This window comes from Cricetulus griseus, chromosome 3 (genome assembly GCF_003668045.3).
Source record: "Cricetulus griseus strain 17A/GY chromosome 3, alternate assembly CriGri-PICRH-1.0, whole genome shotgun sequence".
In the NCBI taxonomy this organism is placed as follows: Eukaryota; Metazoa; Chordata; class Mammalia; order Rodentia; family Cricetidae; genus Cricetulus; species Cricetulus griseus.
In genome coordinates, this window is record NC_048596.1 from 173,189,392 (window position 1) to 173,333,570 (window position 144,179).

The following is a 144,179-nucleotide window of genomic DNA, read 5'->3' on the forward strand; positions in this document are numbered from 1 at the left end:
ACCATGGGTATGAGAGAAGGACAATTATTTAATTAGAGATTGATAAACAAGGAGAGTCTAAAAATTTATATAATCTATAAAATTTAAATAGCCACTGATATATATTGCTTTCAGGGAGTATGGAGAAATAAAAACAGGAGTGTCCTAAAGCACTCTGATAAATATAATATGTTCATTCAAATTGTTAAGCAAGAGAGCAAGTCAAGATCATACCATCATTGTTTTCCTAAACAGACATGTTGTCAAACTTCATTCTAAATATTTATATTTATACCCCTGAAAATAATGTCATTCTCATCTCAGGGAAGGTAAGCACCATTTTGCAAATGGAGAGTATTAAAGTAGAGACTATGACTCCTCAATGTTCTGAGATAGACTGCTGAGCATTGATTTTTATTGGCATCTCTAAAGGCAAAAGAGCAGCAAGAAGAGAAACAGAAAGGATTTAAATGTCAACCCACAGAATGGGAAAAGATATTCACCAACCCCACATCCAACAGAGGACTGCTATCCAAAATTTACAAAGAACTCAAGAAGCTAGTATCCAAAACAACAACTAATCCAATTAAAAAGTGGGGTACTGAACTAAATAGACTTTTCTGAATAGAGGAATATAAAATAGCTGAAATACACATAAGAAAGTGTTCAACATCCTTAGCCATCAGGGAAATGCAAATCAAAACAACTCTGAGATATCATCTTACACAGGCCAGAATGGCTAAAAACAAAAAAGACCAATGACATTTTATGCTGGAGAGGATGTGGAGAAAAGGGAACACTCCTGCAATGCTGGTGGGAGTGCCAACTAGGAAAGACTCTTTGGAAATCAGTATGGTGATTCCTCAGGAAATGGGAATGTGTCTACTACAAGATCCAGCAATTCCACTCTTAGGCATATACCCAAATATTGCACATTCACACAACAAGGGCATCTGTTCAGCTATGCTCATAGCAGCATTATTTGTAATATCCAGAACCTGGAATTAGATGCACCTCAAGTGAAGAATGGATAGAGAAAATGTGGTACATTTACACAATGAAGTACTACTCCTTGGAAAAAAACAATGGAATCTTGAAATTCACAGGCAAATGGTTGGAACTAGAAGAAGCCATACTGAGTAAGGTAACCCAGACACAGAAAGACAAATATGATATGTACTCACTCATATACAGATTTTAGACATAGAGCAAATGATTACCAGCTAGAGAAGCTAGGAAACAAGGAGTACCCTCAGAGAGACATACATGGTTGCCCAGAGAAGGTGAAAGGGATAAGATCTCCTGAGCAAATTGGGAGCATGGGGGAGGGGAGAGGGAGCTAGAAGAATGAGTAGGGAAGAAGAAGAGGGCTGAGGAGGACATGATGGGGCAGGGAGGTTGAGTAGGGGAAGGAATAGAGAAGAACAAGCTAAGAGATACCATTATAGAGGGAGCCATCATAAGTTTAAAGAGAAATGAGACATTAGGGAACTGTCCAGAGATCTACATGGATGACACCAACTAACAATCTAAGCAACAGAGGAGAGACTACCTTAAAGGCCCTCCCATGATAATGAGATTGATGACTGACTCATCCAGGAGATTGATCCTTCATCCAGGAGCTGATGGAAATAGAAGCAGACACCCAAGGTAAAACACTGAACTAGACTGGAATCCAGTTGAGGAGAAGGAGGAGTGATAAGCAAAGGTGTCAAGACAAGGCTGGAGAAACCCACAGAATCAGCTGATCTGAACAAAGGGGAGCTCATGGATCTCAGACTGATCAGCTGGGAAACCAGCATAGGACTGATCCAGACCCCCTGAATGTGGGTTTCAGTGAGGAGGCCTCATAAATCTATGGAGCCTCTTGTAGTTTATCAGTACTTATCCACATTATAGGAATTGAATTTGGGAGCCCATTCCACATAGAGGGATACTCCCTCACCCTTGACACATGGGGGAGGGCCTAGGCCCTATCCCAAAGGATATGATAGACCCTGAATTTCCCCCATGGAAGACCTCACCCTCCCTGGAAAGCAGAAAGGGTATGGGATAGGAAGGGTGTTAGTGTGGGGCAGGAGAGAAAGGGAGGGAGAAGGAACTAGGATTGACATGTAAAAAATCTTGTTTCTAATTTAAATAAAAAATAGGAAAATGAATTTAAAAACCAGAAGATGATGAGGAATGTAATGAAAATTGCCAGTCATATATGTCATGGCCATAGTAGTAAGGAACACACAGCACCAATGGGTACCTGCATAAAATGTATCCTTTCAATATTCCATCAGGAATAGAAGAAGCCTGTGAGGGCCAAACCTTTCCTGAGGAGCTGTTGCTGCTAATGGCTACTAGAGCAAAGGGTGCAAGTTTATTTAATGGTATATTCTGGGAGGTGCTAATCAGCAAGAATGGTTTGGAGGGGAAAAAGAGGGTAATGAAGGCTGATGGGATAGAATATATAATTGTAACACATTTTATAGGTGTATGAAACTGTCAAAAATGAAGAGAGACTGAAAAATATTTAGCAACATGTCATAGTGATTTGATTGTTCTGATAGAACACCATGACCAAACAGAACTCAGGGAGGAAAGGGCTTATTTTGTCCTTTACTTTCAGATAATAGTCTATTACTTAGGAAATTCAGAGTAGAAAGGAATTCAAGTTATGACAGGACCTGGAGTCAGGAACTGAAGCAGAAGCCATGGAGAAACTCTGCTTATTGGCTTATTGTTCATGGCTTGTTCAGCCTTCTTTCATATATCATCCAGGGCCACCTGCCCAGGGGTGTTGTTACTAACAAAATGGGCTGGGCCTCCTGCATCAATCACTAAATACGAAAATGCCCCACAGGCTTCCTAGCCAGTGGGCCCTTCTTTAGGAGAATTTTTTCAAGTATGGTACCCTCTTCTCATATAATACTTGCTTATGCCAACTTGACACAACACAGCACAATACAATACATCAAATCAAAACCAAAGCAAAACACAACTAGAACATAATCTTTCTCGATTATTTTCAAAAGCCTTCTCTCTGTATTCTGCTTTAGTAGCATCTTTAATGCAGTAGAAAAATACACTAAGAATGAGTCATAATCTTGAAGAATCAAGACTGATGAAGGAGGAAAAAATGGAGGAGAGAAGAAGAAAAAGAGGAAGAAAATGAAGGAGAAGGGATGAAGGTGGAGAAGAGGTAAGTATTTTCTAGAAATGGAAGCTAACTTCGAGGAATAGGGATATGAGTAAGGTTAAGTCACACCCCTTTATGACACTGACAACTGTTCTTAAGTCAGAAGGGTCTTCAGAAAACAATGTTTTGAGTGTGTGTGTGTGTGTGTGTGTGTGTGTGTGTGTGTGTGTGTGTGTATGAGAGAGAGAGACAGAGACAGAGACAGAGACAGAGACAGAGACAGAGACAGAGACACACAGAGAGAATATTTCTAATTATACAATCTAATTATCAAACAAGGATAATACTAATTTTGAGTGGTCTAGGTTTAGATAGACAATATGCATAAAGTCACATCAAATATAAATTTACACCCATAAACTTCACATGGAGTAATTTGAATGCCAAACTCATGTATAATTCAAGGAAAAGTAAAAGGAAAAAAGTCAACATTTCTCAGCTTTCTCAAGCCAAGCTTTTCTTTTTGTGACAGATTTCTTCACACTGAAAAGGGAAGTGACAATGTGTGGATGAATTCTGAGTTGCTACTGGGGCTGCATGGAGAATGTCCTGGACTTAAAGTAAGGAAGTCTGGGGTGTAGAGTTTCAAACTAGTCACAGATATCCAAACTGTTGCTTACTGAGTTCTAATTTTCATTTTTCTCACTTGCAAATGAAAATCCTAAACCCTATTCCAATGGGTTGTATGGAAAAGGAATGTCATAATTTGAGTCAGCATCGTCAGCATAGTTAAATGGGTACAGTGGCAGTATGAAAACAGCACACTGTTATTACTGTTGTTGTTATTACTATTGATTATATTTTCTACATGGTACATGTACCAGTTCTATCATTATTAAATATTCACTTAATAATATTGTTAAATAAATATTTTGAGTTTCCAGTACCTTTGATGCGAGATAATAGTGAAGTGCTATGCATAAAAGAGAAAAGTGATATTACTTAATTAACAATATTGACTCTCCTCTTCCTCTCCAGCTGCTTTTAACTGCTTTGGAAACAGTGGTATCAATAAAGGTTAGCTATCATTTCCATAAGAACCTTAGTAAGTAGTCACACTATCCAAACAGAATAGCAATTCTCATTATTGCTTATTAGAAATTAGTGTCGCTATTATTGATTATTAGATCTCATATTATTTTCATTTTCAGTTTAAACAAACTGAAGCTAGAAAAACTAATTAGTATATCTTAGATCTGGGTTTAAAATCCAGCTTTACTTTTTCTAACATAGCTGTTTCATCAGGAATATAGCTATACTTCTATGTGTATTTTCCAAATCTGAACTAGTGGGAACTCAAAAAATTTGTCATGGTAAGGGTTATTTGTTTTTATTTACTGGGACTTTTTCTGGGAGACATACCCTTCACCTCATCTATGATGTTCCGTATAATTACTTCCATTATTGTGTGAGATATAATTTGTTCTGGTTTGACTTTCTATTGGTGTGATAAAATATCATGATCCAAAGAAACTTTGAAATGAAATCATTTATTTTTGTTTATGGTTCCAGAAGGGAAAGATTCATTATGGTGGAGTGGCATGGTAGCAGTAGCAGGAATGGTAGCAGGAGCAAGGAGCTGAGAGCTCACGTCTCAACTTCACAAAGAGAACAGAGAAAAACTGGAAGTGGATGAGGCTATGAATACATAGCATTCTACCCTTTCAAAGTGTACAGTTAACTTTACAGTTAATTGTATGTATGTTGGAACAGAGTCTAAAAATTGAGTCATGAGAGGAATTCTGAGTGCTTGTGAGAAAATTCTAAGAAGAGTCTTGTGACCTCAGTTTCTTCAAAACACAGGATTGTTCTTGAAATGTGTTTTCCTGCTCCTCCCAGGTGTAGCAGATAGGAGTGAGATTACTTAAGCTTGTTATTCATGTCCCTCTATGGGAAAGCATGTTTTTTTGCCCTATATGGCTTGTCCTTGTAATTATACACTTTACTGAGGTACTTGTACAACATGTTTTTTTGCCCTATATGGCTTGTCCTTGTAATTATACACTTTACTGAGGTACTTGTACAACTTATACACTCAGAGTATAAATTGTTTGATGCTCTGAATAAAGTTGGCTATTGAATGAGAAAAAAAAAAGATTTCGGATAAATGTAGAAAAAGACCAGATCTTTAGGACTTATAGCATTTGGTTCTGGAATTCAGGAAGCTGCCACCCACACCTCAGACCCTCAGTCTTCCTTCAGTTCATTTGTATTCCCAGTAAATCTCTGTGCTTGCCTCATTCATAGATATAATTGCTTGGTAAGTTCACCATAGAATCACTGTGCATACCAATAACTAAGGCACCGAATTGTCTCTCAAAGTCATTTCAAACTCAGAAGATAAGGTCAAATAAATCAACTTTAAAGAATAGAACAATTTAAAATATTTATGGTTTATTCTTTCCTTTGAGGGTTATAAATATGCTTGAGAAAGATTGTGTGATCAAATTAAGTAGCAAAACATCCTACCACAGAACACATGGCGACAGTAAAACATGGAATGTGTCTCCAAAAGTATAGAGAATAAAGTCAGAAAATAGGATTTTTCTGGTCTTATTTCCAAAGACCAGAATATCTAACACTACTTGGTTTTATTGCCTTTGTGGTTATTGAATTGCAAATAGTAAAATTGATGTTTCATTCCATGAGGTATGATTTTAATGTCAAATGACACTATTTTATCTTAGACAAATTATTCTTTGGATTATGGAAATATTTTAAACAACAAAAATGTTTATACTCAACATTTTGCAGAAAACAATAAATAAAAGCTTTAAATTGTATGGCAGAAAAAAGGAGTATTACATGGGATACAAAAAGCTACACACTATATCTGCCTTAATGGTCATAACTAGATAGCACTGGAATATGAATCTTTTCAATTAAATTAAATCTCTTGCTCTGAAATGCTGAGGGCAAATATAAGAGGATTTTCTCTCTCCCTCTCCAGGGTCATGAGTAGGGCCCTCTTATGCAGGCCTGATTCTTCCCCATTCATCATTTCAAAGAGACACATAACACCTCCAACGTGCTTAAAGGCAGCTGCAAGCAAGTGTCACTTTGAGTTAAATGCATTATTAAATGGTTGGGAATTTCACATCATGGGTCATTTATCTAAGGTAAATTGGGTCAAAAGCCCCTACACTTGCCTGGATGAATAAAAGGGAAGAGAACATTTCTCTTGTGGGAAGTAGCGCTTTGACAATAGCTATAAGTGTTGCTCATTTATCTATCATCTATCATCTATCTATCATCTGTATATCTAATCTATCTATCATCTACTAAGTAGCCACTGGGAAGGGAGGTTTTCTTGTTTGTGTGTTTATGTCTAGTACGTTTGTAATTATAAGAGAGGGAATCTAACATTATGCAGAAATAATCTTTTCTGATAAGTGTATTTAGTTATTTACTACTAATTAATTTAGTCATAGACACTAAATATTCATTCCCCAAATATTTACATGTGTTCATTGTGCCTTGTACTACACATGTAGAATGTAAAAATCATGGAATAACACTCATGAATCTAAAGCTCAAGACATAGAATGATGGAAAGAACTAATTACCTTAGACTTAATTCTTTAAAAAATGAAACGCAGAAAGGAATGAGGAAGGACGTTTTTTTTTTTTTTTTTTTTTTCAGAGTTTAAAGGAGTTATCTGTGGTTAGGTAATCTGAGGAGGAACTCCAGTGATGCATTGTGAAGGACCCAGTAGGAAGGAAAAATTATCAGGAGAGAAGAAAGGAAAGAGTCAGTAGGGGTTAAGGTGATATTTATTTGCTGAATTAAGGCATATTATTAATTTAGGTGGGACACCACATCTGACTTAGTTTGGTCCCAGGCAGACACCTACTTGTTGTTCTTTTATCTGTGTCCCCATGTAAAAGGCAATGCACACATGAATTCTAAATTACTTAGATCACTGGGATGTACAACCATAGAAATGTCATGAAAACATCAGCCATGGTAGCACAGAGGAGCAGAGAAGATCACTGTGTGAATGGTTCTCATCCAACAGTCTTACATATGTTCAATTTTTATGTATGAATTTTTCAATTCCTAGCAAATTTGGGAATTGTGTGATTTGACTCTTGTGATTTTTTCATCAAACACTATTGTTCATCAGCTATATTTCTGATATTCAGGTCAGCATAGAAAAACTAAAGCAGAGATACACGGAGATTTCCTGAGCAATCAAGCCTTTTGTGTTTTCTACAACATGAATTTTTTAAGCATCTGATGCTTTTTTTTTGTCAAATCACCCATGATGTATGCCACAGAAAACTGATGTTTTGAATATGCTCCCCATCTTGAAAAGATTAGAATGACCAGTTCCTTAACTTTATTGACATGCAGTTCACATGTCACCCACCCATTTGAAGTATAAAATCCAAAGATCTTTGAATCATTCATAGTTTTTTGTAACCAACATTAAGACCATCACCAGTTACACTCCACTTTTATCCTACCACTCTCAACCACCTGCCTTGAACAATTGATCATATATACTCTGGTTCTCAACATTTGTCTATTCTGGACATTTCATTAAATATAATAGTGAAATGACTTGCTGTTATTCCTGAATCCTTTCACTTCTTTTGCTTCCATTACATCCATGTTGTAGCATGTACATTCTGTCTGGTACTCTGTCCTGTAGGTGTACAACATTTTACACATTCATTCATGTATGGACATCTGAGTCATTTCTACTTTGGGAATATTATTAATAGTACAGTCAGTGAATTTATTAACAATATTTGTGGGTGTATCTTTTCAATTCTCATCTGTATGCATCTATGGATAGAAGAGTGATGTGACAATTATATGATTAACTTTCTGAGGAACTGCATGGCTATTTTTCAAAGTGTCTACATCATTTTTCATTCCCATTGACAGTGTGTAAGACATCCAGGTTCTCTGTATTCTTGTCTGTTGCCATTATCTGTTCTTCTTATCATAACTGCCCCAGAATGTATGAGGGGGCATCTCCTTGTGATTTGATTTGCATGTTCCTGATGGTTAATGTGGTTTAGCTCATTCTCCATCACCATATATTCTTTGCAGTGATATCTTCAATGCCCTTGTCTAGTTTAAATTGGGATATTTACCGTTTTTATGTGTGAACAGAAAGTGTTCTATTTTCTAGTTCAATATAAGTTCCTTATCAGATATGGTTAATAAATATTTTCTCTCATCTGGAACAGTTTTGCAATTTTGGTTAACTTCTTCTAATTCAAGTTTCTGCTAATAATAGAATTTGCTTAGCTTTCACTTCTCCTAAATATATTGAAGTCTATCTAATGCTCTACTTTAGAGTATATCCCTTTCATTCAGAAATGATGTATATTCTGCTGTGGTTGAGTGAAGTATTCTGTAGGGCTAGTTGGTTTAGAATATTGTTCATGTCTCCTGTTTCTTTGTTTATCTTTCACATTGTAGATGGGAATAGTTAAGTTTGCATTTAATGTAGCTGATTTCTGTATGTTTTGAAGGTCTAATTTGGGTGCTTGTGTAATTTGTTTATGGTCAACATGTTCTGATAGGCTGAAAATTTTATTATTGTAAAATATTCTTGTTTATTTCCAGCACATGATTGTTTAAAAACGTGTTGAGCATTAATGGTGGCCTTCCCGTCTTTCTTATGTTGTTCTTTAATTTATAACTTTCTACCATTGCAGTCTCAAATCCACATCTGTCTTTGAATCTAAATGACCATGTGTATGCCATAGTATCATTAATCATGTATTTTTCAATATAAAGTTCATTCATTACATGCAGTTTCATGTTATTGTATACTAATACACACAACTCAATTTTGTGGGATATTCTATTTCAGCAAATGTTCCACATTTTCTTCAAACATATAAGGATAAACCTCATATTTATATTAGACTAAATTCAGTAACATATGCGAACATTATTTTGTATTCATCCATTCTTCCTTATCCTCACTTTGTTCTTGATTGTCAAGTGCAGTGTTATATATGCTACAATTCAACATTACATTACTTTACATGACATATCTCTTTTTAAAAAGCTGAGAGAATAAATGGGAAAATATAATTTTATATTAACTTTACACACTATTTGTAGCTGTTTTGATTTATTCCTGAGGTTATGAGTTGCCATCTGGTGTCATTTCCTTACTGAATACAACTTTGCTGTCATTCTCCTTTGTGATGTAATTGTCAAATATGTTACTTTCCTATTTATTATAAGCCTGGTAGAACAATTATATACTTACCATGGAATGAAATTGCTTTATAAATTAGTTACAGAAGAAATATGAATTTATATTCTTTTGTAATTGTATAATTATGTTACTAGCATGCTTTTATTTTCATGAGGACTTGTAATACTATCTGAGGTGACCATTTTTATCTCAAGGAGTTCATTTCAATGTTTCTTACAAGCATATCTGTTACCATAATCTATGTTATGTTTTTGTGTGAATGTCTAGTTTCTTTTCACTTTTGAAAGACAGTTTTGTTGGATATAATATTTGTTATGGACTGGGATTGCTGTTGCAAGCCTGAAATACATAACATAAGGAGGGTGAGGCAAAAGCATCATGAGTTACAGGCCAGCCTGGTTATATATTGAGAAACTGTTTCCCAAGAAAAAAATAACACTAAAAATAATGAAAATATAAGAAGTGGAGAAGATGGCATGAGACGGAGAAATAATCTTGGGGGAAAGATGTTGACTCTGTCATTCTAGATCCCATGTAGTTTCCACTGTCTTGGTGAGAAATCAGCTGCTCCTAATGCTGGACTAGTTGGGATCACCCTGTGCCTTTCACAAAATTACTCCATATGCAACAGTGGCTTTCAGGCTGTACCTTGCCTGGGAGGACTCCATTTTATAGGCAGTATTTGATTCAATTGTGTGTTTCTATGCAGAGGCAGTATAACCCTCTACTTTTAGACATCACTGATTATTCAACAACACCTGTGAAAAATATACCACTAAGCAGCTCACTATTAATACTACATGCCTATCTTGTGTGTACATACAAAGTAGACTGAGAACATAAGAACACAAGGTGGGCTTCAGTCATATCAGGAAATCTAGACCTGAGAGCATATTGAACTGAGGAAATAGTGTATCTCCTTAACATGCAGTACATAAAAAGCGAGTACATGTAACACCCACTCACCTCACATTGGACCACTTTGTGTCAACAACAATATACTATCAAGCAGAAAACTCCTAATTGTTCATGGGACTACAGTTCAGCTTGGTCCATACTGTTATTGTAGCCTGCTAGAATTGTTGTCTATCCCATCTCCTGTCTGACTGTCCATCCATTCATCCATCTATCTACCCACCCACCACGCACCCACCCATCCAACATGTTTCAGCACTTCTGCAACTTTTTAACCCTAAGGCCCAATTCAGCCTTGCCACTCAACAGCTGGGCTTACATTTCCAGCAGCTTTGTCACTGGGTTTGTTACCCAGCATTGCAGAAACTGTGCAGCTGCGTCACCCTTTGCCTGTTTCCAGTAAAGCTGCTCTGAACTCTGTGAACTATGTGGCCCTCTCTTTAGCCATTTTAAAGTTATTTTGTACATATCAGTGTATGTCTATATATCCATGTGTAGATGTAATTATTCTGATACAAAATAGGTGACCTAAGACTTAATTTTAGTTATAAAACCTGGAAAAAATAAAACTATCTATCAGCACCCAGTTATTAAGAGAAATTGGTATTGCTTGGCAAGTTTCAGTTAACAAAATCAAAATAGCTTCTGAATCTGTCGTGAATAAATTCTGACACTGACTTTCCAGAAATTTATCCATCTATGTTTCTGCAGCAGTGTGCTCACAGCATCATTCCTTCTATGGAATGACCTGTTCCCTCTGACTGGTTTGAAGATACTGTTTGTTTTCTGACATTACTGTCATGACACGTCTGTGTGTGTATCTCTTTATGCACATTACAATTTTCAGGGAATGAGCACAAGGGAATGCTTTGCATCCAGTGAAAGAAGCTTTCATTCTGGGATGGAGTGGTGGCTTGGTGGTTAAGAGCAGTAGTTGGTCTTCCAGAAGAACCAGGTTCAATTCTTACCACCTCCATGGCTACTCAAACCATCTATAGCTCCAGTCCTAGGGAATCCAACACCTTGGATTCAGGCTTCAGTGGGCACTGCATGCATGTGGTACAGATGTACATGTAGGCAGAACACTAATACACATAAAACTTAATTCAGTAATTTTTTTAAAAAAAAGGAACAGAAATGCTTACAGCCACTCCTCATTTGGCTGCTTTTTCTCTTCTTTCTTCAGTCGTAATACAACTTTCATGCATAATTCCTATTGTGCTGAAGTTTTGGTTGATGAAAATCATTCTGAGGCTTGGTTTGTACTTCTTCATTCAGGTCAGGTTTTAAAAAATCTCATTGCATAACTCCTGTCTTCAATAAAACGAATATGTGTTTTATTATCATTTTTCTTAATTTCTTAATTTATCAATATGAGAAGAGATTGTCCTCTAGTTTTCCTTTAGGTCTTTGAACATAGTTTTGTTGAATTACTACAATTTATGTCTTGATTTATTCTGTAATTCAAGCAGGGCTTCTGGAGCTCCATGAAGATGTACTGTCCTGCCTTAGTCCCCACCAGAACATCTTTATAAGAGCTATGTTGACAGTCTAGGGGATTTTCCTACCTGTGCATTCTTGAAATCAGTTTGTTCTTCCTTCTCACTTCTTTAAGTTGTCCTTTTTGTGTCTTTGTATATCTGATGGTTGGTATTAATTGCCATCTTGACAGAATCTGGAACTATCTGGGGCATAAACCTCTGGCCATGATTGTGAGGGAATATCTTAATTCAGTTCATGGAGGAAAGAAGGCCCAGCCTCAAAGTAAGCAGCAGTATTTTAGGACCCAATTAAACAGAAATGCCATGTACCTGTGTGATCCTCTCTTCTCCTGACTAGATGAATATGACCGCCTACTTCAATCTGCTGCTGCCTTGGCTCCCATGCCAGGATGAACTGTTGTACTGTGAACTGATATAACCCCTTCATTCCTGGATCATTTTTTTGTTAGGGCATTTCATCACAACCACAAGAGAAAGTAAGACAGTATGTTTTGTTAAAAATGTTTTACCTTCTGTATTATAGCTACTCTATCTATTTTATATGTCTCTATTGTTGCTTATTTGATTGGCTTTGGGTCTCAAAGGCCCTATTATCATGAGTCTACTTCTACTACAAAGTTCATCCTCTGTTGTTCTCCTCAGTTAGCTCAGCCTAGGACATTGTTCCAGTCACTAAAGGAATGAAAGTTTTATCACTATTCCCTATGACTGTCCCTAATTTCTCTGTTAAGCTCTCTGCCCGAGTCACCAAAGGCTGTTAGCCTCTGCTAATTGCCAATTGACCACTTTACTGCATTCAACAAGACCAGTATTCCTAAGAACATAAATTGTTTTCTAGTCCAACTCATGTGAGGCAGAATAGTTTACAGAAGTCACCTTTGAGTCTGTATTTGATAGCTGTCCTAAGGAAGGCTTATCTTCCTGATGCTCCCCCAGCTCTCCTGTAATCTTCTAGCTGATGCACTTTTATGTGTTGCTCTCTCCCATCCTTTGCTTCTTTATATTGTGTATTTATCACAACTCTTTCAATGGTGCTCTTAGGCTTGAAGTATTCCATATTTTGTTCCAAATAAAGTCAGTTCTTTTGGAGATTTATTCTTACAGCCTACAGTAGTCTCAAGGACAGTCTTACAGCCTTTGCCTTCTACTTAACAAAACTCCATACTACTAGTCACAAATTGGGGAGACAACCTACTTCTGAAAGAGTAACACCACAGGCTTCATTAGTATAAAAATGAAAGGTATTGTAGTCTCTGGTCTTCTTGACTTGCCTGTCCTGACATACACTCTCTACCTTGTAAGCTAACCAAATACAGGATACTTGCTGACACTTTATTCTCATCAGATCATGCTTTCTCCTATGAGGAGAGACTTGGTTTAAGAATGAAGGATATGATTCTACTGTCTTCACAAGAATGAAAATGGTCTAAAACGAGAAACTATGTCCCTATCTTTGGCTGTGAGACTATAGGAAGACCAGGACTGATTGGTTATGCATATCACTTTCCTTCTATTTACCTCATGTCAAGACTGTAATACAGAATTAAAGGGCAATGGGTATTCTTATGTGGTCCTTTCCTCAATTTGGCCACATTGAATATATCTTTCTTCTCTGACTTTTAATATTATTTGTCTCTTCAATTGGTATGTTGAAGAGGTACAACCAAACCTAACTAGTTAGGGCTATCAAGGTTCAGGTTTTGGCCCTGAGAACTCTGACAACAACTAAAGGCATAGCCTGAATCTTTCTGCAAGGTACTATAGCTCTCAACCAAGAAGAGCAGAGAGGCTGGAAACCTGTATTCTTACCTGCACCTACCAAAGTACAGTCCTACTTGTGGTGAGTTGGAATCAGGTCTTGGATCAAATGTCACAGATGTAACAGAACTGTTAAATAATTCAGTAGATTTTCATTTCTTAAAATACTATGGTGTTGGGATAAAACTCAAGGTCCTAATCATTCTATGTACCCATTTTACCATTGAACTACTTATTACGTCCTACTGGATTTTCTCTTTCTTTCTTTATAATTGAAAAAATATTATGCAACATATTTGATCACATTTTTCTTATCCCCCATTTCCTTCCAGATCATTCCTACCACCCTGCCCACTCAACTTTACTACTTCCTCTCTATTTCTCTTTAAAAACAAGCAAAATGAAGGAAAAAACAAAAGCAAAAATTCACAAAAATAGAAATCCAAATAAATAAGACAACAATAAGCTAAAAAAACACCCAAATGAAGCAAAATGAGACAAATAGTCTATAAACATACCATAGCATTCATTTTGTGTTGGCCAACTACTCCTTAGCTTGGTGCCTGCCCTGAATTATGGTTAATATACTCAGTAAGAGTCCATTAGGGAAAATTGATTTTTCCTTTGCAATTGGAAGACAACTGCAGATAGCTTCTTGGTTGGGGTAGGGAGCATATGTCTACCTCCCTTTCTTAATGCTGGGACCCCATCTGACTAGAATTTGCAAGGCTCTGTGCATGCTGCTATAGTTCCTCTGAGTGTATATGTGCATCAGTCTTCTTGTGTATGTAGATGTTTTTTCCTTAGAGTCACTTAACACCTGTGGCTCTACAATCTTTTCATCTCATTCACGTAAATCCATGAACCTTGAGATGAGGGGAGGGCTTCATGGAGACATCCCATTTAGGACTGAATGCTCCAAAATCTGTCACTCTCTCCATGTTATTATTCAGTTTGGGTCTCTGTGTTAGTTCCCATCTACTTCAGGGAAGAAGCTTCTATGATGGTGGTTGATTGAGGCACTGATTTATGAGTATAGCAGTGTGTCACTAGAAATCACTTTATTTCTATAGTTCTGTAGCAAGATAATAGGAGTAAGATTCCCCTTACCCATGACCTATCTAGTCTCAGGTCCGTGGCCACTTTATAAGTTCCAGGTATGGGTTCCATCTCATGGAGTGAACCTCAAATACAATTAGCAAGTTGTTGGTTACATGTGTTCTACCAGTATATCTTCCAGTCAGGTCCCTTTTGTAGGTAGTAGTGTTTTTAGCTGGGAGAAACTGATGATTACCTTTCTCCTCTAATAGTATGCAGAGTACCTCCAGTACCATGAATATTAGTTAGTAGGTGTAAAGTTCCTAGTTAGTGCCTTAGTGGGTTTTCCAAATGAAATGCTTCTTTATTGACTATAGGGTATTGGAGATTTTTCCAGAAATTTGCATTTAGTTAGAAATTTTTTATCAGTTACAGCTACTGCTCTATTGAATACATGTCCATTGGTCCTTATCCTACTATTCTAGGGGCATTTTTCAAATTCTCTTCTGAAAGGGATTTAACTAATCTAAAAGCAATTCTTTAATAACTTCTACTTTAAGTAAAAGGGCACTTAATTTATAAAAAGTGAATCCACAAAAAGCCTAATGTTCAGACAAACTCTCCAAATCTCCTCTGTTTCTGATGTATATTATTCTTTTGGGCATTAATGTTGTAGCCAATCACTGAACAATGACCTCAGTAAATGGGATGTGCTTGTTGCCTATTTTGAAATTATCTTACTTCTCTACTTGCACAAGTTAAAGTTAAATAATACTACTTGATGCTACAGGTACTTCTGAGTTATAATCAAGTACTATGTTATTACTACAATAGTAATGACACATGGCTTCTTCCAAACATCTAGTATTAATGTCAATACTAAAAGTAGCTACCATTTACTCCTATTAATGCATGAGTAATTAGAAACTCAAGGGCACAGCCAGGAAATAGTAGACTGGAGAGCTAAGTCCCAGACTCATGGATTTCAATGCCCTTGTGTTTAATCGCTTCATTGTTTCACACTGCTCTAATTGTTAACCAGTGTTAGAGACATTCATTTAATATGCCATTTTTCAATGTGTACTCCAGGTTCCCTGAGGGTCCTCATTACTCTTTCCCAAAGGACTCATGAAACTATTTTATGTAAGCTATTTTCATAATTTGAGGACATTATTTGCCTTTTTTCCAAATCTGATTCTCTAACTGAGGAGATAATACAGGGATGTTCTGGATGCTGTGTATCTCTGCCGGGAGTGCTGAAATGCTCACACAGATGCTTCTTGGATTTCAGTGGGGTGTGTGCTAGTGGACTAATAAATAAAATCAATGTATCTAGCCTGCTGAGCATGCTAACTTAGAGCACAATGCACCATAGAGCACTGGATGCTCATCCTGCAATTGTGTTGGTGCTACAGTGTGCAACCTTGCAAACACTGGTAAATGTCCTGGATGCTCATGATATGGTTATCCTGGAGTACTTAGCTCAATGGAAACATTAAGAAACACCCTGGATCAAAAACAAAATTGAGAGAATGGGCTCTGACCTCCACACAGCTGACAGGCATGTCCCCCTCTCTCTTACACACACACACACACACACACACACACACACACACACACAAGTTAATAAATAAAAATCAAAATAAATGAGCCATCCAACGGGATCATAGTCTCTTGGGGCATACAATAAATAATGCATCATTAATTCCTTTTTGCTGGAAGGAGAACAACGAAACACCGCACTGTCTGAAGAACAGGAAAATAACTGGTCATGTGAATCACCATGTACTAAAGGCTTTCATGAACTGGTATCCTTTGAGATTAACTTGAAAAATAGGTCAAAATTCTGAAAATGATGAGAAGATTGAGACAGGTAAATGGAATCTGGATGTAATTTGAGGCATAATACTCATTAAAAGATAGACATATGCAAGGGAGAAGATAGTGCATCAGTGTGCTTGCATCTAGGGTGACAAGAACCAGTTCCTTCCAGCAAATACACTGACAAAGAAACCATTCTAGCTTCTACCATACATTCTTATCCAGCAGCACACTTACTCACATGTATTTTGTAGTTAGCAATGTGTTCAGAGGCTTTTACCTCATTCTTTCTGACCATAGTGTTTTAGACAGGCAAGACACCAGAAAAGGCAAGCTAAGTCTTCCTCCATAATTAGAGGAAAGCAGCTAAAGAAAGGCCTTCTCTTTTCCTTCTCACTCTCTTCCCTTTCTCTCCCTCCTCTCTCTGAGGAGGAGCCAAAGCTGTTGGCAATTGAGAAAAGCCACATAGAAGGATTTTTGATGCCAAGTTGGCATGAATCCCAGAGTCACGTATATTTCTTCCAAAAGGGGATTGACTCCCGACTAAGAAACAACACTGAATTAGAAGGAAATATCCCAACCAGTGCAGGCATTTGCATTTAATTCACCATTTTTGCTTCATCACACCATAGCATTTTTACTTATTGAAAAAAAGGAAGGCACTATTCTCCCGAGAAAGGAACAAGAGTCATCCATTTGCCTTTTTTAGGCTTAAAGCTTCTACAATTATTGCAGGCTTGGATGAAACTAGATCACCAGTTGAAAAGCAACCCTACTTATTTCTGGTGCATGTATGCATGGGTATTCTTTCTATTCAGAAAGAGAAGCAAACAATCTAAAGTGAGAATGCATGGAAGTTCATGGACTTTGTTATATTTGTATGGTATTTTGTGGCCATAATTAAGGACCAATTATCTCAAAGAGACACATCTCATCTGTAAAGAAAATCAGAAAAAAATACTACAGAGGCATTGGGCAATTTTTTTGAATACCTGCCAAGGAAAATGTTGGGCCAGAAAACATATCTCTGAACCCACACTGAATGCACTTAAACTAAAACTACTTGTTTACTAGAAAGTTAACCTTAACTGGGTGTCCAACACTAGTATTCATTCAACTTAGGTCACCAATTACTAAGTACTAAATTACTAAGAACCTGAGTCAGTTCTGCTACATACTGAAGCACTGAGTGCAATATTACAGAAATATGTATTTTAATGTTCACATGTATGTATGATATTTCACAATGTTTTCTTGGTACTGTAGATGCTGATATAGTAGGGTATCTGCCTGTTCTTTAGTTAAAAGCTCAGTTTACCATGTCTACCACAAAGATTGAGCTCATGTTCTTTTACTTTATAGTTATACATTACTCATGGAACTCTCTGACCCTGTGTCTTGTGACTCTTAACCTAGGAATTCTTTTTAACTCCTCAACAATGTAGGTAATAGAGTGGCTGCTCATTGTCACCTGATAATGTAAGCAAAGAGAAGCATGGACTATATTTTTGACTTGTAGTGAGGAAGTGCTGATGGAGAACACTTAATTGAGTCTGAATTCACTTTTTTGTTTTCTTTTTTGAAGTCAAAATATAATCATACCACGTTTTTCTTCCATTCACTCCACCAAGTCCTCCCATATACCCCTTCTTACTGGCTTTGAAACTCATGGCCTCTTTTATCATTACTGTTGTTATATGCATTGTTTATATGTATATGCATACATTTCCATAAATATGGCCTACATATTCTGTACATTATTAATTGCACACAAGTTCTCAGGGCTAACCATTGGTATTGGATATCTAATTGGTATGCTCTTCCTGCGGAAGACTTTCTCCTATTCTTAGCATTCCTAAGGTGTCTGTAGTTTTTTGTGTAGGGTTAAAGCCTTGTGATCTTTCCCCCCAACCAAATTCACATCTATTGTTGTTTCTCTTGTTTAGCTCACATTAGGTGGCCATGTTGGTGAGACTGTATGGATGTAGTATCTGACATTATTATAAAACACAAACTCACAGAACACTCCCTGATCCTCTGGCTCTTGCAGTCTCTCCACCCTTTTCTGCAGTGTTCCCTGATGCTTAAGTGTAGGAGTGTTTATATATACACACACACACACTTGGGACTGGGCTCTCTAAATTTTGATTGACTGTGTTTTTCTATATGGTTTCTGTCTGTTTCAAAGAGAAGATTCCTTGATAAGAAGTGAGGATTACACTTCTCTATTGGTATAAGGACAAATGCTTAGAGTGTTGTTAACGACTTCACTAGCCCCAAATAGCAGGCTAGGTTTCCTTCCAGGCATGATTTCCCTCTTGTTGAGCACATCTTAAGTCTGATTATAGAGCTGCTGATAATCACCAAGGCCAAGGTTGCATAGTACTAGTTTACTCTTAGGGTTATTCTACCAAGCTAGTGATTAATATGGTTCATAGGCATCATAACAGGGTAGGACTATTGGCTACCTTCCTTCTTTGGATGCTTTTAGGAAACCTGGTACCACCTCATGGAAGAAGCATTAAGATCCAGCACATGAACAATACCCAGTTTTAAAGCTTAACTATGAACAGATTTTAAGCTGTTTTGTCTGCTATTGTGCTTCATATCTGGCAAAACAAATAAGAAAGCCTACAACTTTCCCTGTTTGGGACTAGGAAGAAGTTCAAACAGTGAAACCCGTCATCCAACCCTATGTACAAGTCACCTTAAAAGAAAAATCTTAAGTCAGTTTCCTGTTTCTGAACCATCAATACTGGGAAGGTTGCCTTGGACAAACTCATATAGTGACATTCTTCAGGGGGCACATCTTTGCAGAGCTCACATGTAAGGAAAGACATGGTGCATTGAATGACAATGACTGTAAATGGAATTCTTAATCAGTCTAGATAATAAAAACCTGGAGTCAGATATAGAAGAATCTGCTGAGCTATCAGAGAGAAGGAGCAAACCACTGCCACACCTTACCTACTTAGCATTTCAGTAGACAATAGAGAAAGCTCCTGTTTCTTCCTGATAATATCCTGTTTCTGCCAGCTAGTTCAGTGGTATGTTGCATTCTCTGACCTCCAAACAGGCTTTATTTGTACTAAATATTCTGCTTTTGTCAAAAATTTTAGAAAAAGTTATAACTAAGAAAACTATATACAATAAGTACAATAAGTATATACAATATATACAGGCAATAAGTACATCAACAATGCCTAGTCCATTAGCATTTAACAAATTCAGAGAAAATACTCCATTATCTATTCTTTCTTGATGAGTCCAAAGTCTTGTATCTAATTTACTTTCTTTTCTAATTTGCATTATCAAATTATCTTTAATGTCTTTCATACCTATTACATTTAACACATATTTAGTGGGTTTATTTACTGAGTCTGGTAAACCAGGAAACTATACTATCTAGTATTCAACTCCCTCAGAGACCCAAGAAGGAAATGCTATTCATTGAGTAAACAGGAAGTGAGAGAAAGCAACTTCCAAAAAATGTGAGCAATGACAGCAACAGCTGGCTGCCCAGCTTGCTCACTTCCTGTCTCTCTGTACAGACCTCCAGACCTCTATGGTTAGCTAATGGCAAACTCCATTCTCTGACATTCAGACAGGCTTTTTTTGTGCAAGCAAGATATGACCACAAATGACTATAATGAATCAATTTTCTCCCCCTTTTCCTATGAAGTCTTCTTATGGGATTAAAATCCTGGCTTTATGGAGTCATTTAAACTCAGTCCCATTTTAAAAACTCTGCATCCAAATAGCACAATCCTGCAGTTCTTGACCTCTTAATTCTTGACACTGGGAATCAAATATCAACATGACTTTTGGTGGTGACATTTATTTCCTCTTTGAAGTGTCTAAAACAATAGTATTAATTATGAAGTTAAATATGAGAAAGCTAGTACTTATGTGAAATAATCAACTTTTCCCAAATCACACAAGGTAGTAAATCATGGATCTGACATCAGGGTCTATGGTAATTAATCTTCATTGTGAATCTGATGGGGCTTAGAATTACCATGGAAACAAACTTCTGGGTGTGTCTATGAGGGTGCTTCCAGAAAGGCTTAAGGAAAACAGAAAAGAACTTCCCTGAATTCTGTGGGCTGAGGTCCAAAATAAGCATAAAGAGCAAAGTGAGATGGGTACTAGTATTCATCTCCCTGCTTCCTAATTGAGGAACCAAAGTGAACAGGCATTGCATATTCTTTTGCCACCTCAATCTCTTGCTGCCATTGAATGCTACTGCTGTCATCTCATATTCCTGCTGTCACACTTCTCCTGCTAGGATATACTATACTCAGACTGTAAGCCAAAACAAACCAACATCACTTCTTCCCTTCTGCCCTCCCCTTCCTCCATACCTCTTTCCCTTTCATCTTATATTCTTTAAGTTGCCTTTGTCATAACAAAAAAGTAACTAATATAGAACCTTAGCTTACCCATTACTCTATGCTGTTAAAAAGAATTGAGGAGATTCCTGTATAAATAAATGTATAGGGCAGGAGATGTTTGATGTCTAACAAATATAAGCCAGATCTTGATAGAATATAGATGTTGATGAATATATTCACCCAACTGGAAGTAGAGCTTTCCTAAAAATAAAGGGTTGTATGCATTACTTGCAAATATTCCTACTCCATATGTAAAACATGCAACTTCCACGAGTTCGTGGCAACATGTTTATTTTCCAGTCTAATGTCTTTCATATTCTACCTCACTGATAGGGGCTACTGGTTGACTATCAGTAGTGACTGCTCATTCTATCACCTGTTTTTAGCATGCATGTAGCACACTGCATGTAGTACCTGTGTATACTATATTGCTTGACACTAGATGTACCTCCTAGTAACCTGGGAGATAGAGAGACTTTGAAGACACCCAGGATCCCTGGTAGGGTCTGACTCACTGCTTGAAGGAAAGTACACCCTAATTGGAGCATAACATCTGACATTCCCCGATACACCAAGAAATCACTGCAGTTGCAAGATTTGGTTTGCAGCATTGGCTGGTTGGAGAAAACTGTATTTTTCCATAAACGTTTCTAATCATGACTACTGATTCTATTTACTCTGAGTGTCCCTCTCACTCTCTGGTTATTGGTGGACATGTACTCTACAAAGACTTGTTAGATCTGAATTTGCATGGTAGAAAATATTAGACAGGTGGCAGATTATTCAGCATGGTTAAAACAGTTTTGCTATAAACAAGGTAATAATAAAAATGATCCAAGAAGCAATGTGTTCATGCTCATAGAGTCCTGGAACATTAGACTGGTCCTTTTAATATCCACAAAACTGCTGCTAAGGAAGCCTTCCCAGAGACTAATTTGTTACCACACCATGTAGGGGCTGGTTCTCATCATGGTCCCATGGATAAGGCTTTATTCCTATATCCTTTTTATTTATTTGGTGAGGATACAGAATGCAGATGCACATAGAGTGCTTTGCTACTTGATGGCTAAACACAAATTTGAACCCGGTCTTTGACTCCAAGTAGAGCTGCTCTTATTCATTTGCAACATAAACTATCTTTAAATGTCATCTTCTGTCTCCTTATAATGAAGAAACCTAAGTCCCAGAGAATTGTAACTCACTGAAGAAGGGAAAGCAGAAATCACAGAACTCATATTTCCTTATCTACGGAGAAACACTGACTCCCATTATATCTACAGTAACATTAAAGTGTAGCACAAGTTCTAATGGGTCTTAATAATAAAAAGCTGGAATCAGATATTAGGGGGTGAAAGCTGAAAGATTAGGGAAGCAGAGTAGCCAGCCACTAGAGCCCTTACATCTATGAAATACTCAGACTGAATAGATTCAAAGCTCCTATCTCCTACCACCTATATTCCTCTCTCTGCCCAGACATATCACTTCCGGTCTGTCTGTCTGTACATACCTGCATACCTCTATGGTTATCTATACATCTTCTTATCTTCAGGTAAGCTTAATTTGTTAGAGTATAATAAGGTATTACCATCCTGAAATGTTAGGGCAAAAGCCACAGTAGCCACTTTCAAATTCTTTAAGTTGAGGTCTGAAGGAAGCCTGGGAAGGACAGTTTGAACATTGTATTATCCTGGGGAATCTGGAACTTCAAAGAGAGGCTGGGATTGCTTAGTGTATGAGTCAATTAAGCTTAGACCTGTGGAAATACAATAGATCATTAGCGTTCTTCTTCATCTACTCTCTAGTCTCTCCCCCTAATATTCCCCTTGCTTTTCCAGGAGAAAAGACAGCTGTTCATTTTGAGCTAATCCCATGTCACACTTACAGATTTGTTATTTAGTACTTCAAACACAGCTCTGCAAGGATTTGTTCACCTGCCTGTGCCTCTCACTAGACTGAAAGTAAAGCTTGAGGGTGAGAGGAGTGTTGTGCTTCCTTTGAAACCTCAAGCTTCTCAGATAACAGGTACTTATGGCATCTATAATGACTGTGCAGATGGGTGGCTGACATTGAATTATCGCTTGCTGTGAACACTCTTAGCTCTTTCATTGAGGAGGGAGAAAAGGGGTAATTGGTGAAGCAAGAGAGTGAGAGTCAGAGGAGCAGTCAGGCAGAGACAGCATGGGGATGAGTAGATGCTATCACTCCCTAAAGTTTATGTGAAGGACAAACACACTTGAGTAAAAAATGTGATGCTTTGTATAAATAGGTATTTGACTATAGATATTTCTCCTGAATATGAGATCAGAATAAAGATGAGGCAGCCTAACTATAGGATATTAGAATCAAATCTTTAATGACTTCTGAGAAACAAAGCGTATGTTCAGCAAATGCTCTTTCATGCACAGAACACCTTCTGTGCTATTCACCAGGTGACCCTTAAAGTGTCACAGAAAGATATGCAACTTCTGAGGCTTTGAAAATATGTTCATCTAAAATTTTCTTTGACTTGCTTAAGGCATATTATAGGGGAACCTTCAGTAAAAGAATGAGGTAGGGGAAAAGATGCTAACTAAAATACAAAATGACTTACTCTAATGCCTTCACAGTTGAACACCATGAGGTATTTAACTAAGTGGCTTAAATGGAAAATATTTTTAGAAATGGAGAAGGATGACAGGCATTATCAGGCTGAACTGGAAAAAGTGGTTTAGAAAAATCCTCAGTAGTCTTATAGGAGGACATATTATCAATTCTTTGAATCATAGCATGATATCCATACATATTCAGGGCATTTTTCTTCAAATGTCAGAATATTACATCGCAAGTTCATATCTGATTTTCTGTAGTTCTTATATCTAGGTCTCCTTAGGAATTTCAAACTATACTGTTTCCCCCAACGGGGTAACCCTGAATATTTAGGCCTTTAAGAAATCAAAACTCTGAAGTTGCTAGTTGTGAGGCACCTGCTGTGCACATGCCCTGAATGTGTGAGTGGGAGAGAGAAGCTTGTGTTGGGGGAAGTCTTGTGTGTGGGGAGAGGAGGAATGAATTTGGTAGGCTACCCTCCTCCCTGAAGAGAAAGGAGATGATTATAGGCAGGAAGTGGTTGTGCTGGGTGTCTGAAGATGTGCAATGGGGACTCAACAGGGTATTTCCTTCCTTGCAGATGAGAAAAATAGAGCAAAAACAATAAAGTGATAGATATGCAAACATGCAGAATAAAAGCAGATGCCTCTGAAAATGACAAACTCTGGCAATACAGTTTTACTGAAGAAGTGTAATTACAGGGCCTCTGGTATGTCCTGATGGGAGCACACATTTGCAAACTATTGTCCTACTTATAAATTGTGTGAGCAAAGAAGTTACTTCTCTTGTCCTTTTCTTTGTTATTAAAAGGAGAATAATGATACTTCTATAAAGATGTTTTAAGGATGGGCTGTAATCTGTCAGGGATTGGTCATAAACACAGGATGGATAATTGGTAGTGCTGTCAGTGTTAGTGAAGATAATGCTACTTAGAGTGAATGTGCAAGAGAGAAATGAGAAAAATATGCTATTTTTTTCTTTAAAAATACTGCTGTCATCAAAGCTCACTTTCACCAAGAAAGGCCTCAGTGTAGGACTCTGGATGAGCATAAATGATTATAATCAACTAAAACTCATCCTAGTGTCAGGTGGAGGCTCACAAAGGCACCGACAACAGCCTGGGAAGATGCCCCTCAACCACTGCATGAGAATTCTATTTTAATTTAGCATTTGGAGAAAGAGCTTCTCAGATCTACATGTTCACTTCTAACAATGTGAAATCATAGTTATTTTCTGTCTATTAAACTTTATAAGATAAGCATAGGCTAAGAACTTTAATGATGTCTGATGCACAGGGCAAAGAGAAGAGTATGATGAATTGTCTGGCTTGAGCCATTTATTCCAGTGGTATCTAGTGAGAGAAGCATAATAGAGAACTAAGAAGTCATGAAGAGCCTTTTTATGTTAATAGCACCCACGTGGTACAAGCATCGTATGGAAGGATGCCACACCACACAAGCCCAGTGGGCAGGAAGTGAATGAACATTATTGGAGGTTAGGTATCAGGTTAACAGCAGGTAGCAGGAATATGCATAAATAGCAGTAACAAATAGAGCACTTAAAAACAACATAGGGAACTGAATATAGAAAAGAAAATCAGAACCACTGAGACATTTCACTTTAGGAAAACTGCTGTCTGGAAGTAATGATTCTAACTATACTTCTTTCATATTGAAGGGCCAAGAACTTCGTTATGTGAGCTATTTGTTTTACATGGAGTGTTTACTTCCATTATTTTGACACCTCAGATTGACCCATCAAGGGATGGCCAACACAAGGATGGACAAAGTGTCCACTTTAATAATTTCAGAAGTTTCACTGTATACAGAACTTAATCACTCTTTCTCGGGAAGTAAAATATCATCAAACATGTATCTTCTGTTAAAAACAGAATAAATCTTACCATTTCTTAGTTGAATGATATGATACAAGGTGTTATGAACGAACAAGTCAGGTACATCCTTCAAGTATTTTATATCATTTGTAGTGTTGGGTGGTCCTTTTATTTGATTTAACAAAGAATATCATTAAATGATTCACCACCACTAACTATGGTATCATTGTCCCCATTGTTTGGGATCTAGGAAACCATACGCAGGGACAGAGAACTAGTACTAATCTAAGTGTCCCTGGTTATTATTTAATAGCACCATTTGTCATTGAAAAGTGTATTTTTGAATAGCTTTATCGTCATCAAGGGTAGAACAAATTGCTACATCCTCACTGTCACTTGGGAATATGGAATTTTGTAATTCTGTCTATGACTTGTATGAGGTGGAAACTTTTAGAATTCCAGGAAGAATTTTATTTTTAAAAAACCTGTTGTTTGGGTCCAATTTTGATGTGTATCTGTGATGCTTTTGAAGTGACATGTTCCTCCATGTAGGGTGGAATTCCAGTCTACCCTGCAAATCACCTGTGCCTTTCAAGTATTCCTGCTACAAGCAGTGTGGTGATTCAACATCCTTGGGAAAATGAGTCATCTCAGAAATGAACTCATTAGCCCTCTTGTGCACCTAATAAGTGCTTCGATAACTACAGACTTCAATCTCGAGTTCCCTGTAGAGTAATTCTCGTCTTGCAAACCTGTCATCAGATAACATTAATGTCTTTGTGAAAAACAATTTTCTTTCCAAATCCTCTCTCAGGTAGTTGAAAGTAAGAATTAGACCACTTATTTGTCTGATTTTTCTAGCCAGAGATAATAATCCTGGAAGGAAAATAAAATTTGGTAATTATACATATCAAATCTCTAGCATGTTCTCTGGAAAGATAAATTATATGTTGTTGTTCAAACATACAATAGTCAGAATTTCTCAATTACTATGTAATGAGTGTGCTGAGTGCAGAGAAGAAAAATTGAAATTGTACTCATAATATGACATTTTGCTGTCTTTAATTGAACTCTTCAAAATAAGCTTACAATTCTCACCTGTCACACGCTTACATGTATGATATGACAACTATTTCATATCATACCTTCTTCATAGGAAATCTAGGAATCATTGTGTCAGATATTATGGGAATTCCATCAATGAACCAATTACAATATTTCAATCATAACATTTTGCACACCATCACCAACAAATCACAGGTAATTAATATCAGTAACATAAAATGGTGTTTTTATTGTTAGTAGAAATTTATTCAATTGTATGAGGTGATTGCTGTGTTAATCTGATTCTAACAAGTCTGAATGAAGGCCAGGTGGTAAGTCAGTGCTCTACCACCAGAAATATTGCAAGGTGAAATTAAATTTTAAGCCTATGAATGATGATACATACATAAGCAATCTGAATGTCTTAAGCCTTTCAGCTAGTGTAAATCAGAGCACATTAAATGTTTAGGCTTTGAAATTCAGTTCAGCTTCTAGTTAGGCTCCGTGGTTGATTATCCTTTTCCAAACTGTTCAAAGACATCATCAATCAGATTTGTGAGCCTCAGAATGAGTATTAGAGTCAGCACATGAGTAGATTAGAGTCCAGCCTTGAAAAGAAGAAATGTGTATTTTGATTTATTTTGTCAGGCTTGCTTTTTAAAGGCATTACAGCCTACTACAACCTTTCTCTCCCATTTGCACGATGATATCATAATGCAGAAGGAAGCTAATATCTGTACTTAATGGAGAATGTGTACAATGGCAGAGAAACACCAAATGTGAAATTTGAAGATCAATATATTCCTGGCTTCTTTTGAGTGTTGTCCATGTGGCAGAGGAAGAAACTAGTCTCAGCCAAGGAAAATATATTGGCAAGAACATTCTGAGAATTACACGATAAATGTCCTTTATAGATTTTCAATGTTTCACAATCAAGATCTTGTGAGTAGCCATTTCTTGTGGCTTTGGCTCATTACAGATTATATTTTTAACTATAAAAATAAAAATTAGCAAACATGTTCTGTGTTTTTTTTTTCATTCTGGTCCTTTTTATGTCACTCCAAATGTCTTAACACAAATATATCTTATGATTGTTGCCTATCATTTTATTACTTGCTGATACTAGGCTCATATTTCCAGGCTAGAAAAACTATCAACTTCAAAAGTTTATCAGACATCTGGGAGGTCTCAGTGTCACCTCTCCAGTAAATAGATTGTTAGTATCTATTAAATTTTATTTGATGACTCTCCCTAAAGGATGAAAATAGGATTATTATTATTATGGAAGTAAAAATTTTAAAGTATACAAAATCCATGGTCATCATCATCATTGGGCAGCATTTAAATATTCCTTATGATAAAGACTGAAATACTTGTCTTACACATTATTCATTTTATTTCTGGAAACATTATGAGACAGCCATGGTTGCTGCTCTATTCTAGAAACTGAAAAACTGGAGTAAAGGGCCCAGAACAGTGCTTGTTGGAGGTAGCAAATGCCTGCTAAGCAGTATTAGGATTCTGCAAGAATTCTGCCTATAACCTCTTGTGTGCAGAGGCCAGATTTCTGTGGGTCTGTGAGGGATGCTGGTATATAGAAATGACCCTTGGAATGTTATCAAGCATGTCCTGGTCATGCCTGAAGCCCTTGGAACCAGACAGGCAGCATGGTGCCCTGGGAAGAAGGATAAGAATTCCATGCTGAATAAAGGAATGGAAAGACTTGTATTTGTTTCTTTTAAATGTTATAGCAGAAACACTGAGTTGTTGTATAGATGTATGGTATTCAAACTAGAAATGTTTAAAATTCTCCAGAAATCATGTAAAAATTCTGAAGAATGCATTTTTCCTTCCCTCTAAGGACCATTTGTTCTCACTTTCTAGTATGCTAACTGGAGCTGTTAGTATAAACAAAGGCAATTGATGTTATAGGCTAGGTTTAACACTATCTCATTCATAAGAATATTAAATTATTTTAGGCAAAGTGGCTGTGTCAAACCAAATAGAAATAAAGGGAAAGTGGTAATTAGACTATGTTAAAATATAACCTCTAAGGATATTAAGTCTGTAAGTGCTCATCCATGAAAAATTAGAATGCAAGAGGTTACACCATGTATTGGCTTATTTTGTAAGATATCAAATTACTTCTCATGAATAAATATGACTAATAATGGTAACTCTATAATTTAATGCTATGATATTAAAAATACTTTTTGACTAAAAATTGTCTACTTGTAGATGCTTTTCTGTAACCAAACCCTAAGTAAGGAGTAATTAAGTGAACATTGCCTGTTGACTCTACCAATAAAATTTTATTTTCTTATTCTAGATTCTACTCATAAAATATTTTTATAAATGCTGGTTGAATAAATACTGAAACTTAAATTCTCCCTGAATTTGACTTTTCAGTTACTGATAATCAGGTTGAATCACATCACATATTAAAGTGAGGGTTTTTTTTCCTGAGGCAGGCATTTTGATAGACACTAAGACTATAAGGTAGACTGAAGGAAAAAAACTAATTTCACACGCTAGAATATGCAGAATCATACAACTTGATGCTGTTTGGAAACATAAAGCATAGAATGTAACCCCCATCTCATTGACATAAGGAGCCTGAGAGCAAAGTGAGTTTACAATAGGACCCAGCGAGGGTCAGAGGGAATTAGAAGGAAGCATGTACTCCTCATGTCAGAGTCCTTGACACCCTGAGTTCAGGTTTGCTTTGGATTTCTCTCTTTCCTGGTTTTGCTCAATCTTTTTTCCCATCTTGCTTTTTCTACAGGTTCATCTATTTTGTCATTTCACACTCTTGTAACACGATTTGCAGGGAATCCTTGGTAGCAAGAGGAAACTTTGACTACATTTCCAAATAGAGACTATATTCTAAGCATTGTTTGGCCCCAGGGTTATAAAAGTACTGGCACTTTGCCTTCCTTTTACAATATTTGAGCCTACTTGGGAAGTAGCATACATCAGCAAACCATCCCTGGGAAGCAGAGCATTGGTGCTAGTGTTTAGAGAGTGAGGTAAGAACTGAGAAGGTGATTAAACTAAAATCACTAGGGTAAGCTCAGAAATCTTGCAAAGAAAGCCATGGATTTATAATGAAGACTAAAATTTTCATAGGTATTTGTTAGAAAACAAGGCACAGCCAGGATAACCAAGGTGAAGATAGAATGGGAAAAGAGAAGAGCAATGCTATGTGTTGAACAATGGTGTTAGAAAACTATAGTGCAGTGTTCTGCAGTACTTAACTGCTTGTTTCATGGACCCAAAAGAAGAAGGAGCCCTGTGTACAGGGCTCAGTATCAGATCCTGTTCCTCTGGCAACTGCTGCAAAGATAAAGCTTCAGGATCTACAGCGTTGTTCAAAATTTAACCCTACACTTACAATTGACAAGTAGGCCCAAGCTGGCATTTCATACATCAAGTCTCATACATCTACAGGAGGATGTGATAGATTCTCATCAGTCAGCTCCTTCTGTTGAGGTGGAAGACTTCTCTAAATCTGTGTAAGGTACACTCATACATCCCTCACGGTTGATGTTCCATAAGAGAATTCATAGTCTCTACCTTCTCAGGTCTGCATAGTCCAGTAGTTGGTAGTTACATTATAAAGTACAGTGGGCTTCACATCAATGGGTTCATCCAACACAAATAGAGTTTAAAATATTTTTTAAGCTGTTTCCTTACTGAATAAACATAGATTTGGGTTTTTTTGGTCTATATTCCCTATATGTTGCATTGTAAATATTATATAAATTGTAAATATTGTATAAATACAATGTGTTCTGTAGTATAAGTAGCACAGAGATGACAGGAAGTAAAAGTTAGAATAAGTTGGATGCAAACACTCTGCATTTTCTATGAAGAACTGAATACTTAAGAATTCTGATACCTACAGGGGTCCATGGCTATCAAGGGACAACTGCATTTGTTTTTCTTTTCATCTACAAACTGTGGCTCATCTGTAACTCTAAAGTGACTAGATCCTGAGCACAATAAATGGATGTTCTGGAGCAATTCTGGAGACACAAAAATATGAGAAGTGTCTGGTTGAAAGTTGTCTATTTTGGGCAACCACATCTGAGTTTGCCTTTATAACATGATTTTGGAAAACTTGAGATTATCATCTCCAGGTTTGCATGAGATGGCTGAGCATTGAATTGCTCCAAAGTGAAATCAATCTCATCTATATCATGAAGTCTACATAAAATTACCACAGAAGCTGGGTGGTGGTGGTGTAAGCCTTTAGTCCTGGCACTCAGGAGGCAGAGACAGGTGGCTCTCTGTGAGTTTGAGGCCAGCATGGTCTACAAAGCTACACAGAGAAACGCTGCCTCAAAAAACAAAAACAAGCAAACAACAACAAAAACCCCCTGCAGAAATCAGTTTGGAGAGCTTTTACTAACACAAAATCCTGCTTCATCCTTGAAGTCTGTGACTAGTATCTGAAGTCAAGTGTCATGTGGGACCCAGTCATCTTATTGTGGAACCAGATGTTACTTTCAGGAAGATACTCCCAAAATTGATTTAATAAACAAATAACCATCCAAATTGTGTCTTCCATCTTTGTGTGATATAGTGATGGCGTAATGATGTAGAAAAGCAAAGAAGCAATCTTTTACCTTGTATATCTAAAAGTCGTACCTCAAACTTATATGTCCTAAGACTTTCCTGTTGAAAATATAACTACAAATGGCTGGCTCCTGACATTCTTCCATCATATTAGCATGCTCCTTCCTTTACATCTTCATGGTGTTTTTCATGTTAACTGCATTTTCCTGCTCATCATATTTCCCAATTCAATGTCTTTGAATTCACAGACCCCATGAAATTTTGCTATCCAGAATTTCTCACTTGCTACCTCACTCTGATAGTACCCACCATGATTTATATCTGTTGTTCACGGATCTCTTGTGTTGTGATAGTGTTCATTTCAGAGTAAGAAATGGTTATACCTGTAACTGTAGGTTTCAAAGAAAGATAATGAGGCTCCATATGTACATTTGTAAGAGGATGACCTGCTTTTTTGTAAGAAATGCAGGGATGCACACAAGCTTATACTGATCTATGATAGTAATTCTGGCTGCTAGGATTGACACATAAGATTAAATTTTGACTTAGGAACGCTGAAAAATATGAGAACAGCATTATATCCCAAGTTGCTTTCTTTTGCTTAAAAAATCCACTAGCTACACCTTGCTTTTGAAAACCCAATTCTCGTCTCTTATGTTCACTAGCTCAATATAAATTTCAATGTAAATTTGGATATAAATTTATAACCCAATCAATTATATCCAGAAAGGAAACTTTGAGAAAATTATGTTTGTAAGAAATGAAGCATAATAGAGGATATTAAATACAGAATCAGGTATAACCTGAATTACATCTTGTATCTCCCCATTTCTTGCTATATAGATATTATTTCTTCTGAATTTCACAAGTAATATGAAAATATTACAACCTAAAGTAATTCATGTCACAGTGTTTTATTTGGGTAGTGACTTTGATTCAATTCGGGACAGGTTTAGAAGGAAGTTTTATTTGTGTTTTATTTGTGTTTGTAATAATCTTTGAAAAGTTTAGAAATAAAATTCCTGCCTAATTTGTCATTTTTCTATGATGAAAAATATTGACTAAAATTTTCAACCACTTCCAGTATTATCTTGAATGAATAGCCAGCTTAATTCCCAAGGTTTCTCTGCTGGACTATCATGCAAAGACAGTTCAAATTTTGGTCTGAAATTGGGTGCTATATTTAAAATGAAAAAAAAAATCATTTTGTGTTTACTGATCACATATAGTATACTCACTGTTTTAATTTGCTTGATTCTGCCAAGCAGATTGTCTCTCTCATTCGTCCAGCATCTTCCCTGGAAGACAAGATACAGACTCCAAAATCATGCTAAAGAGGGATAACACACAGGGCTACCCTCTTTTTTCTTGACTGATTAAGGACAAATGTGAATAACTCTTTTGATTTAGCCTGAAAGATAAAGTTGTGTCTTGACTTCAGTTATTTTGGCATTGTTAGCATTTGGGAGGTGTTTGGGGGATCAAGGTACCTTAATGCCAGTGTGTCACTATACTAGTGGCATTATCTCTTTCCTATACATGTGGGGCTTTGGCCCTCTTTAGTACACACTATTACCTTCTCTGAAACCTTCCACAGTTACTAGGTACTCGGGTACTGAATTTTTGCACATACAATGAAGAAATACTTTAAAAAAGGAAAATGACTTGCCCAAAGCTCCTGGGAAGTTGGCTGCAGATACCAAATTAAAATTGAAGGCTCTATTTGCCTGTTACCTCAGTACTAATCTATTACAACAAGATACATATGTACCTAACTCGTTTTGGAGGTTAGTGAATCCCTCCCTTGCAGCCACACATAGTAAGATCTCAGTAAATACTTTATCAATGGACTAGAGCCTCTTGTTTTTATTCTATTCATATGTATTGTTCTTAAGCTTCTGTCATCAAGAGCTTTATTTAATTTTCCTGTGTTTTTCCCTTATAACTATCATTATTTTCTTCTCTTTAGAAGCATGTATTTAATTTTACAAACTTATGAGTTTCATTGTGATATTTACATTTGAGACTGAGTTATAATATCACTCTACTCATTATACTCTTTTACCCCCCAACTCATAGTGGCCCTAAATTGTTCCTGAATACATTTGTTTCTCTTAATTTTAAAAATAACTTCTGTCTATGGACAATAACATGGAATTGTATAGAGTAGCTTGGTACTGTTTTCATTACAAATCTCTTGAGCATATCTTTCTCAATACTCTGACCACCTTCATTCTTATCTTCAAAAACATCTTTGATAGATTCCCATTATTCTCAGGAGAAATGTGCTTTAAAAAGCTTACCAAGCCACAACATGCTAAGTTCTGTGTATTTCTCAGTTTCAATTTCACATTATTTCATATATGCATGATTTACTTCAAATTACCGATTTGAATGCTTAAGCTTTCTTATTTGGTGTAGGATTTGTCATCTCTTTCAATTTGATTATTATAAAATAAAACTAATTATAGTAACTACTCTGTAAGTTTGTTGTGAGAATTAAATAATTCTTCCATTGCCTCTTATTTTATAACCCATAACTCTTTGCTTGGCCTTCTGTAGTACTTGATGACCCTAGTAGCAGAACTGCTATGGAAACATGAGATTCTACATACATCTGATAGCCTTAGCTAGTTATTACTAAAGAATTCCAACTGGGCTGTGGTGGCTCTTACCCTGAAAGCCAGCACTCGGGAGGTAGAGGTAGGCAGATTTCTATGAGTCGAGGCCAGCATGATCTACAGCATAAGTTCCAGGATGGCTAGGGCTACACAGAAAAACACTTTCAAAAAACAAAATAAACAAAAAAGATTTATATACTTCTAGCTTATTTTTCTTGCAAAATTTAGTGCTACTATCTTAAACTACAGGTAATTTTTTCCACTGCAACATATAATCCAGGAGAGGAAATTATAAGACACTTTTAATAATAAAAGATTAAATTTGGGTCAATATATTAAATACTGGCAAAAAAGTAAGTTTTCTGGAATTATCTGCTCTGCAGTTGCAAAATAATGAAGTCATGGGCTTCTTTGGAGTTATCAATAGTCAATTCTTTAAAATTATATGAGGAAGTAAAGGAATTTTGAGTATCAACCCAAACTTAAAAAGAATATTGAAGCTGGAAAGGTCAGCAATCTGACTTCAACAATTATAATAAGTATTGAAATCAAAATATTGTAGTATTGGCTAAACGATAAACATGGAGAACTGTAGATCTGAATAGATAACCAAAAATTGATGTATACTAATAAAGTCAATTGAATTTTGATTATAAATAGCATCTTTCCATGACAAAGGACACATATCTCTTGACTTAATTTAAACAAGGTTTTACAACTGGCACATTGAATCCATAGTTGAAAAAATTGGGATTGAAAAAAATTTCCTTCTGGAATCACCAAAGCAAGGATTGAAGGGGCATAGAAAACATCTGGGATGCTGGTCAGGTTCCATTTTCTAAAGTAAAGTCTGAGTTACTCAAACTCAGATTTGGATGCATGCTTAAATTCAGTGGAACAGTAGTAAGAATCACATGTTTGATTGTATTTACATTTTATGACAAACAAAAGTTTAAGCTGAAACATTACAATTTCAAGACCTACCAAAATAATCTAAAAGGGAAATTTGAAAATATAAAATTATTACTAAACACATAGACAAAATGAACAATGATTTTAGGGCCAGGAGGCTGAGAATGCACCTGCTTAGGAAACATTACTGATTCCTCCTTCTGACTTTTTTCCCAGGTAGAAATTTCATACAGAAGAATGATATGTGGTGGAAACGAAGAGGGTCCAAAGAATATCAACAAAAAGATTAAAGGGATAGAAAATAGTCCCAGTAAGGAAAGATAAAAGGAGCATGGGTTATTTTGTGTAATTTTCAGAACAGAAGTTGAGAGATTGCTTAACAGCCCTCTTTGCCATTTATAAAGGAAATGTATTGTGTTCATGAAGACCCCAGAAACTACTGGGGTTTTGAGTTCATCTTATTCACTCCTCCCCACTTTGACAAGGACAACACCAGTGTCCATGGAAATAGTAAGTAATATGCTAAATATTTCTTGGCTTGTTAATGATTAAGTTTGAGTACAGAATTATCCATATAGAGCTAAAATAGTATATATGTCTGCAATTTAAGACTCTGTCCAAGAAAATATCAACTTTTCAATACAAAAATGTGAAATCCATTAGACCAACTTGTCCTGACAGTGCTTTGCTCATATACCCATGTTTTTGTAGTCTGAATAAACTCCTGGCTGTCTTACATACTTGGAAGCTTCCAGTCCTTAATAAAGCTCCTGACTGGGATAAGTAGACTAATCAGATTCTACTAACCTTTGTTTGGGGTTTATTTCACCTAGGGATACTAAAAAAAACTGGCTTCTTTAGGATATATTGGCTGCCTTTAGCTGGTTCACTTAGAAGGAGAATAAACATCTGGTCTTATAATCATAAGCATGATGATCCTTTGGACACTGTAGAACATCAGCAGGAAGTCATGGCTTCTAAAGTCACTTTCCAGCCATGAGAGAGGCTCTTTGATGTTAACTGAAAAACTAAAGTGAGTCGATTGAGAGTTAATAAAGCACAACCTTGACCACATTGCTCTTAAACTCACTAACCATTCAAGACATATATCCACTAAGCTCCCTGTAACTTTGACTCTCTTTCATGGGCTTTCCTGGGTATTTACAACTAAAGGCATTAAACGTGATATCATCCAGAAGAAATATTTGTTTTGAAAAGTAGATTGCTAAGAATAATTTTATCAACTTAATTACTAAAATAGATAGCCAATGTTTGTTGTAAAATGTTGGGCAGATTGCATATATTCTTGTGTTTGATATTAAGAACTTACCAAGGTAAGCAATATTCTTAGATTTGTTTTACAGATAAGAAAAATAACAGTGATATGTGTGATTATTTTGGTTTCTGCTTAAGTTCAATGTCACAGTGTGGCAATGTTAGAATCCAGCTAAGTTGTGTCTTATACTAGAGTGATGGTTGAGAACATTGGTACACATATTATTGATACAGGTGATATGGGATTAAATGGTGTCTTGCTGACTAACTGGCGGTCCTTTAATTTTCCTTTTAGAGACAGAAAAAGGAAAGAACAAGGCCCAATCAGTCAAGTTTCTTGGGGCCCATTTATTTTATTCAAAAATAAGGGCAGTGGAAATAGAAGGAGACCATACCCAATAAAAGGATGTGTTTTCCTTTCATGTTAAAGAGATTTTCTATCACCTCACCTGGAGATAAAATAAGTTTCCCAGGCTTTAAAAGCTGAGGGGAACTGGTGAAGATGGTAATCTACATTTGGGACACTATCTCTGTCAGCTTGCCGCAGGTTCTCTTCTATCATCACATGCTGGCAGCTCTTCAATAGCCAATGGAGCCTCCTGATGAGAAGTGTGGTTAGTTTTACACTAAACACACTTATATGGAGAGAAGAAAAAAATCTTGGTCTTCCCATCATGTGTTGGCAACAGATGGAACCCATGGGAGCTTCAGTAGAAAAATCAAAAAAGTGTCACTCAAGGAGACATCAGCTGATTAAATGGTTCATGAACAACATAATGTTGGGAAATCAACTGGTATTTTGCAATTTCAACCATCTGAAATTTTCAGTTTTTGATTTTGGCCCAGCATACATATTTCAGGATTTAATAACCACAATTAGCAAATTTTACACAAAACACCATTAACTATTACCTGAATTAAAAAACTACTCTGTAGCATGATGGTTTCTACCTGGCTGGTCCTGCTGCCCTTCTCTGCCCCAAAGAAACACAAAGACACTATATTAGTTATAAAGCTGTTGGAAACTGGCTATGGCTTCCTACTGGCTATCTCTGTCCAAATTATTAACCCATTTCTAATAATCAACATAAGTATTTCCATATGATCTTCTCTTACCAGAGAAAGGCTCTGGACCTCTTACTCCTTTGAGTCCTATATCTGGACTGATCAGTGTCTCCACAGAGAAGATAAAAGAGAGGAGAAGAGGAAAGGAGCAAAGAGAAGAGAAGAGAAGAGAAGAGAAGAGAAGAGAAGAGAAGAGAAGAGAAGAGGAGTGATTTCCTGCTTGTCCCTGCTTATATACTGCTTCTGCCCAGCTATGTCACTTCCTGGGATCATATGACAATTCCTCTCTGCCTACACATCCCAGAATCCTCCTCATATACTGGTCTCACCTATCTTGCTGCCCTATTGGCCAACAGTGTTTTATTCATCAACAAATAAGATAAACATATAAACATATAAACATATAAACATATACACAGATGTTCCCCATCACTACTATTTTAAAGTTGGGTACCTGGCTCATTTCTTAATTCCAGTACTCAGGAAGCTGCAAGTGCTAGGCCAGCCAGAGTTTCAGAGAACTTGTCTCAAACAAAACAACAATAAAAAGAAGTACCATTCAAATTATTTAAACATGTATTTCAATAAGGACCTCATATTTTTATTCCTTTTTAATATTATAGCAAAATCATTGATTTTTATTGTCTATGTTTAATTTGCAACTTAATTGTGGCAGAAAAACAATATAAATTTATTAGAAGGCATTATTTGGAATTTGATATTTTCCCAGACTAAATATTGTGCAGTAGGCCCTTGCTTGTGATCCTGAATAATTGAATTTGGCTTGCAATTCATATGGCAACATGATGAGAATCCCAATGCTTCACAGTATTCCATGCTCATCAATGGCAGTGTTTGGCAAGTAAGGGATATGTTGTAACTGGAACGTGAAATGTTCATCTTGGAGGTATGTGTTAAAGCCTAGGTTCTCTAGCTGGTAATGGTATTTCTGGAAGTTCTGGAAATTTCAGTAACTGAAATAAGTAGACCACTAGAGGCTTGTCAACTGTCTTGTGTACTGAGTTCCCTCTTCTCTCCCAACCCTTCCTTGTGGCTGCCATTATAGTAAGTCTTCTGCTTAACCATGCCTTCTGCTCCATGATTCAGTGAACCCTGTAAAATCATGAGACAACAACAAATTGTTCTTCTCATTGTTTCTATCTGGTATTTTGTCACAGCTATACAACTGTAAGTAAAACACTATTAAGAGCACCTTTCTGATAATAAAATTATGATGGGCTCTGCAGGTATATCTGTATCATAAATCTAGCATCTCTATTTATCACAAGTAGTGTGATGATTACACACACACACACACACACACACACACACACACACACAGAGTGTTAGCATAATTTTCATACCCACCACCTAAAATATTTAGGTGATAATATTAAGATTGAGAATCCTATTTTAGTTCTGTTGGAGTATTATCATGATGTTGCATGTCAGAGTAAAAGAACTTATTCCTCTTTGAACTTAAAACTTGTACCCAGTGAACAACATCTCCTGACCCCAATGCTTGCTTCAAATCCCAGTCTGGTTAGGACCATTCTACTCTGATTCCATAAACTGGACATTTTTAGAATCACTGCAAATGTGTCATGATCAGAAATGTGTGATAATAATGCCTACTTCTTGAGTTTGTGAGGTTACCAAAAATATATAAATCCTCAATTTATGGTTCGCATTAGCTTAGATTTTAAAGAAGTACATGTTAATTAGTATCATTAGTATTAACACTTGCAATTGATACTGGTTTTCTGCTGTTATTGTTAGTAGTGGTCATTAGGGACTCTAAGTGTTGATAGACACAGAAGTAGTAAGCCAAAGGGTAGAATACAAACAATCTGCCTGAATGGCATGACAGAGGCTGCTGCTCTTGGCAGAAGAATAGGCTGCATGCAATTTTCTAAATTACTGGTTCTATAAGGCCTAGGCTAGGCCAACAATGAAGTGCTAAATGGGTACTAAATTCTTTTAAACCCAACACATATAACCATAGCTTGAAATCTCTAGAAGGATTTCCTGAAAAAAGATGGAGCTTTTGATACTCACTTTGTCACAATACAGAATTCTTAAAACATCTATGTGTCGTGACTGCCTCGGCCAGCAAGGAAGTCGCAACACTGAGACTTTTCCTTAAGCAGTTTACTCAGGAACCTTGAACAATCTTCTGACCCCGGGGAAAGCCAGCCCACAGCTTAAAAGCACTCTTGCCAGCCAACCCCAGAACACCATGTGGCTAAGGCGGATAGGCTCGCATTTGCTGATGCAAGTTTGAATCTTAGACCAAGCCAAATAAGGAGTTGTTTATTCCAGAGAGCGCTCACCCTCGGGATGGTGGAAGGTGGAAACCGGCGCCATCTTTAAGGCGTGTCGCATTGCAGCTCTCCACAGTTTCCCCTTCTTTATTAAAAAACAGAGTGTGCAAACATGAGATAATGTATTGGTGACACCCACAAACTCTATGCCTACGGTGACCCAAACCCATCCTGTACCTATTTTCCCAGGGGAAGGATCTTGGGTACAACCTTCATGCAATCGGGCTTGTTTTCTGAGGGCAGCCTAGCCGCATACAAGCAAACCTTCCTGCAGTGCTTAGCCTCAAACCCCGCTTAAGAGAGCATTTTAGTTCTTAATAGTGGCCAACCAGGCCTGGGGGGACTGCCCTGCCTCTATGGCAGTAAAGGCTTGAATAATCATAGCTGCATCACGCTTTTGCATAGCCCTAATCCTGCATATACACCACAGGCAGACCAGGGAGACCATAAGCAAGAGGCCTGCTAACGCTCCCATGCCTGCCCACTCTTTCAAATGATCCATGGCAGAGTTCAACCAGGAAGTCAGGCCATTCGCAAGGGATAGGTCTATTCGGGTGGAATTCACATGCACAATAGCCATCCTGAGTTCTCTCATGGTGTCTTCAAACTCGGATAACCAATTCTGTAATAGAAACTGAGACAATCTTTTAAACTTCCATTGGTGGTAAAAAAAAAAGGCATGGGAAAACCCCTGAATTATATATCCATACAAAGCCTGGCAAGGGATTCAACCAGAGCTACAGTGAAGGATGCAGTAATGCCATAAGTCCTCACCGACTCTGCTAGGGCCTTGATAGTTTTAAAGTCTAAAGGCTTGTGATACCTCTGCCCCTTTGAGTCTAAGAATACCAGGCAAGGGAGGCGCAACTCTGAGCGAACTTCCCGCCAGACCTGAGGGCAGTGTGAGGCTCCTTCGCCACCACCTCCACCATCTCCTTCCGTCATATTATAAGGAGGCGGTGCGGACAGGGTTTCGGCTGGGGTTTCCCTTTCATTTTCAAGTGCGAGGGACCTTTTGAACTCGGGCTTCTCCAGTTTCCCTTTTATCCTTTTTACTTTGGTTCTCTCTAGCTGCTCTATTAGTGCTTGGAGTTCCTCTTCATCCTCTGTGTCCCCCTCAGATCTGGAGGACTCTGTCTCCTCCAATTCCTTAAGTAGATTTTCTCACTGTTAGCTTTCTCAGATCGCTCCTCCTGAAGGGAGTCAAGAGCGGCCTATCCCTGTTCAAGTGCCTCACTGCATCTCTTGTCCTCCAGGCAGCCTCTCACTAATCTCCAGATAGAACGGACACCCGGCTTCAGCATCCCCTGTTCCCAAGCAAAATCTAGGTCCCTTCCCAATTTTTCCCATGAAGGGACTGTAAGCTGTCCAGTGTTTGCAAACCAGGGTGCTATTATGTCCACCTGCTCTAAAAAATTATCTAGGGTGCTTCGTTTTAGTTTTAAGCCCTTTGAGCGAAGCAACTCATTTAGGGCCACAAAAATTGGGTGCAAGATCGACACTCCCATATTTAGCACAGCACAAAATTTCCCCCCCCCTTTCTCTTTACCTACAGAGAAAGGAAAACTTTATCACCGCTCTAGTCGAGGTCCGTAGATTATTCTGCCCTCTTCATGGGCCCTTAATTTTACCCCTCTTACCTGGGACTTATCAGTGCACTGCCCTGGCTGCAGAAGGTTCTGAGTCTCTTCAGAAGAGGAATTCCCCATACGGACCACCACTTGTCGCGACCGCCTCGACCAGCAAGGAAGACGCAATGCTGAGACTCTTCCTTAAGCAGTTTACTCAGGAACCTTGAACAATCTTCTGACCCCAGGGAGAGCCAGCCCACAGCTTAAAAGCACTCTTGCCAGCCAACCCCAGAATGCCATGTGGCTAAGGCAGATAGGCTTGCATTTGCTGATGCAAGTTTGAATCTTAGACCAAGCCAAATAAGGAGTTGTTTATTCCAGAGAGTGCTCACCCTCGGGATGGTGGAAGGCGGAAACCGGCACCATCTTTAAGGCACGGTGCATGGCAGCTGTCCACATCTATGTTCCTCACTGCATGTATACGAAATACAGGAAAATATTTGCACACACCAAAATATGAATGGATTAATATAGCAAGCACATTCACCAGTTCTTGCTGCCACCTGGCCTGTTACAGGTATCTGCAGAGCTAAGTGGGAAGATGGAGAGTGTCTGCCTTGAGTCAAGGAGGAGAGTCATCTTTTAGCTACATACTTGGTATGGCTAGATGCTTTTTAAAATTTAAAGTGATTGAAGTTTCCTCTAAAATCACTTTAGCTGTAAAGATAATTACTTGTATAAATTATTTTTAATGGAGGAGGGTGGGAAGGGTAGATTCAGGTGACTAATCCAGGCTTCTTTTCATACCAATTTCTATCTCAAAGTAAAATTTAATTTAAGATCTTGAGGTCTTCAGTGTTAATGAGTATTTATTCCTCTTTTTCTTATAAAACTGAGCATTTTAGCATAATTAAAGTTGATGGCAATCTCATTTAAATAATTACAATGTATTGCTTTATAAAAATATATTCAAAATAATATGTGCGTATGGTGGCACATGGACTGTGCATTTTCTTTCTCAACTGGGAATTATAAGAAAGAACTAGAGATGTGTTTGAAAGTGTGATCTTTCATTTCCCAGAAACTTTCACTTGCCAGTCACATGTCTCTTTAGACATAGGATGAATGTCATTTAGTCTTATGATTCTTCATGTGCTTGTCTGCTCATTGTGTACTCTCCTACCTATTTGACAGTGTTAATGGAGTTTATGAGACCGGGCTAAACTGATGAGCTAATGGACACAAGAACAGAAACAGAATAAAAGATTTATAATTCTCCCAGACAGTTGGTAGGGACAGGGAAATGGCAGGGATAGCTGACCATGCACTTGTGTTAACTCAGTGCATTTTCATGTGTACACAGACGTGTTCAGATGTGTACACATGCAGCCCCAGGACTCTGCTCTGAGTCTATTGGCTCATCATTTTCAGTCCAGTTTCATGAGCTCCACAGCCCTGTTTACCTGTGTAAAGCAGAATGCTGAGCTCAGGGGCTGACCCCACACAAGGCAGCAGTGAACAGGGCCTATTGTTATTGGCAAAATTGCTGTTATTGTTGAACAAAGAACCCAAGTAAACTGCATCTCTGCACTTCACTCATAATTTTAATGCTTAAGGGCACCAGGTTTCAGGACCACTTTTGAGTGAGGCTTGGAAAACAAGCGAATAAGCATGCCACAATGAGTAAACTTTAAGATACATGTCACAGAAGACAAATTACTGAACCCTATATCAAATGTAAAATGCAAGCTTTAAAACAAGCATCATCACTTGCTCCTAACTGAAAGGCCAGAGAGTGATTAAAACAGTTAACCTGGATAAAACATTTCATGTACATAAGCTGCTGTCTGTGTGAGGCTTTGCCAAAACATGTCAGACAATTCCCAAGTGAATGAGGCTTAAACATCTGTGGTCTTCTAAGAAAGTCCTAGCCCTCAAACTTACACATCAACTAAGAAAGTTTTAAGCTATCTATAGACATTTACTTTAATGTCATAGACATGGTAGGAAACAGAAAGTTTACTGCTGAATGCCGCAAGTATCTCACAAGAAGTAGTCTTCTGGTTCAAACATTTGCCAATTTCATTATGCTTGAAAGTTGAGGTATCCTGACTTGCACTGTGTGTAGAGATGTGACCACATATTTTCAACAAATATGGATGAGTGCTTGAGTCTTTCCTTCCCTACCTATTGGCTGTGTGATCTCGAATTAGCTACTTAACCCAATGGTCCTCATCTGTAATACCAGGATAATGGCTCCATATCTCAGGCTTTCACAAGGATTAAATTCAATCATGAGTGTCAAGTCCCTTCCACACAATATGTGTCAATAAATGGTGGCTTTTATCCTTTCTAAGCCTTGATAATGCTAAGGTTCAAACACGGTATCATGAGTAATTAAACTTTACCCTGAGTTTCCATCACTGACATTCTGAAAGTCATTGGGGTACAAAAGAAAAATAAAATTATTTATTATGTGAAATTTATTATTTTCATTTGCCTCTGAGTAGAAGGTCAAGTTTTTGGCCACTTGAAAAATAACTTGGAATCTTAATATTGATTACTCATTGTTATACTTATATCATTTTGACAAATATGATTCTTTAGATAGGCTCAGTAACTTAGCTTTAAAAATTTGACAAACATTCCCTCTGGACAAATCTATTCCATTCACACAAGCCCATTGGAAGAGCTAATCATTTGCTGTCATTTTCCTTAATGAAAAAATATCAAAATACAACCCATCAAAGTTACCAGGAAAACGTGATTTTATGCATGAAAGGTTTTCAATTCCTTGTGTCCTGAAGGTGATTTTGTAATGACAATTGTTCTGGAAATATTTGCTTACTTTTCCTTTATGTTTAACTTTTCCTATCAAAATTATCACCTTTGGTCACATTAGTATGCATGAAAGGCCTGTTGATAAACCATTAAAACTTGCATTCATTTATTTACATAAAATCATCATGTCATTAGATACACATATTTCACATATGGATGTCATTCTGTTGGCACAACTTTATGTGATAAAATTTTAGTATAAAGTCTTCAACTATTGCATTTTGAATAGCATAATGTCATACTTCAAGCAATATTTCATTTATTTCTTTGTACATAGATTAACTTTCTTAGCCTTTCTTAACACTGGAATAAAATACTATGAACTGGACAGCTTGCATACAGCAGAAACTTACTTGCCAGATTTTCAAAGCAGGAATTCAAGGTCAAAGTTCAGGAAAATTCACTATCAGGAGACTGCTCACTTCCTGCTTCATAGGCAGCAACTTGATGTTGTACCTTCACTGACCTCTTTTGCAAGGTCACTAACAGCATTCCTGTGGCTTCCCAACCATTTCTGAAATACTTTCCAAATTCACACAATCTAATGCTATTCCAGGAGGTTTTGGGTGTGTAAATTTGAAAGAGACATGATCCTTCATGTTATGTCATTTACCTTTAACAGCCCCAGAATGTGTACAGAAAATATCAGGCACTTTTTACATTCATTTTATCTTCAGGGATCTATTTTGATTGTTGCAAAGTGACATAATTAATAAAAACTAGAATATAATCTATAGCCGAATTGTTTGGGATATATTATGTTCAATTACATTTCTGTCTAAATATCCAAATAAATTGGAAAGAGAAATGGCCTATCAGACCAAGAAACCTGACTTAAGAACATACTAATCCCATTTAATTACAGGTTGGTTGTCCTGCCCTGCCTTGCAGTAGAAAAGACTGTTCCTTAGGCTTCTCCCATGAATAGGCCATTGATGACTAGTGAGGATGAAAGGAAAGCTTGCTTCATTGGAGGCACAGCTGATCCTCAAAGAAAATTCCTGGCAGAAATGACTGTAAGCAACATCAGCACAATTTGGTCCACACCAACAGCTTAAATCCCATCATCATCGAGACATTCTAATTCAATGAGGTTCCCTCTGCAAGCACATTTTTAAGTGATATAGCACCATTTCCAAAACTGATTAAAAAAATCTAAGAATACAAAAACATGTTTTCACTTTTTAAATTTAAATTAAAAACAATCTTATTTTACATACCAATCCCATTTCCATCTCCCTCCTGTCCTCCTACTTTCTACTCCATCTCACTATCACACCCCCATCCACTCCTCAGAGAGGATGAAGCCTCCCATGGGGAATCATCAAATTCTATCACATTATTTGGGGCAGAACTAAGGCCTTCACCCCTGTATCTAGGCTGAACAAGGTATCCTGACATGGGTTCCAAAAGCCAGTTCATGTACTAGGGATAAATACTGGTTCCACTGCCAGAGCACCATAGACTTTCCAAGCCCCACAACTGACACCCATGTTCAAGGGCCCATGTTCAGTCTTATGCAGGTTTCAGTCTAGAGTCCATGAGCTCCCACTTTCTCAGGTAAACTGTTTCTCTGGGTGTTCCCAACATCATCTTGACCCCTTTGCTCATCAGTTCTCCGTCTCTACAATTGGACACCAGGAGTTTGGCTCAGTGTTTAGCTATGAATCTATGCTTCTGCTTCCATCAGCCACTGGATGAAGGTTCTGTGATGGTATTTGAGGTAGTCATCAATCTCATTATAGGGGAAGGGCATTTAAGGTAGCCTCTCCACTATTGCTTAGATTCTTAGTTGGGATCATCCTTGTGGATTCCTGGTAATTTCCCTAGTGACAGGTTTCTTGTTAACCCCATGATGGCTCCCTCTAATTGGGAAGTAGTCTTGAACAAATTAGCACATGAGACCACTTCCTGAACATAACACCAGTAGCACAGACACTGAGATCAACAATGAATAATGGAACCTCCTGAAACTGAGAAGCTTCTGTAAGGCAAAAGACACAGCCAACAAGACAAATGTCAGCCTACAGAATGGGAAAAGATCTTCACCAACCCCACATCTGACAGAGGGCTGATCTCCAAAATATACAAAAAACTCAAGAAACTAGACACAAAAACACCAAATGATCCACTTAAAAATTGGGCACAGATCTAAATAGAGAATTCTCAATAGAGGAGTATCAAATGGCTGAAGGGCACTTAAGGAATTGCTCAACATCCTTAACCATCAGGGAAATGCAAATAAAAACAACTATGAGATACCATTTTACACCTGTCAGAATAGCTAAAATCAAAAACACTTATGAAAGCTCATGCTGGAGAGGATGTGGAGAAAGGGGAACACTCCTCCATTGCTGGTAGGAATGCAAACTTGTACAGCTATTTTGGAAATCAGCATGGCAGTTTTTCTCAAAAACATTTTTCTCATACCACAAGATCAGATGCAGTTGATGATGGGATCCATCTGAGTATATTTTAGAGCCTTTTCCTTTGCATTGCTGCCATTCCACTCTTCCATTATGGATAACTGAGTTCTGAGTCAATCCAAAAATTTTGATGATTTCAGGTAGTGTAGTATAGCTTCTCTCATTTCTTTCCTCTTTTTATTTTATTTTTATTTTTTGCTTGCTTGTTTGCCTGAAGAGGATAAAAGGAAGTCATTTTTCCTCTTACTGAAGGAAAAATTAAAAAAAATGTTCTACTTACTGTCCTTGTTCAATATCCTAGATATCCTTATCCAGTATTTTTCTAGAAGGAAGACTTTCACGGGCATACCAATAGTAAGACAGCGTTTCCCATTTGCTGCTTGAATATTGACACAAACTTTTTATTAATTTTGGCTACCAGCTTACATACATCTTCCATTGGTTCTGTCCCTATTGTAGTAGAAGTAGAGATATTCACCAACATGAACAAGGTGATTTCTCATCAGGTAATGTACTTGTAATTTTTCACGAATTTTCATGTATCAAATTTACTTACATAGTATAAAAACGCAAGAAGCAGCCATGAACTTGGGCTGAGGTAAATGTAGATTATAGGAAAAGAATATGATTTATCTTACTTTTTGGTATTTTGTTCCATTTGTGATTTTATTTTCTCATCATCATCACCATCCTCAAATGCAACTTAGAGGGCAGATTACATATTTCAATATTGCATATTCTGATACTTGGAGATAATAAGTAGTATGCTCAAGAATTAAAATATTATTGAGCATAGTGGCATATGCCATTAATCCCAGCTCTCAGGAGCAGAGGCAGGAGGATATCTGTGAGTTCTGGGTCATCTTGGTCTATATAACAAGTTCTAGGTCAGCCAAGGCTACATAGTGAAGCTCTGTATTAAAAAGAAAACCTTTTAAATAAAATAAAGCAAAAAGTAAAATTAATAAAGGAGTAGAAATATTAGACATGCAACTGGATTGTGACTTTTAAAAATGTTTTTTTTCCTTATATGTTTGACTTATTGTGTGCACATGTGATAGAGGTCTCATGATGGTAGGATGAGGGCACCAGCTACTCTTGAACTGGGATAATAGGGTGAATCACCTAAAGCGGGCACTAGGAACAGACCTCAGTTCCTTTGCCAGAGCAGAAAATGTTCTTAGACACAGGGTCATGTCTGTTGCCCCTAAGTTGAGTTTTATTTTTGTTTTGGTTTATTCCTTTTTATTTAAATTAGAAATAAACTTGTTTTACAGGTCAACCCCAGTTCCCTCTCCCTCTCCTCCTCCCCTCACTGACCCCCTATCACATCCCATTTCTGCTACCCTGGGAATGTGAGGCCTTCCACTTGGAATCTTCAAAGTCTGTCATATCATTTGGAGCAGGGCCTAGACCCTCTCCCATACGTCTAGGCTGAGAGAGTTTCCCTCTATGTGGAAAGGGCTCCCAAAGTCCATTTGTGTACTAAGAATAAATGCTGATCCACTACCAGAGGCCCCATAGATTAACCAGACCTCTAAATTGATATCTTCATTCAGGGGGTCTGGAAGAGTGACCTATGCTGGTTTCCCAGCTATCAGTCTGGGGCCCATGAGAAACCCCGTGTTCAGGTCAGCTGTTTCTGTGGGTTTCTCCACCCTGGTCTTGACCCCTTTGCTCATCCCTCCTCCCTCTCTGCAACTGGATTCCAGAGTTCAGCTCAGTGTTTAGCTGTGGGTGTCTGCCTCTGCTTCCATCAGCTACTGAATGAAAGCGCTAGGATGGCATATAAGGTAGTCATCAATCTCATTATCTGAGAAGGGCATTTAAGGTAGCTTCTTGACTATTGTTTAGATTGTTAGTTGGAGCCAACCTTGTAGATCTCTGGACATTTCCTTAGTGTCAGATTTCTCTTTAAACCTATTAATGGCTCCCTCTATTATGGTATCTTATAGTATTTCTTTTCTTGCTCTCCTTGCGGTTTAGTGTTTCTATACAATGCTGTCATTAGTAAAAGCATGAACAAAGAATCTCACAAGAGATTCTAACCTGTTGTGATGCAAGTTAAGATCTCATTGTGGAATGGAGACATGTAATTCCCAATAATCTGGAATGGTGCCAGCTGACAGATCAGTTTCCCCTAGGAATGTTTTCTCAGATAACTGCTGCCATGCCTACTTACTTAGACCATCCCTCACCCACTGATTGATTGGTCAGCAGCAAAGTAAAAGTCCTTCATGTTTTGCTTGAAAACATAACCTTGAAATTTTCCCATTTGCAGAAATCCTTATAGAATCCATCCTTACCCTTGCCATGAGTCCTTTGAAGTTAATTTTGCCAGCCTTGTCTGATCATGAATCTATTAGTTTTCAGGGATGGATAAATGGTTCTGTGATTAAGAGTCTTCTACTCTTCCAGTGAGTGGTCCTGGGTTCAAATTCTAGTGCCCTTATGGCAACTTGCAACCATCTGTAACTGTAGTTTCCTGGGGTCTGTTGCCCTCTTCTGGCCTTCTTGGGCACTGCATGGTCATTCACCAACAAAACATGCAAGCAAAACACCCATGTATATTAATATGGGGGGAAGTTATGAAAATATTTTTATTATTTTACAATATATTTTATGGTTAGAAATATATTTTTATTTAATTACATCACTTGTACATTAAATTTTATAAACTGTGATGCCCTTACTCAAACCAAAATGCTGTATGAGATAACCATTCTGGTTGTATTCAACCTGGGAGGACAAGGAAACAGTTCTTTGCGTTCTCCCCCCATTTTTCTTACCTAAGACATTTATGGGTCACTGAGGAAAAAGAACTTGGGGCTAATTCAATTTTTTGGTAGTTAAACAATATCAGAAATGCCAACCTACTGAACCACAACTCAGCATGAAACCATACCTTGAACACTGAATAAGCTAATGGCCTGCTTCACTCATTTCTTCCTTGGATTGCCCCCTTAAACTTTAACTTTCCATTCCTTTATAAAGCAACATTTCTTCTAGGTGAGCAGTCCTGCAAGGGCAAGCAGGGAGGGAGGCCTCATCTATTAAGGTGCCACAGTTAATCGTCTATGACTGTATTCATTTGTGGCTGAAGTGAAGCCTGTCCAGACCAGAAATGACACTCAGATATTATAGTGTGATTAACACCTAGTTTCTCAAAGGCTGAGACTTGGGCTAAGGATGCTGCAATACATCTCAAAATAAGTTATCTGACACCCAGATTGGGTACCAGCTTCAAACATGAGCACAGACTTCCAGGTCATTTATAAATACAAATAACATGCTGCAGAGACACTTTAATGTAGTGTAAACCAGAGAAAAAGGAGGAATGAATTTTAGAGATACTGGTTTGATTTTAATAGTAAATGATGCAGCTATGTTTTGTAGGTTCTTCTGTAGCATTCATGGGGGTAGAAAGCTCAATTAATGACTCCTTCCTACCCAGATATGAATGTCTAGTGCTTTGAGAATCTTGCAACACATTTTGTTTTTGAAGCAGGGTTCTATTGTGTATTTTAGCCATCCTTAGGTTTTCAACCTTTCTACCCTATGTTCCCCATTACTGGATTACAAATGTGTGTCACTGTGACAGGATTACAAACACTGTGATGGAGTACAAAGAACAGACTCTGGCCCATTGAGGAATCAATTTAGTGCTTCCTAGAAGATATGGAATGGAAGTAGAAATACGAATAACAACCAGTGGATTGTGAATAACAGTTGGAAGTGACTGTGGAGCATATTAGCCTGTGGCTATGTAAGCAAACTAACAGAAATAGAACAAATACAGTTTTTGAGAAATCCAGGAAAAAAATTGGTGAGATGTGACTGTGGGGTATGGAGATGTGACTGATAAAAGTTTGTCTATCACATTCGGTTGTCTAGACCTTATCCTGTCATGACACTATTATGCATCCTGAAACAGTGACTAGACTGCTAGAGCATATTTCCAAACACTGGCCATCGATCCCCTGCAAAGTGATGGAGTTGTAAGGAAGCCTGGGATAAACAATACTAGTATCATTTTACTATTCACAACTGAATTCCATGAAAAAGGAGGTATGACTTTTTCACTGATGAAACTGGTAAGTATATGGCTAAAATCAGAATCTCAAAATTCTCACCTGATCATTATTCCTATGCAAATGAGGTCATTCTCATGACAGAATCAAATCCTTTTTTTTTTTTTCTAAGACAAAGTTTCTCTGTATTGCTTTGGAGCCTGTCCTAGAACTCAATCTATAGACCAGACTAGCTTTGAACTCACAGAGGTCCTTGTGCCTCTGGCTCCCAAGTGCTAGGATTAAAGGCATGTGCCACAAACGCCTGGCCCAGATGCAAATCTTATACCATTATCCATTTAAACTCAACGACAAGGTTACAGTTCTCTGATTTGAAATGTTGTTTTGTTAAGTTAATTGAACACTTTGAAAGTATTGCTCCCAAAAGAACCTGTTGGAGTATCCTGCACTTAAGTTTACAATCCACCATGTCCAGACAGCTCTCTGGGTTCAGTGCAAAATGGAGGAATCCATTTCCAACAGGACTCCCTCCTTACCTTCCTTACCTAGATAGTGTCTCTAGGTTCTGAAAACTGATCTTATCTAGACAGTCTTCTTAAAATTGGATGCTTATCTCAAGTGTGACCTTTGACCCAACTCCCTGCAGATGCTCTCCTCCTACTTCCCATATGACAATTAGGCTTTGAGCTCCCAGCTTTATGGTAGGACCCTGCTGCCAAAAGTAAATTAGGTGATGCTCCAGTTTCTGTTCATATCATATATAATATATATATATATATATATATATATATATATATCTTTCTCTGGAATAAAACTGAGCTGTCTCACTGAAGCTGCCTCCTGGAAAGCTGTTTCTGCTGTATTCACAGACCATACAAAGCCGAGCTAGCCACTTCTGTTCTTTTTGTCCTTGTGGCCTGGTGGCTAATGAATTGCAAAGAAAAAGGAGATCCCACAGGAACCAAGAAGTATACATGCTACATATTCCACCACATCAGAATGTTAATATTTAACACAGATCCAAGTTGGATATTATTAGAGAAGGTTTCTATTGTTGCTGATAGATAAATGGACACCTATGGGTAGTTGGCATCCTTCTACTTTAGAGCCTTAAAATGGAAGTAAGTCTAGACACCAATGCTATATGTCTGCATAAGAGAAGGCAAAAACAACATGTGATAAGATTGTGAAACCAAGTTGCCCAGCACTGTGGGATGACTATAGGACACACTAACCTAATAGATTTTTCATAAAGATCAAAAAGAGAGGAGCTCAGAGTTGCTAAAAACAGAAATGATAGACATATGTTAATTTTCCTTCCTTAGCCAGTGCATTCTGTGTGTATATGTTGAGATATTAGACTGTATGCCACTAATATGTACTGTTTCATTGCAATAATAAAAATTACATTAAATACAGCAAGAAGAATGACAGAATAAATAATGCTCAGAGTTCTGTATCAGTATTTCTCAGTCTCGTGAATGGCTCATTGAAATTACATAAAGTGGTTTTAGCTTGTTAGTAAAATTGTTCAAAGCCTTGTATTGCTTTTAGCTCTTCTTAATGCCTTGGTCTGCTTCCTTAGTTAAATTCAGTAATTATTTCTCCTTAGCAAATTTTATAGACTTGGGCTTTGTTTATAGACTGCAACACATGGGTTTTAGGAAGACATAGCAAAGCAAAAAGCTGTTCTTCTTGTTCCCTGTGACTTCATGACATTCAAGACGTTTCTTCTGGACTTGATCCAGGTTGCTGACATATTAGTTGATGATGGTTTTTTATAGATTAAACTCTGTCTCAAGTCATGCCAACACATCACTACACATCCAATCTTCTTCTATTTGCTTGACTCTCTCATTGGTTATTCTCAGCCTCCCTTAAAGTCACAGCTTCTTAACACAATTTGCTGTGTCTTTACTTCTTATAATGCTTTCTGACATATGTTGGACGTTTTGTACTTTTTAGCTACTTCAATTACTGAGTACATGGTTTTGTTGTTCTTTTTCATGGGCAGGTTCTCCTTATATAGCCCAAGTTGGTCTTGATTGGCCTTCTATGTGCTAAAATTACAGGACTGCACCATCATGACTGACAAATATTTCTTTGTGCTTTTTTCTTAGTCAAAGTCTTAGTGTATCTTCTGTTTCCTCATAAAAGCTTTTGAAACACAATTTCAATCAGAATTTATGCTTACTTTTTATGATTTAGTGGATGGCTAGGGTCAGAGAAAGTCTTAACTATTTAGTAAGCCAAATAAAAATGTCATTTAACAATAATTCTTAGGTTTCCAAATTAGGTCCTTTAAAAGATGGGGACACAATGGTACTAATTATTTATACATTCAATTTCATTTTATACCCATAAGTGTCCTAAAAAAACTCTTGTATTTTACATTTAATCTATGAAATAAAAACTAAGATGAAGAAAGTTAGGTAAATATCCAAAGACAGAATATAGTGATGGACCCAAGACTCAAATCCTGATTGGTCTTTAATATCTATCTTTAGAGTTTATAATAATAGCAAAACACTGGGAGTAAGTGGCATGCTTTATGAAGTAGAAGAATGGTTAAAGTGTAGTTTTCAAGAATAGTGAAATAGTAATGAAAACAAGTTTTAGGTATCAGTGACTTTAAGAAAACCATGATATATTTTTTTCTATTATTATTATTATTATTATTATTATTATTATTATTATTATTTCAAGTTAGGGAACAGGCTTGCTTCACATGTAATTCCCCTCTCCCTCTCCCTCCCCTCACCCTCATTCCTTCTCCCCCACCTCCAACCGACCCCCCACCCCATCCACCACCACTCCCCAGGCAGGGTAAGGCCCCCAACCGGGGCACCACCAAGTCCACCAAATCTTCCTGTGCTGGGCCTAGGTCCCTCCCCATGTGTTCAAGAACAGAGTGCATCCCTTCAAGTGGGATGGGCTCTCGAAGTCCCACACACACACCAGGGCAAAACACCAGTCCACCTCTGGAGGCTCCCAGGAGTGCAGGGGCCTCCACATTGGCATCCATGATCAGGGGGCTGGATTAGTTCCGTTCTGACCTCCCAAAGAGCATCTGGGGTCGACATGCTTTCCCTTTTTCAGGCCAACTGTTTCTGTGGGTTTCTCCAACCTGGTACAGACACCTTCGTTCTTCATTCCTCCCTCTCTTCAACTAGGTTCCAGATTGCAGCTCAGTGTATTTCTGTGGATGTCTGTCTCTGCTTCCATCAGCCACTGGATGAGGACTCCAGGATAGCATAGAGAGTAGTCATCAATCTCATTTTAGGGGAATGGCTTCTAGGCTATCCTCTCCTCCACTGCCTGGACTTTCAGATCGTGTCATCCTTGTAGGTCTCTGGAGATCTTTCTAGTTCCAGATCTCTTCTAGGACCTACAGTGGCTCCCTCTGATATGGTATCTCTCATCCTGCTCTCTCTCTCCTCTATTCTTCCCCCAACTCAATATATCTGCTCCTCCATGTCTTCTCCTCTTCTCTTCTTCTTGTGTTCTTATTGTGGCAGCACCCACTCCCCTACCCTCATGCTCTCAATTAGCTCGGGAGTTCATGCCACTTCCCATTCCTGGGGTCCATTTATCCCTTAGAGTCATTCATGATTTCTAGTTTCTTTGGGGAAGAGGATTATAGGCTGGTAAACCTTTGCTCTATGTCTAAAAATCATATATGAGTGAGTACATACCATGTTTGTCTTTTTGTGATTGGGTTACCTCACTCAGGATGGTTTCTTCTAGTTCCATCCATTTGCCTGTGAATTTCAAGATTCCATTTTTTTCTGCTGAGTAGTACTCCATTGTATAAATGTACCACATTTTCTCTTTCCATTCTTCAGTTGAGGGGCATCTAGGTTGCTTCCAGGTTCTGGCTATTACAAACAATGCTGCTATGAACATGGTTGAACATATGTCCTTGTTGTATGGACATGCAGTATTTGGGTATATACCCAAGAGAGGAATGGCTGGATCTTGAGGTAGATTGATTCCCATTTTTCTGAGCAACCGCCATACTGATTTCCAAAGTGGTCTTACAAGTTCACACTCCCACCAGCAATGGAGGAGTGTTCCTTCTTCTCTGCATCCTCTCCAGCATAGGTTGTCATTGGTATTTTTGATTTTAGCCATTCTGACAGGTGTGAGGTGGTATCTCAGAGTTGTTTTGAGTTGCATTTCTCTGATGGCCAAGGATTTTGAGCACTTTCTTAAGTGTCTTTCAGCCATTTCAGATTCCTCTGTTGAAAAATCTCTGTTTAGTTCTGCACCCCACTTTTTAATTTCATTGTATGGTGTTTTGGTGGCTAGCTTCTTGAGCTCCTTGTATATTTTGGAAATCAGTCCTCTGTCAGATGTGGGGCTGGTGAAGATCTTTTCCCATTCTGTGGGTGGTCGTTTTGTCTTACTGACTGTGTCCTTTGCCTTACAGAAGCTTCTCAGTTTCAGGAGGTCCCATTTATTGATTGCAGACCTCAGTGTCTGTGCTTCTGGCATGATGTTCAGAAATCGTTCTCTTGTGCCAATTTGTTCAAGGGTTATTCCCATTTTCTCTTCCAGAAGATTCAGTGTGGCTGGATTTATGGAAAGATATTTGATCCATTTGCACTTAAGTTTCGTGCATGGTGACAGGTATGGATCAATCTGCAATTTTCTGCATGTCCGAATCCAATTGTGCAAGCACCATTTGTTGAAGATGCTTTTTTCCATTGTATGGATTTAGCACCTTTGTCAAAAATAAGGTGTTCGTATGTGTGTGGGTTAATGTCTGGGTCTTCAATTCGATTCCATTGGTCTATCTGTCTATTCTTGTGCCAATACCAAGCTGTTTTCAGAACTATGGCTCTATAGTAGAGCTTGAAGTCAGGGATGGTGATGCCTCCAGAAGATCTTTTATTGTAAAGAGTTGTTTTGGCTATCCTGGGTTTTTTATTTTTCCATATAAAGTTGAGTATTGTTCTTTCAATGTCTGTGAAAAACTGTGTTGGGATTTTGATGGGGATTGTGTTGAATCTGTAGATTGCTTTTGGTAGGATTGCCATTTTTACTATGTTAATTCTGCCTATCCAAGAGCATGGGAGATCTTTCCACTTTCTGGTATCTTCTTTAATTTCTTTCTTTAAAGTCTCAAAGTTCTTATTGTACAGGTCTTTCACTTTTTTGGTTAGTGTTACCCCCAGATATTTTATGTTGCTTGTGGATATTGTGAAAGGTGATGTTTCCATGATTTCTTTCTCATTGAGTTTATCATCTGTATACAGTAGGGCTACAGATTTTTTTTTAGTTAATTTTGTATCCTGCTACCTTGCTGAAGGTGTTATCAGCTGTAGGAGTTTCCTGGTAGAGTTTTCGGGTCACTTATGTAGACTATCATGTCATCTGCAAATAGTGAAAGTTTGACTTCATCCTTTCCAATTTGTATCCCTTTGATCCCCTGTTCTTGTCTTATTGCTCTAGCTAGAACTTCAAGTACAATATTGAAGAGGTATGGAGAGAGTGGACATCCTTGTGTTGTTCCTGATTTTAGAGGAAACCTTCGAGTTTCTCTCCATTTAGTTTGATGTTGGCTATTGGTTTGGTGTATACTGCGTTTATCATGTTTAGATATGTTCCTGTTATTCCTATTATCTCCAAGATCTTTATCATGAAGGGATGTTGGATTTTGTCAAAGGCTTTTTCAGCTTCTAGTGAAATGATCATGTGGTTTTTCTTTTTCAGTTTGTTTATATGGTGGATTACATTAATGTTTTTTCATATGTTGAACCATCCTTGCATCCCTGGGATGAAGCCTACTTGATCATGGTGGATGAATTTTCTGATATGTTCTTGGATTTGATTAGCCAATATTTTATTGAGTATTTTAGCATCGATGTTCATGAGGGATATCGGTCTGTAGTTCTCTTTCTTAGTCTTACCTTTGTGTGGCTTGGGTATCAAAGTGATTGTAACCTCGTAGAAAGAGTTTGGCAATATCCCATCTGCTTCTATTGTGCGGAACAGTTTGAGGAGTACTGATATCAGCTCTTGTTTGAATTTCTGGTAGAATTCTGCAGTGAAGCCATCTGGTCCTGGGCTTTTTTTGGTTGGGAGGCTTTTGATGACTGCTTCTATTTCATTAGGGGTTATGGGTCGATTTAAACTGTTTATCTGATCTCGATTTAATTTTGGTAAGTGATATTTATCCAGGAAACTGTCCATTTCCATTAGGTTTTCCAATTTTGTGGAGTACAGATTTTCAAAGTATGACCTAAAGTGTCTCTGGATTTCCACAGTGTCCTTTGTTATATCCCCCTTTTCGTTTCTGATTTTGTTAATTAGTGTGCTCTCTCTCTCTGCCTTTTGGTTAGTTTGGATATGGGTTTGTCTATCTTGTTGATCTTCTCAAAGAACCAACACTTTGTTTCATTGATTCTTTGTAATGTTTTCCTAGTTTCTACTTTATTGATTTCTGCTCTCAGGTTGATTATTTCCTGGCGTCTACTCCTCCTTGGTGAGTTTGCTTCTTTTTGCTCTAGTGCTTTCAGTTGTTCTGTCAGTTCTCTAATGTGACTTTCTCTAGTTTCTTCATGTGGGCACTTAGTGCTATGAACTTCCCTCTTAGCACTGCTTTCAGAGTGTCCCATAAGTTTGGGTATGTTGTGTCTGCATTCTCATTAGATTCTAGGAAGTCTTTAATTTGTTGTTTTATTTCTTCCTCAACCCAGGAATGATGCAATTAGGTGTTATTCATTTTCCAAAAGTTTGCAGGTTTTCTGCCATTTGTATTGTTGCTGAATTCTAGCTTTAATGCATGGTGGTCTGATAAGATACAGGGGGTCATTTCAATTCTTTTGTATCAATGGAGGTTTGCTTTGTTGCCTACTATGTGGTCAATTTTAGAGAAGGTGCCATGTGGTGCTGAGAAGAAGGTATATTCTTTTGAGTTTGGATGGAATGCTCTATAGATATCCGTTAACCCCAGTTGGGTCATAACTTCTTTCAGATCCTTTGTTTCTTTGTTAAGTTTCTGTCTGGTGGTCCTGTCTAGTGGCGTAAGGGGGGTGTTGAAGTCTCCTACAATAAGTGTGTGTGATTTTATGTGTGGTTTGAACTTTAGTAATGTTTCTTTCACAAATGTGGGTGCCTTCGTATTTGGAGCATAGATGTTCAGAATTAAGATTTCATCTTGATGGACTTTTCCTGTGATGAGTAAGAAATGCCCTTCTTCATCTCTTTTGATTGATTTTAGTTTAAAGTCCAATTTGTTAGATATTAGGATTGCTACACCGGCTTGTTTCTTGAGGCCATTTGATTGGAAAATCTTTTCCCATCCTTTTACTCTGAGGTATCGCCTGTCTTTGAAGTTGAGGTGTGTTTCTTGTAAACAGCAGAAGGATGGATTCTGTCTTCATATCCATTCTGTTAGCCTATATCTTTTTATGGGTAAGTTAAGACCATTGACATTTAGGGATATTAATGTCCATTATTTCGTTGGTTCTTGTTTGTTTTGGATTTATTGTTGGTGGTGTCATTGTGTGTGGATTTTGCTCTCCTGCTTCTTTTTGTGTTTGGCAAAATTAGATTATCTATTGCCTGTGTTTTTGTGCATGTAGTTATGTTCCTTGGGTTGGAGTTTTCCTTCCAGAACCTTCTGTAGTGCTGGATTTGTGGATATGTATTGTTTAAATCTGTTTTTGTCATGGAATATCTTGTTTTCTCCATCTATAGTGATTGAAAGTTTTGCTGGGTACAGTAGTCTGGGTTGACATCCATGCTCCCTTAGTGCTTGTAGGGTATCTATCCAAGACCTTCTGGCTTTCAGATTTTCCATTGAGAAGTCAGGTGTGATTCTAATTGGTTTGCCTTTATATGTTACTTGGCCTTTTTCCTTTGCAGCTCTTAATATTTTCTCTTTATTCTGTAGATTTGGAGTTTTGATTATTATGTGTCAGGGGGACTTCTTTTTGTGGTCCAGTCTGTTTGGTGTCCTATAAGCTTCTTGTACTTTCATAGGCATATCTTTCTGTAGGTTGGGGAAGTTTTCTTCTATGATTTTGTTGAATATGTTTTCTGTACCTTTGAGCAGTGTTTCTTCACCTTCTTCTACACCTATTATTCTTAGGTTTGGTCTTTTCATGGTGTCCCATATTTCCTGGATATTTTGTGTTAGGGATTTGTTGGACTTGAGGTTTTCTTTGGTTGATGAATGTATATCCTCTAGAGAGTCTTCAATAGCTGAGATTCTCTCTTCTGTCTCTTGGATTCTATTAGTTATACTCACATCTTTAGATCATGATTGTTTATCCAGTCTTTCCATTTCCAGCATTGCCTCATTCTGTGTTTTCTTTATTGTGTCTAATTCAGCTTTCATGCTTTGAACTGTTTCAAGAGCTTCCTTCACTTGTTTGGTTGTTTTATCTTGGGTTTCTTTAGCTTCTTTAAGAGATTTGTTTAAGTCTTGAATGTTTTGGTTCAGTTTTTCCTCTATTTCGTGTAATTTTTTGCTTGCTTTTTCTTCTATTTCTTTAAGGGACTTTCTTGTTTCCTCTTTGAAGGTCTCTATCATCTTGCTGAGATAATTTTTGAGGTCCATCTCATCTTCATGCACTATGTTGGGCTTTTCAGGTCTTGCTGGAGTGGAGTCCCTAGATTCTAGTGGTGTCATATTGGTCTTTCTGTTGTTGAGCAAGTTCTTATTCTGTCTCCTTCCCCTATCTTTTTCCAGTGAGTGCAGGTAGGATCTGTCTATCTCCTCTTGTTACTCTGTAGTGTGTGTGGGCCAGGAATTCAATGTCCAAAGCTCTGGATGGTCTTGCCTCTCCTCGTAGTCTCCTCACTCTGAAGGAGTTAGGCCTCCACAGGGATCGGGTGTGTGGGGGCAGGACAGGAAGTAAGAGTGGGATGTTTCCAGGCTCTTGGGGTCCCTCACTGCCTTGGGCAGGTCTACCCCAAGTAGGAGCAGGCCCAGGGAGCTCAGGATGGATGGGGCTTTGATAGGGAGTTGGGTAAGAGCCGTGGATCACTTACCTCCTGGTGGATCAGTCACCGGGAACGGAAGGAAGAGGGGCCTATACCCAGTTTCAGGGAGCTCCTCCCTGCCTGGGCGTGTCTGTTTCAAGCAGGGACAAGCCTGGAGGGATCTGGGTGAATGGCGCTTGGGACAGAAGTTGGGTAAAAGCAGGGGGTCGCTAACCTGGTCTGGTCTGTGATGAGTCGGCGGAAAGGGAAGGAAGAGTGGCCTGTACCCAGATTCAGGGAGCTCCTCCCTGCCTGGGCATGTCTGTTTCAAGCAGGGACAAGCCTGGAGTGAATGGGTGAATGGCACTTAGGACAGAAGTTGGGTAAAAGCAGGGGGTCGCTCACCTGGTCTGGTCTGTGATGAGTCTGAACCATGATATATTATAAGCTGAAAAATAACAAGTTATAAAGACCTGTTAATTGCATGATCCTGGTTTGTGAAAAACAAACTAACATATATACACATACAAGATTACTAGAATTATGTTTGTAATGATTTGGTTTATAGTTTTATCTTTTAAATAACTATCAAGCCTATGTAGCACACTCTGTATCCTAAAATTTTGAAATGGAAAGGAAAAACAGACTTTCACTAACATATGCAGTTCTAACTAGTAAGGATGTGGGTGATGCTCTTCTCCCAGTAATTTTCTAGTGGATTTGAAAGCACATTGTGTTCCTACAATCATGTCAATCACCTTTTTATGTAATTCTCCTGCAATATGATCTTTAACAGATGCTTTCACCAGAAGCAGAAAGTCTGGGCTCTGAGGGACTTATTCCTAGAGAGCTCTGTTGTGAGAATGCTGAAGAATCTTCTATAGTCCTAGCACCCAGAAGCTGCCCCATCTCATAATGTTCAGAATTCCATATGCTCTCTCTCTCTCTTCCCTCTTCATGCCAATCACTTTCTGGACATTTACTGCGAACCTTAATAGCTGGACAGCATACCCTCTAGATATGGACAGCAATTGCTTTATGGAATCTATTGATCAATAATCTCCTCTTAAAAGGGATATTTCTTATTACCTTCTTCTCCATGAAGATCTCACCTAAATTTATAGATGTGACAGAACAGATTCTGGAAATGAAATGGAGAGGGGAAATGGCATTATTTTAAAATTACCTCTAAAAAAGAGTCTTCTTGGGGTTATATAGAGGTCAAGTCATGGCAACAATATTGAACAGATAAGGTTACATATTTAATTAATTGTGTGTGCTCCAGTGTTATGAATGAGAATACCATGTCCAATACATGTTATAGGCAGAAAAGAACAATGTTATCAGACAGGGGATGGAGCATCAGTCTTACATCAAAAGGAGAATACTCTCCAGATACCATAAGAGATGTCTTTGGCTTATTTGACAATTCCATGGACTGACTTAGAACTTCAGCCCAGAAACTACACTTAGTCCCTTGAAAATGGCATTATGTGGCTCAGAGATCATAAGCATTAGAGCAAACTATGGTGGAAATTTATAGTCAAACCATGTAAGGCCCTCTAGCTTTACTGAAAGCAAGACAAAACAAAATATGGATACTTAACTATAGGCTTTATACCACACATGGTCAAGGACCAAACTAGTCTGATTCTAAAGACATTGAGCTCCAATAGATCACAACATTTTAGCTACTGTTCTATTGCTGTGAAAAGACACCATGGCCAAGACAACTTAATTAATTAGTTGGGGACTTGTTCATAGTTTTGGAAAGTTAGCTCCTCATCATCATGGTGGGGAACCTGGGGGCCTGCAAGCATGGTGTTGGCGCATTAACTTGTAACTTAAATCTGATCCACAGGCAGCAGGAGAAACATACTGAGGCTGGGCCTGTGGTTGGCTATTGAAACTTCAAAGCCCACTCCCCAATGACATACCTCCTCAACAAAATCACACCTCCTAATGTTCCTCAAACAGTTCCATCAACTAGGGACCAGGCTTTCAAATATATGAGTCCATGGGGAACATTCTCACCCAAAGTACCATATACTTCCATTGATGAATTCAGATATTTTTCTACATAAAGTAGCTTATTTGTTCCCTGTGAGCCAATGCTGACTTCCTAAAAATAATTTCAGAGTATGGTAGTGAAAAGCTAAATTTTATTGTTACCCACATGCATTTCTCTGGACGCCACACTACATAATTAATGTCTGTTCTTGAGTTTGAACTTGGGCATTTAAACTATAAGATTCATTATAAAAAGGAAGAAGAACAGCCATTTTATGTCATCTAACATTTTAATAACTGAGTTTAAATGATTGTGGTGCAGCACCCATAATAACATAAACATGGGCATTACATTAATCTACAGCTGGCCCGAGAAACAAACAACTGCACAGGGAACTGATGTGCAAATGAGCAAAGAGCACATTGTAATAAAAGACCAGACAGTGACATGTGGATTTAACTACCAAGGCACTGGTGGAAAAGCATATTGTCAGTGATAAACAGGAACACGCCATAAATGTTTGTAATTGATGAAAAAAAAAACAAGTTAAATGGACATAAATCAAATGACCTGAAAAGCACTTTTGAAGGACATTACATAGAGATTTGTTAAGAGAAATGGGACTTTAGTCACTTATGGGCTCTAGTACTGACTTTGAGTAAACACAATAGACACCTTCCAGCTATGGCAAGGACATCTGACAAGCTAATTCTCCCTGGTACTCTACTAACTGCTTCAAAAATAAGAATAACACCACTCTCTTAGCTTTGCAGTGAAAAGTAATAGAGTTTCTGCATGAAAATGCCTTGCACTACACTGGGTATGTAATTAGTATTATTGTATATTACCACACTTCCTTAATACACCAACAGTGATCTGTGTAACATGAAAAATAAAAACTCAGAGATAGATATTGGGGTTCAAGCTTCAAGCTGAAGATCATAGAAGCAAAGCAGCCAGCCACTAGCTCATACCTGTACATCAGGCTGAAAGAACTGTCTTCTCTGTGTGGCTGGAGAATTAATCTCCCACCAAACCTCAGACTGCAATCCTGTCTCCACCAAGCCTCAGACTGCTGCCTCTCCTCAAAAGTGGCTAGAGACTAAATCTATGACTGACTACTGAATGTCCTCCTCCTATCATATACATCTCTAGAGCTGGGATTAAAGGCATGTGATCCCAAGTGCTGAGATCACCTTTGTGTGTGCTATTGCTCTTTTAGACTGATTCAATCTTGTTTAGCCCTGGGTGGCCTTGGACTCACAGAGCTCCATTTGCCTTTGTCACCTGAGTCCTAGGATTAAAGGTGTGTGCCACCACTGCCCAGCTTCTATAGCTAACTAGTGTGGCTGGCTTTGCATTTTGCTCCTTCAGTCAATCTTTATTAAGTCATAAATAATATATCACCACAGTTCTGTCTAAAAAATCTGGAAAATTATGATTTAGTCAAAGACTTAACCAGTTATTCATATTAATACTCTATTAGCAAAATTAAAATAACCATAGCTGTGACCAGAAAAAATCTCACTAAAATGTAGCGACTTCAGCTCCAAATTTTTGTATTCCAAAAGAGCATACTATGATGTTTGGGTTAGTGAACCGATCTATTAAAAAACTACTCCAAATATCTAGGTACATTTTATAAAACTTTTGACTTGTGTTTTCACCCTAAGTGACCATGTTTCCCAATTGTCTCCCCCATATGCCCAGGATATTTAAAAAAAATGAGTACAAATTATACTACTGTTGTTGTGATGAAAAGTATCAGAAATAATACTTGCATTGCACATTAGTGGTTCCTTTTTCTGTCAGATAACCAAAGTGTGGAGTTATAAAGGGAAATACAGGGTGGCTTATGTAGGGACACCACACATGTCTACAAAAAGTGTCCCCAGTCCTTTGGAGGCTGTCACGGGATCCCTGCCTGCCCCTTGCCCCTGTGCTCCAAGAAAAGTCTTCCATAATGACCTCCAAGAACAGACTGGCCTTGTTTATTAAGAACATCTGTTCTGATTTCAATATCCTTCAGGGGTACAAGACAAAAAACACTACTGAGTTCTGTTTTGATTTTTTTAATTTAATATATAGAGAACCTCTCTCAAAACTGAAAGACAGTGTCCAGTGAAAATTGAGGCTGGAAGGCTATTGTGAAAATTGTGCGGGTAAAATAAAATTTGAAGGTAATGCATACAATGGCTGACACTTGTGTATATTACTTCCAGCTGGGAACAAGAGAGGGTTTCTCTGGAGGCTCTCTGTGTCTGTAAGCTTGCAATAACCTCTTGTTTAGCATTTGAGAGGACAAATAGTACTGAAGATTAACATAAGACCTCCCACATACCAGGTTTGTGGGCCTCCCACATACCAGGTTTGTGGGAAGCAAAGGACATGAATATGAGTGAATGTGTAAAGAGCAGAGGAAGTCCTGAGTGAATGTGTATTGTTTGACATGAGCATGACTATATCAAGGACCCATAGTAGTGGCATAGCCTTCTTGAGTCAGACTTGGAATGGCAAATCCTTTCTCTGGTCCAAGTAAATGTTTATGAATGATTGAAAAGTGTGTGCAAACACTAGCAACTGCAGCTTCCTCCTCCTGCATGTTTACGGACTGAGCCTGCTTACCTACAGACACCTCCTAGCTACAGTGTTCACACCCCACTTGTATCATGGGAGGTTTTCTATGTCTATTTGTTTGTTGTTTCTCTAGCATCTGAAATTTCTTCATTCTCTCACTATCCTGAGCCAGGTTTCCAGGACAAAGTCATGCTAGACATAGCAAGGTAAACAAACATTATACCACTGAACCATACCCCTGCCTTTTTTTTTTACTATTATGATTCATTTATGGAAATGTTTAGATAGATTTTTAGATAGAATCTCAGATAAAATCTTCAGAAGTCTCTTGAGGCTATGAAGCCAAGCCAAGGGCTTGCAACCCACTTCAATAGAAGTACTATGTGACTTTCCTTCTCTCTGAGGTCAATCAGACATCTCCAGGACTGAGTCTGTCACAAAAAGGTATTCCTTATTAACTGTAAGGCCAGGATCCCTGTGTAGTCACATATACAAGGAACAAGATCAGATCTGTCTAAGATTTATTGACTAAGCTTTGGGTCATATCTAATATAACACTTCACCAAAGGCCTTGGTCACAGAGATAGACAGGAGACTATTATGTTCCAAAGGAACCTTCTTTTACTATGCTGTGCTGGAATGGAAGCCATAGCCTTTTGCATTCTAAAAACATACTCTCCCACTGAGCTAACTCTAGCTAAAGAATAATAAGTCATAACTGTTTTCAAGGAAGTAAATGCATTATTATATAATAAGAATAATTGTCTGACCTGGACCCTGCACAATTCTCAGCCCTAAATTGAACATTCACAATACCCCCGAGCTTCTCAGCTCAGAGATTATTGCTAGAGGAGTTGGGGTGCAGAAAGAGTGCAAGAACTAGGAGCAGTCCATGACTACTAGGAAGCAGTATCTTTGGGACACATCATGGCGGCTGCACATATGAATTCACATTAGTTGCAACAGCATGCAAAAAAATGATGCAAACTCAAACCAGACACAATCCCAGCATGGATAAGTGAGTTGAGCCCAAAATCCTGCCCCTGGCTGTGCAGCTATTGGCAATTGTTAGGTGTTGGGAGAGGGAGGGTCAGTTTTCTCTAAGATTCCAAGCCTTGACAATGCAACCACATTTCTGTGGAAAACTATGCATCTAAGAATATCTGGGTGGTGCAAATTAATCTTGATGAGAGGGGGAAAGGGCAAGACAAGGCTGTCCACTCTCACCATACCTATTCAATATTGTCCTTGAAGTTCTAGCTAGAGACAACAAAAGATCAAGGGAATACAAATCAGAAAGGAAGAAGTCAAACTCTCACTATTTGCAGATGATACTGCAAAAACTCTCCCAGGGAAATCCTACAGCTGATAAACACCTTCAGCAAAGTGGCAGGATACAAGATTAACTCAAAAAAATCTGTAGCCCTACTATATACCGATGACACATTGGTGGAGAAAGAAATCAGAGAAACATCACCTTTACAATTGCCACAAACAACATAAAATACCTTGGGGTAACACTAACCAAAAAAGTGAAAGACCTGTACAATAAGAATTTTGAGTCTCTAAAGGAAGAAGTTAATGAAGATACCAGAAAATGGAAAGATCTCCCATGCTCTTGGACAGGTAGGATCAACATAGTAAAAATGGCAATCTTGCCAAAAGCAATCTTCAGATTCAATGCAATCCCCATCAAAATCCCAAAACAATTCTTCACAGACCTTGAAAGAACAATTCTCAACTTTATATGGAGAAACAAATGACCCAGGATAGCCAAAAAAACCCTGTACAATAAAGGAACTTCTGGAGGCATCACCATCCTTGACTTCAAGCTGTATTACAGAGCTATAGTCCTGAAAACAACAGGGTATTGGCACAAAAACTAGACAGGTAGACCAATGGAATAGAGTTGAAAACCCTGATATTAACCCACACACCTATGAACACCTTCTTTTTGGCAAACAATCCAAATTTATACAATGGAACAAAGAGAACATCTTCAACAAATGGTGATGGCATAACTGGTTGCAGAAATGTAGAAGACTGCAGATAGACCCAAGCCTATCGCCATGCACAAATCTTAAGTCAAAATGGATCAAAAACCTCAACATAAATCCAGCCACACTGAACTTATTAGAAGACAAAGTGGAAATACCCTTGAATTAGTTGGTACGGGAGACCTCTTCCTGAACATTATACCAGTAGCATAGACACTGAGATCAACAATTGATAAATGGGACCTCCAGAAACTGAGAAGCTACTGTAATGCAAAGGACACTGTCAGAAAGACAAAATGGCAGCCCACAGAACCAAAAAAGATATTCACCAACCCCACATCTGACAGAGGGCTGATCTCCAAAATATACAAAGAATTCAAGAAGCTAGTCTCCAAAACACCAAACAACTGAATTAAAAAGTGAGGTACAGAACTAAATAGACAATTCTCAATAGAGGAATATAAAATGGCTGAAAGACACATAAGAAAGTGTTCAACATCCTTAGCCATCAGGGAAATACAAATCAAAACAACTCTGAGATACCATCTTACTCCTGTCAGAATCGCTAAAATCAAAAACACCAATGATAGTTTATGCTGGAGAGGAGGTAGAGAAAGGGGAACACTCCTCCACTTCTGGTGGGAATGCCAACTTATACAGCCACTTTGGAAATCAGTATGGTGATTCCTCAAGAAAATGGGAATCAGTCTACCACAAAATCCAGCCATTCCCCTCCTAGGCATATACCCCAAAGAAACACATTCATACAACAAGAACATCTGTTCAACGTTGTTCATAGCAGCACTATTTGTAATATCCAATAACTGGAAACAGCCTATATGCCCCTCAACCAAAGTATGGATAGAGAAAATATGGTACATTTACACAATGGAGTTCTACTCCATGGGAAAACAACAACAACAAAAAAAAATACAATGGAATTTTGAAATGTGCAGGAAAATGGATGGGACTAGAAGAAACCATTCTGAGCAAGTTAACCCAGTCACAAAAAGACAAACATGGTATATACTCACTCATATGCAGATTTTAGACATAGAGTAAAGGATTACTAGCCTACAATCCACACTGCCAGAGAAGGTAGTAAACAAGGAGGACCCTAAGAGATACATACATGGTCCCCTGGAGAAGGGGAAAGGGTCAAGATCCTTTTAACAAATTGGGAGCATGGGAAGAGAGGGGAGGGAGCTAGGAGAATGAGAAGGGGTGAAGAGAGGATACAGACGACATGAAGGAGCAGAAAAGTTGAGTCATGGGAAGAACAGAAGATAACAAGAATGGAGATATTATAATAGATGGAGACATTTTATGTTTACAGAGAAATCAGGCACTAGGGAAATGTCTGGAGATCTACAAAGATGACACCAGCTAACAATCTAAGCAACAGAGGAGAGGCTACCTTAAAGGTCCTCCTGTGATAATGAGATTGATGACTGGCTTATACACCACCCAATAGCCCTCATCCAACAGCTGGTGGAAGTAGAAGCAGACACCCATAACTAATCACCAAACTGAACTGGAATCCTGATGCAGACGAGTGAAGAGCAAAGGGGTCCAGAACAGGCTGGTGAAACCTACATAAACAGCTGACCTGAACATCAGGGAATTCTTACTCCCCAGACTGATAGCTGGGATACCAGCATGGAACTGAACAAGACCCCAAGACCATGGGTTCCAGTGAGGAAAACTCAGAAATCTACGGGACCTCACGTAGTAGTTCAGTACTTATCCCTAGCATAGGTGTGGACTTTGGGAGCCCATTTCACATAGAGGAATACTCCCTGAGCCAAGACACATGGAGGTGGGTCTAGTCCCTATCCCAAAGGACTCTCTGATGACACCCTATGCACCATCCAGAGGGAGCAGAAAGGATATGTGATAGGTATAGTTTTATTTGAGGGGGGTATGGGAGGACAGGAGAGAGAAGGGAACTGGGATTGTCACATAAAACAATCTTGTTTCTAATTTAAAGAAAGAAGAGAAAAAAGGAGTGGATGTGGAAAGAGTTGTGTGGGAAAGGCACAGCGACAATGATCAAAATATATTTTGCTAAACTCTCAAATAATTTTATTAAAGAACTAAGTAAAACTTTGAAGGTGTCATTGACTCTGGAGGTAAATGTTTTAATTTTGTTTATAGATATATATAGTGATATATTATTAATGACTATTTAAAGCTTGCCTGAGGATTCAGAAAGCAAAGTCAGCCACAAGTCATAGAAGCCAGGCACACACTTTTAATCCCAGCAGCCAGAAGCTAGGAGGTGGTGGTATACACCTTTAATCCTGGAACTCAGGATAAAGAGGTAGATGGAGCTCTCTGAGTTGAAGGCCAGACAGAGATGCATGAAATTAAATCAGTCTAAAAGAGTAACAGAGCTCATGCCTTTTAAACCAGCACTAGAGTAGTATAAAAGATTATAGTGGGAAATTACCAATGGAGTCAGGTAGAAATATAAGGGTATTTAATAGGGAAAAGCCTTACTTACAGAGCGACCTAGCCAGTCGGCATGGCAGCAGTCTGTACAGCAAGAAGCAAAGAGAAACTGAAAGCGCAAACGCAGTCACACTACGTCACTCTGACCACGCCCTCACAAGCGTGGTCAGGCACACCTGTAGCCAGCCCCTAAGTAGGCATGGCTACAGCTTCTCCAACAAAAGATAGAAGCAGGGTCTTCAGTAGTAAGTAGCAGGCATTCATTCTCCAGCCACACTGAGGAGAGGCTTGGTGAAGAGCTGATGCATGGATCAGCCCTTTCAGCCTGAACTTGAGGTAAGAGCTAGTGGCTGGCTGCTTTGCTTCCCTGATATTCAGGTTGAAGCCCAATATCAGTCCCTGGGTCTTTTATTTTTCATGTAACAGATATATTTCACCATATTTCTATAATCTATATAGTGCCACATGAAAAACTTGGTTCTTATCCCTGGAAAGCAAAACAACAACAGTAAAAATAGCATTTTTTTCATTCTCTGGAACTCAGAGACTCAACAAGTTTGACTGACTATGTCCTCACATACGGGTCACACTTGTCTTCTGTAATTGTAATCATTCCTGTTCAACAGATACTCACCCAACCCTCACAGTGCTCCTCAGGTTCAGACATTGTTATCCGGGTTTTATAGAAAGAACTGAGAGTCAGAAAAGAACTGGATGGACATAACATGCTGTAATTTGGTTCTGGTTTGTCATTCAAAGGCTTGTGTTTTGTCTCCATATCTTTAAAAGGTAGACCTTTATTATAGGTTCCAGGGCCATGTGTCTTCACGTTTATCTCTTAGAGTTGATTAGGTCTTCAGTAATGGATTATAATCCACTGTTATTAAAAATTAGTCTGCTCTCCCCACAGACGCTTGCTACCCCCTCCACACACATACATAACTGTGTTACCAACTTAAAATGCTGTTGTTCTCCATGTTACAATATGACCCTAACCAGGAACAGTTGCCCAGTTTATCTTGGATTAAAAAATTTTTTACAAGTAACCTGCCAAAATGCATTTAACATGTAACAGACTAAGAAAAATATTATTAGAAAAATATCAGTGTTCAAACATGCCACTCTTTATTAGAAGCAAAAATAAGCATTTAAATGAGCACACACACACACACACACACACACACACACACACACACACATGCACGTGTGCACAGGGAAAGACACAGAGACAGATAAAGACAAAGACAGACAACGACAGAGACAGAGACAGCTCTGAGCTTTGCAATCTGAAATGATGACAATAATGGCCTCCTGCATTTCTTCTTCTTTCTTTCCTTCCACCAATAGTGTACTGGGGCTACAGGGTTAAAATCACCTTCTGTGAGCTGAAAAGAATTCCAGAATTCTGTTGCTCCTTCTTCTTCCTGAGCACTCTCCCGTTCACTCTATTGCAGAAATTCCTGCTTTTTAACTTTTCCTATAACACTTTTGTCATCTATAGACTAGTTTTGTATAGGCTGGATAATTTTCATAACAGACCTATTATGTTCTCACACTAATCCATTATGCTGATTTCTCTCAGTGCACAAGGGCAGTAGAACTGTGCATTTAACTTTTCTGGAGACAATTCAAATGGACAGCAGAGTAGCAAAAGGGAAGAGCTATGTCTACAGACTCTGTAAAACAAAATTGGAGTCAGCAATGGTTATGTGAAATACTATAATTTGTGAGAATCAATGCCCAAGGACCCTTTTAGCCTTCAGCACAAATAAGCTCTGGGTCCTACAGGAGGTGTTAAATTTATAATCATGGTTTACAAATATCTTTAGCCTATAGCGAATTACTGCAACTATTTCCTGCCATTCTCCCAAGGCACTGTGTGATGAGTACTTAAATACATTCACAGGTGTACCTACACATTATTGGTAAAATATAGTTCACATATTCTCTATCCCCAAAGCAATCTAAAGCATGCCAGCCTTGACTCAGGGGGCCAGGAATTTTACCACCCCAAACCCCGACCCTCCAAATGATTTGATAAATCTGGCAGGTGTAAACAAATGAATGGGTATTATTCTATCAGAAATGGCCCAATAGATTGATTCTCCAATAAGGAGAGAGCATTCCAAGGCATAAGTTGAGAAACAAATTGAACTTCCCCCATGAAGTAACTCAGTAGCATTGCCAATCCAGCATGAAACAGCCTAAGCACTGTTCTTAAGGATGATGGCCTCAAGGGCAAATTAAGGGTAAATGTGCATCAGGGAGAAGATGGAGGCTCCCACTTAATCACATCATTTCTCTGAAGTTTCTGAGGGTGGCCTGAAAAAGGACAGACAGGGCAACCTCCCAAATATCAAATCTCACAACACTTTGTTTCATAATTACGTAGGCATAAATGTCAAGGTGTCTGTGGGACAGGAGTCTCTGGATTTTAATTGGATGCTTTCCTTTTTCCCTATTCCCTGCTGTTCCTTTCACATCTCTAAGCTGCACTTTGACTGGCCTATTTATAGGACAGGCATTCCCATGTGTTCCTAGGCTTTGCTTTCTTTTCCTGTAGCTGGTTTGCAATTATATAAATATGTGGGCCATCTCCTTGCCATGCACTTATTTTCAGAGGAACTTCTGAAATGTCTCCTTGATGGAACTCACTGGCAACCATAATAAATGCTGCTTTACTTGGGCATGGTAAACATAAAACTTCAAGGAAAACAAAAACTGACTGCAAAAAGAAATCAATAGATCCTTATATATTATTTTTATTAGAGGACTTGTCAGTGTAAAATAACAACTTTCTTTTCCTCTGGAGCTGAACACACTATTTTATGGGTAGAACAAAATGGCCTTTATTTTCACCTTTTGAGGGCTGGAGGGCACATGCCTGCACAGAGCATAGAAGAAATGCACTAAAGTTCCCTCTATCCAGGCAGCATTCTCTCTGGCTTCAAGGTAGTCATTGAGTGTCTGCCTTCAGCCCAAGGCTAAAAGATTAGTAGGAGATATGTTCACTTAGTGATGGATAGGGCCCTTCCACTAGGTGTACTATTATAAATTACTTGAGATTATTGAATATTTGTAAGAATGGATAGAGAAAATGTGGTACAATGGAGTACTACTCAGCAGAAAAAAAATGGAATCTTGAAATTCACAGGCAAATGGAGGGAACTAGAAGAAACCATTCTGAGCGAGGTAATCCAGTCACAAAAAGAAAAACAAGGTATATACTCACTCATATATGCATTTTATACATAGAGCAAAGGATTACCAGCCCAAAATCCACACCAACAGAGAAGCTAGGAAACAAGGAGGACTCTAAGAGAGACATGCATCCTTCCCTAGAGAAGGGGAAAGGGACAAGATCTCCTGAGCAAATTGGGAGCATGAGGGGAGGGGAGAGGGAGCTAGGAGAATGATAAGGGGAGAAGAAGAGGAGTGGGAAGGACATGAGGGAACAGGAAGTTTGAGTTGGGGTTAGAATAGAGGAGAGCAAGATGATAGATACTGTAATACAGGGAGCCATTATAAGTTTAAAGAGAAATCAGGTTCTAGGGATATGTCTGGAGAGCTACAATGATGACACCAACTAACAATCTAAGAAACAGAGGAGAGGCCACCTTAAATGCCCTCCCCTGATAATGAGATTGATGACTGATTTATATGCCATCCTATAGTCATCAACCCAGGAGCTGGTGGAAGTAAAAGCAGATACCCACAGGTAAACACTGAACTGAACTGGAATTCAGTTGCAGAGAAGGAGGAATGATGAGCAAAGGGGTCAATACAAGGCTGGTGAAACCCACAGAAACAGCTGGCCTGAACAAGGGGGAGCTCTTGTTTCTGCGACTGATAGCTGGGAAACCAGCATGGGAGTGATCCAGACCCCATGAAAGTGGGTATCAGTGAGGAGGCCTTGGAAATCCATGGGGCCTTTTGTAGTAGACCAGTACTTATCCCTAGCTTAGAAGTGGACTTTTGGAGCCCATTCCACATAGAGGGATACTTCCTGAGCCTAGATACAAGGGGGTGGACCTAGGCCCTATCCCAAAGGATATGATAGACTCTGAAGCCACCCTGTGGAAGGCCTCACCCTCCTTGGGGAGCAGAACGGGTATGGGATAGGTAGGGTGTTAGTTGGGGGAGGAGGGTAGGCAGAGGGATTGACATGTAAAATAATCTTGTTTCTAATTTAAATAAAAAATGGAGAGAAAGAAAAAAAAGAATTGCATCCTCATCTTGCTAAATACTTTATGTACATTAATCATTGCTTCACATTTTCTGATGAGTTCATAATCTGTCTCCTCTATAAAGGTTTTATATATATATAATTATATATATATATATATATAATATATATATATTCATATGTATATGCATATATCATGTATACATAGATATATTATATGCGGATATTATATATATTATATATACTCCAGTTGGTTAAGGGTTCATATTTATTTCTTTCATTGCTGTATTATTAGCCCACTGATATGTGTAGATATATATACATACACACTCCAGTGGGTTAAGGGTTCATATCTATTTCTTTTGTTTTTGTTTTTTTGTTGTTTTCAAGACAGGGTTTCTCCATGGCTTTGGAGGCTGTCCTAGAACTAGCTCTTGTAGTCCAGGCTGGTCTCGAACTCACAGAGATCTTCCTGCCTCTGCCTCCTGAGTGCTGGGATTAAAGGCGTGTGCCACCAACACGCGACCATATCTATTTCTTTCATTGCTCTATTATTGGCCCATTGATTGACATCTAGACACAGCAGGTATATAATAATACATTTTATTAGATAGGTGAATAATTTATTCTATGTGTAAAGCAAAAGAACAATTGTGTGTGTGTGTGTCCAACTGGTATATTAATTCTGAACCCTTAGGGAATGGGTCCTTTGGAGTGATCCATTCCCAAAGACCCCCTCATGATTGAAATTAGTGTTTCTATAGGACAAACTGTAGAGAGTTGGCTCATTCCAACTATGATTTGAGGGCCCAGAGAGAAGAGGCCACATAAGAATAAGGAAACAGACACTCACCAGCCACTAAATCTTCTGGCAATTTGGTTCTGGATTTCCCATGTTTCATAACTGATAAATAAACATTTGCCATTTTATATAAATTAGTATTGAGTATTCTTACAGCAGTCTTTACACATGAAGATATCTGAAAAGATACACAATTTATTTTTACAAGGGATGGGACACCGTGATCCTAGCTTTGAACTGAGTCTCTGTTGAAATTAGAGATGCATGCTTCCTTTTATTTGTCAACTATAACCTCAATATTGGCTTGGGTTAACTGATACAATTGTCTCAGGGATATATCAGAAAATTCTGTTTCTTATATTTCTGTAAATTTCTGATTTAAGTGATAAGTTCTTAAATGACAAATGTTTTTACTTGCCAGCCAAGCTCAGTGATGCTCTTAGCTAGGATGTGTGTGTGGCAAGTGGTGAAAGATGCTGAGAGAGAAAAGAGTGCAGTAGACATAAGGAGATGACAGGGGGAAGACACAAAAGCAAAGAGTGGGGAGGAAAATGAGAAAGAAATACAAAAAACGAAAAGCATATTTTGTTTTTGGAGAATCATCTATCTCATGAGAAATCTGAACCTTTAACATTTGTACACGGTTGATTGGTGTAGATTGTTGTGAGTATATTAGTAGTGATTTGCAGCAGACTAATTTAGGGGTCACTTAGGCATGAAAACACTTAGAAAGAAATTGTATACCTAATGAAACAGTATCAGTAATAGCATATTTAAATGAACAGTATCATTAAGTCTGAATTGTTAGAATCAGAGCAGTGCAGCTTAATAGATTTTCTTCTTCAACAAGGGTTTCCACATTGGGCATAGTGTGTGTGTGTGTGTGTGTGTGTGTGTGTGTGTGTGTGTGTGTATGTTAAACATAGGAAGTTCTTGAGAACACCAATACTTCTCATGTTTCTTTTGCAGAATTTTTGTATTGCTGTCTTTATTTTCTGCTTATATTTAATATAAAAGCAAGTTCATTAAAACTGTTAGCAGGTATTCCTGTAGCAAGAATATATATCATAAAGTTTTAGACATTAACATATTTAAATTAAAGCACACTTAAAATTTTCAGTTCGGTACACATTTTTATTTCTTAAACAACATATTATGGGGAAAGTGATGCTTCAGCCAGGAACAGGCTTACTTTAATTTAAGATCATCAGGTAGTAATATCAGATCCTCAGAAAACATAATGAATACTTTCATATTACTGAAAAAAATTTCCCGTTTTTATTGGCTGCATTCAGTCTTTCTAGGTTATTCTTGTTCATGCAAAAAGGAAGTAGGAAAAGGAGAAAAAGGAAGCATGGAGGAGCAGGAGGAAGAAGAGGAAAGAAACATTAAGAAAAAAAAACTCTTTAATAAATCCAGAAAATCCCTCTGCCCTGTCTACCCAGATCATTCTGTGTTCTTAAAAATAATTTGATCATGGCTCGCTCCTAGCCAGTTCACACAAAGCCCAGGGACCTGTCTTAAGCGCCTTGGCACAGATGCTGACAAAAAAGCCAAACTGTGCCTGCTGCCTGCCTCTGGCCTGCAAGTGTCAATTGCTTTAATTTCATGACACTTTATCCCATTTAATGCTCTCAGTATTGCTTCGAGGAAGGTATATATTTCATGCATACAGCAGTGGCTTATGAAGGCAAAGGCTGTGGAAGTCGGGGAACCCAGTTTCAGACCTCTGACTCCACAGTTTTCTCTGCTTTGTGTCACGATGAGAATGGCCTTTAGGCAGATGCCAGGCACAGATCTGCTTCGCCCTTGCCTGCTGCAGAGAATTTTTAGATAAACAGATTTCATGTTAGGACTCATCCAAAGAAGCCTTGCTAGTTATTAAGTGCTTCCTATAGAAGGCACTCTGGTGCCCTGAATGTCATGAACACTTTTCTGAATTACCGGTTGACTTTTTTTTTATGATACATTAAGGTAATCAACAGAAGACCTCCTGCCTGCCAGGAAAAGCTTTTAAAACAAAACGTGTTTCCTTGAACACGAGTAAAATATATGAAATGATTATAATAAAGAGGCTTAAGGCTGGCTGCAACTAGAGCTCTGCCCAGAAGTTGGTGCCATGGTTGAGGAAAAGATTCTTGGTTTCACCACTTTGTCTACACCAGGCTTATCCCTATTCTCCTTCTGCAGACTCTCTTTGTCCTTAATGATTCCAAGTGTACTCTTGCTCCTTCAGCTCTCTGATCAGCTCTAGGAGATCTTTTAGTTTGAGGGAGCTCTCTTTCTTCATTGTGAACCTTACATATACAAAATTCTACATTGTTGCTCTCAACTATTTCAACTTTTCTTTAGTTTATTTTTCTCCCATTTATGAGAGTCTGAGCACTACATTCAAACCATCACTCACTCCACACTTGCATTTAGAAGTATAGTACAATGTGGTTTATTTCACATTAAAAATCCTTCAAGTAGTCAACTAGCATAGAAGTTAACTTTGGACTATGTATATTAATCAGTGGTACAGCATGTGCCTAGCCATTGTGAGACCCTGGATTCCACCCTCTGTTCAATTAAAACAAAGAGTGGGTTATGAAGAAAAGACTTGTATTGAATAACTTAGTTCTCAACTTTCTCCCTGCCCCCTTGGTTCTTGTTTTCTCAAGTCAAGCTCTTGAGATAAGATTACATTCTTACAAAATTTCAAATCAATAATCTTGATCCCATTTTTCCTATTAACATGAAAAGATTGATGTTACTAAATAGCTTTGCTAAAATGACATAACTAACTAGAGTTGGGTTCTGAAAACTTTGCAAATCTCCCTTGTGATACCATATACACTAGCAAAGCTATTACATTTTCTGAAAAGTATATGCAAATATTGTATGAAATCTGCAATAAATATATCATGTGTTCAGACACACAAATATAAATATATCCTGAGGAGTAGTAGTTAAGTTTTGGGAGTATTTTGAAAGCATTCGGTGTGGTGTACTTAATTTGGGATATGAGAAGAGATGAGAAATGTTTTACCTGGACAAATAAAATGTTTGCCATCAGCTGAGGTGACAAAGGCTATAGGGGAAGTGGCCTGAAATGAAGTTTCAAAGTCCTTTATAGGATATATTGATTTTTCAGATTTTTATTAGATAGTCATGTGATGATGCAGTGAGTAATTGGCCTGTGAATCTGGAGGTTAGAGGGCAGAGGAGAAGTATGAAGGGTTTTAGGTACATATATGAACTTTCAAAGCAAGAAATTATGTGAGTTCAGGTATAGAATAAGATCAGATAAAGAAAACCAACATTTGACCCTTGAATATTTCAACAGTACAACATTAGAGAAGAAAAAGAGTCATCAAAGATAGAGAGGTAGCAACATGAAAGCACCCTCACTTCACTTTGTGTGATTAAATGGGCAAGGTGGTGCACACCTGTATCTCAACACTCTGGAGGCTAAGACAGAAGGGTCCTGATTGCAACAAAGGGTTATCAGGCAACAACCTGATCAATCAACCTGTCAATAAAAGAGAAGCATTCAGTGTTCTAGGAGTCCAAGCAATGAACACTTACCAATGGGGGTGTGCCATAAATGATTAATGCTGCTGACAGTAGAAAGGCACTATCAACAGAAACGTTAAGAGTTTCTGTAAGATTTAGTAACCAAGGTCATCATCAGTTATTTGTGTTGGAGGAATACAGAGAATGGCGGGGGGAGGGGGGAGATAAAAGACCAGTATATACTTCAACATATTTAAAATAGCAAGCACATATTTTAGAAGATTTCAAATATTTACCTTTACTTCATATAAGTTGCATAATTAGTTTAACTTTGAGTAAATTGTAGTATACCTTGAATAAAAACAATGATTAAAGAGAGAAAAATGTAATATTTTATAAATATCCTAAGTATTATTTATATATTCATAATATGTATTTATATATTTCTATATAATCATCTATATTCTAAATACTCTAAATATAATATTCTAAATTTCATAATTGAGATTTTTAATATTTCTCTGAAAGAAATTCTAAAGCAAGAAGACAAAGTAACTTTAAAAAAAATGAATTATCCACCTAACACTGAATGTTACTGCCATTTTCTGTATAATGCATAAAATAGAATTATATCTGATGTTTGGATACATGCTTCAGGCTGGATTGAAGTCCTTTTGGAAGGTAAGTGATATTTATTATTTATGCAGTCCTACAGCATGAATCAGTTTTAAGTACTCTGGGAAGTTTCTAACCAAATCAAGACAGAAGTCCGTTATGCTTTCCACTACAGAGCTTGCTGACCCCAGAGGACTCAGTATGATTACTTACACAGAAAAGGGTATGCACTGGAAAGTGTTCTTTCTACAAGTTGTGTAGGTAAAAAAGACAGAGGCACCAGGTTTTTTGATCTTTCTGATAATATCATGATCATAATGCAGAAAGAATCTTCTTTGAGTAGAAAAGAACAAAGGATCCTATTGAAAATGCAGCCACATAGATTCATCTTCTTATGCCCTCAGAACCACTTTTAACCAAGACAGAGGCAGTAAAAGGTAGAGAGAGCTCTTGATGGACACGTGGTTACCATTATTTTGTGCATTGCATGAAAAGGCACAGTGTGAATCACAGAATATGGCTCAAGAAGTATCTGAACAAGTAAAGCCCCCAAGTAAAGAGATTTTTCACCACTATTCCCGCCAGGTCCCAGACACTAAATACTCTTACATTTTAATTATAGTATAAATTATTTTAATTCAGAAAGAGTAAATCGTTAGTGACAGTGTGGAGAAACAGTAGAGATTTAATTTGTATTCAAATAAACAAAATATATTTACTTGTCTCTTATGAAAAGAGGACATTTGATTATAACAATAAAATAGTTGTTGTAAGACAAGGCTAACATCAGGTCTAGGGAATGAACTGGAATTGGTGCATGGGAGCAGCAGAACAGTGTTACCTTTTCTTTCATACATTGTCCCTATTTGTGTTCTTTCCTGGAACTAGCATTAGCCCTTTCTCCGTTTATATAGGGAAGAATGAATAGGTAGACAAGGAAAGCAAACAAACAAAAAAATGGGAAATGCTTGTCCAAGGTCCACAGTGTTGGTTTTTTGTTTCTTTTCTTTGCTTCCTTGCTTCCTGCCTCCCTCTCTCCCTGTCTCTCTTTCTTTTGTAACATTTCCTCCTTCCTTTTTCTCCATCCAAAGCCTTCCATATACTGCTCCCTGCTTCAAATTCATGGTCTGTTTTCACTAATTGTTACTGCAATATGTATGTATTGCTAAATATGACTTGTTCAGTCTGTATAATGTTACTTGTATGTATATTTTCAGGACTGACTATTTTGTACTAAACAACCAGTTGGTTTGTTCTTCTCCAGGGAGGATCGCCTCTTTAGTTCTCAGCTTTCCTCACTTGCTTGTAGTTCTTTGTGTAGGGTTGAGACTTCATGGAATTTTTCCCATCTAGTTGGGCATGGCCAAAGTTTTAATTCTTGTTCAGCTCATGTTTGGGTGTCCAAGTTGAGGAGACTTTGTGGGAATAGCCTCTGATGTTACTAGGGTACATCAGTGCTAGTAAAATCATGGTTATTGCAGGAGAATCTACAACCAATAATATATTAAAGCAGCATAATCTCTAATAACAATCTATAAACATTTTCCTTATACCCAGAGTGTATTTTAAATAAGTTCAAAATACACATTGCTACTGGGTATTAAAATCTTCACTGCAAGTTTTAAAGAGGATTGTGTCTAAAGCCCACCTCCTTTTTTGTTTGGTATTGGTTTTCATTTTCAAGACAGGGATTCTAACTATCCTGTAGCTCACTCTGTAGACCAGGCTGGCCTTGAACTCACAGAGATCCACCTGCCTCTGCTTCAAAAGTGATGGTATGAAAGGGGTAAATCACCACTGCTTGCCATCTAACAACTTTTTCGTTTAGAAAATTTATTTTGTTGTTTTATAAATGGTAAATTGACATGTATGTTAAAGAACTATTATAAAATAAACTTTTATGATTTACTGTCTTAACTAGGATTTCTATTGCTGTGAAGAGACACCATGACCACAGCAACTCTTATAAAGGAAAATATTTAATTGGGGTAGCAGCTTACAGATTCAGAGATTTAGTTCATTATCATCATGGTGGGGAGCATGGCAGCATTCAGCAGACATGCTGTTGGCTACATCTTATCAGAGGACAACAGGAAGTCAACAGTAGCACTAGGAGTAGCTTAGCATAGGAAACCTCAAAGACCACCTTCACAGTGGCATATGTCCTCCAAAAAGGCTATACATACTTCAATAAAGATGCATCTCCTAAAAGTGCCATTTCCTTCAGGGGCCACATGTACTATTAGTAAAAATTTGATTTATATACTTATTTTATAATACTATTTTTCTTCTAAGGATTTGATCATGACCTCCTATTATGCCATCTGTTGATGACTGACTATTTTGGTGGTAAGTGTAATGATGCTGTATTTTAGTAATTATTGACTGTCACCAAAACTTCCATGTTATATCCTTTCATTCATCTATGTTTCTACTATTTATTCAGAAATTAATGTACTTTAAGAGACAATAATTAAAAATACAAATAATATGATATAATATCAAATATTACAAATGAAATCTACAAAGATTACAACTGAGTTAGATCTGCTCTGTAGACATCTGGTTCTCTTACCATGTTCTTTTCCTTTTGGCACATTTTTTTGTAATACAAGAAAAACTATGTCTCAGAGAAAATATGATAGTAGCTTAATTTATATTAAATTACAGTTAAAAACATTTTTATCTGCTATCATGAGAGCCCAAGAGCTGCAGCATACTCTGATTACATGATAAATCATTGTATTAAAGGAAAATGTTTTTGTTTTTCTTTTTTTCCATTTTTATTTGAATTAGGAAAAAGATAGTTTTACATGTCAATCCTAGTTCCCTCTCCCTCCACTCCTCCACTACCTCCCCCCCTAACTAAAACCCTACCTATCACATATCCTTTCTGCTCCCCAGGGATGGTGAGGCCTTCCATAGGGGTCTTCAGAATCTGTCATATCCTTTGGGATAGGGCCTAGGTCCACCCCCATGTGTCTTGGCTCAGGGAGTATCCCTCTATGTAGAATGGGCTCCCAAATCCACACCTATTCTGGGGATAAGTGCTCATCTACTACAGGAGGCCCCATAGATTTCCCAGGTCTCCTCACTTACACCCACATTTATGGGGTCTGGATCAGTCCCATGCTGGTTTTCCAGCTATCAGTCTGGGGACCAAGAGCTCCCTGTTGTTCAGGTCAGCTGTTTCTGTGGGTTTCACCAGCCTGTTTTGGACCCCTTTGCTCATTGCTCATCCTTCTCTGTAACTGGATTCCAGTTCAGTTCAGTGATTAGCTGTGGGTGTCTGCTTCTACTTCCAACAGCTTCTGGGTGAAGGCTATAGGATGCCATATAAGTCAGTCATCAATCTCATTATCAGGGAAGGGCATTTAAGGTATCCTTTCCTCTGTTGCATAGATTGTTATTTGGTGTCATCTTTGTAGATCTTCAGACATTTCCCCAGTGCCTGATTTCTCTTTAAACCTAAAATGTCTCCCTCTATTATGTTATCTCTTATCTTGTTTTCTTCTATTTTTCCCTGACTCAACCTTTCTACTCCCTCATGTCCTATTCACCCCTCCTCTTCTTCCCTTCTCATTCCTGTCGCTCCCTTTCCCCTCCCCCAGAGCTCTCAATTTGCTCAGGAGATCTTGTCCCTTTCCCCTTTTCTGGGGGACCATGTCTCTCTTAGAGTCTTCCTTGTTATCTAGCTTCTCTGGCGGTGTGGATTGCAGGCTGGTAATCTTTTGCTTTATGTCTAAAATCCATATATGAGTGAGTATATACACTGTTTGTCTTTTTGTGTTTGGGTTACCTCACTCAGAATGGTTTCTTCTAGTTCCTTCCATTTGCCTGTGAATTTCAAGATTCCATTGTCTTTTTTCTGCGGAGTAGTTCTCCATTGTATAAATGTACCACATTTTCTCCATCCATTCTTCAGTTGGGGGCATCTAGGATGCTTCCAGGTTCTGGCTATTACAAATAATGCTGCTATGAACGTCTTTGAACATATGTCCTGGTTGTATGGATGTGCTTATTTTCGGTATGTGCCTAAGAGTGGAATTGCTGGATCTTGTGGTAGACTGATTCCCATTTTCCTGAGGAGTCCCCATACTGATGTCCAAAGTGGCTGTATAAGTTGGCACTCCCACCAGCAGTGGAGGAGTGTTCCCCTTTCTCCACCTCCTCTCCAGCATAAACTATCATTGGTGTTTTTTATTTTAGCCATTCTTGCAGGGGAAGCTGTAGCCACGCCTGCTTAGGGGCTGGCTACAGGTGTGCCTGACCATGCTTGCGAGGGCGTGGTCAGGGGACGTAGTGTGACTGCGTTTTCTCTTTCGGTTTCTCTTTTGGGCTTGTGTACAGACCTCTGCCACGCCGCCTGGCTAGGTCACTCTGTAAGTAAGGCTTTTCCCTATTAAATACCCTTATATTTCTACCTGACTCCGTATTGGTAATTTCCCACTATATCTGGTGTCAGGATCGGGATATTGGAAACCTACACCCCATTTGGGACAGACTGTGGATTCCACCGGGCCTGCGGCCTAGGCCCGGAAAGCACCCTCTCTCCACAGGTGCTCCCGGCTAGCAGCCAACCCGCTGCAGCTGAGCTGCTCAGAACCATCCACCCAGCTCAGAGAAAGTTTCTAGCTGCTCTCAGCAGAGGCTTCCCCTGGCTGCTGCTGTGGGAAAGCCGCATCTGTTTCGGTGGTTGTGGCCACAAGACAGTATACTCTCTAAGATAAGCGCAGCCGCTTTTGTGACCTATCTCCACCACTGACCTACTGCTGCCAAATGCCTCGGACTCACTGAACACCTGTGCCACCCACTGGTCAAAGATAGTTACTGCATCTGGAGTAGAAATCAGGTAAAATTATGGCAGAATATTTATCATTTGCTAAAACTGGTAATATTTTTGCTTATTATGTGAATTCACTGTTGAGGAGGATGCTAATTTGCCAATTACCGGCCTATATGCCATAATGGCAGTTAGCTTGCTGGTACAAATAGTATTACTAGCCAGAGGACTCAGGAATAGGGATAAGGATAACCTCAACACCTACATACAGGAAATAACAGCTTTACGCAATGAGGTTTTGGAGAACAGATTAGGTCAGACCACAATTGTGCAGCAAGTGGAACAGAAATTGGATGATAAACTTGGCTCTGTGTCCAATACGCTAAAGACAGAGCTGTCTGTTACCCAAGATGAGATGCAGCGTATTTATGCCATGTCTGAGACCTTAGAGGCTAGGCTGTCAGAAGACCATGATGAGCTAAAAAATATCTGTAGCCAGCTAGATACTCAGATAGGCAATGTTACCCAAAATTAGATGCAAAGGTGCAAGATACCCAGGATAGTGTTGAAGAATTGGACAATGCCATTCAATCAATTATTGAAACATTCAAGGTAGCAGATGACAAATTTGAGTCTAGATTTGAATGTTTGGAAGATAATTTACAGTACAGGGCTGACAGATTACATAGGTCCATGCGGTCGATTGCTGAGGACTCAAAATCAGCAAATCATGACCTCGAATCTAGACTCCCATACCTAGAAGGCACTTTCCATGCCATCCAGATGCTGCCTAAGGATGATCGTATTAAAGACCTAGAAAAATATGTAAAAGCAGTTAGAGCAATTTACAGATTCACTAACATGCTTGGAATCTTTTATGATTAAGGAGATTGAAACTTTTCAAAATGATATCATTACTAGGCTTAAAGATCATTGGGATGCCCCAGAAGCAGAATCACTCCAATCCCAGGTACCTACTCCACCCAGGTATCGTGACTATTCTTCCAAGGTTGTTACTCGTATACCATTAGTGTACCCAGCTACCATGGTAGAAAAGCCAGCTTCTAAGAAACACCCTCATGGACGGATGGCTTATGAATGGCAACCTATACAGCTGAAGGATCTTAAGAATATTAAAGAATCAATTGTCTCATATGGTCTCCATAGCCCATATGTAAAACAGCTATTAAATTCATGGGCAACCTTTAACAGGGTGACACCCACAGATTGGGAACGATTGGTAGCAGCTGTACTTGAGAATTCATGCCAAATCCAATGGAAGGCATTAGTAAGAGGCCAAGCTCCTTGAGAGTCAGGGCATAAAGGAAGGTTTTGAAGCCCCTCTATGTCAGGGTGTCAGTATGACCAAATACTCTTGGTCAGGGTATTTATGCTGACCCACAGGTTCAGGCTGAATATGATGATGATATACTGTCTCTATGCAGGAAAGCAACATTAAATGCCTGGGATAAGGTTCGTGAGCCAGGAGAATGCCTAGAAGCTTATACCAGAATAGAACAGGGACCTACAGAACAGTTCCAGGACTTCTTACAAAGGTTAACTAGGAGAGTACAATTACAGGTAACAGATCCAGAAACAAGACAATCAATTATATATAAAATAGCTTATGAAAATGGAAACCCAATATGCAAAAGAATACTTTTGCCTTTAAAGATCAGGTCAGTTCCGCTAGAAGAATGGGTTTGTATGCAGCCAACATTGACTATAATGTGCAAGATACTGGAGCTTGGGTAGGAGAAGCCATCTCCAAAGGTTTAAAACGGCAACAGGAAATTAAAAGGTCTAGAGGTGAGGATGTAAGGGCTTGGCAAGGAGAAGCACCTTACAGAGGTCAACATAGATACCAAGAGGCTAGAGGTTACTACTACTATGAACCAGAACCTTGGGTAGGAAGAGCCTTCCCCTGGAGACCACGAAGGCTCCAGGAACCTAGATGTTTCAACTGTGGTAAAATGGGACATACTAAGAGAAATTGTAGACAAATGAATTCTAACAATGCCTCATATGGAAGGCCACTGCCTTCTGGATTGTGTAGAAGATGTGGTAAGGGCAGACACTGGACCAATGAATGTAGATCGACCAGGGACATACAAGGAAACCCTTTAAGGTCAGGAAACTCCCGAGGGGGGGACTCAAGAATCTTTCGTTTTCTCTTTTGGGCTTGCGTACAGAACTCTGCCACGCTGGCTGGCTAGGTCGCTCTGTAAGTAAGCCTTTTCCCTATTAAATACCCTTGTATTTCTACCTGACTCTGTATTGGTAATTTCCCACTATACATTCTGACATGGGTAAGATGTTGTTTTGATTGGCATTTCCCTGATGGCTAAGGATGTTGAATACTTTCTTAAGTGTCTTTCATCCATTTTAGATTCCTCTCTTTACACAAAACTGCAAATAAACTATCAATGAATTTGATGACAGTTTTACTAAGTATTAATCAATTTTAGGATCTGAAAATCAAAATTCATGTCCTCTATTTTTTCCTACATACTTACACATGTTTTCCTGTCCAAATTAGTAATGATATGTATTGTTTGAATTTGGTTTTTTCATGAAATATCTTGTTTTCTCCATTTATAGTGATTGAAAGGTTTGCTGGTTATAGTAGTCTGTGTTGGCATCCATGGTCTCTTACTGTAGGTAGAATGTCTATCTAGGACCTTCTGGCTTTCAGAGCTTCCATGGAGAAGTCAGGTGTAATCTAATAGGTTTGTCTTTATATGTATGTGGCCTTTTTCCTTTGCTGCTCTTAATATTTTTTCTTTATTCTGTATGTTGGGGGTTTTGATTATTATGTGGCAAGGAGACCGTTTTTTGTGGTACACTCTATTTGGTGTTCTGTGGGCTTCTTGTACTTTCATTTGCATGTCTTTCTTTAGAAAGGTTGGGAAAGTTTTTTCTATGTTTTTGTTGAATATGTTTTCTGCACCTTTGAGTTGGATTTCTTCACTTTCTTCTATACCTATTATTCTTAGGTTTTGTCTTTTCATGGTACCCCATATTTCCTGGATATTTTGTGTTAGGGATTTGTTGGACTTAAGATTTTCTTTGCTTGATGAGTCTATTTCTTCTAGTGTATCTTCAACTCCTGACATTCTCTCTTCCATCTCTTGTATTCTATTGGTTATGCTTGCATCTGTAGTTCCTGATTGTTTACCCAGCTTTCCTATTTCCAGTATTCCCTCAGTTTGTGCTTTCTTTATTGTCTCTATTTTAGTTTTTAGGTCTTGAAGTGTTTCCTTGAAACATTTGTTGATATCTTATATTTTTTTGTTTGTTTTTTCTTCCATTTCTTTAAGGGATTTTCTCATATCCTCTTTGAGGCCCTCTATTATTTTCATGAAGATGTTTTTAAGGTTACTCTCTTCTGCTTCATCTGCATTGTGATGTTCAGTTCTTGCTGGTATAGGGATCCTAGTCTCCTGTGGTGTCATATTGGTTTTTCTGTTGTTGAATGTGCTTTTTATATTATATTCTTCCCATCCTTTCTTGAAGAGGGTGTAGCAGGAGTCCCTTCCTCTCCTGGTGGGTACGGGACCAAGGTTCCCTTTCTGGTAGATGCAAACAGTTCCAATACTCTGATGTCTGTCTTCTTCTTGTGGATGGAGGCAAGACTAGTACTGGTTCCTTGACAATCTCTGGGTGTGTTGGATTCTGCTGAATTCGGATGCTGTAAACAGTCCCCCAGCCTCAGGAGCACTAATATTCTTTAACTATGAACAATTCTCAGAATGGACACATATGTTCGATGAAAAATCCTATCAGAGGCACTAATATGAGATAAAAAGACATTCCCCAAGCCCTGCCCATTGTGAGATCCTTTCACAAGGCCAGCAATATCCTCTACATTTAGGAAAGCAGGAATCTTGCTTGCTGGCTTGTGATACTGGCAAAGGAAGTCAAACCTCTCATCTGGCACAGGCACTCTACTCTCATTAGGGCCAATAGTGCAGAATGGGAAGTTCTCTGCAGAAGCTTGACTATTGGTTAATACGTTGAAGAAGGTGTACTTCCCAACATTTGGCAATCCTACAATACCAATTTTCAGTGAGGTTCCAAATCTTCCAATGATTGGGCATGGTTTAATTCCATCACCTCCCTTTTTGGGGGGCTTCGTGCAAAGGGCTGACAATCGCATGGGAAAACGGGCTGCAAATACCTGTCTGTTTTAGTTTTTCTATTAGTTAAGTTGATGCTATGATATGCTTCTTTGTGTCTACATTGTGTTAGCAATACAGAGTCTCAAGATCATAACTGTTTACCCAGCAGAAAAGTGCAAAGAAACAGTACTGTCATTTGCACAGGATGTTCAGGAGTAACTGAGTTAAAGGGTCAGGACTCTGGAAATCTTTCAACTCCACAACGAAAGTAGTATGTTTGCCAAATTTTTTCCAAAACCTTTTAAGTTATATCATGTATTTGTAAGTTGTCCATTTATATAAATGTCAAGAAAAAGTCAATTTGATATACAGTGTCAGAAATCAGAAGAGTATTCACCTTAAGAAGAGAAAGAGTCAGGAAAGAGCCAAAGAAGTTTTGAGAAGAGATGCTTAGGACTGCTGTATTTGTGTACACCTTTTTATATTTGTGTACACCCCTACAGTGAACACACTTAAGTCTACAGTTGCACACACACATACACACATGTGTCTGTGCATATGCATATACATATGTTTGTATGCATATACATATATTTACCATTTCTATTAAATTACATTGCAATTACAGATAATGAACAATATGTACATAAATACTTTGCAGTCAAAATTAGAAAAACACATATTTACAGAAATAAAATATTCTTATAATTTTGTCACCAATCAAGAGACAGCATTAAATCTCAGCCATTTGCCATTACTATATAGTCGAATTCTCCATTAGGGTAAAGCCAGATTCTGAAACAGCCTCAGCACATGTAATAATTCAAAGGCAGAACAGGCTGACTTCTGGTATGCCTGACTCTGAATGTCCCTCATCAGCAGAGGTAGCCCCCTTCTGTGGAGTGATGCACAGATGTGGGCTGCTTTCCCTGTGTGTCTGTTGGTACACAAAGAATGGCATTAAAAGAAAGGAGACATATTGTCTTTTAAAAATGCCTAGAGTGGAAATGGCACACTTTCATTCTACTGATCTCCTCTTCGTACCAGCAGTCTCAAGGGAGCATCTAAACATATGAGAAGTCAGGAAATGCAAAATCTGACTCTAGAATCATTTACTAATGACAGCTCCATTCTGTGGGAGAGGTACCATATTCTATGGGAGGAGTGCTGTATTCTATGAGAGGGATACAGCGTTCTGTGGAAGGAATGTGTAGTCTATGGGAGGCATACTGTCAAATTGCACTTTTCCTCTGCAGTGTTGTACCAATCCCCCATACTGCTACCATAAAGAAATTTATTTATCCTGTGTAACCTTCAGCCTGTTATGTCCCCTTCCTTCACATTTCTGTTATTCCTTTGCATTTTAATTCTTGAATTTCTTTTTATAATTTTTATACTGATAAAGCCTATTTCTCCAAAACTAATTTTCCTTCAGAAATGAAACTAATAAATATTTCTAGACAAATACTAGTTTTAGAGGTTTTAAATATCATCATCATCGTGTGTGCCACACACAGCACACAGGTGGTGATCAGGAAAAATTGTGGAGTCATTTCTCTCCTTCTAACTCTATGTGGATTCCAAAGATGAAACTAAGGTTGCTAAGCTTGACTGAGCCATCCATTCAGCCCATAGACTTGAAAGAGTTCTGATGCAAAATCATTTCTGGAAGCAAGATTGTTCATCAGAGATGGTGACACCAAAAATACCTCACTTGCTAGTGGTTGGTCTAACTGCTGTGACAAACTGTCAGTTTGATATATATGAGAGATAAATTATTTTTATACATGTGTGTATAATTGTGTACTAGGGTGTGCAGACACACACGTGCATGTGTGTGTGAAAGTGGGAAGACCGTAAGACAACCTAGAATGTTGTCCCCAGGAATGCTGTCCTTCTCCATTCAAGGTAGATACTCTTATTGGTCCGGAGCTCACCAACTGGGCAAGACTGTTAATGAGTTACAGGGGTCCTGTTGTCTCAGCTTCCCCAGCACTGGAATCACAAATGTGTCCCATTACACTTGGCACTTTTATGTGTGTTCTGGATACAGAACTTGGCTCTATAAGTTTTTAGGCCAGCCCTTCCCGTGAACATTAGCATCAACCATTCTGAGCCTAGGATACTCAGGAACAAGCCAAGAGGCACACATTTCCCTTTTTGAGTCTCACCCCCATCTTTTCTGCTAGATTTTGTTTGAGAATCAATAATCACCCTGCCAAACAAGATAGAAAATTCTATAAAGGAAAATAAAATAGTTTAATGTGCTTATCTGTGGGCATATCTGATTTTCATTAATCTTTTGAATTTAACATTGATGTTAAATGAGGTCAAGTAGGAGTTTGGCTTAAATATCGAACAAGCTTCATGCTTCAAAGTGTTACCTTTAGGGTAAAGGACAACTTTGTATCAGAAAACTATTCAAATAAAGAGTAATTTTTCTTCTTTTTCATGAAAGTACTAACTCTTACAAAATAAAACCCCTAAAGCAAAAATTAACAATGCTTCATGCTTGATCAGAATTTACTCCAGTATAATTTATCTTCTAGGAGCCATGAATATGTTCTTGAGATTTCTCTTGCATTTTTCCTTTTCTTGAGAATAAATGTTTTTCTCACATAACATGTGATTATGGTTTCCCTCCCTCTATTCATCCCAGTTTCTCCTTATCTCCCCTCCCATCTGGTTCTACAGACTTTCATTAGAAAACAAACATGCTTCTAGGGGATACTAATATAATTAATATAGTATAATATGATAAAACTAAAACATCAGAATTAGACAATACAAACATTAGGAAATGTGTCCAGAAGGAGGGATAACAAGCAGAGACCCAATTGTTCTCACACTCAGGAATCCCATATAAGCACTACAATGGAAACAATTATATATACTCAACAGAGCTGGTGCACACCTGTGTAGGTCTTGTGCAGTCTGTCCCCACTTCCTGAGTTCACATGTGCATTGACCATGTTGCTTGAGGGACTTGTTTTCTTGGTGTCCTGCATCCCCTCTGGATCTTATACTCTTTCCTTCACTGTTCTCAGGGTTCCCTGAGCATTGTAGTCAAGGATTTAATGAAGACATCCCTTTTATGACAGTGTTTGAAGGTATTTCACTCTCTGCATAGTGCCTGGCTGTGGTTGTTCCCCTTGTTGCAGAAGGAAGCTTCTCTGACAATGGATGAACAAAGTACTAATCTCTGAGTATATCAGAATGTCATTGGAAGTCATTTAATTGCTAAAGATTTTTGGTGTGTGTGTGTGTGTGTGTGTGTGTGTGTGTGTGTGTGTGTGTGTGTGTGGTGTTTAGACCAGTAGTACATGATTCTAGGTATTGAAAGCTGACATTTAGAATAAGGATGAGTTAGGTGGGGTCCTGATGGCATCCACAAGAGGGGAAAAAAGCAGGGTGCTTCATGAAGATCTGATCAACTCCATGGGAATGGGGTAGAGAGTGAGGCCCATCAGATGTTGGTCTGTTACAGGACTGGGGATTTGACGAAATCATTGGACTAGGAGCAATGGAAGAAGAGGAGTTAGCTTACCTGATTCTTTGACTGTGAGGTCTCAGGTAAAGCCAATTTGAGTTGAGGCCTGGGATAAAACAATGAGTTTGGAGAAGGAAGTTTTGAGGGGAAGATCTGTGTGATGTATATGTGGGTATAGATGGGTAGAGTGAGGAAGAGGAGCTGCAGAATGTATTCTGCTGCAGAGGTGGGAATGAGACTGGGTGACGGATTTGGGGCAGCAGATGCAGAGTGAAGATCTGTCTTCGACCTACCTGCTTCTCTGGCCTGAGTTTTTTCTTGATTTTTTGTTTTTAATTTTTTAATTAAAAAATAAAAAAATTGTATATATAATACTAAGTTGTGTTCTAGAATTTCAAAACAGAATTTGTTTTTGTTCATTCTTCTCCCTCTTTTCTCCTTATATCCTCCGGGTGCACACTTGTACATTTTTACCCCCTAATAACGTTGATCCACTTCCATGTGTGTTATGTTATACTATATTCCCTGGCTTCCTCAAGATCTCGTTTATCCATTACTCTGGCATCCTTTCTCTTTCCATACCCTTACCCAAGCTCATCACCAAGCTCATCATCTGTTGAGAGAGAACAGGAAGTTTCATTGTTGTTTTGTTTGGGTTGGGTTTTTTTGTTTGTTTTTGTATCTGAGTAGTCTGGCTTAGCCATAACACTGCCCAGCTTTATCCATTTTTATTACAGAGGAAACAAAGGAATTCTATATATTCTGTCCTTTGATCCCTGCATCCCCCACTAATGTTAGCAATGTATCTTTAAATTATTTCATGTGAGTTTTAACTTTATATATCAATGAGCCAAAAAAGTAAAATGGAAAATCTTAAAAGGGCTTTGAACTTTATTTTTTCATACAAAATGCAAGATTCATAGTCAATATTAAATCATCATATTTTAGATTTTTGCCGTCCTCAAACACTATCATCCTTCACAGGTCCCCAAGATCTGCATAGTTGTGTCTTTTTTACTATTTAGGACTTTGATTCAAATTACTTAAATTAACTGTGTCCCCTCTCATTCCACATGTGTGCTGTTTGTGCTTTTTATAGGGTTTCTTATTGACAGTAGTATTTTATAGTTACCATCAAGATCTGAGTTCTACTATAACAGGACATTTTATTCTGCTACCTGACAAAACTCCAGTTCTTAGGATGCAGCCTGGCAACAAATACATTTCTAAAATCCTTGGGATAGATTAGTTTATTATCATACATGGCCCATTTGATTTGTAAATGACAAGCCCATTTATGTATGCTGTTTTTGAAGAATCAGAGGCATAAGGAATATTGGCATGGATTTTTGAGTTCACATTTCATGCAATTTCATGTATGAGTCCCAACTCACATTTTTCTGCACACTCTGTTTCTTCTGTCCTTTCCTTCATTCTCTAAAGAAATCATCTCAGGGGAGCTTGTAAGTTTGAGATTTTCTGACTCAAACACTTGGCCCATTGAGCTACAGAACTGGGAAAGAGCTAGGCAGACACAGGTATCTCTATTTTTATATAACTCAGTGGACTGTTCTGGAATGAGATGTTTCTACACACCTGTAAAGCTGTCCAATTTTGGTCATCTTATTAATGTCTCACTTCATATTTTCTTTCATCTCTTCTCAGACTAGTTGATTTCTGCCTTCCTCCTGGCACTCAGAAGAAACCACCTAAGTTTTATTTCACCTGAAGCTTTGCCTCAGGCTGTTTTTCTTGAAAATTTGGGCAAAGTAGCTGGTTCTTGACTTTTTGAAACATTTGAAATACCAATTTTTTTCTTCTAATGCATTTTACAGAATGCTCTAATGAATAGATCAGAGACTTAATTTTGTATTGAGTCAGAAGGAAATAGAATATGTTAAACTACAATTGAAGTTCAATTACTGATCTTCAACAATGCTCCAACCACCCAGGAAGATGAATTTAAAGTATAATAAGCTGATATCATTGTCTACTGTTGGAAAAGCATGTGTGACTACATTGCCTGTGACTCTGAAACATGACATTTTCTATGAATTCTCTCAATATATTTAGTAGTGATGAAAAATATCATCCTTGGGTTCAAGGAGACTTGGATTCAAATATGAGACTTTCAAGTCTTTTATTGTCTTAGGGACAAGAAGTCACTAACCTTTCCCAGTTCTTGATGCCATCTACATTTTAATGAAGAGGGCATAATTTTCTAAGTCTACTGTTTTACAGATTAAATTAGATGATGTATAGAAGACAGTTTCCATAATTTCCATATTTGTGGTAAGAAGAGCCACACTTTATCTACACAGTGAGTTTGTTATAAAATTGTTCCCTTCTTCTGTTGTGGGCAGAACTCAGGGGGAGAGTAATGAAAGGGACATTCTGATGGGGGGCCGGGGAGGCAGGCATTTCCGGGTTAGGGAAAAGCCTGATGTCAGGGAAACTCGAAGGAATCCACAAGAAAGACCCCAGCTAAGACTCCTATCAATAGTGTAGACAGTGTAGACAGTGCCTGGACAAGCCATCCATTGTAATCAGATTGGTAACTACCCTAGTTGCCATCAGAGAGCCTTTACCAAGTAACTGATGAGAGCTGATGCAACGACCCACAGCTAAGCAATGGTCCCAGCTATAGGAATCTTCCTAAAGAAAGGGAGGAGGGACTCTATGAGCCGGTGGGGGGAGTCAAGGTCATGATAAGACATAATGGGAGAACCCACAGAGACAGCTGACCTGAGCTCATGGGAGCACATGGACTCTGCCAACTGTTAGGGAGCCTGCATGGGACCAATCTAGGCCCTCTGGATGTGTGTGACAATTGTATAATCTGATCTCTTTGTAATGCCCCTAGCAATTTGATCAGGTCCTCTTCCTGGTGTTTGGTGGGGTTTTGGTAACCTGATCCCTATGCTGGATTACTTCTCCCAGTCTTTATGTAGGGAGAGGAGCTTGGTCCCATCTCAACTTGATGTCCCATGGTTTGGTCAAGCCCATGGAAAACCTGATCCTTTCAGTATGGAGATGGAGGAGTGGATGAGGAGCGGGGTAGATGGCAGTGGGGGAGGAATGGGAGGAGAGGAGGGAGGGGAAACCATGGTCAGAATGTAAGACAGATGAAAAAACTTAATAAAAGTAAATTAAATTAAAAATAAAATTTCTCCTCTCAGAAATGGAGGCTGTGTATCTGTACTTACATGGCTTAGAATACTGATGGATGCCTATAAATTCATTCTGGAGACTTTAAGGACAGTGCTATCTTAGTGACTTCTGTTTTTTCAAGTTTTCAGTAAATCATTTTATTGAGTTTTAATTCATGATATGTTTTCTGGGCTATCTACAATATTAGCATCATGTAAAGGATCTGACAAAATAAATTGAAATTCAATTCATTTCTTAGGGTTTGTAGAGTAGAGTTTTAAGGTATAATAGCACATGAAGGTAACACAATGGTGTTCAGTATTTGCCACAAGCAGCAATGTACTGAAGGTCATTGGACTGACTGAATGTTGGGATTTGAGCATAAGTTCAGAGCCATGCCTGGACACAATTCAATGACTTTTTTATTTATGTGATAAGACACCATGACCAAGGCAAATTATAGAAGAAAAGGTTATTTGGGACTTATAGTTCCAGAGAGTTGGAGTCCATGATAATCATGGGTAAGACCATGACAGAAGACAAGAAGGGAGCAGTAGATGAGAACTTTCATTTTTATCCACAAGAATGGAGAATAGAGGGGCTAGAGAGATAGTTCAACCATTAAGAGCACCAGCTGATCTTCCAGAGGACCTGGGTTCAATTTATAGCACCCACATGGCAGCTCACAACTGTCTGTAATTTCATCCCAGGACATCCTCACACAGACATACATGCACATAAAATAAAAATAAATAAATCTTTAAAAATAAAAAAAGAATAGGTGGGGCTGGAGAAATGGCTTAGAGGTTAAGAGCACTGGTTGCTCTTCCAGAGGACCCGGGTTCAATTCCCAGCACCCACATGGCAGTCTGTCATTCCAGATCCAGGGGATCTGAAACCCTCATGCCAATTTACATAAAATAAAAATTAAAAAAAAAATTAAAAAAGAATGGGGAATAGAGAGAGATTTGCCTGAGAATGTGACTAGTCAGTATTCTATTGCTATGAAGAAACACCCTGACTGTGAAAACTCTTATAAAAGAAAGCACTTAGTTGGGGCTTGCTTACATTTTAAGAGGTTTGACCTATTTTCATTATGTTGGCAAACACATGATAGCAACATACAGGCAGACATGATCCTGGATAAGTAGCTGAGAATTCTAATCCAGATCCAGACAACAGGAAAAGAGTGACACTGTACCTTGCTTGAACATTTGAAACCCAACATCACCCACCCACCACAAGAAACATACTTCTTCCAACAAGGCCACATGGACTCCAGCAAAGCCACACCTCCTAATCCCTGTCAAGTACTGCCAGTCCCTAATGACCAAGCATTCAAATATATGAACCTATTTCTATTCAAACCACCACATTCCACTTCCTGGCCCCCATAGGCTTATAGCCATATCATAATGCAAAAATACATTTAATCCAACTTCAAAAGTCCCCATAGTCTGTAACAGTGTCAATACTGTCAAAAGTCCAAAGATTATTCTGTGATTCATGGTAATCTCTTAACTGTAATCTACAAAATAAAAATAAAAAAAGATCATATACTTCCCACATACAGTGCCACATGATATACCATTCCGAAGGGAATAAAGGGAGCATAATGAGGAGATACTCGACCAAAGCAGACCTAAAACCAGCAAGTTAAATTCCAACTCTGCAGCACCTTGTCTGATGTCAAAGGGTTCTTCAGATCTCCAACCCCTGTCAGCTTTGTGGATTGGAACATACTTCTCTCTTGAGCTGGGTCCACACCTGGTCTGTAGCTCTCCTTGGCATGTATCCCCTGAATCTGTTATCTCCAACATCTTGGGCTCTCTAAAACAATCCAGGATTCACCTTTACAGCATCACACAGGCCTCTCTGGGCCTCTGTACAAGGACATCCCTGACACGTGCCTGGTCTCAGCAGCTTTCCTTAACTATGGAGGGAGATTTCATAATCCATTTCTTCTATTATTGACTCTAAAGCCAGAATAATGTGACTGAAGCTGCCAAGCTCTTCTGCTTACCAGGGCTGGAACTTGCTCCCCCCCATTCAAATGCATTTACATAAGCTTTCTGGTTTAGATGGTTTTCTTTACTGCTAAGCTTTCTTTAGTTCCTTTTTACAAGTTGGAAATGTAGCTAGGTAAAGTTTAGCCCTGGAGCTACCACTCCCCTTATTCCATTTAGCCTCAGGCTCTTCTTTAAATTTTTTATCTTCTTGAGCACTGAACTTAGCTCCATTATATTTCCTGGTGCTCATTTTCTCTTCAAACTTCATATTTTGTATTTTTCCTTGCCCAGTTTGCTTGTTTTCATTGTAGATCTTCATAAGAGTGACAACTAATAACTGAATGACAGAGTCAATACTAGACTTTTAAAATCTCCTCTTCCAATGCCATTAATCTACTACTCAAGTTAGACTCAGACAGATTTTTTCAGACATAGACAAAAAGCAGCCCCATTCTTTGCCAACCTATCACAAGAATGGTCTCTAGGTCACATACTAATATTCTTCCCCTCAGAAACCTTTTGAGGTAGGCCCTCACATTTCATTTCTCCCTAATCACCATTGTCTTCAATGTTTCTAATTGAATGGCTCATTAAGCTCCACTTAAAATGTCCAATTGCTTTTTTAGTTCAAAAAATCTCTCAAGTAGCACTATTCTTTAATGACGAAGTGATCAAATATATGACCCTATGTTGTCCATTCCTATTCAAACCACCACATAATGGCATGGGCTTTTGAAACCTCAATGCCAGCTCCCAGTGACAGTTTTTCCAACAAGGCCACACCTCCTACAACAAGCCCATACCTTCTAATCTTTCCCACACAGTTCCACCAACTGAAAACCAAGTCTTCACACATAGGGCTTTCTCATTCAAATAACAACTATAAAGCCTATTTAAAACTGTTGGTTAGTACAATATTTCTTTTGGAATTGACCACTTTTACCCTTGCAAATGCCCCATTTCACTCCATAGCAAACTCTGTCTTCTACATTAACTTTATGTATCTTTCGTGAATTCATTCAACAGAGATATTAAGGGCCAGGAAGTCAAGGACAACCTATAATGAGTTTTAAGACATTTGAATCATACAAAAGAGAAATTATCCATAAGATTGTTAATCATAATAATATCTCACCAATCTACTTTCTTACTACAGTTTACTTTAAAAGCTTAGAGCTTGCTCCAACACAGAGAAATCCTAGAGAGTTTCTGCTTGTTTACTAGATACATTTCATTTTCTTAAGTGAAATTGTTTCTGTCTTTCTTTAAAATGGCAATTAAGTCAGTGGATAGACATCATTATCTGTGATGATGATGCTAAAATATAAAACATACTTTTCCCTTTGGCTATTACCTAATAACCAGTTGCTATTTTGGCCACTCTGTGTTTCATATATATATATATATATATATATATATATATATATATAATATATATATATATATATATATGAGAACTGCACTTATTCTCGTGGGCTTTGGGAAGAGTCAAAAATGATAAAATTCAGCCTTTCACCTTTGTTATACTGGTTTACAAAGACCTTTTCAAAGCAGACTTTAAAACTGATTTCTCCAATTGTTCTGTCCTGTATCACTAGTATTCTTTATAGGGCTATGGACATGAAATGTCAGCCAGTAATAAAGTTCTACTTTGTCTGACTTCATCCTTCTGTATACATCGCCCTAGAATTAAAAGAGGGAATACTGGCCAAATGCCATCTCAATTTCATCTCACTTTATTATTTCCCAAAGAGCAAACTAGATAACATTTTAACTCCCAGTATGGAAACTAATTTATGCAGATCTAAAACTGAATGCAAATGATTCAAAGCCACCAGATGAGAAAAAGCAATTTTGAAATCCAGGTTTGAAAATCTCTCTCTCTCTCTCTCTCTCTCTCTCTCTCTCTCTCTCTCTCTCTCTCTCTCTCTCTTCATCTGTATCATATCTGGAATACTTCCAGCCAATGAAGGCTTTCCCAATTCTTTCTGGTCTTTTGTTGTCTCTTTCACTTGGTTTCTTGGTGTGAATGAAATATTCTGATTGGGGCTGGATCTTACATGTCATAGGTTACTGTTTTAGAAACTGATTTTTGGCCAGTGAATTATCTTGGAAAAAAATTGATGCTGAAGCACACTTTAAAGTTTTTGCAGTTTGTATTTGGAGAAATGCAATACATTTCACTCTAGGGATTATTAATGCCTAGGTGTGATTCTTCTAAAGTCTTTACCAAATGGCCTGGCTGATCAAGAATGTTTGCATTCCCTGGCTAGTTAGACTTTGAACAACACTTTGACTTCTGTGAGCATTGAACATTGTATTGTTGCTGTCATACAACTCTATGGAATTTGGTGGTAAACCCTATGGAGTTTTGCTGTATATACGAACACTCTATAAATCCTTAAATAGTAACCTACTGTCAATTTCTAAGGCTGTATGCATCTATACAGCCCCTTCTTTTCAAAACTGTTTTCCACTCATAGCTACTTAACTCTCCCTGAGCTCTTGTGTAAATCCATTGCTTGCTTTCTCCTTCTCTGATGCAGCAATTTAGATAATGCATCCAGGTAAGACAATTAAAGCATTTATGAGGTTCAAATAACCTTTCTTTTTGTTTTTCATAAATTATAGCATGTATTACTGCATTAGTCACTTTTGTATAATTAGGGACAAAATACCTGAACAATTTAAGGTTATATTTTGGCTTATAGTTTAAGCCCATCATGGTTAATATTGGAGCAGTTAAGTTTGTGATGGGACAGGCATGCTGTAAAGTCTGTTCATAACACTGTAGACTAAGAAGCAAAGACTGAGAAAGGAAGTGATTAGGTATAACATACACTCAAGAACCCACGTGCAGTGATCAACTTCCACTAGCTAGGCTTCACCTTCCATAGTTTCCAGAATACCCCAGAATTGCTTCACAGACTGGAATCAGAACATCCACAGCATAAGCTTTCAGGGGGCATTTCAAAATCAAATGACTAGATTCTCACTGTTCAATGTGTGAGAACATTTGTTTCATATGTTACATGTAGCTACACACTGTTTAAAATAGGAGATAAAGTCTAGTGCTTATTCATCTCTTAGATTAGTTAATAGCAGTTCTGTGGTCATACTTTGATAGCTTATCACTCAATAAAAAACACTGTCTGTTTTGCAAAGGAAGATGGCTCAGTAGTTACAAGTGTCTACTGCTGTTCCTCAAGACCCAAATTTGGCTCCCAGTGCCCGTGTTGGATGGCTCACAATCACTTTGTAACTCTAGCTCCAGACGACCAGATGCCTTTTTCTGGAATTTACATGCACATACATACATACATACATACATACATACATACATACATACACACACACACACACACACACACACACACACACACACACACACACAAACACACACACGGTGATAACTTGTTTTGTACAAATAAAACTTGTCTGAAGGTTAGAAGATGGAGCTTGCCACTAGTTAATTATGGAGGTCTAGAGGTTTGTACAGACAGACAGGAAGTGAGATGGCTGAGCAGAGAGGATATAATCAGGAATAAAGAGGAACTCACTCTCTTGTCTGTTGAGATGATAAGGAGGTAAGTTGTGGCTATGGCTTGTTTCTTCTTCACTCTGATCTCTCAGCATTTTCCTCTACAACTGACTCTGGGTCTTTACTATTTAGACCAATTAAGAACTCCTTCTACATTTTGGTGCCCAATATACATCCCCCATGACACACAGACTGCTTTAGTCAGTGTTTCATTGCTGTGAAGAGACACCACAACTATTATTATAAAAGAAAGCATTTAACTTGGTCTTGATCACAGTTCAGAGATTCAGTCTATTATCATCATATCAGGGAGAAAGGTAGAATACAGACATGGTGCCAGAGAAAGAGCTAAAAGTTACACATCTGGTTCTGTAGGCAGCAGGAAGAGGGAAACAATAAGCCTAGATAGAGCATTTGAAAGCCCATCCCCAGTGTCACACTTCCTCCAACAATGCCACACTTATTCCAATAAGGCCACACCTCCCAATAGAACCACTCCCTGCTGAAAAAGCATTCACATATATGAGCTATGGGGTCATTGCTATTTAAACCTTCACGCACACTAAACACCTTTTAAAATATCTATTAAAAATGGAATATCTACATAGTGATCACCCATAAATGATATATCTATGTTATAAAATTCCCTTCAATGTTCAGGGAATTTGTAGAAACTGAAAAAAATATATTCTAAAAGCAAGCAATTGTGGAGGGGAAATCAGGAAGTACAGTTTCTTCTAGACATGTCAGGACCTTTTGCACTCATGAACTTATAGCAATCCTGATTGCTTACATTATACCCACACAAAATCAAGCCAGGGAATATTACCGCATGTAAAGAAGAGAGACATTTGAATGCCCACCCTTGGCTGAAGAGCTACTGATAAGAGAGAGAGAGAGAGTCAGTGTGGTCTCTGGAAAGTATGGTCCCATACTCCAGGAGATGGCTTCAAACCCATGTATGTATGGACAGAAGTAATTAGACTCTGTATTTTTGTTTAAGTATTAAAAGTGACATGTAGATGGATGGAAGAGATCAGTTAGTTGGTTAAGGACACAGTAAGAGTTGGAATGGGAAGTAGGGAATGAATATGAACAAAATCCAGTGTATGCACAAAGGAAATTGTCAAAGAATAATTTTTAAATATGGTATTTAAAAATAAAAGCAACAACTGCATATATGCATATTCACATAGAATCCTTACTTTGTCTTATGTGGTCTGTTCTTAGCCACTCTTCCAAGTGCATTTTACCGCACTCCCTTCGTTACTCTATAAGTCATGGCTACAACACAGGGCTTGGTTGTTTCCAAACTAAGAACCAGCTTGAGGTTCTGGGAAATGGCCCTTACTGAGACCTCTGCTTGGAATACTTTTGTCAGATTCCTTTCAGAGTTTATTTCCTCAGTTCACTGAGGTCAATGTGGTAAATAATGTTATGCGATAAGAAACATATTATGGCCTCCTTACCTCAAATGTCCCTCTGTTCTTTTACAGATTGATCCCTTATCCTAATGAGTCTTCTTTTTTAGTACATTTTGCTACCTGACATTGAGTTAGAACTGTATACATTCACTTTCTTTCTATCTCTACCACTGGCTGCATACTCTTAGAGGAACAAGTAGCCTATTTGTTATATTTCTGATGTACATAGAGAAGTTACACAGGATTATTTCTTAAAAGAGTAAGATTTCTTCAAAGCACCTGCCACTATTTTCCCATCAATATTCTATATGGCTTACAGAATTAAACAAGAATCATCTCAGGACACATAACTTAAAATTGAAAACTTTGTGATACTTGTGTGCCCTTGATTTATTTTCTTATTTGAAATCATGTTTTATTTTTTGTGAATTTTTTATAAATGTAGAAACTACAAAAGGAAACCTTTTGGCTTTTCTTCCTTCACTGCTTGTTCTCTAGCTGTGCTCCACTGGGAAGACTACTTAGAAAAGCTGGTAAATATGGGTAGCAATGTATTTGTCAGAATAGGTTAGAGGAATGGAGTATCAACCAGCAACCCTCAGATCACAGTGGTTTAATAGATGGGACTGACTGAGGTTACACATTTAGCAAAGATCAGTAGATGGAGGAGGCATACTTTCCCCCACATTCCACTCTGGGACCTGGTCTGATTCTACCTGTCAGGCACTCAGTATGAAGCAGATGGCTTATTTAAATTACTGTAATTCAAGGAATGCTTCACAAAGTGTCAATTCACTGAGGTTGTCGGCAGAGGATAAGGAACCACAAGAGATACTGAAACACTGGCAGAGATGTTGCTATCTTTCACCTGCCCTGCCTTGATGAGGATGCTTTGATTGCAGAGCTGGGAATGGTGCTGAGAAAGGAAGCACAGGTTTTGTAGTACCTCAGACTGAAAATAGTGTATGTCAGCTGAGCTCACAGTCCACTGGTTAGACCTCCTCACATAATTCTAACAACTAAGAATACATAATTCTAGCAACTTCTATGGCCTTATTTTGTCTAAATGTAATGTATATTGGCATATCTAGCATGCAAGTGGCAATGTGAATTCCCTTCCAAGACTGTTAGACTTGTTACAGAAATGAAGCTTTTGTTCAAATATGTTATCAACTTTGTGAACTTTTATCAGTTTTAAAAGTTAGGTGCCTTCAGCTGTCAAGTCATTATAATTTCTAATTTTGATCAGTATAATTTTTAAACTTTTGATTGGTGTCATAACTTATCATGGCAGATAGGATTTGGGGAAATATTAATAATTAAACAAGCTAAATGAAAGATTTCATGAACCAACTTTCTTTATATGTGATCAAAGTGACAACTTGTTGACAGATGACTGTTACATGCCCTCCAATCTGGTGAAATGATTTTTTTTTAAGGACAGAGCATATCAAATCATTCAATGTCAAATTATAAGAGCTCACTATTTGATTTTTAATTTATTAGCATATTATCCTAGAAAAAGATGAGGCACATATTCTTTTGTTTAAAGAAATAAAGATAATAAAAAATCTTTCAGTCAGAATTAGTTAACTTTCACTGCCATAACAAACAACCCCAAAATGTGCCCGCTTTTGGCTCTTCTTTGTTTTTGGCTTCCTTTTCTGTTCACTCATGAAGTATCAAGGTTTACTTCTTGTTCACACACAGACTTCACTGAGTGAATGACAGTCTCAGCTCTTCATCACCTGGAGTCAGACACTCATTTGAAACAGTTGAGTATTGGGCTGTGGCAAAAACAGAAATGTTGAATATGGGGTTGCACACTGACTTCTACTGTTTCCTCTTAGGAGTAACCGACACGTACTCATTCATGTATGGCTTGCTTCCTTCCAAGTATTGGTTTATTTGCCATCCTGAAGCTTTCCAGTCATATCCCATGATATTTATATGAGCTTTCATGGTCTGTGCACTATTGTTGTAATTCATCTTTCACTCCATTGTCCCCCATCCCTAGTCCCTTGATCTCCATAGAGGTCAAAGGAAAGAACTCAAAGTTCTACATTCTAATCACAGGGTTGAATCCTGATGTGGCCAGTCTCCATTCTCAAGCTACTTAAGACTCTTAGTTACCATACTAATGTGTCATTAGCATAAACCTTACAGATGAGGAAGACAGTTTTGAATAACAAAAGACAACTATGGTCATTTAGGAAATCCCAAGAATGTTAGGAGTTCTTTGTCATAAATCGGCAACAAAAATACATTTTATTATTACATCATACAAAGTATTTCACTTTTCTTTCTTTTATATTTGTGACAAAATGCTATTCATTTAATTTTTCAAATGATGGCATCCACAATTGTGGCTGTTACTACCTTATTGAAAATTATCTTTTAGACCAATGAAGAAAAAGAAAAAATATTCTTTGTTACCTTCATTTATTTTTTCTTTGATACCTCTCCTTTCAAAATTCAGTTCCACCCTCATAGCCTCTATGGCTTTCATTGGGCTTGCTGGCATTAGGTTTCCTGTATTTTTTGAGAAACATTTTTCTATCAGTATAATTTAGTTGTATTACATCTAGGATAATGAATTTTATTTCAGCAATAAACATTTTATTCCATCATGCTTTAGTTTGAATATTTTTTATGATAACATGTTGGATGTAATTCTTACCCCTTTCCTCTATAGGTAGGATGATTTCCCTTCCTGGATTCTGTAAGATTTTTCTCTTAAGTTTTGGTTTTCTGTAGACTGAATATATGTCTACCTTGATTATATGTACCTCCTCACTCCCTGTAAAAACATACATACATACATACATACATACATACATACATACATACATACCATGCTTAGTGTTTCCTTTATCTTGGATTTAGTGTCTGCCATGAACAACCATGCCACATATTTTAGAAATGTATACTATTACAACTTAGTTCTTATGCTCCACTATTTATTTCTTCTCCCATTCTTACTGTTATATTTATATTGTATCTCTAAAATTATTCCATATTTCTTAAATTTTAAAGCTTTTTATTATGCTGTTAATTTTCTCTCACTGATTCTTTCCTTCATTATACTAGCTAATACAGCAAATCTTTTTAGTCTTCTGTCTTGATAATACTTTTATTTCCACCATTTACAGAATTCTTTCTTGGAGTTTCCAGCTCTCAGCTATACTTATTTGTTAGTTTTCTTTCTTTCTCCATTAGAATACTAATAGATTTTTACCAATTATTTAACTTTTTTGTGTGATAATCACAACATTTGTGTTATAACTGATTCTTACTTTAAGGATGACTGTTTTTCTAACTTTTGGTATGCTTTATATCTGTGATTGTGTGGATGTGTGCGTATCTCTCTCTCTCTCTCTCTCTCTCTCTCTCTCTCTCTCTCTCTGTGTGTGTGTGTGTGTGTGTGTGTGTGTGTGTGTGTGTGTACAAATGTGTAACATTGGGTAGTATTAAATGACTCTAGATGTATGCCCTTTGGGAAAGTCTTTATTTTATATGGCTATTGGTTGGACATTGCATTGTTGTGTTGCCTATCATGATTTCATGATTTCTAGTGCTGTTTTTGCCTACTGTTTTAACTCTGAACTTCCTGACTCTTCTGAGAGAGGATCTCTGTGACTTAATATAGATATGGATATACAGAGATGTATATTATTATTAGTTCTTTGAGATTTTCATCCAATGTATTTTGACCATATTGACCACTCTTCCCAATTCCTCTCAGATCCGCTCTCTCTACCCTTGCCTTCTTACATGCCTAACTTGTACTTTTTCTTTTTCTTTTAATTTTAACTATTAAGTCTAATTTGTACTGTCTAATTTTTCTTGGGAAGGGGTCCTGTCCTGGAGTGTGATGAACCTACCAGGGTCATATCTTAGAAGATGGACTCTTCTTCTCCCAGCCACTATCTAATGTCAATAACTCCTTAATAATTATCTGTGATATTTCTTATCTACCTCCTGCTCCATATCTTTATAAAGGCTATTAGATACAATAGTCTATAGGTATAACAATAAATCATAAAGAATGGTAGTCATTAAGCGGATTGTTAGGTTCTGCCCTAGGTTTTAACATGTCTAGCCAGAGGTTTTAGTGCCTGGAAACAATGCCAGGTATACATTTCATCTTCTATAGCGTACCTTAACTCTATCCAGAAGGTGGTTGATTTCTCCCATGACATCCATGCCACAATTACACCAGAGGGCCTATCTTGTCAGGTATCTTGTAATTTAGATTGCTGGATTTATAACTTGGTAGGACTGATGACTACTTTTCTCCCCTAGTAGTAGGCATAAGACTACACAGCTACTCTTTAGGGATGAAGCTTTTAGGTGAGTATCAGTTTAATTTTTTTATGCTCTGTGACACAGAATTGGTATCTTTAGCAATATTGTCTTACTACTAAGTTCTGTGGGTAACCAAGAGTATTTGCAGTTGTTTATAAAGTTTGGTCATCAATGGGGCCCCATTGGCCAACAATTCAAATAGAAGCAACCAATTCCTGGCACTGGAGTTATTATTTGCTGCCATGTGTTACCATGTTAGGGTCTTCCCATCCCCCCATCATAGGTTAAACCTATGTAAACTCATTTTACATATGTATATATTTTAGAAAACCTCTAAAGTGGTAATTTTACATAAGGTATTTTTTTCAAAATGTCTTTAAGTGTTAGTTATCCCTACTGTCATCTCCCATCATATTTAATCATCCCTATTTCATTGTGTCTTATAGTTTGGGCTAAAATCCCCTCCTTTTATTATAGAGTATTGGTGATATGAAAATCAGTTATGGTGGAAGGAAAATACACTCTATAATCTTTTAATCGAACCTCAGTGGTTCTTTGGGAATGCGGCTGTGTCTAGGTCCATTACACATTGGCATGGTTTGGAAATGAAATACTCTTCATGAATTGAAGACTTGGTGAGAAGACCAGAGGCCAAATCATTGAGAGGTAATGAGGGTTTTGACTTGGTCAATGTATTTATATAAATATGGAGTCATAATTTTTTCCAACTTTTTTTTATTTGAATTAGAAACAGGATTGTTTTACATGACAATCCCAGTTCCCTTCTTCCACCCATAATCCCCTACCCCCCCCACCGCAACTAAAACCTTGTCTGTCACATATCTTTTCTGCTCCCCCTGGATGGTGAGGCCTTCCATAAGGTGTCATCAGAGTCTATTGTATCCTTTGGGATAGAGCCTAAGCCCACCCCCTGTGTGTCTTGGATCAGGGAATATTCATCTATATGGAATGGGCTCCCAAAGTCCACACCTATGCTAGGGATAAATAGTGGGCTTCTACAGGAGGTCCCATAGATTTCTGAGGTTTCCTCATAGAAACCCATGTTCCTGGGGTCTGGATCAGTCCCATGCTAGTATTCCAGCTATCAGACTGAGGAGGAAGAGTTCCCAGATGTTCAGGTCAGCTGTTTCTGTGTGTTTCACTAACCTGATCTGGACCTCTGTGCTCTTCACTGGTCCTTCTCTGCATCTGGGTTCCAGTTCAGCTCGGTGATTAGTTATGGGTGTCTGCTTCTACTTCCACCAGCTGCTGGATGAAGGCATATAAGTCAGTCATCAATCTCATAATCAGGGGAGGGCATTTAAGGTAGCCTCTCCTCCATTGCTGAGATAGTTTGCTGTTGTCATCTTTGTAGATCTCCAGACCTTTCCCTAGTGCCTGATTTCTCTGTAAACCAAAAATGTCTCCCTCTATTGTGATATCTCCATTCATGTTATCGTGTATTCTTCCCCTGACTCATACTTTCTGCTCCCTCATGTCCTTGGCATCCCTCTTCTTCTCTCCTTCTCATTCTCCTAGCTCCCTCCCCCATCTTCCCGTGCTCCCAATTTGCTCAGCAGATCTTGAACCTTTCCTCTTCTCCAGGGGACCATGTATGTCTCTTTTAGGGACCTCCTTGTTTATTAGCTTCTTTGGCAGTGTGGATTGTAGGCTGGTAGTCCTTACTCTATGTCTAAAATCCACATATGAGTGAGTACATATCATGTTTGTCTTTTTGCAATTGGGTTACCTGGCTCAGAATGGTTTCTTCTAGATCAATCCATTTTCCTGCAAATTTCAAGATTCCATTGTTTTTTTTTCCACTGAGTAGTATTAAAACACCAAACGTACAGAATAAAGATAATATATTAAGAGCAGCAAGGGAAAAAGGCCAAGTAACATATAAAGGTAAACCTATCAGAATTACACCAGACTTCTCCATGGAAACTCTGAAAGCTAGAAGGACCTGGATAGATATTCTATCAACTCTGAGAGAACATGGATGCCAGCCCAGACTACTATACCCAGCAAAGCTTTCAATCACTGTTAATGGAGAAAGCAAGATATTCCATGACAAAACCAGATTTAAACAATATGTAACCACTAATCCAGCCCTACAGAAAGTACTGGAAGGAAAACTCCAACCTAAGGAAATTAACTACACTCTCATAAACACAGGCAATAGATAATCCCACTCTACAAAAACACAAAATAAAAGTCAGGGTAAATCCACATCCAATACCAGTACCAAAAACAAACAAGAATAAACACCCAATGAACCTTAATTTCCCTCAATATTAATGGTCTTAACTAGCCTATAGAATCATAATTTTATTGATTGCATTACTGAAGAGTGATGGAAACGTGCTTGAGGAACTAGTTGGAGAGTTTTCTTTAAATACTTTTCTTTATCTATATCCATATATCTATATCTACAGGCAGATATAGATATATGGATATAGATATTTTGGTATTAGTTTTTGAGACATGGTTTCTCTGTAGCTTTGGAGGCCTGTCTTGGAAGTCATTTTGTAGACCAGATTAGCCTCGAACTCACAAAGATCTGCCTGTCTTTTTCTCGATAGTGCTGGGGTTAAAAGCATTCACCACCACCCCCTGGTTTTAACTCCAGCACTCAGAAGACAGAGGCAGGCAGATCTCTGTGTGTTTAAGGTCATTCTGCTCTACAGAGAAAATTCCAGGATAGCCAAGGCTACACAGAGAAACACTGTCTTAAAGGAAAAAGAATCAAAGTTTTAAAAAGTATGCCATATATCCAGCCATTTGCTATCTCTGCTTCCTGATCAACAGTCAAGCAGTCATAGTTTGAAACCTTTCCTCTTTTTAAATTGATTCTCTCAAGTCTTTGTCATAGTGATGAAAAATTGACTGCATATACATGGTGATGGATTGCCAGTTCTGTCTTGCTCACTAATCCCTTCCTTGACACAACATTCTGAATTCTGGAGAATTTATATTGCCAGAAGTATTTGAGTGATGACTTCAAAAATATTTACATGCTGTAAATAAAATGGAAATTTATAGTTCTATTTATTTGTCAAGGTATAGAAACATAATAAGCACAATAATTATTTCTACATATCTCTATATTATTTAGGGACATATATGTTTCCAGGTAATATATATATATATATATATATATATATATATATATATATATATATATATGGATGCTGACACATTAAATGTATTTTAATGCTAAAAAGATTAAATTTCAGCATTAATTTATTTCAAAGTTTCTTCATATATTTCAATCAAAAACAGTACATAGTTACAAATATGAAAAAATTGTATTGTTAAATTGGTCTCAGTGGAATGTTTTTCATACTGGTACAGGTCTCAGCCTATATACACTATTTTCTAATACACCTCTTATAATTACTTGGCGAATATGAAAGACAACTCATATTTCCAAGACATGTTGATCTTGTAAATTATAAATCTTCCCCATATTTTTTAATTCTAACACATCCATAACAAAGTATAATAGAATGTAATATAAATAATTGTAAAACTGACTTTAGCTATGCTTATGGTTTATTTTTGTCCTGTTTGTCTTACTATTTAAGGTTAATAAAACAGATCTCATAAAATTGTTTCTTAATTAGTTAAAGGAATGGCAAATTAACAACAAAGATCAGCATTAATATATTCAGCCTTAAATATATTTGGGTTTGTTTTTTTAAAGGATATTTTTGTATTAATGGAAGATTTGAAGCAGCACTGTCTTCCAGATATGACATCTTTACTATACTATAAACTCATAGCAGTTCTGGTTATTTGCATAAGAATTGAATAAGAACAAACTAGTCAAAATTTCCAATTAAAGTGGAAGGAACTGTCCAGGCCTCACCTCATACTGAGAAGTTATGGCAATTGTCAAGTGGTGGGGAAGGATATATCTGACTTTGAAGATATGGCCATGTTCTAGTGGCTGATCTCACACTCACACACATATAGCAGCACTAATTTGACTTAGTGGGTTAGTAAAAAATGAAGTTGGGAGAGGGCATGATGAGATTATGGAGAGAGTGGGAGATTGGGATTGAGAGATAGAGATTATCATATTTTGTTGTATAGCTGTATGATACTGCCAAGAATAGAGAAACTTATTTTTTAAATTTTAATTTAAGGCATTTCTTATTGATCCAGCAAGTATATTTTCAAATTTTATCAATGCTATAATAATCAATTTTATTGTGCTTAATCATAAAAAAAATGTAGTGAGTAAATTGTGGGTACAAACTACTTAAAGTATTTGGAACTAACTGTACAATTTCAAATTCTCTAAATCATCTCTGAAAATTGATTAGTTGTATTGTTGATAACAAACTGTACTTTTAAATCAAATGCCAGCTATGTGATATCTTTGTTTGGAAACATTGAAATTGTCTGCTATTTTGATTTGATGCTATTTGATTCCCATGCTTAATCAGAAAATCCATGTTGCCATCCAGAACTTAGAGTTCCCCGAGTTTACAGTCTCTATGCTGACATAGAAATTACTGACAGTTTTTACCAAGAAGGATTGCCTTATGAAAATTTGTTAAAGACTCATCGAACTTGACTTACATTTATCTCAATTGATCGATTGCACTCACACCCACAATTTTCACATTTGTTACAATACACGCTGAAAAAGAAAAATAGCTAAGAGTATAAATTAGCTCATATTTGCTCTAACTGCAAACATGAAAGGGAGTACATTAAAGCTAATCATCCTTCTATTACCTTGTCATTGCTGCATTTTTACTGATACACGATGTGAAATGAAAAACAGAGTCAGCTTGGGGAGTGCAGTGCTGATGGACTGGAAGAGCGATCAGCTTGCTTCTCCTGCTTGCACATCTGTCATCAGGGCTGTGTAAACTGGGTACTCAAGCATGAACTTCAGGCTTTTTAAGGGCACTATGAAAATTTGGGCTTTGTGAAATCCTGAACAACAGAATGCAAAAAGGGTTAATAAATTGAAGATTGCATTGATCTTACAGAGACCAGATTCATTATCTTAATAGCCCAGCCAAGTTAGTTATTTAAGATTTTATATAATTATTAAATTGAGCATGAAAAGTCAACTTCTAGGAAAACTCATTGATTGAATCTTAACTGAAAATATTTTTATTAGTATCATCCTTCATGAAAACATAATGTTCTGGTTGTTTTTACGTCAATTTGGTACAAGTTAAAGTCAATCATCTGAAAGGAGGGAAAAGCATTTGAGAAAATGCCTCCATAAGACTGGGCCACAGACAAGACTACAGGACATTTTCTTAATTAGTGATTGATTTTGGATGTCCCAGTCCATTGTGGGTAGTGCCACCTCTGGGTTGGTGGCCCTGGGTCCTATAAGATAACACCCTAAGCCAGGCAGGAAGAGTAAGACAGTAAGCAACATTCCTCCATGGTTCCTGCAACAGCTCCTGCCTTCAGGTTCCTGCATGGTCTGAGTTGAGTTTCTGCTTGACTTCCCTCAGTGGGCTTCGAACCTGGACAGATAAATCAAATAAACTCTTTTCCCACCCAAACTACTTTTGTGAGTGAATGTACAATATCAACTAGTTTGCACAACTATTTGAAGTAGTAAGTCCTGACTATCCCAAGTAAATCACCCTCTACTGAAACTGGTCATTTCTTAAAAAAAAATTTATAAGCTATTCCTTATTCCAATTCCTCCTAGTAATGTATACACATTTGGAAAAACTTCCAGCACATGCCTCTATTGTCTCCATAGATTTTTAGCCTGTATGAAAGGTGACTCCTGCATAAATAATCATTATAATACACTTAGCTCAAAGGAAATTTCATAACAGTGAAATATTATACTTTGCTTTGAATAACACCAAGCCTCCAACTCTCCAACAGCTGTAGCCCACAACTTTTCTTTTAGGCTTAGACCACTCCACTTTAGACCTGAAGCTATCTTTGGTGGATGTCCCAGGATGCTTGCTTCTATGAAACACTGGGGTCTTCATTGTAACTGAAGCTTAACTTTCATAGTTTTTTTTTTTGTTGTTGTTGTAAAAACCTCTCAAGGATTCTCTGCATGTACTCTGACTCTGTCACTTGGTGCATGATCTCCATGACAGCATCAGTCTTTGCATCTTTTCCTTCAGAAGTAGTACCATGTGGGAGACTTTCACAACTCTGCCTACTTTGCTGTGAGCTGAAGACATAATCTGCCTTTCTTAGATCACTGCTATAACAACTTCTCTCTGCCCACCCCAATGAAACACTCTGATAGACAGGTATTTTTGTGGAGCAAAGAACTCCTTTGGTAGACTTATATCTTTTAAATAAATTGAGATTCCCCACTGGATGAATCTGATAAGTGGGATTTTTATTCTTAGCACCTTGTTTCTACTGTTCCAGAACAAAGAAGATTTCACTTCAGTGGTGCTGATACCCTTAGGAATCAGAGCAGCTTTCTCAGCCTGAGTTCTCTCCAACTGTGAAACTCTCCCTGCCATACAAATTATACCATCATCTTCAAAGTTAATTTCAGTAGAACATTCCAGACATAGCAGAAGACAGTCAAAGTCTTGGTCAAAATACTACACGAATGACCTCTTTTCTAGTTCCAGAGAGGAGAGAATCCTTTTCCTCTCTGAACCTTATGAGCCAGAATCCCACTGTCCATATTTCTATTTTCAGTCTTGTCTTCTAAGAACCTACCAGAATGGGCCATTAAGCTCTGCTTCACTATTTAAGCTTTTGTTTTTCTTCCTCAAAGTTCAAACTCCTTCACTTTCCAGTAACAAAACAGTTGGAGTAAGAACTCTATAGTTAGGTTTATGGCAGCCAGGACCTCACTTGTTCAGTACCCATTTCTGTCCTAGTTTCATTTATGCTGTGATAAAATGCCCAGGGAAAAAAGTGACTTAAGGGAGAGGGGTTTTATTTCAGTGCACAAATCTAAGTTATAGGCAATTATTACAGTGCAGTCAAGGTGGCAGAAGCTTCAAACAGCTAGTTACATCATATCTACTATAAAGAACAGTATACAAATACACACATGCCACTGCTCAGCTCTTTCTCTGTTCTTCAATTAAGGATCCAATCCCAGGTAATGATGTTTCCCACTTTTACGCTGGGTCTTCCCACATGGAGTAGTACAATGAAGACAGTCTTCCACAGACATACCATAGGCAGTCTTATCAGGATCTCTCCGTGAGACTCTCTTCTTAGGTGATACCAGGCAACCATCAATGACTATAATTACTAGGTGAGATGATGGTGTGCCACTTAAAGGAGGTTTCGAGTAAATTGCTGAGGTTCATTTTGAATATATAGTGAATGAAATGTTTGCAGATGTGCACACTGGAAAAGGTACATCTCCTTAACCATAAGTAGAAAGCATTGTAACATTTCACATAAATATACTAAGATATATGGGGGGGAAAGGTAATCATAACAATTATATTTTAAAAAGCTTGTACTTTTTTATGATGTCTTTGTGCCATAAATTGATAGACTCTGGGGTGGCGTTCAGGAATTTGAGCACCAATCTAAATCCTTTGCAGTATGCACAAAGAGTAAAACTTGAAATTTGCTTTTCCCAAATGGAATTTTATGTTCTCTTGGCCATGTCTGACATCATTTAAATGGGATGAGTTTTCATCTATGTGAGTGCTCTAGCATCTGAATGTAGCCATAGAATTATTGAAGCCCATTTACTAATCCTGTATGGATTTTGGAAATGATTTGTATTAGAAATTATTTTAGTTCCTCTCTTGGCTTTCTTGTTCTTTGTTTCAGCATACCACACTATATTTTCTGCCTCTCCTTGAGTCTCTAAACATTTCATAGATTATTTACCTTGATACTCTAGGCATTTTTGTGAAACATTATTATTTTAAAAAGATGTCTTTACTCCACAAACATTCTGATTATTTCCAGTTATAAATTCAATCAGAGATAACTGGGTGATACTTCTATCCCACATGGTTGTTCCAGGATTCTTCTGGTAACAAATGATTTAAAGGACCTGAGATAGCTTGGCTTACATGCCAGGTGCCTTGTAAAGGTTGGGCTATTGAATACTCTTATAGTCACTTGACTCTTCATATAGTACAGTGATTCTCAACATTCCTAATGCTGCTACCATTTAATACAGTTCCTCATGCTGCAGTGACTGACCCCTAACCATAAAACTATTTTGTTGCTATTTCATAACTATAACTTTGCTGCTGTAGTGAGTGGAAATATTAATAGCTTATCATACCTAAGGATTTCAAAATGAGATTTCTAGCCATTAATACTTTGATGGCAGAGCCCCAGATATCAGAGTGTGTCATTTCTGCCGTCATTTCATCATCCAACAGTCAAAGCTGACAAATTCAAAGGGAATGTAATTTTACTATATCTATCATTGGAATATATGTCAAAGAATTTGCATTTGTGTAGTAAAACTATTAATTTAATAATATATAATCTTTCTGCAATGTGGTTATTATAATATGTATCAAATGTAATCTATCTCTTGAAAAACAATGCAAATTTGTTTTCTTGGTTAAGTGTAGCTGATAGCTAGATGAAACAAGGAGTTCCTAATTGTTTGAATACTATGAGACCATGACAGTTTTAGTTCTGCATTTGTCTAGATTGCCTCAGTTCCAGATAGGAAGAGAAACCAACTTACACAAAGGGAAGCCATTGTGTTCTTTAGCTGTCTAGACCACTGTGGTTGGGACATGGTTGCTAAACACTCTCAGAAGCTGTTTTAGGGATTATGATTGCTGCTTGTCAGTTTTGAGGCAAAAGGAGGAAGTAGAAGGAGAAGAGTAGGGAGCAGCACAGGTTTGCCTATTCTTGGTTTCTGGTGACTCAATCTAGAAACATACATATTCTATGTTTTAGACTTCAGATATGAGAATTACATAATTTTAACTAGCCTATCTGATAGTACCACAGAGTTAAGAGATAAGTGTAGAAATTAGAACACTGAAAGGGTCCAGATGAGAGGAAGGCATATGTTTGAAATTTGTAGTATCCATGGATTTAGTCTAAAACACTTTTAATATTTTCAGGTTTGGTTTTAAAAAATGAATACAAAGGGAGGGGGGAGTATGAGTTTTCTAATGCATATTTAGCTTGGTCTCTAGAATCAGAGAAGCAGACAGTCCATCATTAAAATATGAGGATGACTATCAATTGTTAGTTTGAGGAGAAAGTCTCATATGTCTTATTAAGAAATAATATTGCATATCTGATTTTTCAGTTGGTTAGAGAAAAAGTAGTGTGTATGCATGAAAATGAGATGAGGCAGTTGGTGGCATTTCAGGGCTAGCCTGATGGTATCGTTTAAATGTGGTGCTATCTCAGGCCACCCTGGGACTCCTTCCCTGCCTGCTGGTCTTATCCTTGCACTGTTGAACATAGATGGTTGCATAGAATATGAACATCCCCAAAGGTGTAATGGATCAAAATAAAAACTAGACAACTCTCTAATGAAATCTAAAAGCTGCCACAACATATATGTTGTCAAAGCCAAAATATACTGTTAGTATGAATAAGTATTGCGCTATGCACATTATAATATAAATATCTCTCTAGATACTTGTTTTAGTTTTTGTCCTATTGCTGTGATAAAATCTCTGAGAAAAGCAACTCTAGGAAGAGAGAGTTCATTTTGCCTCAGGTTCACAGATACTGTCCATCAGTGTGGGGGAGCCACTGCAGCAGGAGTTGGAAGTGGCCAATTGTCTTCTGTCTACATTCAAGAAGCTGAGAATGATGAGTGCTCTGCTTTGCTACCTTCCTATTTGTCAAATCAGTCCAACACCCAAGCCTAGGGATGGGGGCTGCCTTCCCACCTCAAATTAATCAAGGAGGTCCTCTTCCACATGCCTGGAGGCTTATCTTCTAGAAGCTGTCAAGATGACAGTAATACTCATCAAGCTCCTCATATTTTCAACTTTACACACAGACATGTGTGTAAGCCATATTTTCCACCTTTTGTCACATCATCTTACAATGGACATATTATAATGCAAAAAATTTTAAGTCCAAATTCAAAAGTTCTTTGGTCCTTCACAATTTCAACACTTTTAAAAACTCCATTGCATCGTATTTTACCTATGAAATCTTATCAAATAAAATTAATAGACTATAAACTAACCAAAAGAAAACAAATCCTTATAGAGTAATACTAGGACTCTACCCTGACTTGTCTATCAGCACTAGCTGAATTAACCTTAAAATTCAGCACTCCTGATAAGCAGTTATTTCATATTTTAGCACCCTGTATCAGAGACACACTTCTATTACAAATCTGTCCTACATATTCATTTTCAACTAAAAATATTTCAAAATATTTTATTATAAATTAAGCCTACGTTTCATTATTCTGATCACTGGAATTCATTTTCAACTGAATTCATACTTAGTAGTCTTTAAAAAGTATTTCCTCAAGATGTCCACTCCATCAGATGAAACTGAAATTTGATACTACTAAAATGACCAAGAACCTGAGACTAGATAAGTCATGGGCTCTAGGTGAAATCCTACTACTACTCTGCTAAAGAAACACAGGGAAAAAAAGTCTCCTAAGGAAATACTGCTATACCTATAGATGACATCACTCAGTCTTCACCCAAGAAGCATCTTCTTGCAGTAAATAGTAATTATCACCAAGATTAGCAACGGGGAAATATGCAGAGAGTGAGACTATCTAAATAGGATGTCTTTATCAAAACCTCTTGTCAAAGTCAGGGTTCTATGTAGATTGTAGGAGCCAAATGTGGTGGGTAACTCCAAGGAAACAGTGTCTTCAGACATAACAAGATCGATATAAACTCATAGAGACAGTGACAGATATGTACAAGACCTACCCAAGTTCAAACCAGACAAAATTCCAGCACTGACCAGGGGAAGTGGACACAAACTCCCACCCCTAAGGAAGAATTTGTTTGTGATTGATTCCTTCTGGGAAAGGAAAAGTCAGTTTTCTTTATTAAAGTGGCACTGGGTATATCAACCACATTCCAGGGCAGGTCCCATGCCCAAGAGTAGCTGGCTAACATGAAATAGGCTCCATCCATGTCTTCTTATTTGCTTTTTGTTTTGTTTTAACATTTTTATCTTGATAATATATATGGCTTTGTCTTTCCTTTGGACGTCTGGGTTTTACTTTATTTTTGTTTTGTTGAGAGAAAGAGCACAAAGTTGGTTGAGTAGAGAGATGGGGAAGGTCTGCTAGGAGTTTGGAGAGAAAAAATATTATCAAAATATATTGATGTTAAAATATTTTATTAAATTTTCATTTTGGCAATTACAACTTTAGGCTTTATTTATTTTCATTACTGGAAATTCACATCTCTTCCTCATCCCAACATAATTCTTGAAACATTTAACTAACGTATAAAGGAGTTTTAAATATGAGTCAGTTCATTTTTTAAATTCCCAATAAGTGAGATAAGAATATACTGTTACAAATCTAGGAAGTCCTTGCAATAAGAAAATAAGCCCTTTGGCTACATGGAAAGACCTTATAGGAGCAGGTTCAGTCAATGTTACCATAGACAACCCATGATTTTTGAACCAGGTATGAGTTTTGAAACTGTGTGAAACATCTAGTCTAGCCCTATTGTATTATAATGAATTTCTTTTTAAATGGTATGTGTGTGTGTGTGTGTGTGTGTGTGTGTGTGTGTGTGTAAGAGAGAGAGAGAGAGAGAGAGAGAGAGAGAGAGAGAGAGAGTATAACTCAAGAACTCAAAATTTCCCATTTGATTTTATGTGTATGTGTGTTTTGTCTGCATGTATGTCTATGTAATACCAGAATGTGGTACCTGCAGAGGCCAGAAGAAGGAGGCAGGTACTCTGGAACAAAGTTACAGACAATTATGAACAACCATATGAGTTCTTTGATTCCTACACAGGTCCTCTGGAAGAGCAGCCAATTGTCTTAACTGCTGAGCTATCTCTCTAGGCCCATTTCAGTATTCCCTGTTTCCAAAATCCTGATAAAATTCTTCTCCAACTGGTATTAGTTAGTGAGTTACATGGTGATTCATTACTTTCTGACATGGGACCATGGGCCAGTAATTTGTGTGCAATTGAATAAAATTCACCTACAGGATACAAATTGCAAGCCTTTGGACACTTTCCTTTAGTTGAAAAATGAGAGTTGCCTGAAGCCTCATTTTTTCAGCAGCTACTTTCTTGTTGAAAAGAAAAAATACATATATTCAGAAGTTCCCATCAAAGTTTTTGTATAGATCATCCCTAGAAAAACAACAGAAGTACTCCTGTGTCTCACTCTACAAATACTGGTTGTCTAACACCATTGAGCACCACCAGGCAAAGTCAAATGTGAATGTGCTGTTTCCTCCTCCAGGCTCATTTTATTCTTGTGAAGCATCTGCTTAGCTTTTAATCTCCTGGACTAACAGGTCATTACTCATTTGTTTATGGACCAAATGATTCACATCAGTGTAAATACCTCCTATAATATTGTTCTCACAATTGAGTGACTCTTCAACAAAGTGATAATGAATAGGATGTGTAACTTCTGCTAATCTTGTTTATTGTTTGTGAGCCATGCCAATGGTTTCCTTTATTAAGTTTTCTGGCAGGAATGCAGAACTTGCAGCTTTCCAGCTCCATATAAACTTCCATTCTGAAGGATCTTGGTGGACATATTTTAAACATAACATCTTAAGCTATAGAATTTTCCTTTCCTACTGGCAGTTCCTGAAGTCTTTAGAGTTCTAAAATGCTTTTGGAAGCTATAGGCAAACCATAATATTTGGCTACCTTCCTACTGGAACCCAAAGGTAGCATACTTTGGCCAACCCTGTCAGTTTTAAGAAAAGCTCCATAATTAAAACAATTACTTTTGATATTTCAGGATATTCAGGCTCTATAAAATATTCTGTCAAATCCTTTCATTATTTTCATAATTTTTTTCTTTTGGTGGAACAACATTGATCTCAGTTGATAGTTTTAAAACAGATTGATCAGAATGGCAATAGATAAAAAATAAGGTGATTGTGTATATTTAGTAATTCTTTTTTTTTTGGTTTTTCTTTTTTTAAGATTTTTATTATTTATTTATTATGTATACAACATTCTGCTTCCATGTATATCTGCACACCAGAAGAGGGCACCAGATCTCATAACAGATGGTTGTGAACCACCATGTGGTTGCTGGGAATTGAACTCAGGACCTCTGGAAGAGCAGTCTGTGCTCTTAACCCTTGAGCCATCTCTCCAGCCTCCCCCCCCTTTTTTGTTTTTTTGAGACAGGGTTTCTCTGTGTAGCTTTGGAGCCTATCCTGGCACTTGTTCTGGAGACCAGGCTGGCCTCGAACTCACAGAGATCCGCCTGACTCTGGCTCCCAAGTGCTGGGATTAAAGGTGTACACCAACAATGCCCGACAGCATTTCTTGTAGAATAACTTACATACTGAACTCACTGATCTAATATGTTATGGAAAGTACTAAGTTGTTAGTAAGGAATTTAATGTGATATTAACTTCAATGGACAGTGGTTATGTTAACTACTCTGCAGGACAGCATCTGTACTCAGGAGTAGTTGGCAAACACTGGATTCTGGATGGTTTTGCTTTTGTTTTAGAAAGCTTTATTGTTGTTTTGTTTTACTAACTTTTTGGGTATGTGAATATTTTTGGTTGGTTTGCTTTGATTTTTTGTTTTTGTTTTCTTTTTTGAGAAAGACAACACAAGAAGTTGTGTGTGTAAGGAGGATCTAGGAGGAGATGAGGGGAAAGGGAAGAATATGATCAAAATATACTGTAGGAAAATTTTTAAGTGAAGAAGAAGAAGAAGAAGGTCAATGCACAATACAACCCATTTTTTGTTGTGCTCAGTTGTCTCAGTATAATGAGGATGAGGAACTCTCTTTAAGGACCCTTCTCCACAGCCCTTGTTTCTATCTTTCTCCTCTGTTGTTTCAAAGTTCCCAGCATCTGACTAGGATTACGAAGCAGTGTATTGATTATGGTGTAGCTCAGCAAAGAGGAACATTACCATTGAATATAGCCCATGGCAACAACAAAGGGTGGTGGTGGGGTACAAATTTCATCACAGTTGCATATTATTATTATTATTATTAGTAGTAGTAGTATACTCAAGTGGGTACTCTCAAAAAGAAAAGGTGGTGATGTTAAAAATAAAGCCTTTTATATACTTAGGAACTCAATAATCATGATGCATATTCCATATGTTTATATTTTATTTTTAACCAAGGAAAACACATAAATGAAGCACTTCTTTTTTTAAATAGTATTAGTACTATTAGTCTTTCTACTTATAAATGCAAAAATCTGCCAAATCACTACTCCCAGCCTGCAGGAAGCACTGATGTTTACTTAAAATGGGAGGTGTCAATAAAGTATGGTTTTTCCCTCAGTGTATGTGTTATAACCCAGATAGTATTTAAAAATCAATCGTGCACCAATATACAAATGCTACTACTGGTTTGTGTGAAAGAAGCTTGGTTCAAAAGAAATAGAAAACCTTTTGCTTTCATAAACAGAATTTTTCTAATAAATGAATTAAATCACTCAAAAGTTTTCCGTGTGCCTTTACATAATAGGTTGAAGAACTGGTAAGTGAAATTAGACATGACCAGCACTTTTATGGAGTATATTGTCCAGACAGAGTTCAAGGCAGGAAACAGGGTTGACTGAACAGTATACAGGTTGAATCTGAGAAAGGAGAATTGCTTATGAAGCAACCAACAGAATGTGAGTTCTTTAGAAATACCATGTCTTTAGATACTCAGTAAGTACTTGAGCCCTGTTACAGGGACTGTCATGGAAAGCCTTGGTTGTATACTTGTTAGACAAATAATCTGAGTGAATGAGGCATAACTCTTGACATACAAATAGATGACTGAGGACATTTCAACACAAAAGGCAAATTGATAATTATTCATTAAATAAAGGTTCAATGTGCAGCATATAACTAGATTAAAATCATCTAGTATTCCCTGAGTACCCTATGGTTGTTTGGTTCTCTGGACATTGACTAAAAATGTAACCGGAAGTGCTTTCTGTTGAAAACCTATGTGAGCCTAGGGCATTCTAAGGAAAAAAAGCCCGAGAGGTTTGTTTCCAAGAATTCGAAGATAAAGGCCTATCTTTTCATGTTTTAAATCCATCACAGCCTAAGAGAAGGCAGCTCTATGGAGCTTTAACAGATGTTAGACTCCCTTTGCTTTGTGTACAAAGCACTCCACACCTCTGTTCCCATTAGAAGAGATGCTGATTAGATCCTGTTCTGGAAACCTCCAAAGCCCAAAGAGTAATATTAGTAGATTCCAAGTCTTTGGTGCAGGAACAAAAACAAAATGAAGGCAAAGCTGGGCCCTGGAGGAGTTTGGCAAGTTAATGAACGATGGCCTCCTTCCATCTTCTGATATTCAATTGAGCCACAGCAGATGGGCAGAGGCTCCATGGGAAACATGAATTATGCACGTCAGACTGTTGTTACATTTCTCACAATCACATTTTCATCACTTCACCTGTTGTATATCAGGGGCTGATTAGTTATGCACCTCATCTCATATTGGCAGTCCTGGTTCAGAGATAATCTTTAATTGGTTTTTCCCTCCCATATGTGAGTCTGCTAAAGATTTTTGTCTTTCAATCATCAGGCAAAGTGTGCTTGGAATTATTTCAGAGAGGATGATAATGTGCGTTATAGTATTAATTTCAATTGATAAACTGGGATAAAATAATTTGAGAAATGCCTATTTTAAATGGTAGGTGAGAGGCAACTTTATAGGTACCCAGGGGTATGGAATATTTTCTAATGCAGTGTTGAAACAGAAAGAAAGTGATATAGACACTTTGTTTCTGTATCAGAGATAGATTAGACATCAGATTCATTAAAGTACTGCTGAAAGAAACATCCACTAGCTTTTTGTTTGACATACACACAATTAAAATCATTTTACACTCTAAAACCCTGCTTGTAACTTTAAGATCAGATAAACAATCATCAAGAACAAGAGGATTGTGCTTTGGAAAGAGCTTAATTTAGGGTTTAGGCCTGCCTTCTTTTTAATGCCTATGTATTGTGTAGGTATAGGCCAAGCTGTTCACCTTTCTAAACTTCAATTTTTCAACAATGGTTCCACCTTTAAAGGGCTGATGAGAAGATAAAGCAAAACAATGTAAGCAAAATCCCTTACAATGCTTAGGAGATAAAATCGAAACAAGATCTGTTAAATAAAAGTTTGTCCAATCAGAAAGGATGTGGTAGAGGTGAATTAGGCTAAAAACAAGTCCTTATCAGGATTTCTCTTGTTGTTTTAGGAAAAATAAATACAACTATGGAACACATTATTTTTGAGCTGAAATCAGGTCATATTTGCACTGATCATATAAAATCAAGGGTGAAGCCTACTTGCTTAGGTAAGCAAGCTCTAAAACACTTTTATCTCTGTAATTCCCTGAAAACATAATAACCCAGCATGACAAAATAAAATATAACAAGATGAAGCAAAAACTATCATATAGAAGTTGTACATGGCAATCCAACAAGAATAAAAAAATCCATAGGCAGATACATGAATCAGAGACCCACCTGTTCTCACAGGCAGGAGTTCCACAGAAATACCAACCAAGCAGCAGATGCAGACGCAGATGCAAGAAACCTGCAGCCAAACGTTAGGTGGAGAGATCCTAAATTGGAGATCCCATTCAGGTTCATTCTCTTGAAGTTCAGGGAACACCTAGGATGGGTGAGCGGTATAGCAGTCAGAGGGGTATAGGAGACCATGGTGCACAGAATCAACTAAGCAGTGCTCATAGGGGCACATAGAAACTGAAATGGCAATCACGGGACCTGCATGGGTCTGCACTAGGTCCTCTGTATATTTGTTATGTTTATTAGTTTGTTGGTGTTTTTATATGACTCAACATTGGAAGCAGGAAGGGGGATTTATCTCTTTTGTCTGATCTTGGGACCCTTTTCTTTCTACTGAGTTGTGTTGTCTAGCCTTGAGATGAGGGTTTGTTACCTATTCTTATTGTATCCTGTTATCCCATGTTAGGTGGATATTCCTGAGAAGCTTATTCTCTTCTGACAGAAATTGAGAAAGACTGGATTTGGGGGAGAGGGGAGGTATGGAGACTTGAAGGAGTAGAAGTCAGGGGAAACTGTGATAGGGATGAATTTTTCTTTTTTTAATATTTTTAATATTTATTTATTATGTATATAACATTATGCCTCCATATATGCCTGCATGCCAGAAGAGGGCACTATATCTCATTACAGATGATTTTGAGCCACCATGTGGTTGCTGGGAATTGAACTCAGGACCTCTGGAGTGCTCTTAATCTCTGAGCCATCTCTTTTTCTTTTTAACTTTCATTGATTCTTTGTGGATTTCACATCATGCATTCCGATCCCAACTATCTCCCTGTCCCCTGGAATTTGCCCTCTGCCAGTGCAACACCCTCCACCCAAAACCCAATTTAAAAGAAAAATCAAAACCCAAACAACAAAAAAAAGGGGTAGGTAGGGTGGGAAGGAAAAGAAAGAAGAATTTTCTTGTGGAAGTTGTAGTGTGTCTCCTTGAGTCACACAGTTCACCGTTTAGTCTTTACTGGTAAGTATTCATTACTGTGAGTCATTGGTCTGGCTGGAGGCCTCTGGTTTTTGCTACACCAATGACAATGTGTTTTCACCAGGGCTCCTTTTGGACAGTTGTTTTACTGTGTCAAAGAAACCTTCTGGCCCTGGGTGGTAAATGGGTTGGTCAGTTGAGTAGCTTTCCCTTATCATCACTACCAGGGCCAGCTCTCCAGTCCTGCCTCACCTAGCTCCCAATGCAGCCTATAAGGAGAAGTGCCAGTTCCCCAGGTCTCAGGCCCTAAGATCTCTGTCCCCCTCACTCACGTCACCACTCTTCTGTTTTGACCAAGTGAGGTGCAGGGCCCTCTCTCCTGATTGATGCAGGAAGTATGGGGGCAGGGGTCAGCCCTCCTGTTATCACACCTTCAGGCCTGGCTTATCTGCACCCCTAACATCAGGGTCAGCACTAGTGTACTGTCCAAGCAGAGGTCAGTGCCTGTTCTCCGATGTGCTGCAGCTAGTGAGGGGCAGGACTAGCCTGCTCACTCTTATGACCCCAGAGCCAGCTCTCTTGCCTGCCACAGGAAGCAAGGAGGAGCAGGAAGAGCACATCTTTCCCTCACCCACGCCACCACATGGCAGACAAGGGATAGTGCAGGGTCAGCTCTCCTACTCTCATGCTTTCAGGGTTGGATCACCTGTGTCCCTTAGCACAGACCACAGTGTGGTGATATATTGTTTATGATCTTATAAAGCTTTCCTGAAGATCAGAAGGCAAAGCTAGCCACAGACATAGAGGCCAGGCAGTGTTGGCACACACCTTTAATCCCAACAGCCACACTAGTTAGCTATAGAAGCTGGACGGTGGTGGTGCACACCTTTAATCCTAGCACTAGTGAGGTCTATAAGACAGGAACAGGGTCTCTGAGCTGGCAATCCATCTCAGGCAATTGGTCTCCAGCCATGCTGAGGACAGGATTGCCCTAGCCTTGGTAGAGGTAAGAGCTCTCTGGTGGCTTGACCACTTTGCTTCTCTTATCTCCAGGCAAGCTTTATTAGATTATAATATATCACCACACAGCAGGGTCATCTCTAGTTAGCTTCCCAGGTGAGGTTCACTCCTATGGTGAGGGGTGGGGCCATCTTCTCCAAGTTTATTTTTTTTGGGGGGGTGAGCTCTCCCCTGATGGGTAGGACCAGTTTGCCTGCTGCAATATCTAGCAAAGTGCAGGACCAGGCATCCCAGGGCTGATTCAGCACAGCATGGCTCCAGTGATTCCCCTGCTAATACAGGCCATGATATTACCACAGACCCCAGCTGCAGCAGGACCATAGACCCAGACACGTCCCTTAACAGCAGCTCCAGTGCAGATGCCATCATGGTCCTGGTGGTAGCACAGGATCCTCAGATCAGCATGGCCCAGACAGCAACATGGCCCCTGGCATCAACATGGTACCAAGTGGCTGGCCAGACTCCATAGAGCCTTGGTTGTAACTGGAGCTACAGATACCACCCCAGCCACCACCCAGTCTCTGCAGGGTCATAGATCCAGACATGGCTCCTGGCAGCAGACCTTTCCAGGATGACTTCATGGCTCCAAGTGGCAGCACAGGCCATACATATCAGCATGGCACCCCTAAGAGGGGAATCAGTTCTAAGTGGCTGTCCAGATCCTGGACCTCTACATGGCCCTTTGTGACAACAGGAGTGCCAGGCATCAACTCAATCAACTCAGACCTTGGCTGCTGTAGGGCCATGGACCAGACGGGGCCCTCTGCAGAAGCCCTGACGCAGATGACACTATGGCTCTAGATGAAATTTCAGGTCACTCAAATCAGGATGTCCCTGGTAGCAGCAAGCCCTCAGATACCTTCATGGCCACAGGTTATGGCCCAGATCCTCAGCATCTATGTGGCCTTTGATGGCAACATGTGCCACAGATATCAATACAGACTCTGGCAGTGGTAGCACCACAGACCCAGTCATGGTCCTACTCAGCATTCTGGCCCAGATGTCTCCATGGTCCCAGATGGCAGTGCAGGCAATCTGGACAATCATGGTCCCCACAGTAGCATGGCCCTCAGATATCAACATGGCCTCAGGTGGCAGCCTAAACCCCCAGCATCAGCCTGATCTTTGATGGTCTCAAGAGTCACAGACATCAACATAATCCCTGGGTGCAAGCAGGACCTTGGATCCAGACATGGCTTTTAGCCATACCACTGGTTTGGAAAATATCATGGCCCCAGTTGACAGCCATGGCCACCCAAATTAGTCTGGCATCAGCAGCCCTTGCACACCAACCTGGTCACAGGTTGCAGACCCTGGGCATCCACATGGTCCCTGGCAGCAACAAGAGCCAAGGACATCAACACGGTACCCTGGCTGTGGCAAGACCATGAACTCAGACATGGTCCATGGTAGTAACCTAAGCCTGGTTGTTTCCATGACAACAGGTGGCCCTGCAGGCCACCCAGATTTGCATGGCCCTTGCGACTTCAAGGCCCTTAGACACCAATGTGGCACTACCACAGGCCCCTGCAGGAATCCTAGTGATAACAGGAGCCATAGACTTTAGTCCGGCCCTCTCAGCTGTTCCAGCACCCAGGATCAAGACTTGGCCCTTTGTCATAGTCGTGACCAAGACATCTCCCATGACTTGAGTGGCCACCTGGCCATTCACGTTAACCCTCACCTCTCCGGTCTACCACTCTCCCCAGCCCACAAATGATTCCGTCTCTCCCTCTCTTCTACCTCCCCACCCTGTAGCTCTCTAACCACAAAGGTATAGGGATGTATTTTTAAAATGTAATGAAAGTAATAAAAATATTAAGTTAATAGCTATAATATATATGCAGAAGAACTGATGCAGACCCATGTAAGTGCTGTGCTTGTTGATTCAATGTCTGTGTACCCCTTGCTTAGTTGATTCAGAGGACTTTGTTCTCCTGGTGTTGTCCATCCTCTCTGGCTCTTAAAATCGTTCTGCTTCCTCTTCCTTGGGATTCTCTGAGATCAAGGAGAGGGATTTTGTGGAGCCTTCCAATTTATCCTCTCTCTTCACATAATGTCTGAAAGTGGGTCTTGGCATCTGTTCACATCTTCTGCTGGTGGAAGCCTCTGTGATGATTGATGGGTTAAGGCACCAATCTATGAGTATAGCAGAATATCATTAGGAGTCATTTTATTGACTTTTTTAGATCAGTTGTGTTGTATTTGCTATTTAATTCTTTTGATATTAACCCTATAAATCAATGAGTATAATAGGTTTGAATAAAATTTATAAGATTATTTTTGTATATAATTACAGTATTTTGTTTGTGAATTTGAGATATGATCCATTATTTTTTAATTTTTTTCATTTCTATATCATCTCATTTGTTGATAGGAATACAAATATTATTTGAAGTTCCCCAATGACTTCTGCAATGAAAAGTCTACATTAATTTCATCCATCATTTTATATAGTATTCAATGATAGATTACAAATTTTTTCCTGTGGGTGTTATTTTTTAAGTTGTATGATTTTTATTTTTACAAAATTATATTTTCACATGTCAATCTTTTTCACTCTCCTCCCTGCCCCCTATCAGCCTCCTCCCTCTTCCACACCCCATAGAGGTTAGAGGCCTCCATGGGGGCTCCCAAAATTCCAAAACATCATCCTTGGCCAGGCCTAGGCCCTCCCCCATGTGTCCAGGCCAAGAGAGCATCCCTTCATGTAGGATGGGCTCTCAAACTACCTTCTTATATCTGGGAAAAATACTGATCCACTACCAGAGGCCCCATAGGGTGCTGAGGCCTCCTCGTTGACATCCACTTTCAGAGATCTGGATCAGTCCCGTGATGGCCTCCCAGACAGCAGACTGGGGGCCATGTGCTATCCCTTGTTCAGGTCAGCTGTTTTTGTGGGAATCACCAACCAGGTCCTGACCCCCTTGATCTTCATTTCTCCTACTCTGCAACTGGGTTCCAGAGTTCAGTTCAGTGTATAGCTGTCAGGTGTCTGCCTCTGCTTCCATCAGCCACTGGATGAGGGCTCTAGGATGGCATATAAAGTAGTCATCAGTCTCATTATAGGGGAAGGGCATTTAGGGTAGCCTAAATTTATTCAACAATCAGTAAGATGAACAGACAAAGAAGTCCCTATCAGATTACCTCACTCAGGATCGTTTTTTCTAGTTCCATCCATTTGATTGCAAATTTCAATATTCTGTTGCTTTTTTCTGCTGAGTAGTGTAAATGTACCAAATTTTCTTTATCCATTCTTCAGTTGAGGGGCATCTAGGTTGCTTCCAGGTTCTGGCTATTGAGAACAAAGCTGCTATCAATATGGATGAATATATGTCCAATTTGTATGAATGTGCATAATTTGGGTATATACCCAAGAGACAAATTGCTGGATCTTGAGTTAGACTGATTCCGATTTTCATGAGCAACTGCCATACTGATTGCCAGAGTGGTCTTACAAGTTTGCACTCCCACCAGCAGTGAAGGAGTGTTTCTTTTTCTCCACATCCTCTCCAGCATAGATTGTCATTGGTGTTTTTGATTTTACCCATTCTGACCAGTTTAAGATGGTATCTTAGAATTGTTTTGAGTTGCATTTCTCTGATGGCTAAGGGTTTTGAGCACTTTCTTAAATGTCTTTCAGCCATTTTGGATTCTTCTGTTGAAAATTCTCTATTTAGTTCTGTGCCCCACTTTTTAATTTCATTGATTGGTGTTTTGGTGGCTAGCTTCTTGAGTTCAAAGTATATTTTGGAAATCAGCCCTCTGTCAGATGTGGGGTTGGTGAAGATCTTTTCTGATTCTGTAGGCTGTCATTTTGTCTTACTGACTGTGTCCTTTGCCTTACAGAAGTTTCTCAGTTTCAGGAGGTCCCATTTATTAATTGTAGATCTCAATGTCTGTGCTACAGGTGTTACGTTCAGGAAGCAGTTTCCTATACCAATACATTCAAGGGTATCTCCCACTTTCTCTTCTAGAAGGTTCAGTGTGGCTGGATTTATGTTGAGATCTTTGATCCATTTGCACTTAAGTTTTGTGCATGGTGACAGACATGGATCTATCGGCAGTCCTCTGCTTGTCCAAATCCAGTTGTGCCAGCACCATTTGTTGAAGATGCTATCTTTTTTCCATTGTACTGTTTTAGCATCTTTGAGGAAATCAGGTGTTCATAGGTGTGTGGGTTAATGTCACAATTTTCAATTCGATTCTATTTGTCTGTGTATTTTTGTGCCAATACCAACCTGTTTTCAGGACTATGGCTCTATAATAGAGCTTGAAGTCAGGGATGGTGATGCCTCCAGAGGATCCTTTATTGTACAGGGTTCTTTTGGCTATCCAGGTTTTTTGTTTTTCCATATAAAGTTGAGTATTGTTCTTTCAAGGTATGTGAAGAACTGTGTTGGGATTTTGATGGGAATTGCATTGAATCTATAGATTGCTTTTGGCAAGATTGCCATTTTTACTATTTTACTATTCTACCTATCCAAGATCATGGGAGATATTTCCATTTTCTGGTATCTTCTTTAATTTCTTTTTTTACAGTCTCAAAGTTCTTATTGTACAGGTCTTTCACTTTTTTGGTTAGTGTTACCGCAAGATATTTTATGTTGTTTGTGGATATTGTGAAGGATGATGTTTCTCTGATTTCTTTCTCATTTGTTTATCATCTGTATATAGTAGGGATACTGATTTTTTAATTTAATTTTGTATCCTGCTACTTTGCTGAAGGTGTCTATCAGCTGTAGGAGGTCCCTGGTATAGTTTTTCGGGTCCCTTATGTAGACTATCATATCATCTGCAAATAGTGAAAGTCTGACTTCTTCCTTTCCAATTTGTATCTCCTTGATCTCCTGATGTCATCTTTTTGCTCTAGATAGGACTTCAAGAACAAAATTGAAGAGATATGGAGAGAGTGGACAGCTTGTCTTGTTCCTGATTTTAGAGTAATCACTTTGAGTTTCTCTCCATTTAGTTTGATATTGGCTGTTGGTTTGCTACATATTGCTTTTATCATATTTAGGTATGTTCTTGTTATTCCTCTCCAAGATCTTTATCATGAAGGGATGCTGGATTTTGTCAAAGGTTTTTTCAGCATCTAGTGAGATGATCATGTGGTTTTTCTTTTTCAGTTTCTTTATATGGTAGATTACATTGATGGATTTTTGTATGTTGAACCATCCTTGCATTCCTGGGATGAAGCCTACTTGATCATGGTGGATGATTTTTCTGATATGTTCTTGGATTCAATTCACCAATATTTTGTTGAGTATTTTTGCATCAATGTTCATGAGGGATATTGGTCTGTAGTTCTCTTTCTATGTGTGGCTTGGGTATCAAAGTAATTGTAGCCTCGTAAAAAGAGTTTGACAATGTCCCTCCTGCTTCTATTGTGTGGAACAACTTGAGGAGTACTGGTATTAGCTCTTGTTTGAATTTCTGGTAGAATTCTTCAGTGAAGCCACCTGGCCGTGGACTTTTTTTTTGGTTAGAAGGCTTTTGATGACTGCTTCTATTTCACTAGGGGTTATAGGCTGATTTAAACAGCTCGTCTGTTCTTGGTTTAATTTAGGTAAGTGACATCAATCCAGAAAATTGTCCATTTCCTGTAGATTTTCAAATTTTGTGGAGTACAGGTTTTCAAAGTCTGACCTGATGATTCTCTGGATTTCTTCAGTGTCTTTTGTTATATCCCCCCTTTCATTTCTGATTTTGTTAATTAGCATGCTCTCTCTCTGTCTTTTGGTTAGCTTGGATAGAGGTTTGTCTATCTTGTTGATCTTCTCAAAGAAACAACTCTTTGTTTCAATGATTTTTGTAATATTTTCCTAGTTTCTACTTTATTAATTTCAGCTCTCAGTTTGATTATTTCCTGGCATCTACTCCTTTGTGGTGAGCTTGCTTATTTTTGTTCTAAAGCTTTCAGTTGTTCTGTCAATTCTCTAATGTGACTGTACTCCAGTTTCTTCATATAGGCACTTAGTGCTATGAACTCTTAGCACTGCTTTCAGAGTGTCCCATAAGTTTGGGTATGCTGTGTCTACATTCTCATTAAATTCTAGAAAGTCTTTAATTTAACTTTTTATTTCTTCCTCGACCCAGGAATGGTGCAATTGGGCATTATTCAATTTCCATGAGTTTGTAGGTTTTCTGCAATTTGTATTGTTGTTAAATTCCAATCTTAAAGTGTGGTGGTCTGATAAGATACAGGGGGTTATTTCAATATTTTTGTATCCATGGAGGTTTGCTATGTTGCCAAGTATGTGGTCAATTTTAGAGGTTTCCTGTGGCACTGAGAAGAAAGTATATTCTTTTTGTGTTTGGGTGGAATGTTCTACAGATGTCTATTAATCCCAATTGGGCATAACTTCTGTTAGATCCTTTGTCTTTTTGGTAAGTTTCTGTCTGGTGGTCCTATCTAGTGGTGAAAGAGTGGTATTGAGTTCTCCTACTATAACTGTGTGTGTGGTTTTATGTGTGGTTTGAGCTTTAGTAATATTTCTTTTACAAATGTGGGTGCCTTCATGTTTGGGGCACAGATGTTTAGGATTGAGACTTCACATTGATGGACCTTTCCTTTGATGAGTATGAAATGCCCTTCTTCATATCTTTTGATTGGTTTTAGTTTAAAGTCTAATTTGTTGGATATTAAGGTTGCTACACCAGCTTGTTTCTTGTGTCCATTTGGTTGGAAAATCTTTTACCAACCCTTTACTCTGAGGTAATGCCTGTCTCTGAAGTTGAGGTGTGTTTCTTCTATACAGCAGAAGGATGGATTCTGTCTTCGTATCCATTCTGTTAACCTGTATCTTTTTATAGGCAGGTTAAGACTGTTGAAATTGAGGGATATTAATGTCCATTGCTTGTTGGTTCTTGTTGTTTTGGATTTATTTTTGGTGGTGTCATTGTGTGTGGCTTTCACCCTCCTGTTTCTTTTCCTGTTTGGTAACGTTGGATTTATTATTTCCTATGTTTTTGTGAGTGTAGTTATCTTTGTTGGCTTGGAGTTTTGCCTCTAGGACTTTCTGTACTGCTGGATTTGTGGATATGTATTGTTTAAATCTGGTTTTGTCATGGAATATCTTGTTTTCTCCATCTATAGTCATTGAAAGCTTTGCTGGGTACAGTAGTCTGTGTTGGCATCCATGTTCCCTTAGTGTTTGTAGGACATCTATCTAGGACCTTCTGGCTTTCAAAGTTTCCATTGAGAAGTCAGGTGTGATTCTGATAGGTCTGCCTTTCTATGTTACTTGAACTTTTTCCTTTGCTGCTCTTAATATTTTCTCTTTATTCTGTAAGTTTGGCTTTGATTATTATATGGTGAGGGGAGTTCTTTTTGTGGTCCAGTCTGTCTTGAATTTTTTTTTGTTTTTTTTTTCTTCTATTTCTTTAAGAGATTTTCTTCTTTCCTCTTTTTGGGTCTCGAACATCTTCATGAAGTAGATATTTAGGTCTGTCTCTTCTTCTTCCTCTGTGTTGTGCTTTTCAGATCTTGCTGGTGTGGAGTCCCTAGATTCTGGTGGTGTCATATTGGTCTTTCTGTTGAGCCTGCCTTCTTCCCATCTTCTAGTGGTACAGGTGGGGTCTCTCTGTCTCCTCTTGTCACCTGGTATTATGTATGGTCCAAGACTTCAATGTCTGCAGATACGGGTGTTCTTGCCTCTCCTGGTAGTCTTCTCACTCAGGGGAGGTTGGGGCATCAGAGGGGGGAGGAAGAGTGAGGTATTTCCAGACTCATGGAGGTCCTTCTGTCTGGGCAGTTCCACTATGCAGTCAGGTTCACTCTCTGCAGCAGCAGGCCTAGAGAGATCCTGTGGTGATAGGGACCTTGGGCAGCAGTGGGGCAAAGATGAGGTCAGGGAAGAAGAGGTGGAAGGAAGAGTGAGGTATTTCCAGACTCATGGAGGTCCTTCCTGTCTGGGTGGGTCCACTCAATGCAGGAGGGTTTGCTCCCTGCAGCTGCAGGCCCAGAGAGATCCTGGGGTGTTGGGGATCTTTGGCAAGAGTAGGGCTCAGGAGAGGTCAGGGAGGCCAGATTACTAAATTTTAAAGAATAGCATTTAATCAGGTCTAATTCTCCCCTTTTGGGGCACATATTTTAAGTGCAGACTATCCTTAGCAATTTTTTCAAGTATTTACATGAAAATCTTCACTTTTGCATAAGATAATTCTGTTCTAATTTTTATGTCATTTGGAAATGTTGGAAAATATGTTTTACATTTCAATTACTTGTTTCATCTTTATCAAGCAAGAAAATAGAAAGATCCTATCTTCTAGTTTTTTTCTTGACTCAAATGTCGCACCATATCTACCTCTAATATCCTATCTAAATCTCAGAATCATTATGTCCTCATTCACTACTAAAGATTTGATATTTCCTTCATCATTCTTATCATTCTCATGTAGCTACATCTAGTCCCCTGAACCCTAAGTAGAATAACTCCATTTGGCAGGAAAGTATCATTTTGCTGTTCTACATGACAGACTAAATATATATCTATATATGTTTCCCCACAGTTACTCAAGATAACAGAACCCATCAGAATAGTGAAGGCATTGACTTATAAAAATACAATTTCCTCAAATGATACAATGACACATAGGACTCTGAACTCAGGTTTCTATCAATTCTGTTGTATTTTGGAAGTATACAACATCAAAGATTAGAGATATGGTGGGCAAAGTATCTTCAGGTGTTTGGCTTTGTAACAAATGCCTAAGGAACTAATTTGACTTCTCCAGATGCTCTTAAATGAGTCAGTATTTGCTGAAGGGGCCATTCCAGTATGAGGGTAGATGTTGAAATTTACATCTTGAAAATTACATGTGACCCTTTGGCACATTGTATCATTTTCAGCATACCTCCTAAACTAGGAATGGTGGTGGCAGGCCTATAATCTCAGCTACATGAAAAGCTGAGTTAGAAGGGTCATTAAGTCCATGGCCTGCCTGAACCATACAGTGAATTTAGGATCAGCCTATACAAATTATGAGGCCCTGGCTCAATTTATGAAGTGAGAAAAGAGGCTGGGGATACAGGTCAGAAGTTGAGAGTGCATCATGCATTAAGACTCAGGGGTTGGGTGTTGAATTTTGTCAAATGTGGTTTTCTCTTTCAGTTTGCTTATATGGTGGAATAATTTGACATCTTTTCATATGTTGATCCATCTCTGCATCTCTGGGATGAAGCCTACTTGATCATGGTGGATAATTTTTTGATGTGTTATTGGATTCAGCTTACCGGTATTTCCGATTTTGTGGAGTACAGGTTTTGAAGTATGACCTAATGATTCTTTGGAATTCCTCAGTGTCTGTTGTTCTGTTCCTCTTTTCATTTCTGATTTTGTTAACTTACATATTCTCCTACCAAACCCTTTTGGATAAGGGTTTGCCCATCTTGTCGATTTTCTCAAAGAACCAACTTTTCATTTCATTGATACTTTGTATTGTTTGTTTCAATTTTATTGATTTCAGCCCCGAGTTTGATTATTTCTTGCCACCTACTCCTCCTGGAGGATTTTGCTTCTTTTTGTTCAAGAGTGTTCACGTGTGCTAGTAAGTCATTTCTGTAAGATTTCTCCAAATTCTCTATGTAGGCATTTAGCGCTATGAACTTTCCTGTTAGCACTGCTTTCAAAGTGTCTCAGAGGTTTGGGTACATTGTGAATTAATTTTCATTGAACTCTAGGAAGTATTTAACTTCTTTCTTTACTTCGTCCTTCACCCAGAGATGGTTCATTTGAGCATTTCCTGAGTTTGCAGGCTTTCTGTAGTTTCTGTAGTTGTGGAGTTCTAACTTTAGTTCATGGTGGTCTGATATGATACAAGGGGTTATTCCAAATTTTGTGTCTGTTGTGATTTGCTTTATGACCAAGTATGTGGCCCTTTTAAGAGAAGGTTCCATGGGGTGCTGAGAAGAAGGTATATTCTTTTGTAATTGGGTGAAATGTTCTGTAGATGTCTATTACATCCATTTGAGTTATAACTTCCGTCAGTTCCCTTGTTTCTCTGTTAAGTTTCTGTCTGGCACACCTGTACATTAGTGAGAGGAAGGTGTTGACGTCTCCCACTATTAATGTGTGGGGTTTAATTCGTGATTTAAGCTTTAACAACATTTCTTTTACAGATGTGGGTGCCCTTTTATTTGGTCATAGATGTTCAGAATTGACACTTCATCTTGATGGATTTCTCATTTGATGAATATGAAATGTCCTTCTCCATCTCTTTTGATTAATTTTAGTTTGAAGTCTATTTTGTTAGATATTAGGATAGCTACACCAGCTTGTTACTTGGGAACATTTGATTGGAAAATCTTTATCTAATCCTTTACTCTGGGTTAATGCCTGTCTTGAAGTTGAGGTGTGTTTCTTGTATACAGCAGAAGGATGAAGCCTGTTTTCAAATCCATTCTGTTAGCCTGTGTCTTTTTATTAATTGAATTTATTAATATTAAGACATGTTATTGACCAGTGATTGTTAATTCTTGTTATTTTTGAGTTTGGTGGTGGTGATGGTAGTGTGTGTGTTTCCCTTCTGTAGGTTTTGTTGTTGCCTCTGTTTTCATGGATATAACTGAGTTCTTTAGGTTAGTTTTCCTTCTAGTACTCTCTCTAGTGTGGGATTTGTGGATAGGTATTTTTAAATGGTTTTTTTTCATGAAATATCTTGTTTTCTCTGTCTATGTTGATTTAAAGTTTTGCTAGATACAATAGTCTGGGACAGCATTCATGGTCCCTTAGTGTCCTTGAAACATCTGTCCAGGACCTTTGGGATTTTACAGACTCCATGGAGAAATAAGGTACAATTCTGATAGGTTGATAGGTCTGCCTTTATACATTACTTGGTCTTTTCCCTTTGCAACTCTTAAAATTATTTCTTTATTTTGTATGCTTAGTATTTTGAGTATTATGTGGCAAGGGGGACTTTTTTATTGTTCCAATCTGTTTGGTGCTCTATAAGCTTCTTGTACATGTATAGGCATGTCCTTCTTTAAATTAGGAACGTTTTGGTCTATGATTTTATTGAATATGCTTTTTTTGTTTTTTACTTTGAGCTGGGATTCTTCTTCTTCTATTGCTATTATTCTTAGGTTTGGGCTTTTTGTGGTGTCCCATATTTCTTGGATGTTTTATGTTAGGAATTTATTGGATTTCACATTTTCTTTGAATGATAAATCTATTCCTCTATTGTATCTTCAATGCCTGAGATTCTCTGTTCCATCTCTTATATTCTATTGGTGATCTTTGCATCTGTAGTTCCTGTTCACTTCCCCAGATTTTTCCATTGCCAGAGTTCCCTGGATTTGTGTTTTCTTTGTTGTTTCTATTTTAGTTTTCAAGTCTTGAGCCATTTCCTTTGCTTGTTTAATTGTTTTTTTTTTTTTTGCTTTCTTTAAAGGATTTATTGATTTCTTCCATTTTTTCGTTTGTCTTTAAGGCAATTTTTCATTTCCTCTTTAAGACCCTCTAACATCATCATAAAATTATTTTTGGTTCATTTTCTTGTGTTTCAATTGCATTGGAATTTTCAAGTTTTCCTGTTGTAGGATCACTGGGTTCTTGTGCCATATTGCTCTTTGAGTTGTTGAATGTATTCTTACAGTGGTGTTTACTCATCTTTTATTCCAACTAGTGTGGCTTGTGCCTGTGCCTGTTCTTCCAACTGTTGTGGGCTGTGCCTGAGCCTGATTTTCCAATTGGTGTAGTTTTCACCTGTGCCTATATAGTTTTCTGGGGTTTAGGGGGAGGGCCGGACACAGGGAGTATATTCAGGTACATGGGATCAGGTGGCGGAGTGGTATTTCCAGGACAGAGTCCCATGGGTGGTGGGGATTGGAGAGCAGCCTGGAGGCAGGTCTCTCACCTGCTCAAAGAACATGAACTATTTTAACATATCTAGGAAAATGTTCAAGTGACTTAATGATCTCTGCTGTAATGGAGCTAAGCCTTGTTTACAAACCTGTAGCTCCATCTACTGAAGAGACTGAAGCAGGAGAATGACATTACTAAGGCCTTCAGGGCTATAGGAGTAAGTGAAAGGCCAGTGTGGACAATTCAATTAGACTGTCTTTAAGTTTAAAAAGTCAAAAGAATTCCTGGTATGTAGCTCAGTGTTAGAGTGTTCACTTAGCTTAGGCTCACAGTTTAGGGTGTAGTCCATCATATGAGTGAGTTGAGGTGTTAGTGGCTTGATGCCACCATTTACAGTGTCTATAGTTAGTATTAGAATTATGAATGTATCTGCTCAGTTCCCTTTCATCTTTTTTTCCATCCAGGAATGAGTCTTCTTGTCTCAATTAACCTAATCAAGATAATCTCCCACAGTTGTGCCCAGATGTTTGTCCCCTATGTGGTTATAGAGCCCATTAATCACACAGTATTAACTATTACCTCTGTGTTAGTCACTTTTCCTATGTGACAACCAAATACATTAAAAAACAATCACATTCGGAAGGGACTTTTTATCTTGACTCATGGTTTCAGAAGTTTTAAATGGATACTGATGTGGCACTGTTTTAGCTGAGAGGATGTACAGTATGGTGGAGAGGAGTGGTAGAAAGAAGCTGTAAATTGCATGACAGCCAAAAGCAAAGAGAGAAGGGCTGATGACAGAACATGTCCTTCTGGAATATGCTTCCTACTATCCTGCTTCCTCCCTAATTTTAGGTAAACTCCCACTGTGACTCCTGAGAATAAATTATTATGCTTCTTCACAACACTCATAAGCATAAAACATTGGAATTCAGCACCTTCCTACGGTTTCTTTTTCCATCACCTATGTCACCTCTGTGGTCATAGTCCCTAGTACTTACCTAGTACTTAGTGATGCCTTTATGACTGACTACCCATCACCCACATCCTTCCTGTTTTTAGATCTGAAAACCTTGCATTTAGGAAAGCTCTTACTCCCAGACAAACCACAACAGGTCAATCTAATCCACAATGCGATATTCTGGTCATAACAGCCCAACCTCATTAGAAGGAAAGCAAAGTTTTCTCATTAGTATTTCAATACTCACTCATCTTTATTCTTAATTAAATTTATGGGTTTAGAGTCTTGATAGCTTTATAATTGCATGCCATTTTCCACCAAATAAAGGCAGAATCTGTTAGTTCCTGCAGGACTTCGTTGTTATTGTTCTTCCTTATTGCTTCAGTGTACTTGGAATACTGATTTGATATTAAAGGTCCCTGCATTTCTGTTTGTCTTCACAAGGGCAAAATGCTTCACAAGAACATGATTCCAGAGCTTTTATAATGAGAGAATGTGTTATTCAGAAGTTAGTTGTATTAATATTATGGTGATAGAGTCTTGCAAATGAATTGTCTTTCTTGACCTTCATCTTGCACCTCCCATTTTCTTTGGATAAAGAGGTTAGTTTGTGTAGTTGTGTAGGAAGAATCACATCCATCCTCTGTATGAGAGACTGTAAGACAAACTTGCAGTGCATTCCTATGCTTTGTATTTTCTAACATGGAAGTTTTCACAAGTGTAACAAACCAAATGTGTGCTTAGTCTGTGTCTCCTGATTTATACTTAATTCCTTGGAGCAGACACAGGTCCACATCATTGATCAGCATAGTCTGAGTGGTTGTCCATAGCATGGATATGGTAGGTATATAGTGCATGTTGACTAGAAGAATAATTGATGGGGAATTGATGGAAGGGTCCATGCATGAGTGGATGAATAAATTCATATTCAGACACAATCCAGTATAGTTTAGGACAAATTATAACTTTGAAGTGTTCTGATATTGTACACGGAACTTAGCTTTCCTAAAATATGTATTCAAATGCACTATGTGTTAATTTCTTTCCTTTCCTATGACTGGAAATAGGCCAAAGTGATGATTTACCTGGGCTTGACAATACAAGAATTCGGAGAACATAGACCTGGTGGGGAGGAGTATTACATAACAGGTGTTTAAAACATTTAAAAAAGGACTGTTTAAAAAACAATTAAAAAAGTAACTTTGATAGAAGTTACATAGTATAATTTTCTAGCTGGTTTTCTGCTGATGTGCTAAACACAATGGTCCACAGCAACATAGAGTTTATTTGGCTTCTAAGTCCCATTCATAGTCTGTCACTGAGAGAAGCCAACACAGGAAGTAAAGTAGGGCAACAACCAATGGAACTGAAGCAGATGCCATGGCAGGTATAACCCAGGATCACCTGCCTAAGGGAGTCACCAGCCACAGTGGGCTGCACCCTCCTACACCATTGATTAATGAAGAAAATTTCCTAATAGACTTGGCTACAGACAATCTGATGGAAGAATTTTCTAATTTGAGGTTCTCTATTACCAAATGACTCCAGCTTGTACAAAGCTTAGTGGGCTTGTGTGTGTGTGTGTGTGTGTGTGTGTGTGTGTGTGTGTGTGTATTTGTGTTTGTGTGTGTGTTATATATACAATAATAGCTATAATCAGCCTGACTTAAAAATAAAAAAAAAACCAGAAACTCCTTCTTATGTGATTCTTCATAGAGTCTCTTAAGATCAACTTCTGGTCAGGATTACCTAGGTTAATGAAACTTATCACACTATAGTTTCTCCCAGTGCCGCTAACTAGATTTCTATTCTTAGGCCTCTTCTAGTCTCAGTACAATAGAATTCTGATTCTCAATGCCTTAGTGAGAAAAAGAACCTGTAAACTTATGGTATTGGAGAAAATGCTAGCAATATACAGAAACTCTGGTGGTGAATGTTTAGTCGTGTTTGCATAGAGGATCACACACATGAGAGATTTACAACCTCTTTCAAAATTACTCCATCCATATTTCACTCAGCATTCAGAATAACCATTTTCTCCTATTCTCTGTTAACTGGGATTCTAGTCCTAAGATGAATATTATACACAGTAACAAAAGTGAGGTCAGATAGAAGCTTTCTATGACAGCACATAACTGGCCCCATGACATGATAGCTCTATAGACAATATTCTTTGAGCACAAATGAAATAAAGAATGCTGTTGAAATGTGATTTTCCCCTAACTAAGGCCATTCTCACTGAGGAAGAAATTACTTTATTGGAAAGACGCCACTAGCTTCTATTCAATATTCATTTAAAAGGGAACATTTCCTGTAGCTTCATTTCTATGCCCGTTCAACAAAGAAAACAACCCAAAGAAACAGAATTCACTGTATTCTGTTTTCAGCAGCCTCAATAATGACCAATAAGAGAGAAAGCAACTCTACTTTTTCATGGTTAGGTTACTCCAAAATGGAACAATTAACACATATATGCTACAAGATTCACATTCATTTCTTCTAACAGTTTGCAGAGATGCCAAACATAAAATGCAAGCACTTTCAAAATGCAGTATATTTAAAAAGTAATTGGATCTTATTCTCAGAGTAAATTTAATTGATAATTCCAAACAGGTGGCTTATGACTCAATAAGAACTATGATTAGTTTCTTTTTTAGAAACTATTACTAATTTTCTTCTGGAAAAGTTCTGCAAGCTGATTGCTTGAACTTAACTTTGGCCTGGAAAAGTATGAGAAAATGTTCTTGTTGGCTACTTGACAGGGTAAATAAAATAAGGAACTATTGGGGAAAGAGAATATATTGCTCCCCGAAGGTGCAACTGTTTCTTCGAGCTGAAAATTACACATTTATGAGAAAAGCCAAGTGCTTCCCAGTGGAGAGTTGGGTGTCTCAAATCAGCTGAAGTTAAATTAAATACATATAGTGAATAGATAAGTAAATCCCACCATCAGAACCTGAAGTAATACATTCTCCCCTGTCAATGCATTACATGTAGGTTCAAATAATTTGTATTAAGCATTACTTTCTAGAATTAATTCAATATAAAAAATCAACCAATTTGAAAATTATCTGTAGTATTTTCCTTTTTCTCCCTTTTGCAATTCTGCACTTTCCAGAGTTTTCTGATAGACTGTGACTTTAATATGCATCAGGATTTTCTTCCTATCTTCATCCATGGATGTGGATGATAGACTACAGATAACCTTTCAATACTATCCCCTTGTGCCAAGAGTCAATGAAAGATTTACTTCATTACTTACTATTGCATAAACATAGTTTACCTTCAGTTTTTAAGACATTAAAGCATTTATAAAAGGACTGCTGACCAACTGCTCATAAGTACCCTGAGTCTGTGAAACATATGCCTCAGATTATTTTGTGTTTCTTTCCTTTACCTTTTTGAGACATGGTCTGTATAGCCCAAGGTGTACTCAGCCTTGATGTGTAGACAAAGATGACCTTGATCTCTGGATCCTTCTTTTGGTGTCTTTTGAGGGCTAGAATTACAAGAACATGCCACCACACTTGATTTTGTGTAGTGCTAGCATGGGATTCATGGCTTTGTGCATGCTTGGTGAACACTCTGCTGCTCCTTCTACCCCCAAAAACAATTTCTACAAGGAACAGCTCATTATGATTCCAACAATGATAACATTATTTTAGATTTCATCCTTAAACTTCATTGCCTTGAAGTTGTAATACTCTCTGATAGAATTTCACAGGTTATTTCTCTGCTTATGGTCACCATACATTTGTATATTCACTCTTCTTTTGAGAAATTACATTATGACACCCCCATCATTTTCACTGCTTCTTCAGATTTGTTATTTTCATTAATCTGGAGAGTTTGTCTTGCCTAACCGTCACAAAGGTCTCCAAAGCCACCAACAATGGCCAAACTCTGCACTCTATTCCCAACTCTAATTTTCCTAAGTCTTCCATTTCCTGAAAATGATTTTATTTTAGAAATTGGAGTCACTTTCATACTTCTGATTATCAGGTCAATATAGTTTGCAGATTCTTTCCAAAAATGCCTCACACATGGTTTTGCTATTTATCGAAAGGACACTTTTCCTTGTTAACAAAATGAGAAACATCCACCTTTGCACAGTAACAGATAAGGAATAAGCCTTATCCCAACTGGGAACTCTGCATTCACAGCCTCTCTTTTGGTCTTCTTTCTTCCCCAAGCTCATTCTTCAAACTAACTCTTCTTGTATCAGGGAGACTCTTGTAAAAGTTACCATTGACTCTGTCATATCTCTGCTTAGAATTTATGCTAAGATGGGTAATGATTTGTCAAAGATGCCCCATGGCCTAATTCCCTGAAACTGATGAATCTGTTCACCTATGAATTTAAAGAAACCCTGTGACTGTGATTCAGTCTGGGATCTTGAGCTGGGGAAATGATCTTTCACTTCTCAGGCAAGTGCCAAGTAATCACAAGGAAACTCAGAAAGATGGGAACATCTCATAATAGCCAAGATCACAGAAATGAGAAGTAGGTGTGTGAAAGGTCCCTGAGGTAATTAACAGAGAAATTGGCTACTTGAAGTTGAAAAACCACGAGTGGGATTTTCTTCTCAGAAGCTTCTGATGGAACAAATAGAGATAACATCTCGACACTTGACAAGTGTGACTGGTTTGAGATTTTGACCTCCAAAAGTATAAGATAGTAAATTAGTATTTGTTTAATGCACTGGGTTTTTACCATTGGTCACAGACACAAAAGGAAATGAGCAACTTGTTTCTTCAATACTCTTCACAATTTCATGGTAAATCACAAATGTCTTAATCCACCACAGAGGTCTCTCTGTAATGTTTTCCTGTTATTTTTTTTTCATTTGCTTGCTAACCACGCACAGAATGGCTTGATTCCCAGCTATAAATTACCCTTGAAGGTTTGGAATTTCAAGTTGGTGGGCCACTCCCAACTGCTTGCTTCCTTTAATAAGAAATAACCTTTTTAGGACTTTCTTATTCTCTTCTGTTTTTCTTTCCTCTAAAACCTATTTGTCACTTCCTTCAGGATTCCTTTTCTGATAACTTAATCTGCTGTGGAAAATGCACAAAAGGAATTGAATAAGAAATTCAATGAGCATAACACTTACTAGCTAGACTATTTGTCACAGTTTTACATAGAGCTGTTGTCACTATCCCTTTCTGTGGCATGGGAGTGTAGTGCTCAGGTTTTGTAAGTCACACTTAAATGCCTCTTTGTCCCCAGATATTTTGATATTTTGAAAGATCATTTTTGAAAGATTTATAAAGAGGCAACTAAGAAGCTATCACTTTTGAAAAGTATTACTTAGTTGTGTGTGTGGATAATAATTGTTGCTGTGACCAAAGATAAACTTTTAGCTTTTGATGGCCACTGATCTATAGGACATGTACATGGTTCAGTCAATGCTCCATCCTTACTAGTTACCATATCCACTGCAAAAATCTACAGTGAGAAGAATACTGTGCTCTCCCAGCATTGTGGGACACATTCTAGTGTCTTCTTTGAGGTTATGTCATAGAAGCTTGCAAAAGGACAACACTAAATTAAAACAAAATAAAAAACCCTGATAAATAGGAAATTCCATCTACAATTAAGAGTACATCTCAATGGCAAGTCTGGTACCCATTAAAGGAACCCTTGAATATTTAATAGGACCTAATTAAAATTAATAGAGAAAACACTATGACAAAATTTAATAAGTACATTTTTCTCTTCTTTATGGGAGTAAAATGCCCAAATCTTAAAATAGAATGTTTTAATGACTTCATTTGTTTTCTTTACTAGCTTCTCTTGTCAAACCAAATGATGAATTTTCACTCCTTAAACAATTGTGTTATTTTAAAGAACTGGATGCAGTAAAGGTTATGCTGCATTCTTCTTTGACTCACTTCCCAGCTTCCAATATCATTATTGGCCAAGAATCAAAGCTCAGAATAGCCAGTGATATAGACAGGAAGAGGTCAAATTTGCTAGTTAGATTTCATGCTCTCTCTCTTGCACCATCTGAGGGTTTCTTCTTTCATCCTTCTTGTCTTTATTATCGGTATTGTTACAACAAAATTAATTTATTGATCTGTTCATATACTCTGTTGTTCCTTAAAAACAATAGCTGGGAGATGTGTGTATCCTGAATACTCCTCAATGTGTTACATCTTGATTTTGATTCTGCACAGGCTATATCTCCACATTACATGCATGGGCCTGACTATGTCTTTGCAGAGTAATTATTTAAGAAGTAGAATATTATAGCTGATAAGTATGCAAATGTTTGCTTATGACATTACAATTGTTTGTACTTGAATAGGTTGTCCATTCAACAAGACAATCATCTATAATCAGACATGTACTATAAGGTCCCAACCTGAGTGTCAACATGAACGATAGAATACATATTCTCTTCAGAAACATAGACATAGTTTTGCATTGGCTAATGACAAAGTATAGGAAAGAGCATGTCATCAATTTCAGTTACAGATCACTGGTGAACTCTCCAGGGTTGACTGGATAGTGTCAAAGTCCTGGCCATGCAGATAAACCTTAATTAAATTCAATGGGTCACAAAACAAAAGAAAAAGTCATATGTGAGGTAAGGATACCTTTGTGCAGGAAGAGGGTTGATAGGGATGGGGGAGGATAAAAGGAGAGTAGGTCTTAGCATAATCAGAATGTACTACATGCATATATGATATTGACAAAGAATAAATTCAATAAAACAATAGTTCTGTAATCTTAGATGAGCCACAGAGATGAACAAGGTTTTTCTTGTTTAAGTGAGAATGACAGTACCACTATGCTGAAGGCAGAGCCCAGGACTGTGTCCTCAAATGATGATGCTCTACCTCACACACAGAATTCTTTTTTCAAAACCACCATCAGTCATCAGTAATTGGTTTGCTCTCTAGTCAATTTCTATCTTCAGATTGAATAGCATTTGGTAAGAAATGGATATAATTGTTGAAAAGTAGAATTGTATGTAGGTAGTGAGAAAGGGTAGATGGAAGTCGAGGAAGTGTGCAAGTTTCTTTTTAATAAAAAACACATCAGAGTTTTATTCCTTCAAAAAGAAAGATGGATATAAAAGACTGTTGGCATATGAGTACTTTCCACAAAACATGAAACCCTTAGTTTGATCCACAGAATATACATTTTTAAAAAGTTGAATGTGGTGGCATGTACTTAAAAGACCTATGCTTGGGAGACAGATAGATCCCTACTTGCTACCCAGGCTAGCCTAATCAGTAAGCCCCAGATTCTAGTGAGAGATTCAGAAAAACAAGATAGACAATGTCTGAGTAACACCTGAAGATGATCACCACAGAGACAGACAGAGGGAGAGAGAGAGAGAGAGAGAGAGAGAGAGAGAGAGAGAGAGAGAGAGGGACCTTTATGTATGTATACACACATGTACACAGATACACACAAATTAACAAAGGAAATCTGGAAGAATACACCAGAGACTTACACAAGAGCACAAATGGCTTTCATATTGGAAATCATTGTATTAGTTGAAATGCCATCCTCATAACTTCATGGTAGAATTCTGATGACTTATGGCATCCCCATTTTCTTCAGTGGTTGGATAGAAGTCCCAATAAACGATTTGCCAGTTGCTAGCAGGTTTAAATGAGGTGAGATATAGTTTTTGTTACACAGAAACTGTCAGAAAATAACATAGTACACATACATTGTTGCTGGTGACCTCTGGACAGGATTATTGCCTTTAATTGAGATACTCTCTATGGGTAGGTTTTCCCCATAGGTGTGCCTCACTATTTAGTTTCTCTCACTGTTCATGAGTTCTGTTACCTCCCAAATTTACTCTCCCTCATGTTGTAGTACATTGTCCTGAGGTTCATTCACAAATACTTTTGTAAGCAGTCAATTGTTCTTAGTCATTTGGATTTAAAGTTGTTTTGAGTTTGCTCCTTGTCCTAAGTAATGATTTAGCAGAGTTTAGAACCTCACACAGTCACTTTGCTGTGTCTAATGGAAAAATGGTAATTCCTTGCATTCTTTCTTTCAATGAGGCTAAAGGATTCTAATCTACTTTTGGCTTTAATACAGTTTGCATTTTTTTTTTGGCTTAACTGAAGACATCACTTTGCTCCTGTTTGCAGTTTGTAGCATTGTGTTTCAGTGGGGATAGTTTATCTTTCTCATGTTTGTGGCAACATATTTCTTTTATTTTGTTGTTCTGGAATTTTTGCTTTTGCTACTTTGAATTTAATTTTTTACTTTGAGAATTCCATACATAAATACTGTATTGATATGATGTTACCCTTCCCACCCCCATTCAAATCTTCCTTTGTCCCCTACTCCCTTTGAAATTATTGATCTCGTCTTCTTTATACACACACACACACACACACACACACACACACACACACACACAGAGAGAGAGAGAGAGAGAGAGAGAGAGAGAGAGACTTATATTCTTCTGTGTCTATTAAGTGTTGCTTGTATGTGTATGCATTTCAGCTGAGGAACCTGCATAAGATCAAAGTAGACTCTCTGAATGTGGGTGTCAGTTGGGGGTTTGGGCAGTATATGGGGCAACTGGCAGTGGAAACAGTATTTATCCCTAGTGCACAAACTGGATTTTTGGAGCCCATTCACTATGAAGGGACACTTTCTCAGCCTAGATGCAAGGGGAAGAGCCTCAGTACTGCCCCAAATGATGTGACAGACTTTGATGATCCCCCATGGGATGCCTCACCCTCTCTGAGGAATGGATGGGAAGTGGGATGGGGAGATAGTGGGTGAAATGGGAAGATAGGATGGAGAGGGACTGGGATTGGTATGGAAAATAACATTATTTTTAATTTAAATAAAAAATTTCAAAAATGCAAAAAAAGATTCACAACTTGGCATTGGATAACTTACCAGAGGGCTCATACCTGAAGAAGGTTGATTCTCTCTCTCTCTCTCTCTCTCTCTCTCTCTCTCTCTCTCTCTCTCTGTCAGCAACCATTAGTTGCCTGTAGATCTTCATCTACTGGTGGGGCTTTGAGATATCTCCC